The sequence below is a fragment of the Pecten maximus genome, chromosome 4 (genome assembly GCF_902652985.1).
Source record: "Pecten maximus chromosome 4, xPecMax1.1, whole genome shotgun sequence".
Classification (NCBI taxonomy): Eukaryota; Metazoa; Mollusca; class Bivalvia; order Pectinida; family Pectinidae; genus Pecten; species Pecten maximus.
In genome coordinates this window covers 39955501-40099679 of record NC_047018.1, presented here as the reverse complement: position 1 = coordinate 40099679, position 144179 = coordinate 39955501, and the positions used below count along the sequence as shown (strand labels likewise).

General features: G+C 35.9%; 6 protein-coding genes and 1 long non-coding RNA gene across 8 annotated transcripts in view; 3 read left to right on the top strand and 4 right to left on the bottom strand.

Annotated features, from left to right (window-relative positions):
• The first annotated feature begins 42623 nt into the window (after positions 1 to 42623).
• LOC117326537 (TRIO and F-actin-binding protein-like) lies at positions 42624 to 45467 on the top strand. Its single transcript, XM_033883292.1, has 5 exons — positions 42624 to 42674; positions 42941 to 43216; positions 43409 to 43681; positions 44066 to 44263; positions 44535 to 45467. Exons 1-5 carry the CDS (start codon positions 42624 to 42626, stop codon positions 45465 to 45467), a joined length of 1731 nt encoding a protein of 576 aa, XP_033739183.1.
• Positions 45468 to 51304: 5837 nt separating this feature from the next.
• LOC117326063 (putative defense protein) lies at positions 51305 to 57576 on the bottom strand. Its single transcript, XM_033882663.1, has 5 exons — positions 57367 to 57576; positions 55253 to 55466; positions 54339 to 54499; positions 52177 to 52271; positions 51305 to 51694 (listed from the first exon to the last, which is right to left on the bottom strand). Exons 2-5 carry the CDS (start codon positions 55464 to 55466, stop codon positions 51499 to 51501), a joined length of 666 nt encoding a protein of 221 aa, XP_033738554.1. The 5' UTR covers positions 57367 to 57576; the 3' UTR covers positions 51305 to 51498.
• Positions 57577 to 60354: 2778 nt separating this feature from the next.
• LOC117326062 (putative defense protein 3) lies at positions 60355 to 66821 on the bottom strand. Its single transcript, XM_033882662.1, has 5 exons — positions 66700 to 66821; positions 63849 to 64056; positions 62916 to 63085; positions 62170 to 62261; positions 60355 to 61926 (listed from the first exon to the last, which is right to left on the bottom strand). Exons 2-5 carry the CDS (start codon positions 64051 to 64053, stop codon positions 61692 to 61694), a joined length of 702 nt encoding a protein of 233 aa, XP_033738553.1. The 5' UTR covers positions 64054 to 64056; positions 66700 to 66821; the 3' UTR covers positions 60355 to 61691.
• Positions 66822 to 74304: 7483 nt separating this feature from the next.
• On the top strand, positions 74305 to 90964 carry LOC117326061 (excitatory amino acid transporter 1-like). The gene is made up of 8 exons (XM_033882661.1): positions 74305 to 75287; positions 80915 to 80957; positions 82860 to 82923; positions 83551 to 83725; positions 84058 to 84291; positions 85005 to 85199; positions 86058 to 86192; positions 89527 to 90964. The coding sequence occupies exons 1-8, from the start codon at positions 74752 to 74754 to the stop codon at positions 89693 to 89695; spliced, it is 1551 nt and encodes a 516-aa protein (XP_033738552.1). The 5' UTR covers positions 74305 to 74751; the 3' UTR covers positions 89696 to 90964.
• Positions 90965 to 99613: 8649 nt separating this feature from the next.
• LOC117326060 lies at positions 99614 to 101145 on the top strand. The gene is made up of 2 exons (XR_004532413.1): positions 99614 to 99743; positions 100816 to 101145. It is a non-coding gene; the product is annotated as an uncharacterized LOC117326060 (long non-coding RNA).
• Positions 101146 to 120161: 19016 nt separating this feature from the next.
• On the bottom strand, positions 120162 to 127465 carry LOC117326059. The gene is made up of 2 exons (XM_033882660.1): positions 127150 to 127465; positions 120162 to 121168 (listed from the first exon to the last, which is right to left on the bottom strand). Exon 2 carries the CDS (start codon positions 121152 to 121154, stop codon positions 120507 to 120509), a length of 648 nt encoding a protein of 215 aa, XP_033738551.1. The 5' UTR covers positions 121155 to 121168; positions 127150 to 127465; the 3' UTR covers positions 120162 to 120506.
• Positions 127466 to 136633: 9168 nt separating this feature from the next.
• Positions 136634 to 144179, bottom strand: part of LOC117326058 — an 8471-nt gene continuing 925 nt past the window's right edge. The window contains exons 2-3 of one of the 2 annotated variants that reach the window (XM_033882659.1): positions 140236 to 140400; positions 136634 to 139990 (exon numbers count right to left, since the gene is read on the bottom strand). In XM_033882659.1, coding sequence (XP_033738550.1) covers positions 136712 to 139012 — 2301 coding nt within the window. In that variant the 5' untranslated portion in view covers positions 139013 to 139990; positions 140236 to 140400 and the 3' untranslated portion in view covers positions 136634 to 136711. The remainder of the gene's footprint in view (positions 139991 to 140235; positions 140401 to 144179) is intronic. The other variant, XM_033882657.1, reaches the window with a different exon arrangement.

Genomic DNA, 144179 nt, shown 5'->3' with positions numbered 1-144179 from the left:
TAAAATGAAATTCATCCTCGACATCATTTAAATTACACACAGAACAAATTCTCAAGTGTCGCTGGATATTTTGATAACGACCTTTTTCTACATTTAAATCATGAGCTGACAGTCGAATTTTAGTAATTTCTTTTAAGTACCCTTTCCCTAATGGTTTTCTCAAATAACCCTGAATACCAAATTCATTGTCAAGACATGTATACAAAAATCCCTTTGAAGATGTTCTAATTTGTTCTATGCAATCCTGTCTGTTAATATCTAAAAGTCTGTCTTTAATTACAATGTAAGAAATATTGTCAATATTTTCTGTTTGCCATATATAGCCTAGGCCTATTCTATATAATTCGTTCTTGATATTTAATACCCGTTTATCATTATGCTCTAACATGTCTTTATAACATGATCTTAGAATACAATTATCAGTGTTTATTATTTTTGTCAAGTATTTAAAAATTCTTAATTTCCTTAATAATGTCAATGGATATCTACCTAGCTCTAAATAAACCATAGCATTACAAGTATTTTTCCGTACACCGAGTAATTGTTTACGGAATGAAGTATGTAATTTTTCAACATCAGGCGCTTTATGAAAGCCCCATATTTCTGAACCATAACTTAAAATACTGTTAACATATGTATCAAAAACTGATAGTTGAGTTTCAATATCAAAATAATTTTTACGACATACATTCAAAATTGAAAATAAAGCTTTTTCCCTTGATCTGCTACTTTTTGCTGTGTTTTTCTAAAAGTCCCATTGTAATTTAGCAAAATACCCAGATAATTGAATTCGTTTACAATTTCCAAATGACATCCGTTATATGTCCAATTTTCGTTGTTCCTCAAAATACCACCATTTCTAAATACAAGTACTTTTGTTTTATTTGTATTGACTGTAAGATCCCACTTTTTTGTATATACTTCTAATGAATTTAACATATTTTGCAAGCCTTCTGGTGTTTCTGAAAAATTCACCATGTCATCTGCGTACATCAGTAGAAACAGATTTAAAGTTTGAATTTCTATCGATGGACAGTTGTCAATTAAAAATTGCATCTCGCAGTCATTTACATATAATGAAAACTATAAAGGAGATAAAATTTCCCCTTGAAACAATCCGTTATTACAATTGAAATAATTAGATAGTGAGCCATTATGCTGAACACAACATTTTACATCGTTATACAATGGCCTAATTAACACTAACAACTTTCCGTCAATTCCTTCTCTAATTAGTTTGAACCACATGTTTTGTCGATTAATAAAGCCAAATGCCTTTGTCATTGAGTAAGTACAGGTAGCAAGTGTTCATTGTGTATGTTTTATAAGATCAGATAAGATAAGATATATCTTATTTAAGTGTCGCACATTTTAAAGACATAAAAGTACACTAATTACATACAAATAGCACATTAAAATGTCCAGCCTTATCAGACTTACTAGACACTTAAAAAATTATATTTGAAATATCAAAAGTAGATATACATAAAAACCTCTTAATCACCTCTCATGGGACATAATATTTATGTATCAAAGAATTATTAATCTGTTCTTAAATTGTTGATATCACTCTATGAACCTATACATTTTATCAAGAGTGTTAAACTAGATATACTTTTGAATCTCGAAAGATACATTTTGCACGGCATCATATTTATGTTATGAATGATATATGAATCTAGACATTCATATTTCCAATTTTGAAAATTGGTATATATATATATTTAAGTCACTTTTTCCGGACATAATGTTCATGTTGAATCTATATAGCAATAGGTATCCACGTAGGTTAGATATTAAGTGAAGGAATGTCAAATTTCGCAAAAAATCATATATTGGAGTCAAAATGTGTGCAAGACTATAATTCATACCATTTTTCAAACAAACTTATCGAAAAACATCGAGAAGTGTTCAGGACCAAGCATACACTATTGTACATGTACCAAAAGGTCGGGTACAATAAAATGAGTTGAACGGTGTCGAAGGTATATGGAATTATCCGAAACATGAATTAATCTGGATTTTAACTTAATAATGAATAGATGCGTTTGTCACACTGTTGTTCAAATTGGCTCGAAGTGCATATAGGGGGCCGCGGTGACCGAGTGGTTAAGGTGTTCCGACACTTTATCACTAGCCCTCCACATCTGGGTTGCGAGTTCGAAACCTACGTGGGGCAGTTGCCAGGTACTGACCAAAGGCCGGTGGTTTTTCTCCGGGTTCTCCGGCTTTCCTCCACCCCCAAAGCCTGGCACGTCCTTAAATGTTCCTGGCTGTTTTAATAGGACGTTAAAAAATAACCAAGTGCATATCCAGCCGAAAACGTCACAGAGGCGAATGTGTGGTGCTGTTCTCTGTCTCGGAATATCGTGTAAAATGCTCAATAACTTCAGAACCAAGCAATGAAGGTGTATATAGGTTCGCAACGAATGGAAACGGCAAACGTCACCAAAACGAGACACTCATTAAAATCTTGCATTCAAGATATAAGAGATATCTAGGTCGCAACGTTTTGCGGCCATATTTGCACATTATTCCAAATTACATGGTCATCATACCAAACATGTTGGATCCCCGCTCCAGTTTCTTCCAACAGCAAGACCCCTCGCGCGCTACCATCCGGCCCAACGAGAGTGGTTGATATTACATTGTACTTGACACAAATTATTTCACAATTGTTGTAATGGAAATAAAGTATTTGTTATACGATATTCTTTTTTCTGAACTTTTTGTCTAGTAAAAATTACAAATGCCTTTCGTTGTGGTATGACATTAGGTGGGTTAAGAATGGAATCCCTGAATTTCGAAAATACTTACACGTATTTCATACATTGGTACGCACGCCAAAAAATTGTAGAGTTTTCGCATATTTATTCTGTGAATTCAAGATGTAGATCTATATCATTATCGACCAACAACATAGCCAGCATTTCCATTGTACGTAACTAAATGTGAAATCGTGCAAGTGTGTTTACACAGAATACACATCTTTACCAAAATAGCACATTTGTTTTTTTTAAAGAACTATCATGTATCTTCGTCTCGTGAGAAAAGCCATTAACTCTGTCAAACACTATGACAGTATGACTAGCAGTAGATGCACGTTAAAAATATCATGAATAAGATGTGCTTAATCAAAATTTGATATCATTTGGATGACTTAAGATTTCATGCAGGCTAGAGTTTGTTTGAACGGTAGAAGAACAAATTAAATTTTCATCGAAAGCAGCAGACCAAGTGGGTTCTAGTTATGTCTCCCTCTTCTTATATTTCCCCCTTCTTATATTTCCCACTTCTTATGTTTCCCTCTTCTTATATTTCCCCCTTCTTATATCCCCCCTTCTTATGTTTCCCTCTTTTTATGTATCCCCGTTATTATGCTTCCCTCGTCTTATATTTCCCACTTCTTATATTTCCCCCTTCTTATATTTCCCTCTTCTTATATTTCCCACTTCTTATGTCTCCCCCTTCTTATATTTCCCTCTTCTTATATTTCCCTCTTCTTCTGTCTCCGTCTTCTTATATTTCCCTCTTCTTCTGTCTCCCTCGTCTTATATTTCCCACTTCTTATATTTCTCTCTTCTTATGTTTCCCTCTTCTTATATTTCCCCCTTCTTATATCCCCCCTTCTTATGTTTCCCTCTTCTTATGTATCCCCGTTATTATGCTTCCCTCGTCTTATATTTCCCCCTTCTTATATTTCCCCCTTCTTATATTTCCCTCTTCTTATATTTCCCACTTCTTATGTCTCCGTCTTCTTATATTTCCCTCTTCTTCTGTCTCCCTCGTCTTATATTTCCCACTTCTTATATTTCCCTCTTCTTATATTTCCCTCTTCTTCTGTCTCCGTCTTCTTATATTTCCCTCTTCTTCTGTCTCCCTCGTCTTATATTTCCCACTTCTTATATTTCCCTCTTCTTATGTTTCCCTCTTCTTATATTTCCCCCTTCTTATATTTCCCCCTTCTTATATTTCCCTCTTCTTATATCCCCCCTTCTTATATTTCCCTCTTCTTATGTTTCCCTCTTCTTATATTTCCCCCTTCTTATATTTCCCCCTTCTTATATTTCCCTCTTCTTATATTTCCCACTTCTTATATCTCCCTCTTCTTATATTTCCCTCTTCTTATATTTCCCCCTTCTTATATTTCCCTCTTGTTATATTTCCCACTTCTGATGTCTCCCCTTCTTATATTTCCCTCTTCTTCTGTCTCCCTCTTCTTATGTCTCCCCTTATTATATTTCTCTCTTCTTATATTTCCCTCTTCTTCTGTCTCTCTATTCGTATGTTTGTCTCTTCTTATGTCTCCCCTTTCTTATATTTCTCTCTTCTTATATTTTCCCCTTCTTATGTTTCCCCCTTCTTATGTCTACCTCTTTTTATATGTCCCCCTTCTTATGTTTCCCTCTTCTTATATTTTCCTCTTCTTATGTTTCCCTCTTCTTCTGTCTCCCTCTTCTTATGTTTCCCTCTTCTTATATTTTCCTCTTCTTATGTCCCCCCCCCCTTTCTTATATTTCCCCCTTCTGTCTCCCCCCTTCTTATGTTTCCCTCTTCTTCTGTATCCCCCTTCTTATGTTTCCCTCGTGTTATGTTTCCCTCTTCTTGTATTTTCCACTTCTTATGTTTCCCTCTTCTTCTGTCTCCCCTTCTTATGTTTCCCTCTTCTTATATTTTCCACTTCTTATGTTTCCCTCTTCTTCTGTCTCCCTCTTCTTATGTTTCCCTCGTCTTATATTTTCCTCTTCTTATGTCCCCCCTTCTTATATTCCCCCCCTTCTTATATTTCCTGCTTCTTATGCCCCCCTTCTTATGTTTCGCCCTTCTTCTGTCTCCCCCTTCTTATATTTCGCCCTTCTTCTGTCTCCCCCTTCTTATGTTTCCCTCTTCTTCTGTCTCCCCCTTCCTATGTTTCCCCCTTCTTCTGTCTCCCCCCTTCTTATGTTTCCCTCGTCTTATGTTTCCCTCTTCTTCTGTCTCCCCCCTTATGTTTCCCTCTTCTTCTGTCTCCCCTTCTTATGTTTCCCTCGTCTTATGTTTCCCTCTTCTTCTGTCTCCCCTTCTTATGTTTCCCTCGTCTTATGTTTCCCTCTTCTTATATTTTCCCCCTTCTCATGTTTCCCTCTTTTTCTGTCTCCCTGCTGTTATTTCTCACTCTTTTTACGTTTCCCAAGCACACTTCATACTTAACAAGCATGTTACATATAAATGACACTGACAGTGTCGCAACTGATAAAGGTTTATTTGATGCTATGATATAGGTATATATTTTGTCCCTTGCTGACGCGTTGCATAGCTTCTGTTTAGGGACCATGGAAAAAACTTCTAAAACATCCATTGCAATACTTGGAACACCTACTCGTACAGGACAGTGGTTACCTGTGGGTGACAAGCCTTAACTCCTACAGGTAAACGGTTATCTATGGATCAAGTTGGAGCTTTTTATTGACCAAATACAATACAGTATATAGATCATACAATTATTCACACATAGCTCATAATAGAATATTTGATAAAAGTTGGCAGAGGATAATTCCTTTTTTTCACATTAAACAATAATTTTTCTGACCCAAAAGGTTTTTCTTTTGGCAATTGCATATAATAAATATTTAACAATTGTACTTAAAGTTTTGACATGTTTACAACAAAATAATACAATTAACTTCAAACCACTTGGATGTCGATAGCGATATTATTTACAATATGTATTTCTTAGCTCAGAATAAGCTTGAAAACGTAGTATTGGTTTGGTTTGTTTTTGTTTAACGTCCTATTAACAGCCATGGTCATTTAAGGACGTGCCAGGTTTTGGAGGTGGAGGAAAGCCGGAGTACCCGGAGAAAAACCACCGGCCTACGGTCAGTATCTGGCAACTTCCCCACGTAGGTTTCGAACTCGCAACCCTGTGGTGGAGGGCTAGTGATAAAGTGTCGGGACACCTTAACCACTCGGCCACCGCGGCCCCTAAACGTAGTATCAAATACATCTTAACTTCCGCATCACATATTCTTTGGCCTCTCATTGAGAGGATACACATTACTCGTACAGGTACAGGGTTACCTTTGTGAGGTACGCATTACTCATTCAGGTACAGGGTTACCTTTGTGAGGTACAGGGTTACCTTTGTGAGGTACAGGGTTACCTTTGTGAGGTACACATTACTCGTACAGGTACAGGGTTACCTTTGTGAGGTACAAATTACTCGTACAGGTACAGGGTTACCTTTGTGAGGTACACGTTACTCGTACAGGTACAGGGTTACCTTTGTGAGGTACACGTTACTCATACAGGTACAGGGTTACCTTTGTGAGGTACACATTACTCGTACAGGTACAGGGTTACATTTGTGAGGTACACGTTACTCATACAGGTACAAGGTTACCTTTGTGAGGTACACATTACTCGTACAGGTACAGGGTTACATTTGTGAGGTACACGTTACTCGTACAGGTACAGGGTTACCTGTGTGAGGTACAAATTACTCATGCAGGTACAAGGTTACATTTGTGAGGTACACGTTACTTGTACAGGTACAGGGTTACCTTTGTGAGGTACACGTTACTCATACAGGTACAGGGTTACCTTTGTGAGGTACAAATTACTCGTACAGGTACAAGGTTACCTTTGTGAGGTACAGGGTTACCTGTGTGAGGTACAAATTACTCATACAGGTACAAGGTTACATTTGTGAGGTACACGTTACTCGTACAGGTACAGGGTTACCTTTGTGAGGTACACGTTACTCATACAGGTACAGGGTTACCTTTGTGAGGTACAAATTACTCGTACAGGTACAAGGTTACCTTTGTGAGGTACACGTTACTCGTACAGGTACAGGGTTACCTTTGTGAGGTACACATTACTCATACAAGTACAGGATTACCTTTGTGAGGTACACGTTACTCGTACAGGTACAGGGCTACCTGTGTGAGGTACACGTTACTCATACAGGTACAGGGTTACCTGTGTGAGGTACACATTACTCGTATAGGTACACTGTTACATTTGTGAGGTACGCGTTACTCGTACAGGTACATGGTTACCTTTGGGAGGTACACGTTACTCATACAGGTACAGGGCTACCTGTGTGAGGTACACATTACTCGTACAGGTACAGGATTACCTTTGTGAGGTACACGTTACTCGTACAGGTACAGGGTTACCTTTGTGAGGTACACGTTACTCATACAGGTACAGGGTTACCTTTGTGAGGTACACGTTGCTCGTACAGGTACAGGATTACCTGTGTGAGGTACACGTTACTCGTACAGGTACAAGGTTACTTGTGTGAGGTACACATTACTCGTACAGGTATAGGGTTACCTTTGTGAGGTACACCTTACTCGTACAGGTACAGGGTTGCCTTTGTGATGTACACCTTACTCGTACAGGTACAAGGTTACATTTGTGAGGTACACGTTACTCGTACAGGTACAGGGTTACCTGTGTGAGGTACACGTTACTCGTACAGGTACAAGGTTACCTTTGTGAGGTACACGTTACTCGTACAGGTACAGGGTTACCTTTGTGAGGTACACGTTACTCGTACAGGTACAGGGTTACCTTTGTGAGGTACACGTTACTCGTACAGGTACAGGGTTACCTTTGTGAGGTACACATTACTCGTACAGGTACAGGGTTACCTGGATGATACAGCTGACTCTTAAAGCTAATTACCAGTTAGACAGGTTGCACTTTTTTATACCGTAGGATGCCCATATTTGTTAGAAAATAGTCCCTATGTACTGTGTCGAGAAGATATCTTTATGATAGGGGAGGGATTCAACAAACTGGAATTGTTTTCTGTTTTTATAAAAGCATCTTTCTGCTCTCCGACATAACCCAGAAATCTTCACTGACCACAACCATTTCACAACATGAAGAGACAAAGACGTATAAGGTCTTGATCTAAGGAATAGAGAACTTTGACTTGTAGGCGATAGACAGCTTTGTCATTTAACTACATTAATATTTTTATCTGTGTACCTTCAGTTGGTTAGCAGTTATGGCAAGTACAATGACGTTTACCTTCAACCACGGGTATCTTTATCTTAATCTATTCCATCTCTGTTTTAACATCTTAATGGTACAACGCAGCTCGGCGAAGCACAGCCCCAAACCAGATGTAGGTCAGGTGTGAATATTTCTTACACACTGTCTCACCTAGGTGAATTTATGTCTCAAATATTCAGTTCCCATGACAAGTAGTGTGCACTATGACATATAAACAATTTGATTTCTTTGATGGGTGTCAAAGGTCAAAATATAGGTCAGAGTGACCTACTTTTGATTCATACCGCATCAGCAAGCTGAAATCATTCCTCAAGAATAAAGCTCCGGTGACAAGTAGTGAATGAGCAACGAAAGGACTGACTGACGGAAGGATGTACACAGCGCAATTCAATAGACACCCTTGTTTCAGGAGGGGGAGGGGGTCAGCCCAGCTAGATGATAATTTAGTTAGAGGTTTCATATCATATAAATGAATTTGTCAACTAAAACATACCGTTTTTAATACACGTAGATGATTATTTTAAGATTCTATTTCACACGAATATCTTAATGTAAACTTTGTTTAATGTACAACAATTGCGAAAGAAATTATATTAACTGATATTAATTACGCTTGTTGGCTCGAGTGTTCAGGTAGCTGACCCCCATACCTTTTCACGGTAGAACCTAAAAAAAAAACGAAAATCTAGGACATAGTCGATAGGATAGTGACCCCTTATAGAGTTTGGTAATAAAATCTGCATTTCTATGTAAAGGACAGCAAGATAGATCTACTGTTCTATACCTTGTATAGGTTCACATCCTTCACTGACCTGATTCGGTCATAGTGACGCACGTATCTGATCAAATTACCATTTAATGGTGTTTTTATGTGACAAGTTATTTTAGAAAAATATTTGGAATTTTTTTCTTGTCGGCGAGTAACGAAAGAATCTCCAACTACTTGCTATTGTCTACTGCACGGAATCTTAAGATGTTATTAACGACAGATTTTACATAATGAAAAAAAGTGAAAGTGACCAAATCATATATGTTGTATCTCCTCCTAGCAACTGCTTTTCCCTCATATCTAAGGAGTCAATGCTTTGCTGTTGACTGTGATTCTGAGCGTCAGCCGAACCGACAAAAGTCACGCAATCTTTGCTAGACCTGAAAACCCTTGAATATAATGAATTGACGAAAAAGACAGGCTAGCTCGTTGTCAGTTCTGAACAGGAATGGCGTCATGTTACCACATCAAGACGTAGATGAAAATAATCAAATTGTTAGATAAAAGTTATACTTTTCAGAAACCTGTTTTGAATACATATATGTATTTTGTAAATAATGATGATCAAATACAAATGTACATGAGATAGAAGGATCGTCACGCCTCATTAAGTATCAGAAAACCTATAGTGTTCTACATGTTGTATGCCTGGACAAACTTCATCCTTTATGTAATAGTCTGTCATTCCATTACCAGTTTTAACAATTTTATAACATCTGAAATAACATTTAAAGAGGTAGGATACACAAACAAATATTCTTTGTCAAACAAAACAAGGGAGGGGTACTTCTACTACCATTTCAGTACATCCAAACGATTCCTAACTGGCTGTCGTATTGGCTAATACATTGTACCAAGTTTTTGTTCCCGGAAGTCATGAAGTGTGCATACTAGTATATATATCCATACACAAGCCGTAAAGTACATGTTGGTCAAGTGTTCAACTGCCTCCAACTGCCCCAGTGTCATTAATTTCTTACAGGGCAGTTAGCCAAACAATTACGCCTCAGACATTTTAACTATCCATCATATCCTCTTAATGGAATATGGAGATTGGCTTGTTGGTGCCCTTTAATAGTTTTGTGTCAACGAAAAAATGACAATATTTGATACAGATTTACAAAACATGTCCATGGTAAGTGTTATAGATAAGAAAGATCTTCACTCGGCCCCTCCTCGATCACCTTATCTTCATTCTTTACTCAGAATAATAAGATATCCATGTGAGCTCATTTTTGTTCCCAATTTTCAGTCTAGTTAAATGTTTTTTTCATTGGAAGTATAGTTTTGGCTACAACTAAAGCTATGTTCCTCATTTGATATATATTATTGGGGTTTATATCAAGGTAAATGGTACCAGGATATTTTGTCATAATTAGGAAGTAGAGCTCAATGTACCTTTTTATGGGGAGTGTTCAAAAGGTTTATATATAGAACGAGGAAGATATTTTAGCAACAGAATATGCATAGTGCTATTTTAAATTGTTGTCCTGTTTTAGTTCAGTGCACCTAGCCCATTTTCTCTATAACTTAAAAAAAAATAGTCTTCAATTTGGTTCTGAAACCATTCATCCGCGACCTTCATCACCATTCTGAAAAGATATGGCCACACATAATTTTTGAGCATCGATTATTCAATGGCCTCCAGATTTACCCCGCAGGGATGGCGATACAGTGTCTTCAATTTGGTCCTCAAACCATGCATCCGAGGCCATCATCATGAAAAATTTAAAAAGGTAATTTTTAAGCATTCACTGGGCTCTAGACCTACCCTGCAGGGTAGGTAATTAGTTTAATTATATTATCAATTTGTATGTAAGCATACTATCTTTATTACTGTCCTACACTCATAATTTCTCACCTTTGCTTGAAGGTCTTTAACTTACAATCCCTTGGCAAATTACACAGCTATGTTGGGACAAGTCATAACTCCGCTCCGTATTTTTTGATTTTTTTTTTTTTTGATTATTTTCTTAAAGAGAGCTGTCGCCTTTCTCAACGTAATCATATTTCATTATGTCGTGTAAGCGTTAAGAATTGATGTTTCCTCTTCAAAAGTACTATTCAGGTGAATCTCCGGTAGTGTCGATGTCTGTCCCGAATTAGAAGACACCGCTCTACTACAATAGGTATATTGCATTATATAAGTTACCTCTGGTAAACTACGGAACGTAGCTGAAAGAACAACTGACATTGTTTGCATGACATATGGTTTGCATTACGTCAAATATGCATACATTTCCTTTTGTCTACATATTAGTTTTCAGTATATATGGTGTATATACTACACAGAGGTCAGTTCTGACGTCATATAGATCGAGGAGAACGAAGGACGTGTCCGACTTGGCTAACGTAGCGTGACATTTGTATTAATTGGGTAGAGTTCTTGCATAATTAAATGGTAATGTACCTTAGTAATTTAATCCTGTTAGAATATTTATCAGGTCTACGTGAACATCTTTACAGTTCCATGTAGTTTTATGATTAGTAAAAGTAGACTATGAACTGCATTATAATTGCAACTTCAATGATTTTACTCAGTATACTATTTTTATCATAGGAGCTACATCTTCAACAAATGACTAATTACATACTTAACGATATTGCCGCCTTTGAAAAGTTTATGATTCTCCTTCATCTTTTTAAATTCATAGTGAATAAAAGATCTATCATATCTATCATACTTAATCTGTCCCTTTTTTCTTTCGTTCTTTTTAAACTTTCGGACATATAAACAAATAATGTTTGGAATGCTGTTGTTATTTTTTTTATTCTATTGTTACTTACACTAAAGCTGATAACTGATAGTTCTTCCTGTTGGACAACTGTCGTCCGGTGGTTAGTTTATAGAACTATCGCCTGCTCACTTGATCCTTCTTATAGTTTTGGGGAACCTTTATCTCACTTACAAATTCTATGTGCGCTTTCAAACTGTTCATGTATCCTTCAACTCGTGTATTGATAATCTCCTATGGAACTCCCCGTGTATTAGATTTGACCTCATTCACCTGACAAGGTCATTGACAATTGATATACACATGTGACCAACAACATGTCTGTCATAACCAAATTATGTCACTTTTTAAATTAAAATCCACACGCCTCGTTGAGCATACCGAATGGATAATCCGTATATTCGAAGGAAACGCTGACATGTTTTTCTTTGGACTTTGCGTGATTTGCTGTATGGAAAGCAATGTTGGTGACCGTTTCAATAAGCTTTCACAAATCGGCCAAAGGAGAAATCAGGGAAGCATTTGACTGTTAGGGAAACTTGTATCAACACGATACATGCATATTATATATATCATTAAGTTGTTTTTAATGTAAAGCATGTTATATTTCTGACCACTTATCACTGATGTCTTATACAAATAATAAATGTAATAATGATTTAAACTTTTAATAACGCTATATCACAGCTGTACAGATGTCATTAACTGGGTAACACATTATTATCTGTGAATTTCGTACATTATATATATTCTGGAGTTTAATTGTGGTGTTTCGATGACTGCATTCTGTAACTTTTATTACAAAATAATCTACCTGCTGAAGGCGAGAGAATGTAGTCATCGAAAAGCCACGTATAGTCACTATGTTTGTATCATATAGGTGACATCGTGTAGTTGCTAAAACGTTTGTCTGAGATAGTTGACAAAATTTACTCACCGAAATGTTTGTCTGATAAAGGTGACAGGCTATACTCTCTGAAACGCTTATCTGATGCGGATGTACTCGGTCTAATGAAGACGAAACACTGTAGCTACCGACACGATAATTTAATGGCACGATTAAGGCAATAATACCCTCACACTACTTTTATAAGTCCTAAAAAATGCCAAAGTCAAATATTTAAGAAATAATTATAGCTTGATATAATCTATTATCCATTTGTGATGTAGACAAATAGGCTGTGCTTTTTATATAAAGCCTTGTCATTGCTCTGCAAAAAACTGACAGAAATGGCTGGCTATTTTCGCCCGCTTTCCAGCCGTGAAGAATGTTTGGGGAGAGTATCAATAGTCAAGCCTAATCCTGTGTCCATCATCAACGACGACTGTATTAAAAACTGTATTAAAAATTGTGTTAAAACTGATCTTTTTTTCATAGTAATAAATATGATGACCACAATGGTAATGTGATCCCGTGTTCAGTATAAAGATGAGTATGTGCAGAATTTCTCGCGGTAATCAGAAACGGGATTTGGCGTACGACGTGCGGAAAGAATGATAAATATATAAAAGTATACCATTAAGGATATCGTGGACCAAAATATACTCATAATATTGTCTTAAGTTGTATATACATATGGATACACAGCACTTATGCATGGGCTTGGTTACGGAAATATAAAGGGCCACTCAGATATATAAGGGCGAGGTAAAGTCGATACTCCATTCTCCCTAAGACTGACATAAACTATCGAAATATGTGTTATATCTTACTGAGAACTTAACTAAAAAACCTTATTGTTCTTCTCCATCGATAGCTGAACAAGTAAACCAGGTCACTAAGAAAGCACGATGTAGAGATAAAAAACAATTGTATGACTACAACAAACAGGGAAGAAGGTATTTTCCTGATATTTATATTATCTAGGCCATGTCCGAAATGACGCCATTCTAGCCTAATCTAGATTTAACACAGACTCAGAGTCATAGACACCTAAATTCAACACAGACTCAAAGTTATGTACATCTAGAGTTAACACAGACTCAAAGCTATAAATACCTAGATCTAACACAGACTCGAATTTATAGACATCTAGATTTAACACAGACTCAAAGTTATAGCCATCTATATTTAACACAGGCTCAAAGGTATACACATCATCTGGATCTAACACAGGCTCAAAGTTATACACATCTAGTTCTAACACAGGCTCAAAGTTATAGACATCTAAATCTAACACAGGCTCAAAGTTATAGACATCTAGATCTAACACAGACTCAAAGTTATACACATCTAGTTCTAACACAGGCTCAAAGTTATACACATCTGGATCTAACACAGGCTCAAAGTTATAGACATCTAGATCTAACACAGGCTCAAAGTTATAGACATCTAGATCTAACACAGACTCAAAGTTATAGACATCTAGATCTAACACAGACTCAAAGTTATAAACATGTAGATCTAACACAGACTCAAAGTTATACACATCTAGATCTAACACAGACTCAAAGTTATACACATCTAGATCTAACACAGACTCAAAGTTATAGACATCTAGATCTAACACAGGCTCAAAGTTATACACATCTAGATCTAACACAGGCTCAAAGTTATAAACATCTAGATCTAACAAAGTTTATAAATACACTATTCGAAAATTAATTTACAGTGCGTGGAATGACATAAATTTTCCTTTCATTTAACTGTTTTCATGTAGATATTTATTATATTTTTACCAGTGAAATATCAAAAATTATTCATTCTATAAAAAAGATATTTTCACTAATGAAAATTTTCAATTGATCTACAGTGAAAATTATCATTTTCTCTGATTTGACCAATCAGAACACTGCTTACAAATGACCATGGGGAAAATAAAGATATGCATATAGCTCTCCGTCATAATACAAGATAGAATACATAACGTCATGATTTGGTGTACATTTGTTAGCCCTTGACAGGAGACCGCAATGAATTATGGAAGACATTGAGCTGCCTCGGTATATTTTGCTTTACAATGTAATAAACATAATATCGAACAGTGTCTTCAGTAATACCAAATATATTTCACGAGTGTGACTGATATTTTGATATTTTTCATAAGTGCGTATCCAAACTCGTAAGATATATTTGGTTTTACTCAAGACTGTTAGATATCCTCTATATACATGTACCCATTGCTGATATATAAATGCATTTAATGTACATACATGTCATAATACTTGTGAATATTTACCCCAGTTCTTCTGCCGTTCTGTAAGAAACGAACGATTTATTAGCGCATCGGTTAATCACACACATTAACTTTTAATTAATTTCATAATGCATAAAGTCTATATGCAACGTTTTAACAACCTGTTGATATTTCGCTTGTCAAAACATGTTTATCAGGTAAGGTAATTTAAAATTGTACTGATCTTAAAGGTCAAGGACAGAGCGTTTTTCCTTTGTATCAATGTCTTTATATCTCCGTATGTCGATGAGCACCATAAATGCGTTGACGATTAGGTATGATGTTTGAAATGATTTCTTCCTTGTAAATATTAGCTAAATGTATAAGGTTGCGTTCCTAACGACCAAGTTTAATGTATTAAACCCTTTGTATGAATATTCGGCAGTTGTGTATCATTTTACCAATCCACAAGTTTACATAATTACATCTATCTTAAAGACACAATTTTTATCCAGATAATTTGTTCATCTTTTGTAACATCGGATAGATGCAATATATTTTACCAATAAACAGCTTTGCATAATAACATAATCACATCTATCTTACAGCAGACAGGATAGTTTTTGTCTAGATAATTTATTAATCCTTTATAGCACAAAATGTTATTGTAAATTTATCAATTCTAGACTTTTTAAAAATTCATTGCAGTACTTTTAGTTCATATTTTCCCCGTCAAAGTTCTTCAGAAATAGCTTTACAATGCTGTATTTTGTTTTTTGTTTTGATTTGCTGCACAAAATACCATTATTTTTGCATTCTTAAAAACATAGGCACAGTTCAAGATGCACAATGGCGTAAAATTGTCCAGTGTCACAAATCAAAAATATAATCGGTCAACTGAAGAAAAAAAAAACGAAAAATAAAAATCCCCTTCCCAATACCTACTGCTTATTTTGACCGGATGTTTCAACATTATTTCTGAAGTTTCCCGCTTTGACCCCTATCTGACGTTCCTGAGAGGAGAAAATTGCCGGATGTTAGGAATTTTCTTTCGTCGTTTATATATTATACTCGCACATATTCAAAGCTGCTACTTTTTCAGTGATCTCTGTCAGAAATATGTTTATACATGACACCTTCAAATGCTTTTGTTTATCAATTTCTATTTTTAAGGATACTTTTTCCACATTTCTTTGTTATGTCTGAATGCTTTTATGACAATTGTTTTGAGGTGGTGGTATGCCATTTGTTCTCTTTGCCTGCAATGTTAAGACATCTAGGTGAGGCCGTGAGGTCTCCATATTACCTTTTCAAACCATTAAGTATACTTCCTGTTTTATGCTGTGTCATCCATACCTTCATGTGAGCTTAACAGACCAGTATATTGTCGTGTAACCCGAAACGAACGGTGTCTGTAGGGTGTTTTGTTATACTTGAGCAGTCGCCTATATAACACTATCGCATTCTTAAATCTGCACAATGCCTTACTGCATACTCACAGACAATGCATATTTATCTGCCTATAATACACTTAATCAAAAAGAGCAGAAATCTGATGATGAACAATTAGTTTAAAAAGTGCCTAGCAAGACTCAATATGTCAGTGTTGTTCAACTTTATAATGCATGGTTAGACACATGTATGATTCACTGATACAAATCAGTTTTCTCAGACGTACATTTTATAAGCTGTTAATTTTGTGTTGAATTATTACATTTTTATTATTCTTTTTTGGTATTGTTCATTCAGAATTATCCAACCTCACAAAATTGATAGAGTTGATAACATATTTTATATTTCCCAACTATTTGATATTTTAACATATATTTTGGCCAGTTTTAATCTTCCTGATTATCCTTTTAGATCTCCATACTTTTATATCCAATCAGTTTAAAGCATACCTTGATCTGCGATCCCGTTCCCGCTGACGTAAGAACATGGCTGGGTATACGTATAGTTTAAAATGCACACTTCCACAACAATTGCTAAACAAGTTATACCGACTTATATTAATCACTCTTGTTGGCCCGGATGAAAGCGAGCAATGAGTCTTACTGTGGAAGGGAAATGGAGTACCCGGAGAATACCCACGTGATCGGCTGGTAACCCCATACCTTTTCACGTCTGGTAGGAAATTCGAACACCGGCCGTCTAGCTGAATGACAAGTGTGTAGCCATTGTGTCATAGCATTATCCTGGATTTTTATTTTCCGGAACGGTAGCGCAGATCAAGATATGATTTTAATCAGATTGCATCCATCATCGAATACTGCTAGAAGGCGAAAACAACTGCATGATGCGAAGCTGTTTCATATTTTCTAAATGACTTTTAATACAATTATTGTTTTTAAGTTCAATGCATATTTATAGGTGCTTTTCATAGGTATAATTCTTAAAAATAAGTAAAATGTAGAATTGTGTGATTGATAATGATGGCGACAAAACGAGATAAAAATATTGATGGATAATATCTATCTTGGAATAACTTTTATAGAAGGATACATCCCTGAACGAACCTCAGAACAAGATAGACACAAAAAGAAGACCGGTGACAATTAAAACAATACTCAGTTGAACTTTTTTAAAAATTATATCTACTATTATAATAATAATTTTTCCATGTTTAGTCCTTGAATGTAACTGATTTTTTTTTTTTTTTGAATGAAATAATCGAGGGCAAAATTCGTTTTTACTATAATTGTGTTCTGTTATATGGTCACATACAACTATATTTCGTCAACCCCATATTGGTAGCATACCACAGTAGGACAGCCTGGCGGTGGGCGATTTTTTTTGTTAAGCAAATAACTCCTGTATCATGATATGCATAAATAATGAAAAAAATAAATGTACACTATAATTGGTATTATAATTATGAAGTAGTACATACAGGCTTCACATTTGTTAAAACTAAAATAAATAAATTTGTTCCGGATTTTAAATTTCCGGATTTTTTGAAAGTGTGTTTAGGACTCACACAACTAAAGAATTTACTATATGTTATTACTAGTGACCCCATCCCTTTATTCGCTCGTTTGAAGTTCAAATGGTGTGAAATTTATATCAAATTAAAGTTTGAAGTTTTTTTCTATCGGATAAATGTTGTTATTTTATTGTATAGGTTTAATGGCATATTAGAGCACACGGGTACTCGAAAGACACTAACCCTGACATTAACAGTACACTGAGGAACCCTCACCTGGGGAATTCCCGCCTTTTTACATCTCGAATCCTACGCCATTCTATTTTCAGTAGGAGTGTATATTTTTGATTTTCCGAACCTCAAGACCCTACACTTTATTCTCGTATATAGAAAGTACCCATTTCATATGTTATTTACTCAGGAAAACAGCTTCAAACCCAAGAAACACATTTTCCTCAGGGACTTGGTTCGGGTGAAACACCAGCTGATTGGCTGATTTAGTTGTGTGAGTCATGTTTACACAGGAAATTTAGTTTTGCATACAGCGAAAAATGGAAATTATAGTTAAGGTAAGATAGCGGGAAAACTTAGTGTACAACATATGTCAAAACAAGATAAATTCTGTCTTTGGGATAGAGATATTTTAATTTTGGGTCAAATATCATAATATGTTGCAATTTTTAAGCAATTTTTAAGTTGTAAGCATGGTATTCACAGGTCTAAAAAACACAGAAAAAAAATAAGTGTACTTATCATTTAGAGCTGTATTAAAATATCAAATGTTGTACAGATTACAAATATATATACTTTATTAGAGGTAATATGTAGAGTTAACTGGCAATGTTTACATATGTAAAACATGTGCCATATTTTTTCAGAATTGGGCATTTTTTACTCTAACCTGCTACCTATTGTATTTTATCCTGCAACTGCTAGACACACCTACCGATAAGTAGTGACGGATAAACGTATGCTTTATTCGTAAATACGATTACTTAATACGTTCATACGATGCATGTGAATTTGCTTTAACCCTGACGAGACTTGACCCTGAACTTTGACCTGAATACGTAACGTTCATGTAAACACACGTGAGTAAATGCTACGTGGTAATCGCCAAAAGTGAAATTGTCGGGAATAATTTGTATTTCCATACATGTTTAAGTGAAATCGAGCTCTGATTTACATAAAAAGCCTGGAACTATTTTGCAATACCGCATTAAATAGTTGCGTGGTAGTAAATGCACACACAAGCGGTATAAATGAATGGCTATTTCCTGCGCGATGTAGCAGTACTCACGGTCAATCGTACCCAAGAAAGTTAAACAAAATCGAAAATTGGTGCAGGATAAACAGAATACACGACTGGTATGTAAAAATATAAGGTTTATGGTGTTCGACACGGAAAACCGAGATGACTCGGCAAAGCCTCGCTAAATCGACTTTCCTAAGTCTCACACCAAAATAAACTTTGTATGGTAACATACTAGCCATGTATTCTCTATATCATGACCTCCATCTCAAGTCTTAAAATGAAATGATATTTCCCTACTTTTTATCGTAAATTAAAAATTCAAAATCATTTCAGAAGCTAAAATTTTCAAAATGATATTTATGCATACCATATTTTATTATCTACATGTATAAAAGTTTATAGCTCTACCAATAAAACTTTAAAACATCCATTAGCTTGATGACCTTTTATAACGCCCTTTAGTCCTTGATTTTGAACGTCATGGTCAGATTTATTTGATACACAAAGATTGGTGACCCTTTGGTAGAGATATCAAAAAAACAAAGCCACTCAGCTGTAGCGAATCTGTAGACAACAATATGACCTGCTTTGACAGTTCGGTAAAGGAAAAGGTCGTGCTGAGGTCTTTCACCACTTGTGTACCCATCAGACCGCAAATATAGCTGAGGTATACAATCCTTAGAATACTGTGTCTTAATCAGCTACCACGTAACGGTAACAAGTTGTCTGACTTCAAACCGCAAAGGCATTTAGTGCTGACCGTCTTGAGCCTGTTTTTAGAGCATCAAAATATTAATACAATTTGGCTTTATTAAATCCATGTTATTTTATGTTCTTGGATATGTTTGGATGATTCTGTTTCAAACTAGGGGGAGATAATTCAGTGTAAATTTTTTTTACGAGAATGTAGTTGCAGGTAGCCAGTCATACTGATTGCCGTTTTCAGACCAAACAAGTCTGTATTATCATTTCAAGCAGGCCCTGAATGATTTATTAGATTTTGGTAAACTTTTACAGGTCTCAGGCTTAAAGTATTGGTCTGGTTTCAAGCAGGATCACAGATTTGTTTTTGCCCGAAACAATTGGATAATGAAACCCTTTCACCAAGAGGACCGGAATTCGAGTCTCGGATCAAGCATGAAAAGGTACAGGTTCACTTGCCCGCCGACCACATTGGTTTTTTCCAGGTACTCTGGTTTCCTCCCACAGTAAGACACGTCGCGTGCTTCCACCTGGGCTAACAAGTGTGATTCATATAACGCTCTAAATTTGTAGAAAACACACATAATGTTAATATTTATTTATAATGAAGAGGTGTAAGATGACAAATCCAATCTCCTTCAATAGATATTTCACTGAAACGAAACCTGCCTTGTAAAGTTAGGTCAAATCCAGGTACATTTGTAATGTCATTCAATGTCACTTTCAAGAAAATTTACAATGTATCTCAGTATGACATGGAAGGTATATGTAGTCTGACTACCATCATAGCACACGTGTTTATTTAAATTGTTACTTGGACCTTAACATCACATAAAATGTTATAGCTGTATAATGATTGATTATAAGGCAAGTTTCTACTTTATGGCAGATTAAAACACTTCAAACACTCTTTAGATCTTGATTTGAAAACCTATGTCCAGACATATTTGAACATGGCAGATTGGCGACACTGGCTGAGATAATAAAACAGAAATAACCCATGGATTGTGATGGTGGGGTCTAGATTAAAATGTTGTTATATTTAAAGTAAAGTCTACCTCTTTCTGAAGGGATGTGTCTTGTATTATCCTACCTGTGTTCTCTTTTGTAATGCACATCAAAGATCCAACAAGTTTAATGCGAAAAATGATCATACAAAAATCAATAGTGAATTCGAATCTGATAAGAATTTTAGAATTCATGCAAATCCCACATAGAATACTTTGATAAATATTTACTGGAAATATGAAACAAAAACAAACATATACACACACAAACACAAAAATATAATAATGCAATTATAAATCGGTCCTTCAAACACTGATTTTGACCAGGACGCTGTATTGTAATAATCCAAATATATTCTATGCATCTCATTGTCCTAGCGAGCAATATATTTTCTCTGTACTATTATTTTTGACGATTCTTTTCCAAAAATGACGTTAGCTTTTAAAAACTACCTAATTTCTTCGTCACTGCCACGTTTCCCACTTTGATGTCATGGCATTCCATGGATATTTCTATCTATCTATTTTTTATATTATAAAGTACAATATATGGTGTTGTTTTAATGTTGTCATAATCATATATCTAGTAATACAATTATCTGAAGTTACAACTGAGGTAAACATTTTCAAATAATTCCATAATTCTGTCAAAACATTTCGTATCACAATTATATGTGTAACATTGTTATCCCTAATTACCCCGTGATGAGGACGGTGTTTTATGTATGGTATATTTCTGGCTGGCAAGTGCCAAGTTTAGGTTCATTTCAAGAAAAACCGGTTTTGTCATATGGAGCAGTTGAAGCGAATGCCTATTATATCGGATAGCAGGTATGAAGTGGTGAGAGATGTCGCTAAAACGCACCACTTCTTTATTTCAAATATTTAATTTTATTGCCTACTTGTCTAGAATATTTCCGATAGTGCTTTAATGTTCTCTCCGGTAATAACACATGAGTCATATATAAAGGAAGCTATTTGTTTACAGGATTATACTGTTGTTTGTGACGGTATCATTATTACACCAGATAAAACACTTCTTGAGACTTCGGCTAGACATCGTTTACCCAAGAAACTTGCATCATCTAAACATAGTACTGCATAATTTTCTGTTATTATGTTTTTGTCAAAATCCTGCTTATTGTATTATTGTATGCTCACACAAATATTATTTCCATGGCTATTCAGGGAAAAAGTATTTTCTTTCTTTTTTTAGAAAAAAAAATCTAGTTATTTTTCAAACATATTCGGTAACCAATTATGTGGCCGTTATGCCTTTCTTTAAGATAATCCAGATGTTCATTAAATCTCCATACACCTGTTTTAATGACTCATCAGTTTTGGTAGGAGCTACAAGTGTGGAAATCTGGATCTTACATAATACGGTTGTTACAAATCTAGTATGACCAGGACATTCATGTGGGATTATCTGTTAAAAATACAACAACGTTCACATTGCCGATAAGAATCAATTCATTGTAATTCCCAGTCGTCTTAAGGTTTTGCCAATCCATTCTCCAAATGGTCAGAAAATAATTGTGTAGTCGTACTGAAAAGTCCCTTGTTTGACCTCATTAGAATACTTATGTCCGAATTGAAAATCCTTCAGGCAAGAACGTGTGTCCTTAAAATATTTGTGTGGTCACAAATAGCCATTTAACCTTCTACCAAACATTCGCCCTTTCAATTACAGCTATGTCAATTTCAATAAAAATTGTTTAAGATTTTATCGGTAAATCAAAGCTATGACAAAGCATAAAGAATGTACCCGTCAACCTAAATGTACTCAATTTGTATTCGGTATCTATTAGAATAGATACACTTTCCTGTTGTCAGGATATTTCAATATCTGCAATCTTTTAATGTTTATTTATTTTAATGTTTTCGTGAGAATTAGTGTTAAATGATAATGATAGACACTTTCAATTTCCGTAATGCATTGATAATATCTCATCAAAAAGGATTTCGACTGTTACCTGTGGGAAAATGTTTATTAATTAAGAAGCATTGTTAAATATGATAGAAATATCCACGGCAAGTAACATCAAGCATAACAAAATGTAGCTTGTAACCCTAATGGGGAAAGGGTTGGATCCAAGGGCGATTTACGGTTTAAGCTTTAAAAAAAACAATAATAGTTCGAATTCGGAAGGGGAGAGATCTAATGTGTCATTGCATATCAGACCTGTTCGAAGATGTTTACATTACATCTTAGTGACTATACGGATGTGGTCCTCCAATATGACAAATCATTATTTCTTTTTGATGTTGACTGAAAGAATATTAGCATGATCTTTTAACTTTCAAGAGGTTCATTTTTTTAGCTGCTGAAGTATATTTAATATTTTCTCAATCTAAAACAAAAACAAATTGTGAATCAGACATATACCTGATAGTTCTGATGAAATATTGTTATTTTGTTATTACTTAACTTTCTCAATTTTGTTCTGACTAATAGTAACAGGACAGCTGATAGTGTTATATTTTTTTCTGGTGATTTTTTTACCGCCATATTTCTCATACTAATGATGTGACCTACTAGTAACCAGCATTTGATCTTGACTTTCATATTGAAGATGCGATTGAAGTTGCTTACCTATTTTGGAATTCCGGGCTTTATTTTCTTTGTACTTTGATTCAAGGCCAATATTTTCAGCTCATAATTTCAGTCTTGGATGAGCCATGTGATCTTAAAGTAGCGGAAGAATTACAACATCTTACCTGTATCTGATAAGAAAACCAAATTTGGTTCTACAGGCCCAAATGGCTTTTCTATTATATTGCCTATTTTATTTTATTTTTATTGGTATATTCGTCAGTGTTACTTGTGATTGACCATTTTAGTGGACCTTATGGTGTCACCACCATTAAATGCCCAGGGAATGTACCGTGTGACCCGTCCGTTTGTTCGTCCATCAATCAGTTTAATTTGGTTACAATATAAATTGTAGGTCAGATGGTTATTGCCACAGCTTCAACGTCACTAATTGTTTTAAAACGTAGATCCTGTTTAAACTGAGGCCCATTTGGGATAATCAATAGTTTTTTTTCTTGTGGATATAAGATATGAGATGTATTTTGCTTAAATAGTATTGATAATAACAGAATGTTACTCACATAAATCAAAATGAATAAAACGTAACCGTTAAGCTCCAAATCCATTAAAACGTGAAGAGGGCCATAGAATTTCTATTTTTATTTACTGATACAAATACAAGCAAGGCCAAAGTACAATCGCGACAATTTGATTGAATGACACACTTTATTCACTTGAAATCAACTATACGTCTTCGGTTCCAGGGAAACGTGCTAAATGCGTTGTATTCAATTGGTGTAATAAAAATTTCAAGTGAGAAATTAAACCTGTATTTTCTGTACTCATAATTGAAGCTGCATTGTTACCAAATTTTATTGTCGGTATTTTGTTTAAGATTTATAGACGGTAGAGCTGTTTAATACTCCTCTGACACTTTAAGTTCGCGCAGAATCGTGATTATTACTTTACAACAGAATAAACATTTATATGAAAATATTTTCACAAACGCCGTCTTAAATGACGATGTTTTCTCCGGCTACTGGGTATGTAAGTGTTCGGTGTGGTATAGGAGAGGAATACCTACACTACATTGTAATTCCGCTCTCGTTTTTGGACTTCGAGGAGACCTTGACACTGCGGGTGGTGTCTACAATGACCGGTGTCAGCATATATTTTATTCTAATTGTGTAAGATATCTTATATATCATTAGGGGAGTGTTTAAGTAGATATACATTGTAAGCTGAGAGCTGCCTATTATATAAAATGCTGGATAGGCAGAAATGGTTCAGACTATCCAAAATTTACAGTTTTCGGCTTATGTCCTTTATTTATATAAGACTTATATTATGTAATATATAAGATAACTTAAATATTGTTCAATTTAAGATATCTTGCATAATTCATCAGATTTCTTATGTGAGATATTAGATAGATCTCATATATATATTTTTAATGTGGATTATCTAAAAAAAATGTATAAAAAAATGAAAACTAAATCTAACCATCCATAACCTTTAAGGTATTCAGTTTTTTACCATGTTTTATGTCCAGTTATGCGTTCTGAAAAGCCATAACCGGAAGGAAAAACTATCTTCCCAGTAAACTTGGTAACATGCTCGAGCAGCGTGATTTTCCGACTTAGAGCCCACATCCAAATGAATTATTTATACAAAATATCTCGTATTGCAACCTGATTTCAATGATATATATTTTTTTATAATTCATATGAAATAGCTATTAAATAGAATATGATATATCGTATATATACCTATTATACTTATTAAGGATATTTCATTTATCATTCAAGGTATACAGGAAAGATATATTATACAATTAAATAAAGCACATTTGATCTTTAATAGCATACCATATATTTCATATCCTTTGTAAGATATATATAGATACATTACATTATGATAATTTCATATACAGAACATGTTGGCATTTTTCCAGTCTGTTGCAAGTTCTCCCGGGCCCAATGTTTAGAATATTTGTCCAGTCCTAAGGATACGTCTTCTGTGTATCCTTTGATGATTCTGTTTAGTATCCCATCTGGTCCAGATTATTTTGACATCTTATACTTGATTCTTTGCACATATATGTCTTTTATTTGATGAACCATTATATCGAAATTGTACCTAAAATAAGTGTACAGTTGGCCGCTGCTGGTGTCTTCGGCAGTATGCTTCAGTGAGGTAGCACTATAAATCGGCTAAAAGTTCCGGCCTATCACAAGGAGACTTAACACGAACATGCGCACTCATCACACGCATGCATGTCGCACGCACGGCAGGCCGTCCTTAAATGACCTTAGCTGTTAATGGGACGTTAAACAAAATAAACCAAACCAAACTAAACAGTTGGTCTGTCGTGGTGACGTCGATGAAGCAGACGACTATTGTTCTATCTTCTATCCATGTTTTGCTCCGACTTAACTACAATTTTGTGAGAAAAACGACTTCGTTTACACATGTATCTCTTGTAATAAATCGACTTTAAAGACGAACTTGTTTTTAAACTATCAAGATGTCGTAGGACAATTTTAAGTGTTTACACGTGACTTTTCGGTTAGGCAGTATTTGCCTACACGTAATTGTATTCAATCCCGCGCGACAGGTAAAACATGGAAGCCTGGCAAATATTGAATTTATAACACATCATGTTTATGTTTCTATCCTCCTGGTGTCAGTATTGAATTTTTGAGTAAATGCATGATACCATTCCCATATGTATCCTGTTACACACTGTTGTCTTACGAATAGGAAATTCTATATCAACACTTAAATACATAATAATCATTACCTTAGGAAAAGATTCGACAATGGACACACGCCTGAATAGCACTTTAAGTATGCATTCATCAATGGAATGACTGGAAAAGCCAAATAATGAATATCAAAACAAACTATACAATTGTGTCGTTCTTTTAGGAGTGTCATGTTATGCTATCTGGGACCACACTTTTGGATATCCAAAAAAAAAAAGACTGAACAAATGGTGAAGGAGGCGTGCTGTATTCTGAACCTTTGTCACAGTGTTTGCTTCAATATAGAGTCAACATGGCATGTTGTTTACCCAGTACTGTTACTGTCAATCAGTAATTTGACAGACAATTAGAACTTTGACAGTAATTAGTACTTTTACAGTAATTAGTATTTTGACAGTAATTGATAATTTGCCAGTAATTAATACCTTGACAGTTATTAGTACTTTGACAGTAATTAGCATTTGGACAATCAATTAGTACTTTGACATTTATAAGTAGTTTGACAGTCAATTGATTGCTTATTATCACTTATTACTTGGACTTGTGTCAACAGACCTTATGGCACAGTATGACACGAGATCTAATAGAAACTATGTGGTAGTTTCATAGTCGTCGCCGTCTTCATCGTCGTTGTTGTCGTCGTCGTTTTCACTGTCTCTTACTTCCTACTTGAAACTCGATGTGTTCAATACTATACAGAGTGATTGATGTTGTCGTTGTCACTAATACGGGTCATATTGCATAGTTGTTCATTTCCAAGGGGGCTAAAATTTCGTGGTTGTACCAGTCAAAACTTGTTCGACTGTATTTAATTTGGCGCAACTTCGTCTTTTTCACATTCTGCAGTAAACGTTTACTCACTTTACATTTGTGTGTGCATGCATTTTTTCTGATCTGCTTGGGAGGTGAAGGCGCTGAAGCAAAAAAAATACCCTATCTTTTTTAACTTTTATTACACGGGGCTACAATCATTTGAATATATATTAACTTGGTTTTGTTGAGTTTCAAAGGTATAAGTACAGTTTGTCTGCTGTCAGCATTGTATTAGGTTTGCTGCATTGAAAATTAAAAGGTAGTTGGCTCGAAAATCGGTGGTAAGATAGCGTACAACTTACATAGCACGAAATATTTAACGAATAATGATACAGAAAACGACATTTTCTTGGGAACAAAAAAAGGAGAGATAATACAAGATCTTTAAATGTAAAAAGATTCCTGATTTTTTAAAAAATATTTATTGAAAGGAATTTCAATTAAATTTCACGTTATAATAAAGGACCATAAAGTAACGAGAAAGTTTGGGTTTCAGGGCTGTTGGGTCCAGGTCAAGGTCACTGCTTCTATTTTGATAAAATCCTTTGTCAGTGGTTTAGTGACTTCATTCCTTAAGGGATTTTGGCCACACTTCACACATTTACAAAAGAACATTGTATTTTGAACTAGTTTGAAATTCGTGGTTTTTGGGTCAAGGTCAAGGTCACCGTTGTTATTTTTAGAAAATTCCTTGTCAGCGCTTTTAGGAATGACTTCATTCCTTGAACGATTTTGTATCTTGGACAAGTTTGAGTTTCGTGGTTTTTGGGTCAAGGTCAAAGTTAACGTTGATATTTTAGAAAATTCCTTGTCTGCTCTCTAATGTCACCATTCCTTGAAGGATTTTGATCACACTTCACACAATTACAAAAAAACAATGCATCATCGTTACTCTTTACAGAAAATCGTTTGTTAGAGCATTAATGACTCTATTCCTTGAGGGATTTGGATCAAGCTTCACGCAATTAAAAAGGACCATAATATCTTGGATAAGTTCAAGTTTAAGGGTTGTTTAATCAAGGTCAAGGTCACTGTTACTAATTTTAGAAAATCATTGTCAGCTCTTTAAATGCTGCGTCCATTAAAGAATTTGAATCAAACTTCATTTTTTTTTATTCATCGAATATAAGTTCTACTTTCTGAATTGCAGAGTGCACTGTTTCAATTTACTTAATATGTTTTACATTTTACATGTTGTTAAAAAGCTGCTAATTATCTAGGAACTTTTAATTCATGAGCAGTGTTTATCATGCAAGCAGCATGAGAGTATGTTTTGTATCGACACCGGATTCTGCTGATCATGTTTCCATACATATCTATATCTAAATTCGTATTTTCCCCTCGGTTTATGAAGGCCTGGGTTCTGTCTCCTGGACGAGACAGTCACTAATCCTGCTGAGCGTTCTTCACCCGTTGTCAGTATGATGTGACCAAGTTTGGTGTCCTGCTGGGTGTCTTCGGCAGTGTGCTTCAGTGGGATAGCACTATAAAGTCGGCATCATTTTTGCGCTTTCACAAGGGGACCAACACGAATATACCGCTGCCTCCAAAAACACACACTCACCACATACATGCATCTGACTCGCAGGGCAGGCCGGCCTTTGATGTACATAGCTTTTGGTACGAAGTTAAACAATACTAAACCAACCCAAACTATTGATTTTGAAAGAAAGAACTACGGATTCGTTATTATGTCTACATTCTTCGCTGTTTTTCGAAGAAGCCTCCAGCGTCATCGAGACTTGAATTACTGATGTGTAAATAGGCGGAGTCAAGCCCGGAGTCACACATATTCCTCACAAAGGACAGGACTATCTAAATTATTATCACGAAAATTATGGTGCATGTTTTGAAACAATTTATATATTCAAAAAATATGCAAGATTACGTAAACATGCTAAGTTTGTTATGAAATAATAAAGATATGCAATATAAATGTTCACCAGACGATGAAAAGATAATTTACCGCATTTTTTTTCTCAAATGAAAATGAGAGTATATAACGTATGACTTTCAAGTCCTGGTTCTGTTTGATATCATTTCTAACCATAACTGCCACCTTGATGTAATTAGGAACTGTGATCTGCCATCCGCGGCCCATTCCCACATTTTTTCACATCTTCGCTATTTACGGCTTTACGCACACATACATGGTAACGTATACAAGCTATACTTCCCTTGAGAAAGTCATTTTTCTCAGGGCAAGGATATTTAATATTTGTTTATCTAAAAGATGTTTCTTCAGAAAAATTGTTTTGTATTCTGTAAACTTGATCTGTAATAAGTTTTATCATATAATGCGTCTACTTCATGTAATTTCCTTTACCTTATTCAATTGTTTTTACAATAATAGCCTTTTTATATCGAAAACTGATTTTATCAATCCGAGAAAAAACATTAATCAAAGACTTAGCCGAGGTTGATATTTTCCATGTGCGTTGTTTATCACGCTAACAACATTAGAGACTATTTGTACCGACACCAGATTCTCCTGAAAATGTTGCCGTACAATATATATATACCTAAGTTCGTATTTTGCCTGAACGATACAGCAACATTTTGGCGGTAGGACGGCTGGTTCGCGCGTTGTCAGTATAATGTGACCAGGTGAGGTGTCCTGCTGGGTGAGAGAGAGAGAGAGAGAGAGAGAGAGAGAGAGAGAGAGAGAGAGAGAGAGAGAGAGAGAGAGAGAGAGAGGAGAGAGGAGAGAGAGAGGAGAGAGAGAGAGAGAGAGAGAGAGAGAGAGAGAGAGAGAGAGAGAGAGAGAGAGAGTTACATATCTATATATATCCGCCCAAGCAATTTAGATAAGAGCTAATCTTCACCGATGCCGACAACAGAAGTATACACAAAGCACTTTTCAAAGCTTGCTGCTGGTACTAATGTTCATCACTTCCCATGCCAATGTTTCGTTCTCCTTTCACTCCTTACTTCCTTGAATATCCGTTTCTCTTTTGTTGTCGGCAACGGAAAAGAATAAGTATAATCAATTGATAATATATATATATATACACATACTTATGTATACATACACAAAAACATAACATACCATATGTAAATATATACATGAAATATAAACCTAAAATGGGTGTAGGAGAGAAATCAGAATCTATTTGACAGGATGCTTCTGTGAGATAGCACTGTATAGTCGACATCAATTCGAGGTTGATATTTTTCATATCCATAAAATGACATATAGACTAAACTCATCGATTATTATAGTTTCATGATAAAATGACATTTAAAAATTCATGAAAACAATAATTAGAAGTTGCTGAATACGACAATAACGAAAATGTCCGTCTGATTAATTAGAAAAAGTATCCTAAAACACTTCGGACTGACAGTTTAACTTACAAATAGTTCCCGGTACCGGTATTTTTTTTTACAATTATTGTTTTGGCAAATCCTTATTTAAACCTAGATATAAATTTATTGTATGTCGAATTCCTCCGTTAAAGTAGAATAATACCCCTGTATGTTACAAGGTCAATTTTTTTTCACATTGCTTTACTGTCATCTCTACTAGAGGGAATGTCTTAGAAAAGGACCGAAGATATTGGAGACATTAATGAATGTAATTTCAATACATACTGCTTCACTTCAAAGGATTTCCTGAATTGGCCACAGTGTGTATTAAGCATCTTCGCTAGCCAAGGCTTCTGATTACGTTACACTCCACGAACCCTTGTCAGATATAGGCGTCAGTTCTGGCCCTCTAGCGGATATTCAAAATTACCACTCTTTACGCATGAAATTTTCTACCAATCAAAACGAGCGTTACCGATTTACTTCAACTGTGATGTTTACAAACACACATGGAGGCTTGTGTCATTTCGATGAGATATGTGATCAATGACTTAAATGAATTTATCAAACACTGAGAATGTTTCCCTAAAGATTGTAAGTCTCTGTATTTAGGTAAAATGCCATGACATAGTCGACATTGAAGCTCTGTACTGGGTGCCGCATTTTTTGTTTACTGCGAAACCAAGCCCGAGTGTAAAACGCGATTTGATTGGGTGCCCTGGGATTCCAGGGCGCGACGGTTTGAACACGACTATATCCGCCAAGGGTTCGCTTAGTGTAACGTAATCAGAAGCCTTGGCTAGCGAAGATTTGCATTAAGGTAACGTCCTAGATGATTTTAATGGCGATGTTATATATATTTTTTTAGTCCCCTGCCGTTTGAAAAACGGAAGGGACTTTAGGTTTACCCTCCGTCCGCCCGTCTGTCTGTCTGTCCGGCCGTCCATCTGCCTGTCTGTCACGCAACAGTTGTCCGGACAACTCCTTCTAAAGTACTACTCCGATCTTAACGAAACTTGGTATACATGATCAGTATAACATGTACACTTGTAGCTGTGCATCCCACCCACATTTGGTTTTTTCGAAAAAACATTTTTCAAAACAAAAAATGGGAAATGAATAGCTTCTTGCTCAGGCAGGGGACTTTGTATTGCTGTTGCAATACTATCCATCTTTGTTGTTTTTGTTTTTGTTTTTGTTTTTTTTTCTAAAACTTAACAATTAGTAAAGGAGATAAATATCATAAAATAATAAGTATGAAGCAATCTTCCCCATATCACAGACGCGCATCACTAAGCGACTGTTAATGTTTTCTTTTCTATACATCAATTTAAAAATTAGATATAAGTTCAATTATAATTAAATAATGTGATTTAACACATAATCGACCTGTCACAATGGAAATCGCCCGTGTAGTATTTCTGCATATGTCTCTAGTGAAATTTATGCTACAGCGATTTTCATTGGTTGCGCCAGTCAGAAATGGATTGTGACGTCATGATATGGACAATGACGTGACATCATGAATGGCGAATGGCGTAACAAAACGACTGTCTTTGTTTTATCAAGTCCTTTATTTTTTTACCTTAAAACCTGTCAAAATGTTTCGTCATGTCCATTTTGATTCCCCCTACATCCCTGTTGGACATCCTCACGTTTGCCCCCAACGTCACGAACAAGTTCTAAAAGACTAAAACAGCTGTATATGTTTCTGAATTGATATCTTATTTGCAATGCTTTTGCACGTTCCTTTCAAAGAAATCATGCTGTGTTAAAATTTGAAGTAAAGGAAAGTTTTCAGTCGATATCATGCCTTTGCCGTGTAATATTTCATTTAATTGTGCGATATGAAGTTGTTCAATGGTATACCCAGTGGTTCCGTTGTCTAGTCCCGATTTTGAGAATTACCTGGATTGGACTTTTGAGATAAAAAAAAAAACAACAACAGAAGATGGCTACCCCTTCCGGACAAACTTAACCTTTCTACTTTTAATGTGTTTTTTTTTAGTAAACCTTATATTTAATCCCCGTTTTGTCGATTAAGTTTTAGGGTCACGGTAAGGATTATAGGGTTACTACGGAATAACGAGTTTATTTTTCGCTTAGTTAGCAAAACAGGAATAGTGTTACATGGGGTATACGACTTATTGTTTGGACTAAATCCCTAGTATCAGTACCGTATGTTGGGTGTGTGAGAGAGAGGGTGTGTAAATGTACATTGTACTTGTGTGTGTGAGTGTGAGGGTGCGTGAGAGTGTGTGTGTGTGTGTGTGTGTGTGTGTGTGTGAGAGAGAGAGAGAGAGAGAGAGAGAGAGAGAGAGAGAGAGAGAGAGATAGGGTGCATGTGAGGATGCGTGTTTGTGTGTGTGAGTGTGTGAAAGAGAGAGAGAGAGAGAGAGAGAGAGAGATAGGGTGCATGTGAGGATGCGTGTTTGTGTGTGTGAGAGAGAGAGAGATGCGTGTGTGTGTGTGTATGTGTGAGAGAGAGATGCGTGTGTGTTTGTGTGTGAGAGAGAGAGAGATGCGTGTGTGTGTGTGTGTGTGAGAGAGAGAGAGAGAGAGAGAGAGAGAGAGAGAGAGAGAGAGAGAGAGAGAGGGTGTATGTGAGGTGTGAGGGTACCTGTGTGTGGCTGAGAGAGAGAGAGAGAGAGAGAGGGGGGTGTATGTGAGGTGTGAGGGTACCTGTGTGTGGCTGAGAGCGAGGGGGTGTATGTGAGGGTACGTGTATAATGACTGGCACTATAAACAATGTAATTGTTCAATATTACGCAGTATTCCCTGAAGTATCACTCGCATAACTAGCTTTTCTGTCTGGAAAAATGTACCTACTGACTCGTTAATTGTGGTAATATTGTTATATAAGCGATAGAGGTATTACGTATACATCTATATATAGACAGGCTGGACCGAAAGTCGTTAATTCTAACCTCTCTTTGAAAGACTAAAATACAACAACTATTTTGTAATCTTGATATACCAATTGACGTCTCTAGTATAACTGATGATTAAGTTAAAAATGATAAAAGGACCGAGGTAGGCATTGCTGTTCTGACCAAAAATCAAGGTAGTACATTTAATTATTCCAATAATGTGTTTGGCAATTTCCGGTATGTTTGAGATCAATGAAGCCAGTGGGGTATTAAAAAAAAACATGCGTCCCGTTTCGCAAAATGATAAAAAGAAAAAAATATATACATAGACTCGTTTCGAAAACCTTATATGAAATTGAAATTATTATCAACTTATGTTATCCACCATTTTAGATATATTAGGTAGTGCGTATATTCCATGATAGAGATTAGAAGTTTCCGGTTTGTGGTCACTGACAATGGTAGCAAAAATCATGACGTCATGTAGATATCGGTTGCCATTGGATACGTGATCCGTTGGTAGTAGATACATGTCGATTGTGTTCGGAAGGATATTTTTGTGGTTTATATATATATCACTTAATGTTGTTAGCTTTCGAATTAAAAGGTTATGTTTTGGTTAAGGTAGTAAAGTGTTGCTTATTATGGTAAGGACATAGTTAAGGTAATATGGTATTGCTTATGATGGTTAGGAATTGGTTTAAGAAATAGGGCATTACTTTAGTTGGTTAAGATCTGGTTGAGGTAGTTAGGTATTGCTTGAGGTGGTTAGGAGTTGGTTAAGGTAGCTAAGTATTGCTTTAGGTGATTCAGATCTGGTTAAGGTAATAATGTATAACGTGTGATGGCTAGGAGCGGGTTAAGGTAACGGTTAGGAATTGCTTCATGGTGGTTTGGATTTGGTTAATGTAGTTAGGTATTGCTTTACATGGTTAAGAGCTAGTTAAGGAGGTTAGGTATTGCTTTACATGGTTAAGAGCTAGTTAAGGAGGTTAGGTATTGCTTTATGATGGTTTGGAGTTAGTTAAGGTAGTTAAGTATTGCTTAAGGTGGTTAGGAGTTGGTTAAGGTAGTTAAGTATTGCTTAGGGTGGTTAGGAGTTGGTTAATGTAGTTAAGTATTGCTTTACATGGTTAAGAGCTAGTTAAGGAGGTTAGGTATTGCTTTATGATGGTTTGGAGTTAGTTAAGGTAGTTAAGTATTGCTTAAGGTGGTTAGGAGTTGGTTAAGGTAGTTAAGTATTGCTTAGGGTGGTTAGGAGTTGGTTAAAGTAGTTAGGTATTGCTTGAGGTGGTTAGGAATTGGTTAAGGTAGTTAAGTATTGCTTGAGGTGGTTAGGAGTTGGTTAAGGTAGTTAAGTATTGCTTAGGGTGGTTAGGAGTTGGTTAAGGTAGTTAAGTATTGCTTGAGGTGGTTAGGAATTGGTTAAGGTAGTTAAGTATTGCTTGAGGTGGTTAGGAGTTGGTTAAGGTAGTTAGGTATTGCTTGAGGTGGTTAGTAGTTGGTTAAGGTAGTTAAGTATTGCTTGAAGTGGTTAGGAATTGGTTAATGTAGTAAGGTATTGCTTGAGGTGGTTAGGAATTGGTTAAGGTAGTTAAGTATTGCTTGAGGTGGTTAGGAGTTGGTTAAGGTAGTTAGGTATTGCTTGAGGTGGTTAGGAATTGGTTAAGGTAGTTAAGTATTGCTTGAGGTGGTAAGGAGTTGGTTAAGGTAGTTAAGTATTGCTTGAGGTGGTTAGGAATTGGTTAAGGTAGTAAAGTATTGCTTGAGGTGGTTAGGAATTGGTTAAGGTATTTAGGTATTGTTTGAGGTGGTTATGAATAGGTTAAGGTAGTTAAGTATTGCTTGAGGTGGTTAGGAGTTGGTTAAGGTAGTTAAGTATTGCTTGAAGTGGTTAGGAATTGGTTAATGTAGTAAGGTACTGCTTGAGGTGGTTAGGAATTGGTTAAGGTAGTTAAGTATTGCTTGAGGTGGTTAGGAGTTCGTTAAGGTAGTTAAGTATTGCTTGAGGTGGTTAGGAGTTGGTTAAGGTAGTTAGGTATTGCTTGAGGTGGTTAGGAATTGGTTAAGGTAGTTAAGTATTGCTTGAGGTGGTTAGGAGTTGGTTAAGGTAGGTAAGTATTGCTTGAGGTGGTTAGGAATTGGTTAAGGTAGTTAAGTATTGCTTGAGGTGGTTAGAAGTTGGTTAAGGTAGTTAGGTATTGCTTGAGGTGGTTAGGAGTTGGTTAAGGTAGTTAAGTATTGCTTGAGGTGGTTAGGAGTTGGTTAAGGTAGTTAAGTATTGCTTGAGGTGGTTAGGAATTGGTTAAGGTAGTAAAGTATTGCTTGAGGTGGTTAGGAATTGGTTAAGGTAGTTAGGTATTGCTTGAGGTGGTTAGGAATTGGTTAAGGTAGTTAAGTATTGCTTGAGGTGGTTAGGAGTTGGTTAAGGTAGGTAAGTATTGCTTGAGGTGGTTAGGAATTGGTTAAGGTAGTAAAGTATTGCTTGAGGTGGTTAGGAATTGGTTAAGGTATTTAGGTATTGTTTGAGGTGGTTATGAATAGGTTAAGGTAGTTAAGTATTGCTTGAGGTGGTTAGGAGTTGGTTAAGGTAGTTAGGTATTGCTTGAGGTGGTTACGATCTGGTGAAGGTAGTTGCTATTATGTGTGTTCGTTTGGAGTTGGTAAATGTAGTAAGGTATTGTTTGAGGAGGTTAGGAATTGGTTAAGGTAGTTAAGTGTTTCTTGAGGTGGTTAAGAGTTGGTTAAGGTAGTTAAGTATTGCTTGAGGTGGTTATGAGTTGGTTAAGGTAGTTAAGTATTACTTGAGGTGGTTAGGAATTGGTTAAGGTAGTTAGGTATTGTTTGAGGTGGTTAGGAATTGGTTAAGGTAGTTAGGTATTGTTTGAGGTGGTTAGGAATTGGTTAAGGTAGTAAGGTATTGTTTGAGGTGGTTAGGAATTGGTTAAGGTAGTTAAGTATTGCTTGAGGTGGTTAGGAGTTGGTTAAGGTAGTTAAGTATTGCTTGAGGTGGTTAGGAATTGGTTAAGGTAGTTAAGTATTGCTTGAGGTGGTTAGGAGTTGGTCACGGTAGTTAGGTATTGCTTGAGGTGGTTAGGAATTGGTTAAGGTAGTTAAGTATTGCTTAGGGTGGTTAGGAATTGGTTAAGGTAGTTAGGTATTGTTTGAGGTGGTTAGGAATTGGTTAAGGTAGTTAAGTATTGCTTGAGGTGGTTAGGAATTGGTTAAGGTAGTTAAGTATTGCTTGAGGTGGTTAGGAGTTGGTTAAGGTAGGTAAGTATTGCTTGAGGTGGTTAGGAATTGGTTAAGGTAGTAAAGTATTGCTTGAGGTGGTTAGGAATTGGTTAAGGTATTTAGGTATTGTTTGAGGTGGTTATGAATAGGTTAAGGTAGTTAAGTATTGCTTGAGGTGGTTAGGAGTTGGTTAAGGTAGTTAGGTATTGCTTGAGGTGGTTACGATCTGGTGAAGGTAGTTGCTATTATGTGTGTTCGTTTGGAGTTGGTAAATGTAGTAAGGTATTGTTTGAGGAGGTTAGGAATTGGTTAAGGTAGTTAAGTGTTTCTTGAGGTGGTTAAGAGTTGGTTAAGGTAGTTAAGTATTGCTTGAGGTGGTTATGAGTTGGTTAAGGTAGTTAAGTATTACTTGAGGTGGTTAGGAATTGGTTAAGGTAGTTAGGTATTGTTTGAGGTGGTTAGGAATTGGTTAAGGTAGTTAGGTATTGTTTGAGGTGGTTAGGAATTGGTTAAGGTAGTAAGGTATTGTTTGAGGTGGTTAGGAATTGGTTAAGGTAGTTAAGTATTGCTTGAGGTGGTTAGGAGTTGGTTAAGGTAGTTAAGTATTGCTTGAGGTGGTTAGGAATTGGTTAAGGTAGTTAAGTATTGCTTGAGGTGGTTAGGAGTTGGTCACGGTAGTTAGGTATTGCTTGAGGTGGTTAGGAATTGGTTAAGGTAGTTAAGTATTGCTTAGGGTGGTTAGGAATTGGTTAAGGTAGTTAGGTATTGTTTGAGGTGGTTAGGAATTGGTTAAGGTAGTTAAGTATTGCTTGAGGTGGTTAGGAATTGGTTAAGGTAGTTAAGTATTGCTTGAGGTGGTTAGGAGTTGGTTAAGGTAGGTAAGTATTGCTTGAGGTGGTTAGGAATTGGTTAAGGTAGTAAAGTATTGCTTGAGGTGGTTAGGAATTGGTTAAGGTATTTAGGTATTGTTTGAGGTGGTTATGAATAGGCTAAGGTAGTTAAGTATTGCTTGAGGTGGTTAGGAGTTGGTTAAGGTAGTTAGGTATTGCTTGAGGTGGTTACGATCTGGTGAAGGTAGTTGCTATTATGTGTGTTCGTTTGGAGTTGGTAAATGTAGTAAGGTATTGTTTGAGGTGGTTAGGAATTGGGTAAGATAGTTAGGTATTGCTTGAGGTGGTTAGGAATTGGTTAAGGTAGTTAAGTATTGCTTGAGGTGGTTAGGAGTTGGTTACGGTAGTTAGGTATTGCTTGAGGTGGTTAGGAATTGGTTAAGGTAGTTAGGTATTGTTTGAGGTGGTTAGGAATTGGTTAAGGTAGTTAAGTATTGCTTGAGGTGGTTAGGAGTTGGTTAAGGTAGTTAAGTATTGCTTGAGGTGGTTAGGAGTTGGTCACGGTAGTTAGGTATTGCTTGAGGTGGTTAGGAATTGGTTAAGGTAGTTAAGTATTGCTTGAGGTGGTTAGGAATTGGTTAGCATAGTTGATTATAAAGTTAGATATAGCGGCTATATACGTAGCGTTGATTGCTGTGACTAGGTACTGGATAAGGTGGTTATATATTGGTTAACGTGGTTTTGTATTGGTTAATATGGTTATAAATTGGTTACGGTGGTTATGTATTGGTTAAGGTAGTTTTGTGTTGGTTACGGTGGCTGTGTATTTGTTAAGATGACTATGCCCTATGCACTTTAAGCTAATACGATAGTTATGTGTTGGATAAATTAGTAGAGATTATTACTGAAGTATTGGCAACATTTGTTAAGTGTTCACTGTGTTGTACGTAGATGTTTTTTGTAAACTGTAATCTGAAGCAGGAACTTCTCCAGGACAACAGGGAATGTGTAACCGTCCTGAATGTACTGTTTTCCTGTTCACTAGTTACACAGAGGATGACTTGTCTTGATTTCAGAAATGGAAGTTTCGACATTATACTTTACACATGACCAGCTCCAAAGAGTGGTGTTCCGTGACAAGATATTTTTTAATTAAGTATATTGAGAAATATGACACCGCTGTCCCTCGTTTGTTCTTGTGTAAAAGAAACACCTGTTTACGTCAGAAAACAGGTGAATACTCATTACATATACAACAGCTTTGAAATTTAAAATTAATTTTAAACTGAATGCAAGCGATACCTCAGTTAGGAGAGAAATATCAACGTCATGGAAATAAAGATTGCGTTCTAAATATTTATCTGCGTAAGTATACATTTATAACATGCGTCAAAGACTGAAACATGATGTTGCAGCAGTGAGTTTTCTATATCTAGCCACTAATTGTCGTCATAGATAGAAAAAAGAATCAATTCAAATATGAAAAGCAAGCGATTGCGTATAACTATATAATTACATACCGTGATTGTATTAGTGAAGCTAGAGTATTTGAAAGGGGCGTTTGAAATTAGAAATTCATCAGGGAATCTTTTTTTGCAAAATTGACGTATTTATTTTTTCGTGCATTCCGAGATTTTTAGATAACCAACAGGTATCAGTTTTCTATTAATTACTTTGGTTAGAACATTGTTCATGGTGTGCTAGGGATTCACATCTGAAAATGCAAAGTGAAAACCGCTGAACACTTAGATACTAATTACTATGTTCGGTATTCCCTGATGTTTTGATACTTTTCTGTCTCCTTAAATAATGTAAAAGTCATGTACTAATCATCAAAGATTTGTCACCTATATGGATATCATTTGTAGTACAGAAACGCGCACTCCACTACCTGGTCATGGTTTTTCTAAAATTTTCCATGGGAAAATAACTAGCATAACTAGCTTTTCTGTCTGGAAAAATGTACCTACTGACTCGTTAATTGTGGTAATATTGTTATATAAGCGATAGAGGTTTTACTATACATCTATATATAGACTGGCTAGACCGAAAGTCGTTAATTCTAACCTCTCTTTGAAGGACAAAAAAGAAACTATTTTGTAATCTTGATATACCCAATTGACGTCTCTAGTATAACTGATGATTAAGTTAAAAATGTTAAAAGGACCGAGGTAGGCATTGCTGTTCTCACCAAAAATCAAGGTAGTACATTTAATCTTTACCTTATTTTAAATACTAGGATATTCCAATAATGTGTTTGGCTATTTCCGGTATGTTTGAGATCAATGAAGCCAGTGGGGTATTAAAAAAAGCATGCGTCTCGTTTCGCAAAATGATCAAAAAGAAAAAATATATACATAGACTCGTTTCGAAAACCTTATATGAAATTGAAATTATTATCAACTTATGTTATCCACCATTTTAGATATATTAGGTAGTGCATATATTCCATGATAGAGATTAGAAGTTTCCGGTTTGTAGTCACTGACAATGGTAGCAAAAATCATGACGTCATGTAGATATCGGTTGCCATTGGATACGTGATCCGTTGGTAGTATATCAATGTCGATTGTGTTCGGAAGGATATTTTTGTGGTTTATATATATATCACTTAATGTTGTTAGCTTTCGAATTAAAAGGTTATGTTAGTAAAGTGTTGCTTATTATGGTAAGGACATAGTTAAGGTAATATGGTATTGCTTATGATGGTTAGGAATTGGTTTAAGAAATAGGGCATTACTTTAGTTGGTTAAGATCTGGTTGAGGTAGTTAGGTATTGCTTGAGGTGGTTAGGAGTTGGTTAAGGTAGCTAGGTATCGCTTTAGGTGATTCAGATCTGGTTAAGGTAATAATGTATTACGTGTGATGGCTAGGAGCGGGTTAAGGTAACGGTTAGGAATTGCTTTATGGTGGTTTGGATTTGGTTAATGTAGTTAAGTATTGCTTTACATGGTTAAGAGCTAGTTAAGGAGGTTAGGTATTGCTTTACATGGTTAAGAGCTAGTTAAGGGGGGTAAGGTATTGCTTTATGATGGTTTGGAGTTAGTTAAGGTAGTTAGGTATTGCTTATGGTGGTTACGATCTGGTGAAGGTAGTGCCTATTATGTGTGTTCATTTGGAGCTGGTAAATGTAGTAAGGTATTGTTTGAGGTGGTTAGGAATTGGTTAAGATAGTTAGGTATTGCTTGAGGTGGTTAGGAATTGGTTAAGGTAGTTAAGTATTGCTTGAGGTGGTTAGGAATTGGTTAAGGTAGTAAGGTATTGCTTGAGGTGGTTAGGAATTGGTTAAGGTAGTTAAGTATTGCTTGAGGTGGTTAGGAATTGGTTAAGGTAGTAAGGTATTGCTTGAGGTGGTTAGGAATTGGTTAAGGTAGTTAAGTATTGCTTGAGGTGGTTAGGAGTTGGTTAAGGTAGTTAAGTATTGCTTGAGGTGGTTAAGAGTTGGTTAAGGTAGTTTAGTATTGCTTGGGGTGGTTAGGAGTTTGTTAATGTAGTTAAGTATTGCTTGAGGTGGTTAGGAATTGGTTAAGGTAGTTAGGTATTGCTTGAGGTGGTTAGGAATTGGTTAAGGTAGTAAGGTATTACTTGAGGTGGTTAGGAGTTGGTTAAGGTAGTTAGGTATTGCTTGAGGTAGTTAGGAATTGGTTAAGGTAGTTAAGTATTGCTTGAGGTAGTTAGGAGTTGGTTAAGGTAGTTAAGTATTGCTTGAGATGGTTAGGAATTGGTTAAGGTAGTAAGGTATTGCTTGAGGTGGTTAGGAATTGGTTAAGGTAGTTAAGTATTGCTTGAGGTGGTTAGGAGTTGGTTAAGGTAGTTAAGTATTGCTTGAGGTGGTTAGGAGTTGGTTAAGGTAGTTAGGTATTGCTTGAGGTGGTTAGGAATTGGTTAAGGAAGTTAGGTATTGCTTGAGGTGGTTAGGAGATGGTTAAGGTAGTTAAGTATTGCTTGAGGTGGTTAGGAATTGGTTAAGGTAGTAAAGTATTGCTTGAGGTGGTTAGGAATTGGTTAAGGTAGTTAGGTATTGCTTGAGGTGGTTAGGAGTTGGTTAAGATAGTTAAGTATTGCTTGAGGTGGTTAGGAATTGGTTAAGGTAGTAAGGTATTGCTTGAGGTGGTTAGGAATTGGTTAAGGTAGTTAGGTATTGCTTGAGGTGGTTAGGAGTTGGTTAAGGTAGTTAGGTGTTGTTTAAGGTGGTTATGAATTGGTTAAGGTAGTTAAGTATTGCTTGAGGTGGTTATGAATTGGTTAAGGTAGTTAAGTATTGCTTGAGGTGGTTAGGAATTGGTTAAGGTAAGTTAAGTATTGCTTGAGGTGGTTAGGAGTTGGTTAAGGTAGTTTAGTATTGCTTGAGGTGGTTAGGAGTTGGTTAAGGTAGTTAGGTATTGCTTGAGGTGGTTAGGAATTGGTTAAGGTAGTTAAGTATTGCTTGAGGTGGTTAGGAATTGGTTAGAATAGTTGATTATAAAGTTAGATATAGCGGCTATATACGTAGCGTTGATTGCTGTGACTAGGTACTGGATTAGGTGGTTATATATTGGTTAACGTGGTTATGTATTGGTTAATATGGTTATAAATTGGTTACGGTGGTTATGTATTGGTTAAGGTAGTTTTGTGTTGGTTACGGTGGCTGTGTATTTGTTAAAATGACTATGCCCTATGCACTTTAAGCTAATACGATAGTTATGTGTTGGATAAATTAGTAGAGATTATTACTGAAGTATTGGCAACATTTGTTAAGTGTTCACTGTGTTGTACGTAGATGTTTTTTGTAAACTGTTATCTGAAGCAGGAACTTCTCCAGGACAACAGGGAATGTGTAACCGTCCTGAATGTACTGTTTTCCTGTTCACTAGTTACACAGAGGATGACTTGTCTTGATTTCAGAAATGGAAGTTTCGACATTATACTTTACACATGACCAGCTCCAAAGAGTGGTGTTCCGTGACAAGATATTTTTTAATTACGTATATTGAGAAATATGACACCGCTGTCCCTCGTTTGTTCTTGTGTAAAAGAAACACCTGTTTACGTCAGAAAACAGGTGAATACTCATTACATATACAACAGCTTTGAAATTTAAAATTAATTTTAAACTGAATGCAAGCGATACCTCAGTTAGGAGAGAAATATCAACGTCATGGAAATAAAGATTGCGTTCTAAATATTTATCTACGTAAGTATACATTTATAACATGCGTCAAAGACTGAAACATGATGTTGCAGCAGTGAAATTTCTATATCTAGCCACTAATTGTCGTCATAGATAAAAAAAAGATTCAATTCAAATATGAAAAGCAAGCGATTGCGTATAACTACATGTATATAATTACATACCGTGATTGTATTAGTGAAGCTACATGTAGAGTATTTGAAAGGGGCGTTTGAAATTAGAAATCCATCAGGGAATCTTTTTTTTGTAAAATTGACGTATTTATTTTTTCGTGCATTCCGAGATTTTTAGATAACCATGCAACAGGTATCAGTTTTCTATTAATTACTTTTGTTAGAACATTTGTCAGGGTGTGCTAGGGATTCACATCTGAAAATGCAAAGTGAAAACCGCTGAACACTTAGATACTAATTACTATGTTCGGTATTCCCTGATGTTTTGATACTTTTCTGTCTCCTTAAATAATGTAAAAGTCATGTACTAATCATCAAAGATTTGTCACCTATATGGATATCATTTGTAGTACAGAAACGCGCACTCCACTACCTGGTCATGGTTTTTCTAAAATTTTCCATGGGAAGGCAGGGTAACGGCAAACCTCGTGGACTTCTGTCCAACACAAGGGTAACGACAAACCTCGGGGACTTCTGTCCAACACAAGGGTAACGACAAACCTCGGGGACTTTGTGTCCACCAGAAAGGTAACGACAAACCTCGGGGACTTCTGTCCAACACAAGGGTAACGACAAACCTCGTGGACTTCTGTCAAACACAAGGGTAACGACAAACCTCGGGGACTTTCTGTCCACCAGATATTTAACGACAAACCTCGGGGACTTTCTGTCCAACAGAGAGATAACGATCAACCTCGGAATCTTTCTGTCTAACAGATATTTAACGACAAACCTCGGGGACTTTCTGTCCACTACAGGGGTAACGACAAACCTCGGGGACTTTCTGTCCAACAGAAGGGTAACGACAAACCTCAGGGACTTTCTGTCCAACACAAGGGTAACGACAACCCTCGGGGACTTTCTGTCCAACAGAAGGGTAACGACAAACCTCGTGGACTTTCTGTCCACTACAGGGGTAACGACAAACCTCGGGGACTTTCTGTCCAACACAAGGGTAACGACAAACCTCGTGGACTTCTGTCCAACACAAGGGTAACGACAAACCTCGGGGAATTTCTGTCCAACAGAAGTTTAACGACAAACCTCGGGGACTTTCTGTCCAACAGATATTTAACGACAAACCTAAGGGACTTTCTGTCCACTACAGGGGTAACGACAAACCTAAGGGACTTCTGTCCAACACAAGGGTAACAACAAACCTCGTGGACTTCTGTCCAACACAAGGGTAACGACAAACCTCGGGGAATTTCTGTCCAACAGAAGTTGAACGACAAACCTCGGGGACTTTCTGTCCAACAGAAGTTTAACGACAAACCTCCGGGACTTTCTGTCCAACAGATATTTAACGACAAACCTCGGGGACTTTCTGTCCAACAGAGAGATAACGATCAACCTCGGAATCTTTCTGTCCAACAGATATTTAACGACAAACCTCGGGGGCTTTCTGTCCACTACAGGGGTAACAACAAACCTCGTGGACTTCTGTCCAACACAAGGGTAACGACAAACCTCGGGGAATTTCTGTCCAACAGAAGTCTAACGACAAACCTCGGGGACTTTCTGTCCAACAGATATTTAACGACAAACCTCGGGGACTTTCTGTCCACTACAGGGGTAACGACAAACCTAAGGGACTTCTGTCCAACACAAGGGTAACAACAAACCTCGTGGACTTCTGTCCAACACAAGGGTAACGACAAACCTCGGGGAATTTCTGTCCAACAGAAGTTGAACGACAAACCTCGGGGACTTTCTGTCCAACAGAAGTTTAACGACAAACCTCCGGGACTTTCTGTCCAACAGATATTTAACGACAAACCTCGGGGACTTTCTGTCCAACAGAGAGATAACGATCAACCTCGGAATCTTTCTGTCCAACAGATATTTAACGGCAAACCTCGGGGGCTTTCTGTCCACTACAGGGGTAACAACAAACCTCGGGGACTTTCTGTCCAACAGAGAGATAACGACAAACCTCGGGGGCTTTCTGTCCAACAGAGAGATAACGACAAACCTCGGGGGCTTTCTGTCCAACAGAGAGATAACGACAAACTTCGGGGCTTTCTGTCCAACAGAAGGGTAACGACAAACCTCGGGGGCTTTCTGTCCACTACAGGGGTAACGACAAACCTCGGGGACTTTCTGTCCACCAGCAGGGTAACGACAAACCTCGGGGACTTTCTGTCCAACAGAAGGGTAACGACAAACCTCGGGGGCTTTCTGTCCACCACAGGGGTAACGACAAACCTCGGGGACTTTCTGTCCAACAGAAGGGTAACGACAAACCTCGGGGACTTTCTGTCCAACACAAGGGTAACGACAAACCTCGTGGACTTCTGTCCAACACAAGGGTAACGACAAACCTCGGGGACTTTCTGTCCAACACAGGGGTAACGACAAACCTCGGGAACTCTCTGTCCAACAGTTATTTAACGACAAACCTCAGGGACTTTCTGTCCAACAGAAGGGTAACGACAAACCTAAGGTACTTTCCGTCCAACACAAGGGTAACGACAAACCTAAGGGACTTTCTGTCCAACAGAAGGGTAACGACAAACCTCGGGGACTTTCTGTCCACTACAGGGGTAACGACAAACCTAAGGTACTTTCCGTCCAACAGAAGAGTAACGACAAACCTAAAGGACTTTCTGTCCAACAGAAGGGTAACGACAAACCTCGGGGACTTTCTGTCCAACAGAAGAGTAACGACAAACCTAAAGGACTTTCTGTCCAACACAAGGGTAACGACAAACCTAAGGGACTTTCTGTCCAACAGAAGGGTAACGACAAACCTCGGGGACTTTCTGTCCACTACAGGGGTAACGACAAACCTAAGGTACTTTCCGTCCAACAGAAGAGTAACGACAAACCTAAAGGACTTTCTGTCCAACAGAAGGGTAACGACAAACCTCGGGGACTTTCTGTCCAACACAAGGGTAACGACAAATCTCGGGGACTTTCTGTCCAACACAAGGGTAACGACAAACCTCGGGGACTTTCTGTCCAACACAGGGGTAACGACAAACCTCGGGGACTTTCTGTCCAACAGAAGGGTAACGACAAACCTCGGGGACTTTCTGTCCAACACAAGGGTAACGACAAACCTCGGGGACTTTCTGTCCAACACAAGGGTAACGACAAACCTCGGGGACTTTCTGTCCAACAGAAAGGTAACGACAAACCTCGGGGGCTTTCTGTCCAACAGAAGGGTAACGACAAACCTCGGGGACTTTCTGTCCAACAGAAAGATAACGATAAACCTCGGGGACTTTCTGTCCAATAGAAGTAACGACAAACCTCGGGGACTTTCTGTCCACCACAGGGGTAACGACAAACCTCGGGGACTTTCTGTCCAACATAAGGGTAACGACATCGGGGACTTTCTGTCCAACACAAGGGTAACGACAAACCTCGGGGACTTTCTGTCCACCACAAGGATAACGACAAACCTCGGGGACTTTCTGTCCAACAGAAGTAACGACAAACCTCGGGGACTTTCTGTCCAACACAAGGGTAACGACAAACCTCGTGGAAGCTTACAGATTCATCCTAATTGAACAATTACCTTATTTTTAAATGTGTCAAAGTGAAAAAAATGTATTACTGATTTGGTGATTTTTGGTTCTTTTAATTTGTTTTCTTAAAGTAGCTATAATTGGACATATTAATTAAACAGGGACATTTAAATATGCTTTATTTTGGCACGATATAAATCAAAAGCCAACTTAATATCCGACTTTTATAGCTTCATATGTCTATCATGTGATCTACGTATCAAATTACTAATGCACTGTGACGTTTGCCCGGTAGTTTTAACCCACAATTATAAAGTGTCCCACTTTTTAAACGTATGACATTTTGACATAATTAGGAGACACCTGTGGTATTTGTTATTGGTTACGAATGCGGTAAATAGTGATGATACAATTTTGCATTAAGCTTCGTTGCTCGATGACTTGTAATTTTATCCTTTTCGCCTGAAATAGATTAATTGAATAGACAAAGTAATAAAAAAAAGTTAATGTTGTACTGAAGTATTTTTTACAACAAATTAGAGCTCCGCCAGATAGTCATATAGTCGTCATATAGTGATCACTCCATCTGTAAGTCTGCACTCACTCAACATCTTTGTGGGGTGCTTAGCGATTCTATCCGTCAAAATAACTTCGTCGCCAAAAGGAGACGAAATTAGTGTAAATTTGTTTTTACCCAGAATTCATCGTTACAACTATCTGCGCATAACATTTTTATGGTTTCTTCACGAGGGCATGGATATATATATGCTACGGCGGGGTCAATAAAGATAGGTGTCTTCTTAGTGTCATTATTTTAGCCGAGTCAGTAGATTTTATGATGCAGTCGCAACATATTTCATTTTAGTTAATCATGCATCAAAGTACACATTATAGTACGAATTAAAACGCATTACTTATGTAAGTTTAACTAAGGAGTGTTGGATATACATGTATATGTATAGATCATGAAACACTACACGTATCATTAACTTAGAGATGTATATATAATGCAATTTATAGGATGTCAGAAGATCAAATAAAATCATATAAATCTTCTGACTAGCTTTACCATAAGTCTGGTTATAAACTGAACATTTTTTTTACGTGATAGGAAGTCAAGCGGTTCTTTAAAACAAATTCCTTCGTATACACACAGTTTCTCCGATTAGGCTCTGTATCGGAGTCAAAGTTCATTTCTTAGGTATGTAAACTTTTATGATAAAATTTGTAAAGACGTACAGTCTCCGTTTCAAGAAAGAAATGCTCAGTTGAAATGATAAATAAGCAGCGAGATGAGGACATCTTTCATAACCGCTACGCTATGAGTTGATATCTTAGAATTACTATATTGGGTCTGTTTTGTCACAACGGGTGCTGGTTGTTATCCGATACAGTTACCGGCAAGTCTGAAGTTGTTTTGACATTCTAAAGTTATGTTATTTATGTCTTTTAAAAGGGCATTGAAATACAATACATAAGGTTAAACATCACATAGCTCGCCGAAAGAATGATATACAAGCCCAAGAACCAATCAGATGTACCCATTCCGTGGGTTGGTCGGCGTGAACAATACGTTTAAGTTTCTCACACTTAATTCTATAATTGGAAGGGTTGGCGTGAACAAAAAAATGACCTACAAAATGCTCAAGGTCTTCTTTTGTGATGAACGCATTCGTCGTTTAAAATATCCATAATAAATAGTTATCGCAAACACATCATTGCGATGCACTATATTGTTTCAAATTGGCTCTAAAATCTGTAAAATATAGGCCTGGGAATATTAGCAAGGCTTAAACTCTAAGACATTACATTACAAACATAATCTATCCGGCCACAAGTATATTTCATCTCTTTAATACACACGTATGAAAATATTCACTGATGTTATCACTTCCACCTTCGCGTCAGCTCTGACGGTCTCATGCACGCGCGCACCTACACATATCATTCACGTTCGTTCACCCATGTAGAAAATATCAATCCCTCAATATACGCGTGGTAATATGCACATGTCTGTTAAAAGCATATTCTTCTTTAATTATTATTATTTTTTTTTTAATCTTTTATAAACGTATAAGGTGTCATCATCCGTTTCCCTCAGATGGGAGATGCCGGTGTTGATCTTTTCCATTTCTTCATCTAGTATAGGGTATATTCATACTTTGACCATTTTCACTTTTTGATAGTTCATTGATAATATATGAATCAAATAACTAATAAGAATGAATAGTAATTTTTAATTGTTGAATGGTTTTTGCATGTAGCCTGTATTAAATAACTTCATCGTGATGTCATGTTACGTTGCTAGGCAGTTCGGTAATGTTATACGTTGCTAGGCAGTTCTGTTATGTTATACGTTGCTAGGTAGTTCGGTTATGTTATACGTTACTAGGCAGTTCGGTAATGTTATACGTTGTTAGGCAGTTCGGTAATGTTATACGTTGCTAGGCAGTTCTGTTATGTTACGTTGCTAGGGAGTTGGGTAATGTTATACGTTGCTAGGCAGTTCTGTAATGTTACGTTGCTAGGCAGTTAAGAACATAAGGCGTTTGTTCCGTAGAATTTACAAAGAAATATAGTTTTACTATACAAGGAAGTAAGATTTTTCTGTAATGTCACGATTAGTCAATGGAATTTGAGCGTGTGTCTAAGCCAATAACACTGATCTCCCTTTCATTAAAACAGAGGGCAAAACAAGGGCGTAGCGGCCATAAGAAAAAAGTCCTGGCTAACACGCACAAGTTCCTGCCGTGTGTGTCGTGTCAATATTTCAAGTAACCATCGAATTAAATGTAAGTAAAAATCATAACATTAAATTCCTGTATTCAATAACCAAATTAGTAACTAGTCTACCATATGTACAATGTACTTTAAAAGATACAGCCTGGTACATTCCGGATTATTAAACACGTCATACTTTGTCGATTACTATCAATCCCTTGTTTCCAATTCTATAAAGTTGTATAAAGGGTGGGGGGGGGGGGGGGGGGGGGGGGTTGCTAAGCGGCCCCCGAACCCCTCGAATAGATTTACACATTCCATTGGTCCAGCTACGCCCCTGCAAAATTATTAAGAAAGGGAGAGAGAGAAAAAAGTTTACTTTGTATGTTAACATTAAAAAGCACACATCGAATTGACGAGTACAGTATAATTATTATATTTCACGGGGCTAGTATTTCGTGGTTGTGCCGGTCGGACCTAGTTCACGGGAATCAAATTTCACGAAACCACGCATTACAAACATCCTTTATATTCTTGCGATATATCAAATGATAATGAATAAAGCGAAATTTAATTCCCTGCGAATAATCACAACTATATAGTATTGTATGTCGCAGTGTGAATAACTCTGTCATTTACGTATATAAAAATAGGAATTTTAGATAATCCAGATCTCTATATTTTTCTCAAAGAGATAATCATATAATTACTCTGTTTTTCCCCAAAGTCGCTACTTAGTATCAGGATTATAGAATGTTTTCTTTACAAGTTAAGATGTCCTAAATAAGATATTCAACATGTCAGTGTTAAACAAACATAAACTAAAAACTATTATTCATCATTTCGACCCCGGGTGCCCCAAGCTCGTATAAGTCTGTTTGGTATTTCTTGTTAGGATTTTTTTCACAAGAAATGTTTTCACCGAGTCAGCAATTAAGGGATCTGGAAACAGTTGAGTTACGTCACAATAGTGCAGCGAACATGGAGGTATTTCTAACATGTCCAAACCGATCATTAACAGGTCACCTACTGACCATTCAGTTGGATTAGATATTTTTGGTTAATTAATGAAACTTTGACAAAAGAAATTTGTAAAGAAGAATCTGATTGCTATAGGGAAGTTTTTTTTTGAAATCTTAACGCTTTGTGTCCGTGGTGTTTATTGTTACTTTTGAACAAGTCGCCAATAAAGAGAACAGCTACTTTGAGACTAAGAATTTTCCGTACCAGACAAACAACTAATTCCCCGTCACCACCATTGTCACGTAAACGTAAATATTCTCTAAAGAACACTCTTAAGCTGTTCACCACGCAACGGCCTGTACCAATTTAATCACATTTCCAACATTTTTACATAACTTCTATCTTTATAAAATTACAATAATGATCAACAATGTACATTGTTTGTATCATAGAAAATTAAATGAAAAATTCAAGTGTAAAAAGTGTTCTGTCTGACACTTTGTCAATTCACTAGGAGACAGTTTACACATTTTGTAAAAAAAAAAGTGAACTGTCATGACACTTTGTCAATTCATGCGGGCACTTAACATTTTTACTTTCACAAAATAAACAGAGGAGAGGAGGTAGTTACAGTAAAGGTAGGCTGGGTGGGGGTATAGGATTATATTACGAGACTCCAGAGCTGAGAACAATGCCTTACGTTCGATAAGTGATAAAGGCAAATATACGCATACGACATAGCCGCCAAATAGAGAAGTTATGGGAAATTCCGTATGAAAGAATTATAGTTATTTGAAGACAATGACATTATCATTAAAACATAATTAAAAAGATTTTACTTTCTTTCACAAAATAATCATCTGGGAAGTTAAGGTGGGCGGGGCGGAGGGGGGGGGGGGGGATGGGGGTTGGGAGTTGTAAGATTATATTATGAGGAAAATACACCGCTAGGTGTGTTGTTCTCATGCACTCTGTTGACCTTTGCGTATCTTAGATTTTTACGGTATTGACTCGTGGATAACTATATCTTAAACCTATTTAACTGTTTATAGACATATTTACGGTATAAACTCGTGCACAGCTATATCTTAAACCAATATCACTGTTTATAAGATGAATTCCCCGTTATTGGCGATTTAAAGTATATACATGTATACCAAACTTGCAGAAATGCTTCTCAATAATTACGGATGACAATGATATGGTATGGCATACACCCTCAATTGCATGGAGTTATAGCATATAATATACTCTTAAGCTGATTTACGATTCGTTATATATAACCTATTCAACAGTTATCATGATAAGTAAGGATAACATGTAAACAAATGGTTTGCGATCAGTTTGCTTTCAATGAAAGTAAAAATGTAAACTGCCCGCATGAATTGACAAAGTGTCATGACAGTTCACTTTTTTTTTACAAAATGTGTAAACTGTCTCCTAGTGAATTGACAAAATGTCAGACAAAACACTTTTTACTTATAGGAGTGTTTTGTCGGCCGCTATCGGCCATGGTAGCGTTACGTATACATGTCATGCCAATACTGGCGTGCTGCATATTTGGTGATTAATAGGAGAAAACTATTTCGCGAACATTCCTTGTAGTCAATCTCGTACCAATGGCTTATATCAACATTATTTCCCAAGGATTTGCAATCTATATGCTTATTTGTTTAAGGTGGGTCTTTAGTGTAACAAAACATATAACAACCATGTGCGTGAACATTGATTATTTTATGAAACATATACATATGTACACAGCCACTTAACATATCTGAAAACATACGTCATACGCAAAACAACTGTTATTATCTATATAATTTTACATAAAAATCGCGTATAATAATATTATCCTTCATGTTCTTATATGAAATGTAGCCCATACATTTCGCAATCTTTAGATCAAGAGTCAAAGAACAAGTCAAATAAGCAGTTATTTACTTATACTTTTAGGAAAGAAAGAACAAACTAATAGACACCCGTTTTTCGCTTTCGCCTTTCTTTACAAAACATATTTTCATATCAATTTACGTCGCATTTTAAATGTGTAACTATTCATAAAGGTATCATTTATTCTGTGTCCTTAAGATATACTTATTCTGATATGACCAATGTTCAATCATGAAATATTAATTTGTAAATAAGCATGGCGGTAATTAACAGCAAATGACGTGAGTTGGACGTGGCGCCCCCTGTCTGAGCCATCAACCTTACCGGACACACCTGTCCGGCTTTGCTGTTGCCAAGCGATCGGATACTGTCGGAAAAAGTTTCCATCCAGAATAAGTTGACATTGGCTACAATGGATGCTCTGTGGAAAGAAGAAGAAAATGAACTAACAATGTTTCAAGAGATTGATTTTTATCTTATTTATTGATTTTTTTTTTTTTTTTTTTTTTGACAAAATGTTATTTGGATTTAATGGGTTACGCTTGTTTATTATTTGTACGTTAATAATCGAAATATGTAAACAAACAATATTCTATAAGAAAGTGGTATGTGGACCAATCTATTATTTCTGAATTTTCCTCAGAATTATAGACCAAATCTAGATTCTTTTTATAATTTGGTTTCCATGATAATCATTATATGGTTTATATAGGATACAGATTTATTACAAATTTTAACATTAAGTTGTAGGCAAAATTGCATTTATCTATTGAAATTATTGAAATTAAGTTAATGTTGGAAACCATGTCTTTTGTGGCACGGAATAAACCAATCGCAATCCACGATTTCAATTCACTGTTTTTTTCCCCAATTGTGCTTAAAATGAAAAATATGACATAATACCTGAAGAACAGTTTCCTGGTTTCGTTTTTAGGTTTGTACCACCTCACTACAATTTTGTCTTTATTGATTTTCCATTGACGGCTGACAACTGCGCTCTGAAACACACCAATAAAAAACAGTGTACAGTTTGTATAGTCGCCTTAGTCCTCAATCGGAAGTCCTCGGGCGTTATTCATACACCATCGGTTATATTCGTTAAGTATTGGTTAAGGTCTTACACAACTGATTATTTTACTATATGTTATTACCAGTGTATCTATTCCCTCAATCGATCATTTGAATTTTGAATGATGTGAACTTTATATGAAATTAAAGCTTGGTGTTTTTGCTTTATGAAAAATGATGTTATTGAATAGATTTAATGGCATATATAAGAGAACATCAGTACTTGAAAGTCAGTAACCCTGATGTTGACAGTTGACTGGTGAATCCTCATATGGGGGAATTCCCGCCCTTTTACACCTGGAATCTTACGTCATTTTATTTTTAGTAGGAGTGTATATTTTTGATTTCAAAATCTCAAGGCCTAACTATTTATAATCGTAAATAGAAAGTACTCATTTCATGTTATTTACTCAGGGAAATAGCTACAAACCCCCTCCACCAATGAAATTACTGGTTAAATTACTGGTTCAATTCTTACGCTCTTAAATGATAACAGACCAAAGTTACAATAATCGAAATAATGTAAAAACTGTTACCATTTAAGTTTTAGGTGCTGTGCAAAACCAAGCCATCTCTAGCTACGATCGCCGACTTGGGCGAGGGAAAATTCCTTCGGAACTCTAAGGGGAATGAATTGTCGCTTATTCCTACGATTAATCTCGATAAATTCTAAATGGGACCGAAAAAAAAGTATATAAATCTCCTTATGCGAAGTGTTTATTTGTAATTAAGTATTATGATTCTATATGTTTGAAGAAATCTGCTTAAGATAGATAAATAATAGACAAAAGTTCAAAATCATAGACAATGACCTGTTTCATTATTGAGTTATTACGCTTCATGCCTGGTTTGTGCGAGGGGAGGTAACTCGTATACACTCCGGTTGGTTTGAGATTGGAAAGTCACCTATATAATTGGTCACAGGGGCTTGGCACGATTTTCCAAATGATGGTCCATATATATATGTATTATAGTGTCAAGGGACACTATAATACATATATATATGGACCATCATTTGGAAAATCGGGCCAAGCTCCTGTGTAATTGGTTGATGAAAAAGGCCCTCGCCAGTCAAATCCAGTTTTTAGTCTCGGATTTTCAAATTGGCAATATATAAGTTAAATATCTGATTGTTTCAACTCTTGATAATGAAAATGAAAACAGAATACTTCTGCTTGGTTCTGAAGTTATATCCAAGAAACGGGACTGCAAAAATGGCCGTGCATGCTGGTTGAGCTTGTTGAAGTGATTATGAGACGAAACCAAGCTCGTTTCCGAAACAGAAATTCTGATAGCAATAAAGAGGTAGCATGGTTAAAATCAGTCGATAGTGAAATATTTCTATATAACACGACCGTGCGATTCAACAAACCACCGGAACGGATAAGGTAGACCCATTCATCGAGAACACATACAATTTCTGAGACAAGTTTCTTTTTCTAATCATGATACAGATCAATAAATATACTGAAAAAAGCAGTGAATTGAATACAAGACTTTAAAAACTAAGGAACCAAAATGTAATGGGACAGTGAATCGCGATGTGGTTTATCAAGAAACATGACAGATATTGTAAACACCAAGATAAACCGATCTAAGAATTGAACTTAATCATACTATTCCAATTCAAATGAGCTTTAGAAAAAGTAATTTTGCATTCTGCATCTCTAGCAGAACGTTAACGTAACCACAGCATTTTAAAAGTAATAAAAAAAATCCTTAAAATGACGTAGGATCGTCTTTCTTCTCTCCTTTATCTCGATCCGTCATGCACAGCAGCCAGAGTGGCCTTGACACTTTGATTAAGTTATTAAAGAACACTCTATTTGAAACTAAATCTTATTTTAACTTCAGGCAAAACAAGTCTGAATTTAAGATCGCTTTAATGACAAAAGCATCATGAATGTATTGTCATCAATTACGCTGACGTATCTTATTGTAAACGAGTATCAATTCCTGTTCTAGAGTTATTCCCCTTTAATTAGTTTCTAACTCACGTCATGTTTTCCAGAACAGTGGATGAGTTCAACATCACCATGGCCGAATTCTTTCTCAAAATAGCCAATGGGCTCGTCCCGGTCACTGGCCGAGCAGTCGGCTACACGTGCTTGCAGGTAGAAAGCGTTGATTTTGTATTTCCCCGTCGCTATTAAGGTCACTGGAAAAATAATCAGATTTTTTACAGCTTTTATTGCATGTGTATAAAAGATGATCTTGACATAGATAAAGTCAGTACTAAGTCTTCTCCTTAAATAAGTTGATTTTTATTATCGAAAAAAAAAAATCAAAAGACCGAATAAACAATTTATATACTTTTGGTTCAGCCATATTCTCTGCCTTTGGGCAACCGTTCATTCTCGTATTTGACTTGTTTCCCTCATCACTGAAACATTCTTCGCTTAACCCTTTTTTGGAATATTCTATGACAGTGCTTTTATCGCAAGGAGCCTGCATTTCAGTGGATGTTTTTTTTTTCATTGAATACATACACTTATGAATCGCGTGCTGGACAACGACTCGAACTTGTGTTACACCATTTTTACTAGACCTTTACCAATTCTCAGTGAGAAAGTCACAGTTAAGATCTGCATATACAATGTAAGAGTACTATTTCTTGTATAAAATGCATAGTTTCAATTCATGATCGCCACCCTCTTCAGCAATCCTCTGTTAGAGATCGGCGCCTTTGGTCAATCGATTGGGCCATTTAGCTTATTGGAATATATTTCCATTTGAGCTCTCATGTTGGATTATTACTTACGCTCGCTTCGGGGACACTCTATGATTGTTTTAATTAACACGTTCATTTGATTTTTGTTACCATCCATTATTTAATTATCATCCATTTTGGAGACACACTCATGACTGACCTCATTCACACAGCCCTTTGTAAACTGGTTACAAGATGTACCTTGCTCGTGTGATACGCCGTCGTAGATGGTGTCTGAAGTTTGGATCTCATAGGGCGGCTTTGTGAGCTGTGAATGGACACCTAAAGCTTCAGGAAACATATCTTTGCATTCTTCTTTGAATCTTTTCGGAGAAAATGGGTAAGGGATCGTTAACGCGGTGTCAAACACCGATAGGAGCACGAACAGTAAGGTGACCATACCGTCCTGCTGCATCTGTAAAATGAAACAGAGGCAACTTAATGGGCAACAGCTTCAGCACAGCTTAATGAGGTTAAGATTCGAACAAACAGTCATACCCATGCAGTAGCTTTGACTAAGAAACGCATTTGGAAATATACTTTTACATTTGGAAAAATAGGTGTTTTGTCGCTTTTATCGCGTGTTTAGATATAAATATGTCCCCATTCTCCTCCTCCTCTTCCCCGCCTCTCAGTTTTCATTTTTGCACTCGGGGGGGGGGGGGGGGGGGGGGGGGGGGGGGGGGAGGTGTTGTTATTTCAGGTATTGTGTACAGAACGGTGTTTTTATATACAAGTGTATATGTACAATGTATAACTCATAGCTTTGCTTTTCTCCTTAAACATACAGTTTTTATTAAATTAAAATGCATGTTGTATTTCATACCAAATAGTATCACCAGAAAGTGTATGAATTGGTATCCCGGGTACCCACTACTGTATAACGTTGTTATTGAACAGTTATTGTTATCATTATAAAGACATTTATAGCAATATATAAGGAGGCCGTGAAATAGCCTGTAGACTCATTTCAATATTGTAAGGACATAACACGCAGGTATCACTCACATGGAAGGTCTCGTAAACACAATTAGGTAACAAAACACACTAAGATAAAATATTTGCTCTGTATAATCCTTCGTGGTTGTCGGTGTGTCTCGCAAATAAATACTACGGATTAAGTTGTAACGCTAGATAAGCATTTCTTTACCACGAAACTATCTAAATAACTCGATAGAAAGAAAACTCGAAAATTGTATAGACATGTAGTAACAGCTTAACACCTATTATAATCATCATTGATATTAATGAGGCCATATCGATATGCTTCAGTCAAACTTTCCTCCATATAGTTGACTTTAAATTTAGTCATCAATTTTAGACTATAACTTAAACCACCTTTACTGATTTGTCTTGACTCTAGTCATTTAAGTTTAGTTGTCTAGTAATTAATTGATGATTAAGTCTTTAATAAAATCATATTAATCTTACCTGTAAGTTTGGCCACTTTATCCACAGTTTAGTTTTTGTTAACAATATAGTAAGAAGCGTCACGGTTTTATGCGATCAGATAAAATTGGATATTTTCGCCTTCAATAAGCTCTCTCACTAAGTTTGCTGATACATGCGCATGTCTATAAAACAACTATGCCCGTATAACTACAGTGTCATTTCGTAGATTAAAAAAAACAAAAACAAAACAAACAAACAAAATTATAATATTACATAAATCTATCCTTGAATATTTATATGATTAATTAACCCCATCCTATAAAAAAATAAAAAAAATAACCTTTTTATATATGTAGGTTTTGGTTGTTATTCTTGATATATGTAGATTTTGGTTGTCATTTAACTTAATCCACCTTAACTTGCCATTTTAGCTTTGTTAACTATTAATTTAATTTATTTTCACTTTTTTCCTCCTATTGGTTTTTGTTTACAATCTCGTAAAAAGCGACGGGGTTTGATGCTATCGAATACAATTTGATATTTTTAACCTTAAAATTAGTTATCTAACTAAGTTTCTTGTAATGTTAGTGGAGCAACTGTCATGTGTACCCGCATAACCATAGGCGCATTTTGTTGGCCAAAAAGCCAAAAACAAAGAAAAAATAAATGATTTAATCAAATAAAGAACTGGAAAAAATGTTTTTAAAAAAATATGGAAAAACCATAAAACAATTTTTCATGAAGAAGAAATTATTTATCGTTACATACCTATCTAACACTTCCTTCCTTCCAAGTTTGTTTGTCGAGTAAAACCATATCGGATAGTCATTTATCATTGAACAGTCCATAAATACACCTGTTTGGATTTTTAACCTCTACTCACATTGGGTACATGGTCTATAATATGCAGTATTAGTTCTCACCTTTGATCAGTATGCACTGTCGACGAGATAAACTAGTCCTTTAGTGGTACTAACGACTTGCCAGTTGCACTCATGTGCTTATGTGAGCCATATAACATCGGCAGTGTTACAGTTATTTGTTTCGGGCCCAAAGTATGAACTTATAATCTGTTTTCTGTTGCCGATGGGTACGAGCGTGAGGGATGTTGATTGGAACAATGTTTGCTTGGACAGTGACTTACACCTTTCCCGAGATCATAGTTTATGTATGTCGTACAAAGTTGCTGTAAAGAAATGCCTGCATAGCAACCCCGTGCTTTCCTTGGATACAGAGGTCAAAGATCTCGCGTGATTTGCCCTTGGTCATTGTCAAGGTGCTATATAGAAACAAAGAAGAATGCATTTCAGGTATAAATGGACACGCCCCTCATAGTGACGTGTATCACATCTGTAGTCATAATGATGGCTTTGAAGAAGGGGCTGTTATTCGGGAGGTTTCCTCGGGCAAATAAATGTTTACTCGTAGGGAAATGTTTCAAAGTGGGTTAAAATGAAACGAATACAGGCAGATATTATATAGGAAGTTTCGTTGTTTATGCCTATTTTGTGCGAGTTTTTGGCTCTTGCAAAACAACATTTATCATCATTTTCACGTCTTAGTTTTCCTTTACTTAGCAGCAAAATAGTAGAGTTTTTCGTACATGTATATGACAGTATTTATATCATGCATAATTCATTTTTTATTTATTCCAAGCGGCATTATAATTTATTGTTTTATATGAATTAGTTTCAGATGCTAGCGTTCAGGACTTAATTAAGAAGGAAAGTGGAACTCTTTGAGTAACCAACATCAATTAGCTAAGGTATAATATAGACAGTCATTGTGATAGGCGAGTGTGTTAACCTCTACTCCAGTAACCAGTTTTAATTAGTAACTCCAGTGAAATACGGTGAATAAAGATTGATCGAGTGATCTGCCAATTTATTTTAGTGTTTTAGACACAGTTTGGTGTATCATTGATAACGAAATGTTCCAGTCCTTTGTCCTGAATGCAATGGCGTAAATCGGAGATGAATGTTTCTTTCAATATAGTTAAGTAACTTTCCTTCCAAAATAGCAACATATTACACAGACTTGATGATGTGATATTACATACTGCAGTACGTTTAAAATATCATCCACATATTGGACTCCAGTTGAATAAAATAAACGTAACCAGGGTTTTCTCTCAGAAACACTGTATCCTCAAATCTACCGGTATGTCAAGTGTTGCGGTTGTCACAATCTCTTATTCCCGCCTACAACATTACGCATATATGCCTAAGACGTAGCATGGTCACATTACATGGACGTACATACATGGATCTGTCGTAGATACCTTTTGTTTTAGCCTGCTCGTGGATTCTTAATATTTTTACGACAAAATAGAAGACGCTTGCTCTTCCGGGGTACCTGGACTAGTTACATGTATCATTGAACATTTTCAAGGTTACTATATAAATCTATATTTTGTCAATAGGTAAATCTATATAATTAATAACATAAAGCGCAACACGTTATCATTAAAACATATTGAAACATATACGTTTTACTCATAATTTTTCTAGTATTTCTGGAGTTTCTTTTCTATAAAACAAACGTTTGAAATGTCTGGTGATGGTGGTGGTGGTGATGGTGCTTCTGCTGCTGTTGCATAACACCATAATATATTGCCTCCTATAATTGGTCAATTCCAGTTTAGTGCGCAATGATTGAAACCGATCACCTGGTGTTGAACGCCATAACGAATCCCATCCTCTGATAGGTCAATGACAACTTATAGCGCAATCTTATTGGTCAATCGCAAAAACCGTTTTTTTTAATTTGCCATAAGTTTAGCTCCCGCAGCTGTACTAAATTATATGTGCAAGTTAATTGTTATTAATGGGATCAACATTATTAACACGCAACGTTGATACATCATTATCACTACAGCGTTTGATGTTGTTGACATTTAACATGTTATAAAAACGTGCCTGGGGCCAATACCGGTATTGTTAATATGATGTGTCATTTGCTGTTGAGAAAGTTTCCCCATTCTGCCGGTATATTTCGGGGAAAGTACTGTTATTTTTTTGTAGCTGAATGTTATGCCACAGCATTTACTGTGATTGTAAGATATTTTGTACATTTGTTGCTTCTTAATTCCCATATATATTTGTATGCTTACATTTATGTTTCTTTGTTTGTTTCTGTTTCTCCCTTGCTTTTTAAGAACAGCTTTCTTTTAGTACTTAGGCAAAATAAAACAAATCAGCTATTGCTCTAAACTTAAATATTTGTCCTAGAATACAAGTTTCTTTACACTTTTGAGCTTGAACACTTCGTCTAGGATACTTCGTGTTCTGAGTAAAATCTGAATTCCGTGATCTACCATGTAAACATTGTACATTAAACACACAATGGGCCAGTTGTTTGTACTTTCCTTTCGTTCCTATCCTAGCAGTTTAATAGTTCTCACTTGATAGCATTAAATGAGGGTTAAGTCTTCGGCGAGGGATGCAACACGTAAGCAGAAAAACAACATTTCCGTTACTTTAATTTCTTTGTAATAAACAGCATACTGAAACCGGAACAACTCTTTTAAGGATTGGTATTATCCTTACCTTAAAGGCTAAATATACGTAATCATGGTATAATTACTGTATATTATCCGTTTATTTTCTAAAAACAACTGTAAAGGCAAAATATATATGTTTTAGCGTTACATTCTGCACCTAGCGTTCAGAGAAAATATGAAATAAATATAAACGATTAAACTTCATCTGCTGTTTTATAAATAACACAATACTCGAAGTTGTGAAAGCCTTTATGTGTTAAAGCTTTAGAAAGGTTGGTGACGCCTCAGGGGAGCTCTTTCATTTATTTATTTATTTGTTTATTTATTTATTTTTAGGGGGGATGGGTGGCAGGGTATGTATCAAATCATACGATACCCGAGTACTGTAATTAAGATATATGAACACCAATATAATGTTAGGTTTTATTATGTTATACACGTATTTACAGACATGAAATACATCATTACACCCGTATATCTCAGTAAACAGTATGTGTTCACCATTTCTCTTTAATGATATCAATAATTCTTTTGAACATTGAAATAAAATAAATCATGCACATTTTGAACTTTGATGTCATCAAATTTCATTAATCAGAAAATGAAATCCAAGATATGTTTTCACAACCATACTACAATATAGAAAACATATACAAAACCTTTATCACACTTACACTTTCTTTGGTTTCACGAAAACACCTCGGTGATTTTTGGAAATATATCAGTATTGCTAAATAAAAAAATCCATAGGATTCAGTAGCAATAAAGTTTTGACTATTCAATAAACAAAACGTCTGATAGTAGATGGAAGTATTGGAATAAAATCACTTTAGAAAAAATCAATTTGAGGCTACAAAGCACTAAATGACATTAATTTTAGTCAATAAAAGTCGTATTACGTGCTATTGATACTCATTTGCCAATATTGGAATAGTTACGAAAACATTTACCTACCACGTCGAGACAAGGTAAAATATGTAAACCCTTGGTTTTTCATATATATCTAATATATATTGTCATACACCACTCATAGTAAACCAACAATGACTTTTAAATCATAACATGCTATTTAAGCACAGTTTATCGTATATTCCGTTGTACCAAACGTTATTTCAACTTCTAATCCAAAATGTCTGGGTTTCTGTGGAATTGTCTTTGGTGCGACAGTTCAGTTTTTACAGAGATTTGTTAATCGTCGATTCTGCGCTACAGTTTGACAGCACAAAATTAGATCTTTGTTTATTATTAGATGATTCGACAAATATCAAGGACTACATATTATATGTACATGTAATATATATATATATGTCGATTGACACTAATCTATGGACTTTTTCTCGTTTGATGGGATGCATGCGTACTTTTCACTTGACGGCAAAATAGCACGTTGGACCTATAATACATTTGTACAGCGAGCGGCAATATTAAGCATTGTCTTAGACAAATATATGTATAAAACATTTCTTCGAAGTTTATGATCAAATGGAACAATTACGGCGATGACAGTATCGATGAGGGTGAAAATTCCTCCAATTTACTGGCCGACAATTATTTTGAACGTCCATCTTCTTGTTTCTGAGACCAGGACAAAGAGGGAATTCGTGCTGGGAAACGGGAAGTGGTGGCTTTTTCCCGACATGCACCAGTTATGTTCACGTCCGGCGAATAACAACACAGTCCTCAACCGAGACAACTCAAAGGAACTTCAGCGGTGGTTTTCAATGACCCAAAATCATTGATCAAACTTCATCTCACAAATATGCTAATAAGCAGCGCTGCAATGGTAATTACAAGCGTCGAGACTCCATTTAACATATTTGCACTATTTTCTTTAGTAAGAGATCCGGTTGACACTGGTTCAGGTGTATACGTTTCTGTCTGGCAGGCTATCCCGTCATCCTCCGCTGTATCAGAGATGTGACGAATGACTTCTGAATGGATACCGACCCAATATGTTTGTTCGTCATCCACAACTGTTGCACTACAATAAAGAATGTTAAAACAATTACAAGAACAGCAATACAAACGAAACGGTACATTTTTGTCATTTATGATAATGAAACGGTAGCTGTATTTTAATTTTCACATGCACATAAATACGTATATACATTGACAATGCGCTAGATTCAGATTGTTGTTTCGTTTCCATAGCGACTTTGTCAAGTTGAAATTAATGAAGAAAAAATCTTAACGTGATATGTATAATCAATAATGTTACACTTACTAGAACCGAATCTTTCTCTGTTCGGTTTCGGCAACTTTCCATGTGGCCTCCATAATATCATCCATTCCCCAATTCCGGTTTGTTACTGTGCTCTGGAATTCAGGAAGTGTGATATTATAACGGGGGAAAAATAAATCAATGATAATTTGTTTAACAGGAATATATATAACATCAAACACGGGAATTGCATTTCCTATTTATTAGCGTATAGACAAAGATAATTATGTTAACCAATATCCATCGTGCTTACAGGTTTCTTTCCTGAATTATAATTTAAAACCTCTGTGTGCAGTAATGACGTAGAGTGAGTCAAAGCATATCATCAGCAGTAAAGTTTAATTTTTCGTATTTCGTTTTATCAGAATTACCTCCCTTCTATTCACTCTTTCATGTATAGCGATAGCTTGACAACTCATGGAGGTTGAGAATGAAAAAATTAAGTTCAAGGGAGAATTCGCATTTTATACAATATATATTGACATTTTTAACACCACTTCTAACAAGAGGTTTGAGAATATGTCAAAACAATCTGACACAAAAGAGAGGGTATTTAATTGGTTGGAGATATTGCAGATGGAAAATGAAATGGGGGACACTTTATCCAGGTTTTAATGAAGTCATGCATGTTGATTTAATGTCACTGTTATCAAAATGAATGCCATGTAAGTAGTCAAAGACCTCCGTCTGTTTAATGACCTTATGAAATCTAACGTAAAAATACAACTATGTCTGCTTCGAGTACGTACATTTGTTTTCTGAGAACAGTTGATAGGTTTCATCTTTCTGGATCCCTGTAGATTCGTGAAACTTCCTATGGGCATCGTACTAATTGGTTTTCCCGGAAGTGGACATTCGGCACTTCTCGCTTGTATCAATATACCCCGTATTTTGCGTGATCCGGTTGTTTTGACAGTGACTTCAATAATGAAAACAAATGTATTTGAATAATTTGTTTCAGCGAAAAAGTTAAACCTAAAACTATCATTGAAACAATTCAGATATTAACATAATGCTATTAACAGACATCCTGTACTCAAAGATGCTTCAGCGCCCACCATAAAATTTTGTAGTTGATAATTACATTTGGTACTTCAATGATTAACATGAATATTTCATTGCACAGCTTCCTCTTTTAGGGTTTAGACCAAAGTTGCCCTACAATAGGTAGGAATAACATGTTTTGAAAAAAAAAAAAAAACAATGTGAAATTAATCTTTGTAATTCCCGAAACATGTATAAAGCATAGTGATTGTGTCATTTACGTCATAACTGTTAAGAATTGTTTATACACCAGAATATGTCCAGATACACGTGAGTTGTAACGAAAAACTATTAGCTTGGGTCGATGTGCTATACAGCTGTAGACAAATTGAGTTCAACATACATTTGCTTTGTACTTTAGTCGTTCCTCCCTAAAACTCGTAATTATTTCTTTTCACTCTTTTTTAATTGATTAATTAATTTATTTATCTATTATGCAGAACGCTGGATCGCATAAATATCACCATGTAAAATCATAATACAGCATCATTTTAACATTACTTTTGACAGTTACTGGATAATTAATAGCTATAAATATAAATCAATATATATTACATCTGTACATTTACACAGTATATACGCATTTGTATACTACAATGTATATAATTAAGGGTTTTATTTTTAGATATTAGCCTTACCAATTAGCTCCATGCCTACTCCGTGCATGTTCATGCTGACACTGAGGTTATACGGAGCTGGTCCTCTCTGAGGAAGTGACGTCAGCTGTGACGGTTTCATCTCCTTACAGTCCACCTCAGTTTCACCGAACGGGAACGCGTTGGTTAAGACAAGTAACGCCAGAAAAATGATCGAAAGGATCAAACATGCCTGATCGTAAGCCATGGTCTGAAAAGAAATTATTGATATATTTGATTGTATTGTCAATGCTAACATCACAAATGCTAAGAAAAGCTTTTGTTTAGTAAAATATTAATTATGTAACAACCCCTCTTTTCAACGTCGTTAAAATGCATTTGAGCTTTAAAATGTATTTGAAGATTTCATCATTTACGAGTGTTTGACACAATCAGAATTTTGATTTTAACATTAATTGGAAGTTCCCTATCACTGTAACATTGCTACAACATTTTTGTCGTTGTGACTGCTTTTATAGAGTCCATATAACATATTTATATCGCGTTTTAAAAACCGTAGATGAAAAGTAAATAACTATTATAGAAAGCAAATCTGTAAGAGACCTTGACGATAGTACTCTACCTGTAGCCTTAAAGAAGAATACTATTCATAGCCTAAGGGACCTACATATTTTTTCTATGTAGGATGATAAGTCTTCGGGAGACTCTCGGTTAACGATAATGGTGTGTCATATATTCCTTCAGGTCCCAGTCTGTCATCTGACATTAGTTTGACTTGGAAACATGAAAGTGTTTATTTGTTTACTTGTTCCTGTCCTGTTTATACAATCATAAGGAAGGGTTAATATTAAAAATTTGTACGAATTCTTACAGGTTTATTGTTTTATTGTTACATGTACATGTATGCAAGTAGTTGTGACAGACATGAACATATTAATGAATAAAGGTCATTTTCGTTGAAATTATTGTCAAATTGATATTTAAAAACTATAATAATTTAAGGTAGGCTGCTACGATAGTATATAGCGATCGTCTTGTGCTTTGATATGTTTCATTACATTTGCACGCTCTTTAAAATAATTTCATATCAGTAGATTAGAAAAACTGACTAAATAATAGACCATGCAAAGCATTTAAAGTCCTGTTAAGATTCTGAATAAGCAAATTAAGTACATAGTCATACATTTATTAATACCCTTAAGAGTTTTTAAGAATATCATGTATGTTTTCTTATAATTTCGACTTGATAACTTGCTCCGAAAAAAATATCACACAAGAATACTGATAATTATTAAAATAATTGAAACTTACAGGCATCATAATTATTCAAGGATATATTAATATTGCATGTTAATACGTTTAGTTAGCGGTCACTACGGGGAGATTTAATTTGATTTTGTGTAATCTATAAAAAAAACCTGTGCCTTTTGGTATTAATAATATACCGGATTATAATACAATGTGTGTTACGTATTAAAACTACAATACAAAATTTACTTGCTGCTGTTGAAGGCATAGTGTACACTCTACTGGAATTGCTAGTACCACTACCACTTTCATTTTGTACTAATGGAATCACCAATATTTGACCTGGATTTGTATGGAGGGTGTCGTCGATGAAGCAGAAAAAGACGCTTTCACTTCCGGAACGCCTATTATTATTCCTAAAAGTTATGATTTTGTTTACATGTCGCTTCACTCTTTTTACTTTCTATTTGTTATTTAAGTCTAGGGACTGCAATATGGAGTCCAGTGTCCTTTGTGGTGGTACATGTGATGATATTTTATGATTTAAAAACAAAGAAAAATAAGGACCTCATTTAGAGCTCATATAGACAAGTATATGACTCTTCTTTTAAAAAAAGAGCAATTATTATTTCATATTTTATACACATGCTTTTAAAATACGGGCATACTCAAAATGTTGTCCTTGCTTTCCCCTGATATATTTGCAAAACCGAAACTAAAGCCGATCATGCTTACTAATCCACAAAACAATACTGCACTATAAATGCCATACAAGTATTTTGTAAAAAGTGTATCACAGCGCGCTCTGGTAGGTCTGCAAATGTGCCTTCAGGGCAATAGGTCCTGACCTCGCCCCTTTACATCAACGAAGTGTGACGCTCCTATTTAGGCGCGTTTGTAAATTTGCCAATTGCCTCAAGTAGTTTATTTCGTATCTTTTCTAGAAAAGTCTTACACAATTAATTAAATCGTTAAAAATAAACAAGTTATTCACAACAAAAACAAAGAAACTCATTGTCTTGTAAATTGTGTGGATGTTGAATAAATCCAAAATACGTTTTGCTTTGTAGAGCATATTTTTTTTATTATTATTATTAATAGTTGTTAATAAAGTGTTGAAGTAAACTCGTGCTTTTTGAGAAATCAAGATTAAACATACAAAGGTTATAATTGATAAATAAAAATATATATATAAAAAAACACTTTAATTATTAAGTTTAGAAAGAAAAACACACCGAACCATTAGTTGAAGTTTAATAACGATACACTTGAACATTTTTATGTTTGTTTAAAGTAACTATATTTCCAAGCAATAGTTCATCTGTATTTTCGTTTAGAAATACGCTAGTTTTGTCTAAAATGATGTCATTATTTCATTTTGAGAAATCATAAGCATGCATATAATCAACATCGTAATTTTTTAAAGATAATTAACGATTTCACTTTATAAATCTATTTGGATCATACAGGGTCTTATTTCGCAATTCTAAAAATTATTAAATTTTGCATCAAATGGTATTTTTGTAATTAAGTAATCCCAAAAAATGAATTATGAAAATAATTGTAATGAAAAAATTAAATATCATTTTCATGATATGCTGTGATAGAAATTATATAGATAACTTGTTTGAACTATTTCACTTACCCTAGGTACGTCTGAGCTTGCTGTCGGATCAACTGTAACATTATGTGACCCAGTAGTTTTCCTCCATATATAAGAGCGTGCCGACCACACAGACAACCATAATAATTTATCACTGGCGCGCTTTGTAGGGTGCAGTAGTTACTCATTGAACAAGCGTCCATGATGACCACTGTCAGAGGTCTTTACTCCCCCACTGACCAGACGTCAAACTGGACAAGGTCATCTCTAGACATCAGATTGTACATTACGTCCAGCAAAATTACAAACATGTAGCACATTTATCAAAGGTAACATCCGTTTAACAAATATACATGTTTGTAATTGATAGATAAAATCCTTCCAGTACAAAACATTTCATCTGTAATTTTTCCATTCACAAATACAATATTATTTAGCAGAAAGTAAATATATATTATAGCGTTCACATAACAGCATAACGTCAAATACATTGTACTATCAAATGGAGTCGATTTGTTACCAAAATAAGAATCGTCACCACATTGCATGTTGATAGAATAGTTCACGATTGTGTGATAGAAATTATGATATAAGTGAGTATATATTCATATTTTGTCACTTTTTTAATTAACATTTAAATAAAAAAGGTTTTACACAATATGAGTCGAACAAAAATAGAACTAATTACGGCACTGATTTCGGTCTTCTGAGGAAGGTAGCATTATTTGGGTAAACTTCATTTATTAGGAAGTTGTTGTCGATGAAGCAAAAGACGGTTAATCTTCAGAAACGCGTGGTCTTATTGTCCCTATGTAACTTTTATGTGTCCGTGGAGAAATATATCAATTATATGTTGGCTTAGTTTCACATGCTATATGATGCAGTTTAACATTCATTAATTGGTAAAAACTCACCTGTAATTAACCTCACATCTAAATGTTGTTTACGTGTTTCCACGATTCTTTAAAACTTATCAATTATCTCTCATTTACCAAACATGTTAAATTACGGGTTTAGTAGGTTATCGTTCTTTTAAAATTTGTTTAGGTCATTTTTCCATCTTTCAGAATTCCAAGCTTTATTATCCAGTATTTTTATATTTCAATATTTTGTTACCCTTACGACAGCAAAATATGTAACTTTTCATTATTCAAAGTAAGGAAAACATATTTATAGAGAATTCCGTCAAATTGAGAAACTTTTTGTTTTATGATATAAATTAATTGGTAAATATCAATTGAATACTAATCTATAAAAATCTTTAAATAATGATTTCCTGAATTTCTAATCAAATTTACACAGGTTTGGTCTTAACTCGAAGCCCAACTGTTCCTACGTCTTCAATTTCTATATATATTTTTAAATGAAATTTCAAAATCAATCACGGCACAACAAAACGGAATAATATTAACAGTCTACAATCATCATAGATTTAAAGCAATAACTCCGATACACTTAAACCGTTATAAACATACAAGCTATGCAACTTGAATAAGGTTATACCTTCAAGATAACCAAACTGGTTTTTACCACACAAGAAATAAGGTTATACCTTAATTAATGACCAAACCGGGTTTTTTGACCGCACAAGATATAAGGTTATACCTTAAAAATGACCAAACTGTTTTTGACCCCACAAGAAATAAGGTTATATATTAAAGATGACCAAACAGCTTTTGACCACACAAGAAATGAGGTTATACCTTCAAGATGACCAAACTGGTGTTTACCACACAAGAAATAAGGTTATACCTTAAATAATGACCAAACTTGGTTTTTTTGACCGCACAAGAAATAAGGTCATACCTTAAAGATGACCAAGCTGCTTTTTGACCACACAAGCCGTCGTCCATCAAGGACACCGGACAATGTACTTGTGTATGGAGCTCTAAATCATAAGGGGTCAAAATGTCGGCGTGGATGATAATGTGAGCACCGCCATGAACTAGAAGGTTATTCACCCATATTTGTTATTTATGTGGTTGTAACAAGAACATGTTGACAACAATATGAATGGAAAAGGATCCCTCAAATGATAATGGATTGAATACATTTTCATTGAAAGAGCCAGGTTGGGATTTTCTAGAATAAAAACATGTGCTTTACATTCTTTTGGATTTCTCAAGGATTGATGCGGTTTAATTCATTCTTGACTCCAGTGTATCTCTCAATTTGTATAGAAAGGTTCTATCATAATATGTCCTTTGTGTACTCCTTGTAGGTTGCAGGTTTTATACAATATTGATGAACTTTAGTCCCGGATGTTTCCCGTGTTCAATATGAAAATGAGTTGTCTATATTGTGGGATTCAAAATCGATCAAACCAATAACAAACCGTTGACTTACGTCTTGCGATGTACCGTCAACGACCTTGTTTCTTACATATTTACAAAAGTAATTCGCAGCATCCTACTAATGAAGACGTTTGTTGCATTCCAATGATTCTTCGCGACTGTCCTCTGTATTCATTTCCACTAAAAGGACCTCAATCTTTATTTACAAGATGGCTATCATCGACCGGTTACTAAAACGCTGTAAGATATATGTAATTTCGATTTTTCTGATGTTAAGCTTCCATTTCTTGATAGTAACGCCATGCATCCACTTTTCCCAATCTCATGACGAAAGCCAACTAGTGACGGTTGTTTAGAATAGGTTTAAAGCTGCCATCTTATTGGTTGATATTCTGTTCACTTCCTAAACAAGGTTTAAATGGTTTTCATAATTTTTATAATCAAGCTATTATCAACATTTTAGTAGTACATACAATCATATTTAACTCCCTGTCCCTTCCTGCTAACGTCACCATTGAAACGTTGGTACTTGTCAGCCAATAAAATTTCATATGTGTGTAATTCATTAACTTGTGGGTAATGAGTGTTTTGATAAGCATATACGACGCTTACTATTCTGGAACACTTGGGCCTATCATCATACGACCCTGGCTGTTACGAGTACGTAAAACCCCTGAAACAAACTTGATCATATTGTCCTTGTATTTTTCAAGAGAATCTGCTTAGACGTTCCTTAAGTTCAGATTTTGTAATCGTCGTATTAGGATTTTGGTGATTTAATCGAACAAAATGTTTACATGGATACCAATATGGATCATGCTTTATTACCAAATCAGAACTGAATCATCTATGTATTTTAATCAGTATGAGTCTCCTCTGCAGTAGGGAAATGGAATTACTTGAGAGCAGATTTATTGAAGAATTGTGATGCAAGTACATGTAGATAATAATGTACCAAAGTTAATTTTGATGTTTTTTTGTTGTTGTTGTTGTTTTTTGTTTTGTTTTTGTTGTTGTTTGTTTGTTTGTTGTTGGGTTTTTTTTCAAAAAAGCTCAATAGTTATTTGAAGAGCAGAAATAAAATACAACAAATACGTAGTATCTAACGCGCGCACAAATGATGTCTTGTTTCATGTCAGTAAAGTATACGACAGCGGACGCTGTAAATTATCACTACCTGTCAAAACGGCTACCTGATGAGGTAAATCACGCAGGCACCGGAAGTAGAGTAGTCTTGTTCCGTTCTGTCATCCAGAAATTCTCTAACGCTGACTCATAAGGTTACAAATAGTTTTTAACAACTGGCGGTACATTTGAACATGATTTCAGGGGTCCCACTAATAGAAGTGTGTACATTTATATGCTCTTCTAAGAACTCTGTTTTCAAATCATTTTTTGAAGTGATACAAACATTCACATTGTTATGTCAATATATACTTCCGTGATTGTCATCTCGATGTGAATATATAATGTCAAACATCTCTGTAGATAAAATAATCAAGCTTGTTTGTGTGTGTGTGTGGTTTTTTGTTGTTTTTTTATCACACTTCTATACAGGTTTAACACGAGGAAGTGCCCGGTTGTAATAAAATTTGTTAGCTTGATATCACGAATGAAAAATACTATTTTTACAAATAAATCAATCTCCAAATTCATGCTTAAACATCTCCACAGTTTTAAAACACCTTCACATTTTTAAACATCTTCACATTTTTAAACATCTTTACATTTCATATCCTCATAACAACACAGCAGTTGTAAACTTTTTTAATTACATCGATTAATTCAAAGATTTTAAACCTTGGAAAATGCTTTCACGATTTTGATTTACACTGTATAAATTCGATTTTTTCATCAACTAAATCACGATACAAGTGTTGGTTAAAGAAATATACACAATGTTTATATCTTTATAATTATTTAATTCATGTAAAAAAAACACAGCCATTGATTAGATAGGGCTACATGTTTGTGTACAATGTGGTAACTCTTAATACGTTAATATAATTATACAAGTTTTAATGTTCGAAACCCAATATTTTCATCAACGGATATGTAATGAACAAATTTTGTAAAAATTAACCGCCAATCTGAACATCATTTCTATGTCTAGTTCTATAAAAAAAAATGCGACAAAATTTGTGGTTTAATAAAACGTAGCCTAACAAGTGGTTTTGGCCATGCTTTTTGTTATTAATACGAGCGCGTGGGCAGTTGTTGAGTCATGAATTTGAATAATTACACTTCACAACAATCACTACGCATCACATGACCAAAACAAATGGGTACAATCCCTTTAGATGTTTTCAAGTAACATCATATACAAACTACACAGCATTAATCACCATTAAAAACCAAAACACTTAAAATATTAAACCGTTCTCAGTAATCAATTTCGGCAATTTCCCTCGCATTCCTTTTTATCCCGAGCGTTGACGGAATTGCTCGAGATGCTGTCGCTACTGCAATGTAAATTATGAAAAAGATATATTTTGCTTATTGTTAAGTTTTATTCCAGACAATGCAAAATATAAGCTTACACCGACAGGGAATGTATTATGTACAATTGTATTTATGAAGAATTTCATGAAAATATTACATTTAAACTAGATAAAAATAGCAGAATTATTTATTAACGAAAATTGTGAATATATATGACTGCATTTTAATTTCCGTAGAGGTGTATTATCGTTTACCATGCTACTGTTTTCCAGAATGTGATTTCCCGGAAGTACATACACAGTTCAGACAGGCATGTCGCTTGTCTGAGCTTGACAGCGTGTAGACATCAGAAGTAAGGTCGCTGTCAAGTTAGACAGACAATGGGATCTACTTAACTCACCAAGTCATTTGTTACAAATTCGAATGTGCATTTGAATATATATAAATCTGAATTTCTGTGTAATTGATGAAGTCATTTAGATTATTTACAGAAATTCAACATCATATTTAATATATGTTTATAAATTCTAGTTATATAGGGTTATTTTTTAGTGATTAAATCTTACGAAAAGGAATTATAAATTAACTTTATGTGTTTCCTTCTGTCAGCCGACTTGATTTTCTTTTCATCCAAGGTTGGTCTTATTGAAGAGCTTATCAGAACAGGTAACAGACACCATAAAAAGTCCACCAATTTCACCTGTAGGTTTATTGAGCTATCTTTAAATAACAGCAACTTTATCAACCATATCGATCTGATATTCAAATGTACCCTGTAAAACATAAAATCAAGGATACAACCTCGATCTTTACTTACAGCATACATTGTATAACCAGCACGGACAACTTTCAACTAAGCTGTATGATAAATGTAATGATTTTAATTTCTCACTTGTTAATTTTCCATTTCTAGATAGTAACATACCTGCTTCCCCTACCTACGGTGTTTACATGCCCCAGTTAATTCGGTATTCAAGGACTTGTTCTCATTATCATAATATCCGTGACAGATGACGACTACTGAAACATCAACACCAGGTTTCGAGAGATGCAGGGTTGAGGAAGTTTAAGGTCGACTCACGCTCTCGTTTGGAGATATTACATTTTCTTCTGCGATATGTAGTCAGACATATATTTGATGTTTGATGAAATTCCTAGTGGTTCCGTTGCCAGTGCCCTTGTTTTCATTGTGAGATTGTGACCTATCCCGTTATTTCAATGACGGGTCTCGGAAGACGCTTACTCCCTTGGAACATTCGGCCTTATTCTTTCCTTGTTCTGTTTCAAGGGTCTCCGGGCGAATCTGTACTTTTGTAAACATTTTATCATCGTTTTTTTTTTCAATTTCTAGCTGGAATTACGATTTCATTATCATGTTTAGTAATCTGTGCTTTTTTCGTGCTTAGGAATACTCGCATAATAGTGGCATACTTTATCGATAAACTGATGTACAAGTCATTTAGCGGACCGGCACTGTCAGAACTAATTACAGTTGATAATTAGAAATATAATATAATTTAGTTTTATGACGGATGACTTTGTTTATATAATGTATATATTCGATGTTATACAAATTCAAAGTCACACAGGGATTTATTCCCTCCCAAATGTGATTTGTCTCCCTGATGTAGAGGAAAACAATATCTACCTTCTATAAACTGACTTTTAAACGAATCGAAATATATGTTTATCTCCATACCTTACTTAATCATAGGAAGATAGAATCATTTGTTTTGTACCGACCTGTAATCAAAGGTCCCCTAAACCCCTGTTGGCTTTCCCGTACAAATGTACATTTGTATGCTGGCGCCTGTGCCAATGTAGACTTTTTAAGTGTTCTAGACTGGCCACTAAGCCCTAAGGTTTTTGCTAAGAATTGCTCTTATAGATTATGATTTTTGATTTTCTTTTCCCTTTTTTGAAACTGAGTCGGACATATCCTTGAGACCAAAATCAAAAAGCTCGATGTTCAAAAGGAGGCCATTCTGTTAGCTGCACTGTTGAACGTCAGACCCAACCACGAACTATTACATGTGTAGCGTCACCATGGTCACGATGAATAATTTAAAGTTACTTAACGCATTCGTGATGAATATTCATAGCTTAACGATAATATTTTCATTTCTGTAAAAAAAAAAAAAAAAATAACAAAATAAAAAAGTTTTGAGTTCGATAGATTCAATAACACACCGATACAGTTTCACTCGTCAATCATAATCAGTTTTTTGAAACTGGTTTTAAAGCTACGTCTTTTCAATCTTTGTATGTATTTTAATTGAAATATGATATTCATTTTATCAAATCAATATAGTTATATCTTTTTTTAGTTAAAATCTGGTTACAAAGACTACGAATCCATCTGCGATAATTTCGAAAATTCTGATTTCTAATATTATTTTGATATCAGGAAGTTCTCTGACATTTAAGGCAGTCCCAGGATGATTGACAGCTCACTGATTTGTAAAAATAATGTTAATAAAATATTGACAAAACTCTTGAAATATTCTCCATGGTTTTTAAACAAATATGAAAACTGTTCACAGTTATACTTGAGGAGAACAAAAGAATTATTCGCATTCCATATTCATTTATTTGAGATCAGAAATCCAACATACCAATCGGTAAACACGAAATATATACGGTCTATTTTAAACGTGACGAGAATGTTTACACAGTAAACATAATCTAATGAAACGGTAACAAAAAGATAAAACTCGATTTTGATCAGCTGACGGTGTCAGCGATAACATCAACACCTGTATTATAATAATGATATACACATTATCAGTATAATATATACATGTTTATAGTATACATCCTGTGATATTAAGTATTGCCAACATCAAGTGATATGTACGACAGGTAAAATGGAGATATTCTCGGAATAAGTTCTACAACTCATTCAACGAAGACACACATACTTCGTGGACTGGAGTGTTTGCTATATAAAACCACCGGTTGTTTATATAGACACTTGTGAAGGGATGGAGTTTGCCATTATAAATTATTCATGAGCTCTGACGACATGATTTGGCATGCTAAAGGTATAGATGAGGTCGAAGGGCGCGGATGTTTGTGTGAAATGAACAGTTTAACTGGATCTTACTTTATAACACGCCTTATGACGGATCAAACCATATATGTATACATTTCAGGCGAATATTGCAGATAAAAGTCAGTCATTTACACCGGGCATGTGAATTATCAAAACGCTAACGTACAACTAGTGTTGGATGTGAATTGTTGTTTTGATTAGAAGAAACTCGTCTGTTTTAATTAGGAAAGATAATTAATAGGATACGGTGTTGGCCTGGCCAGACAAAAAAATCAAATTTGTGTCTTATAAACAAAATTCAAAATGGAGGAGGAACCAGGCGCTGTCGCCGATAAGACTGGATGGAAAAGTTATGGTTCAAGCCAAACTATTGCTATACCTGAAGCGGAACCGGAAGTGAAGGTAGCAAACACCAAATCGAAATCCGAAGTAATTAAACGGGCAATAAAAGATAACTTGTTAGTGATTTTCCTTATCATTTCTATGGGAATCGGTGTTGGCCTTGGTGCCGGACTGCGTTCGGTTGACCCTCCCTTTACCAAGAGACAGATTCTGTATCTTCGTTTCCCGGGAGATTTATTGATGAATATGTTACAAATGCTAATCCTTCCGCTGATTGTGTCCAGTCTCGTGTCTGGTCTGGCGTCTTTAGACACACGGTCATCAGGTCGAATTGGTCTGAGAGCGGTAGTTTACTACCTGACCACTACCCTCGCCGCTGTGGTCCTTGGTATCATATTAACAGTCTCTATCCAGCCTGGGACCAAAGGAGGGGATGTCGAACCCTCAGGCGAGTCTAAAATTGTGGAGCCTGCGGATACCTTCCTCGATCTGCTCAGGTAGGTTTATATAATAGCATAATCTCCAAGTACACATTTTAAGTTCATTACTTTTTACTTTTGACGAGATTTAGCCTACGAACGAGCTCTGTCATATTATGTTGTGAAATAAAAATTCAAGGGCAGTAACTTGTGTAAATGAAAATACCATCTTGGGCTCACGCACATGTACAGCGTCTATGAGAAAACATGCTGAAAAATCGGTAACTGAAGTTACAAACGAAATTCTTCATATCAAACTATTCTGTTAACGAATATAAGATTATATTTATCATATGTGACTGGTGCGGACACCATTAACACAGAATACTCGAACCATCGCGTCGACGTATCAAGTTCTGTACGCTTTGACCCAATACCGGCTGTGTTAAGGACTACATTGTTTTATGTACCATATAAGTAATGTGTATATTTGAAATGTAGCAGGTGAATGTATTTACGTTACTGCATTTGTAGACATAAAGATTGGTATGCGGGATCATGGTCTGACAGCTATACTTCATACGAGATACATTTGTATAATGCGGTCTGTAGTTATGAATGGATACGTCTTGTTACGATCGAGCTGCTGATTAATTATTCAGGCATATTTATTTTAAGACGGGATCGCGTATGTGTTTCTTGTTTTGAAATAAATCGAATTTTGCCGAAAGTACATGAATTCGAAATACAGATTGCCAAACATTTCAATAATTTTATCGGTAAAATCTTTCTGATTATCGTGACCCCTTGGAAGAAAATAGTTTAACTGTTATTTCACTTTATTTTTCAGTTGATTGTGTTTATTTACTATTAACCATCCACACCTCAAGACCATAGTAAACACTTTTTAACACTATTTTAAAGATATATTGTTATCTTTATCGAGAACGGCACAATACGTCAATACTTAAATTCACTAGAAAAAGAATTCTGATGCGTAGTGGTAAAGACCACAAATTCAAAAAACGACCGGGAACCGATCCTTAATAAATAACAACAACAACAACAACAACAACAACAACAACATCCTATTATGACGGCAGAAACACACTTACATCTACAAGCACTTGATTAGTCATTCACAAAAGTCAGATGTATCTGACGAAAAAAAGCATGTAAGCTTACATAACGTCATATACTAGATACTTAATCATGCATTTACATACAATCTCTACTACAACTACTAACAACTTACTTGCTTAGCTTACACATTAAGATATTCGTAGGCGAACTCACAATGACTCAACACCTGGAATGACAGACAGTTTTAAAACAGTGATATCATGTCCAATACTTATATTATTTCATAGGATATTCACAATTAACTATTAGCCGAACATATGACGAAAACAAACGTATTAATCATGCAGATTATCCTTCCAAGTTCAAAGTACCGAGAATTTATAGAAAATGTACATCCTGAAAACAAGTATCTATATGCTTGGCTTTCTAAAATTCTATGAAATTTCTGCACTTTGTCAAGATGACTGTTGATATTTGCTTCAGGCTTTAAATTTTTCCCTATCTCCTTGTCCAGAAAAAATATCAGTCTGCATATCCCGACGTCAACACTGCCACGGAACGAAATCTTTAGCGTCAAGTCAAGGAAATTTACTCGCAAGAAAAAGATCCCCTTACAGGTTTAAACATATATCATATATGTATTTTACGGTGGCTCAATAAGGGCATACACATTTGTATCTTACAGAGCTATCTTAGCCTAAACGTAGCAATCTAGGGACTTAATATAGCTATCTTAGTCTTAGGGCCTAAACGTAGCAATCTAGGGCCTTAACATAGCTAGCTTAGTCTTAGGGCCCAAATGTAGCAATATAGGCCTTAACATATGTATAGCTATCTTAGTCTTAGGGCCCAACCGTAGCAATCGAGGGCCTTAACATAGCTATCTTAGTCTTAGGGCCCAACCGTAGCAATCTAGGGCCTTAACATAGGTATCTTAGTCTTAGGGCCCAACCGTAGCAATCGAGGGCCTTAACATAGCTATCTTAGTCTTAGGGCCCAACCGTAGCAATCGAGGGCCTTGACATAGCTAACTTAGCCCTAGGGCCCAACCGTAGCAATATAGGGCCTTAACATAGCTATCTTAGTCTTAGGGCCCAAACGTAGCAATCTAGGGCCTTAACATAGCTATCTTAATCTTAGGGCCCAAACGTAGCAATATAGGACCTTCAGATAGCTATCTCAGTCTTAGGGCCCAAACGTAGCAATAAAGGGTCTTAAGATAGCTATCTCAGTCTTAGGGCCCAAACGTAGCAATATAGGGTCTTAAGATAGCTATCTCAGTCTTAGGGCCCAAACGTAGCAATATATAGAGAATAATACATACCTTTTTCCATATCGGACCCAATATTGGCCCCGAGACCCCAATATTGGGGTCTCGGGGCCAATATTGGGTCCGATATGGAAAAAGGTATGTTTTATTCAATTTATTGTATTCTTAGTAATAAATCACAGAACATTAATCAAAACAACAATTATAACTTGACAAGAAAAATCAGATTCAAATTTTTAATGTATTGAATTATAAACACTTTATAATATTGAAGTTTTTTAAGTCTTTATGAAGTTCATATCTGTCAAATTTATAATGATTTCTAAATAAGTTCCTTTCCAAAGGTGTTTCTACCATGTCACTGAGATATTCAATTTCCTCGGTTACCATGTGTTCCTTCTCGGCGAGATATTCTAGCTCTGCAATTCGTGCTGCAAGCGAATTTAAAATCTTCTCTCCCATGTCCTCATTCCTTCGTCTACTCGACGCCATGTTGTTTGTTTTGGTTTCGCTGACAACACAGCACCTACGTCAAAACCCGAGAGACCCGAATAGTTTGATGAGACGCAAAATTTAGAGGTGTTCCGCGAAGAGGGCCAATACAGGGTTTGGGGTGCATTACTGAATCAATAATGCATGGGTAAGGATTACGGATCGGGAGATTTGGCGCCATAATGCATATGAAAAAAAAACCTGTATTTATTACTAAGTATACAATAAAGAGTCTTAACATAATTATCTTAATGCCCTAACTTAGAAACCAAGAACTCATTCATAACTATCTCAGGACCCAAACGTTGTAACCTAACACAGCTATCGTAGGGTCCTTAGATAGCTATGTTAAGACCCTAGGTTGCTACATTTGGGCCCTAAGGCTAAGACAGCTATGTTAGGGCCATATAATAAAAAGTTAGGGCCCCAAAGGTTATTTTGTTAAGTCCCTAGGTTTCTTAGTTAGGGTCCTATTAGCTAAGATAGAAACACATCTTTGTATGTCGTTAAGAAGCCACCGTAGTATTTAGATAGACGTTGCACAATACCTTTCCTAGTTACATGAAGTGCACTGCATTGCCAAGGCAGGACTCTCGTACGTTGTTTGGGCATCAAAGTGCGTGCATATTAACTTTGACATCGAAGTCAATAAATCAGACCTATCTGAAGTCTTAAAGTACAGACAACCTAATTTCTAACAAGAGTTTACCTTGTCCAGATTAAAGCTGTTAGACATTGAGAATTTTTAATTTCTTTCACGTTTTAATTCACCATAGATTATGGCAGACAGTGATAACTGGATAAATTAATCGTGGGATAAAAATGAAATTCTACATATATTGTAACGTCATATTTGTGAAGTGGACAGTGTAAACATGAGTTAAATAAAGAAAACAAACAATCGTTTACACTTTATTGATTACATAACGACATTCATAACAAAGATTTTATTAACATGATGAACACACGTGCACTTTCAATATATTAGCTATTTTAATTTCACGGAGGACAAAAACATGCATTTTTGGGGTTTTTTTTCACCTGTTTTCTTTTTCTTCCTCAAATACCTTATTTCACATTCAGCTTAACTTTTCTTTTTTCTAGAGGATTTAAAGAAAAAATCTTAGTTAAGGAATTTTATTTAAATTCTGTAATGTTTTCCTATAGAAAACTTTAAGTTAAGAAATTTCCTTAAGTTAAGGTGACTCTAGCTCTCCGTAAATATGTTTGAGCCTAACATGGTATGAAGGAACAACTTTTAAATGAACACGATAGCTTTATTTTTAATGGAAAAAATAAGTTCAAACCAGGGTGAATTTGGTCACTTATTCAAGGCTGTACTAGCCATGTCAAATATTGAATACTTCACGATGTTTATTTTCTAAACACAAACACACCAGTTGTTGTAAAAGTAAATATTCATGGGAAATCAACATCAGACGAAACAGAAAACTAAACAAGTTTCCCCCCGCAGGTATAGGGATGAATTTCTCCTGATTTACCCAGCTGATGTACATTCCGGCACGGACTTTATACTATTCCAGCCAAATGTAATTGCCATCATTTCTGAATTGACCTACGGTCACAATAATATAATATTCATAAAATTTTATGTCTATAACCTACTTCAACACTCTTACGTATCTAATATCCCGCGGGGATGTTTACATGTAGCGCCTCAGCTTAAATAATTGTGCGAAAGACTGTTGATCGAGTTTCAATATTTCAAACATGTATGCATTCATACGATCAATGACGTGCTAGGTACCTGTTTTTCGAGGTATATATGCAGCCGTTAACATTTTAATAACATCGCTGCTTAATCTGGATTATGATTAGAATATAAGCAGTTTACTTGTGCATACTAATTAGCTTATGTGAAAGAGGTACAAATAGAATGGGTTCCAATCTTGACAATTATGACGTGCTTACCTTTTAAGGAAAGGGAAGGGTATTTGTAGAATTTCAATTTCTCTTCATTATATCGATACTAAGAATGGAAACCTAGAGCGAAATGTTCAACGAACAAAATATAATATCAAGCTGAATGATATCGTTTTGACAAAACCACCATGAATGTACTTTAATTATCGTATTCACTGTTGCAACTATATAGATTAGCAAGTTTTGTATGTGACGTTTAATTGACTACATTGAGTCGTCTTCAGGTGTCTGATAAATCTGACAGATGTAGTCACCTTAACTTTTGTCTGACAAGGGTGACCGAGTGTAAAGTCACCGAAACGTCTAATGTGTGTTCTAGATGACAGAACGTGGTCACCCACACGCTTGTCTGACAAAAGTGATAGGGTGTAGTCACCCACACGCTTGTCTGACAAAGGTGACAGGGTGTAGTCACCCACACGCTTGTCTGACAAAAGTGGCAGGGTACGTGTAGTCACCCACACGCTTGTCGAGAAAAGGTGACAGAGTGTAGTCACTGACATACTTATCGGACAATAGGACAGAGTGTGGTCACTGGCACGCTTGTCGGACAAAGATGACAGAGAGTAGTCACCCACACGCTTGTGTGACAAATGTGACAGATTATAATTCATTCACAGAAACGTCACAAAAATCAATTGATAACTGGCTGTGACATGCGATAAAATATTTACATACATACGTAAGAACATGCTCCTCATCTATTTGCATAGAAAGATACTTGTAGTTATAGTATTTATTGGTTGTCAGGGTGTACACGATGTACTCTGTTTAAGAAAATATTAAAAGTAGATAGATAAAACATAATTGTATTTGTTCCCAGCTATCATGTTTGTCAGAAGTATGGTCCATTTGTTTAATATGTTTGACATTATTTGAAATGATAATCACATGTCGCTTTGTTCTGTGTCAACAGGCAGTCGTTCCCTAGCAACTTGATAGAGGCATGCTTCAGCAAGGTAGGTACTGGTCTTACTGTAAATCGGTAGAATTTCGCGATAATCTTGTTTACGTTTTAGCGGGGTTTTTATTTTATCTATGTATTTATTTATTTATTTTTCGCTGTAAGCATTTCGCTGGATTATGGTTGCGGTAAGAGTTTCTATTTGGTCTTTCCTGGAAATCTCTGTGGGCACGCCAATTGATCATTGCACTGATCTGTTTGAATTTAGCTATACACTATAATTTGGGTGACACGAATTGATAGCTTTATACAGTAAACACAGTCTACTGTACTGCTAGGCAAAGTACAGTGGCTGTTAGCTAATCAACATTAACACGATTAAACGTACTTTATATACGTAACATATAGGAGTTTGTGTACATTGGCATTAAACCGGTATATAGAAATGATTACTTCATTTGGTCAGATAGCATTATGCGTCGCTAAAAACCAGGTTTAAAGACAAAAAAGTGAATCTTTTGATCCAAACTATGTCAGATATTGCAAAATGTCGTTTAAGTAATACATCAGTAATGGCATATTCCATTTTATTACATTTTTACCAGTGAAATATCGAAAATTAATCCTTTTTATAAAAAGTGAAAGTGAAAAATATCACTTTTTCTTATGATTTTCACTATTAAAAAATATAATTTTCTTATTTGACCAATCAAAAAACTGCTTACAAACGACAATGAGGAAACTTAAAAGCTGACTCGATATATATTGCTACAAATATGGTATACATTCATGAATCTTGCAGCATCTTCATTAATACTAAATATATATTTCACTCGTATATGTATCATGACGAGAGTGTATGTTTGTGATTTAGTATTAAGGACGTAGACTGTACAGTGTATATGGCTGGCATAGTTAGATAATATATAGCAAATTTAATCTGATTAAATATGTATTATAATAGACATGCCAGGTATCTGTGTATTTATCATATCGTTGTAACAAACAATGTAAAAATAGAAAAAGACACAGACTGAAACATTCGTATTGTATTAGTAGATATTTTACTGGTTATACACATCATAATATCTTATTTAAATTTGATTTTGATAACAGACTTCAATATCGTTAATAAGTGCAGTGCAATAGTCTTTAAACAATTCAAGACGATTAAGTCACAAGCATCAATGTTTTCTTTACGTGATTCATTTGTTAACATAATCAAATAATCCTGATTGTTATAATTTGAAAAAATACCGAGCTTAAATTTATTCGTAAGATATGTGTTTTCGGTACCTGACTAAACGTTCCTGTTGGCGAAAATGTACATTTAAGCTTTAAAACACATCTTATTTTCATTTCGTTTGATTAATAGACTATTCCCTGGCCTTGAGGGTATTATAGAAAAGTCTCCAACCCGAGGGTAACACTCCAGGTTGACTAACTCGAGGCTCTGCCGAGGGTAGATTATCACGGGTAACATCCCGGTGTTGTATATTTCTCTGTCATGTCATCAAGGTAGGGTGGTTTTATTCCCTGGCAGACTATTTTAAGTTACGCAGGATTCAGTTGTTCAAATATATAAAAAAGAAAAATTATTATGCAACACAATGGTGGTTTGATTGTATTGTCGCCTTGATGTCAGTGTATTGTTGCAGGTTTGGCAGATATACTTCACCTTAGGGGTGACAGATAAATCTTGAACAAGTACAGTGGGAGTCAAATCTGTAAAATATGGTAGAATCTGTTATCCATTGAGAATGGTCTTCGGATTGTATTTGTTGAAGGAATTTTGCTAAAGATAAAATATTGCCACCTTTCAATGTTGCTGTCAATTCTTCTCCAAACATCACTTACCTGCCCCTGACTATTTTCGACATTGAGTACAAGAACGCATGTAGGCTGTTAAAACCTTTATAATTTCATGTGATTTTTTTCTATTAATTTTGGATTCCAGCCTGTTACCGACCAGGTACTTAGAGTTGAGGAGAACACCAACACAAGTGATGTAAATGCAACCGGTAAGTGTCATGATGGCGATACAATTTCTATGTCAAATTACGTATACCTATATTAAGTGTTTGAAAACACTGAAAAAGTTTGAAACATTGAAAAAAAATTACGTATAGAAGATCTACCTATATGAATAATTTAGAAACATTAAAATGTAACGTTTATCTATATAAAGAGTTCGGAAACAGTGCATTCGTTAGTTGCTTTCCAGGTACATTTTGTATACAATGAATGTCTAGTTGTTCCATTGCCATCGCCCTAGTCATCATTTTACCTAGATTTGTATCGGGAATGTCCTAGATGAAATAAAATACGAAATATTCGCGTCTTTGAAGGAAGGGGAAAAGCGTTAATACTGAAAGTTATTTCATTTAAGTTAAAGAACATCCCACATAATTTGCACAAATAATGTGTAAGGAGTGTTATTTTACCTCCGTTTTGACTAGTTTTGGACGCACTTAGTCACTCAAGCGAACACGATACTTTGTGCTATCTTTGGTAAACACTTGTTTAAAACGTAGACTACCCTTTGTATGCACCTGATGTCGTCATAACATTTATCAAATTAGATTACAAAGAATATGCAGTGATTGGCATGTTGGTATATTGTGAAGATGATGTTTGTTTAATTGTAGCTGTTTACGATCCCGTTGTGGAGATGAAACCAGGGATGAATGTCCTTGGCCTTGTCGTCTTCTCCATCTTCTTTGGTATCATCATTGGCCGTCTGGGGAAGAAGGGCCAGCCCCTGGTAGCTCTGTTTGAATCTCTTTGTGAGGCCACGATGGTTCTGGTCAAGCTTGTTATTTGGTAAGTAACACTGGAAAAAAGAATATAAAAATCAGGTTTATTTTCATACTGATTGACATCTTACCTTACCAAGTCGGACATATTTGTTTTGGTTTTTTTTCGTTACTTTTCATATTCGGAAAAAAATGTAAACTTTATTTGCACATGTTAATGTTCCTATCATTTTATGGAGATTTGAATCTTCCTTCTGAAGATTTCCATTTTATTAAAGTTCATCATGTTCTTTTTTGTACTTGAAAATTTCATCTTGATATGTCAGCGCGCCACAATATAACATGTTAAGATAAAGATATATCAAAATAATGTCGTGACTGAATTGTTTCTCTTGGTAGGTACTCTCCTATAGGTATAATTTTCCTGGTGGCGGCTAAAATTGTAGAGATGGAGGACCCAGAGAAGACCTTCCAACAACTTCTCTACTACTTCATCACCGTCATGGTTGGTCTCATTATCCACGGTTTTATCACCCTCCCTGTCATTTACTTCATAATAGTCAGACGAAATCCCTACAGATTCATCTACGGAGTCACACAGGCAGTCGTCACTGCCATTGGGACGTCATCAAGGTAAAGACACTTTTGACAAAACACAATGAAGAAGATTATATGTATTTCATATATAATTACTCGTTCACAGTTCAATTGATTACTTGTTCTTTTTTAGAATAATAGATTAATATTTTTCATTTTGTGTCAAAAATATTTCATTAAATCAAAATGACTTAATAGGAATTAGACAATAGGTTATGCCGATTCAACTTTCCCTTTCCGTTATAGGTAGATAACTGGAACAATGTTTGGACGATTTCTATTTAAGAACTGATTATTAAAAGACAAATTGTTCCCTAGAATTCATCACACAACATTTCTATTTTATAAACAAACCATCAGGCATTTATATTTACACTTAACATGCACAGTCGGTGGTGTAGCCAGTTGTACTCCAAACTTGCGTACATCCGTATTCATTTTGTCGTTTTCAAATAAATTTTAAATTATGGCTAAAACTGTTTTAAAATATTGTATTTAATTCGTTCTTATGTGTCACTGATTGCTTATTATGAATATTTTTGTTTTTAAATTTCAAGCTTATTTTAGGGCAATACTATCGCAAACTATTTTTCTTTGGTTTGGGAAGCAGCATAGTAAGTATGACTGAACATACTATACAATCACAAGGCTTGCTATGTCCCTGATCGTGTGCCAATTGTTTCCACAATGCAGAACAGTTTAATCCAGTGTTAATTTAACATTATAGTGTATTTGCTATGTACCTTCAGCTCGGCCACACTTCCTGTCACGATGAAAAACCTAGAGGAAAATAATGGCATCGATCCCCGTGTGATCAAATTTGTGGCCCCCGTTGGAGCGACTATAAACATGGACGGGACGGCATTGTACGAGGCTGTGGCTGTCCTCTTCATTGGACAAATCAGAGGCTTCGAGATGGATATCGGACGAATTATTACTGTCAGGTATACAACTAAACTCACTTTGATCTTCAATTTAATAGGAATATACGTACAGGAAACGATAAATGATATAAGCACAAAAATAAGAAGATTAGAGTATTTCACACTTTAACATGCCAATCAGGATTATGCTTTTTCAATATTCGTTATGATCAATAAAATTGGTATTCGGGAAATGTTTTTGCTTATCATAGCGAAAATTAACTAAAAATTATTTATTTAAGAACGATCGTATCTTAACTGTACATGTATAATTAAATAACACTGTCACAGATACGAAATACCATAGTAAGAAAATATTTCGATTTTTATAAAAAAAAAAAAAAAAAGATAATCATCGTTTCAAATAGGTGACCGAGCAAACCTGTTGCTACAGGTTTTTAGTGATTCTTGCATCATATGGAAATTATTTTAAATTATGTTTAACACATAACTTTCGCGTTGTCAGTGGTATTGTCCCCAGTTGATAAATCATGATGCTGTGCATACATTTGATAATCAATTTGCGAGATATGATTGGCCATATTTTTCACCAGCGGCAATGGAGTGCAAACCTAGACGTACATTTTGGCGTCGTCAAAGACAGTAAATGCATTGTAGCATCACAAAAGGAAATTCCATTTTAAAATGTTAGTATTAAGATTTTATGTTATACATATCTTAAATGAACAATTTAAACACGTTCTCGATTCGTGATAAACAGATTGTGTAATTAGATATCATTTGAAGTAGGAACTCATGAAAACCTCTCAATATTCTGGTAATAATGCTATGGACTGTATATATATCAATGTTTTTTTAAAGTATAAAGGAACTACATGTATATTGTCATTCATGAAAACACACGATATGTTTTTGTAGTATCACTGCCACAGCTGCCGCAATCGGTGCCGCCGGAGTGCCACAGGCAGGTCTGGTTACCATGGTGATCGTCCTCACGGCAGTTGGCTTCCCGACTGATGACGTCACCTTGATTCTGGCTATTGATTGGTTGCTGTAAGTATATAAACAAAACATATATGATGTCGTGTGGATCTAAAAAATGTTTAGTGTTTGAATGGATATTGTAATAATAAAAAAGATATATATGATAAAAGATAAACAAAATACAGGTGTGTAAGTTTTAAAAATTATGTCTTTTAAGTTTTTCATGTTTAAATTAAATAAATTCCACTACAAACATTAAATTCATCTCATGTCATCATTTTAACCCAAAATCGAACATAATATTTACAACCCTCTTGCGTCGTTTAGCATTGTCATAAAGATGGGAGCAAGAAATACATAGGTTCTCGTTCAAATATATATATATATTGGTAAAATGTTAACAATGTTATGGATTGGATGTGTTCTATTTCTGTGTGACCCAATGATTTAGTTAAACACGGTCGAATTAGATTTCCTCAGTAAGAGGACAATCCAGCCCTCAATGTCACAACGGTATGGAGCAATCCGCCTTATGTTAACTTTACTGCAGGTACATGTATAGGACTTTTACATAGTGTATACACGGATGTTTATTAAACACTACAAACTTAGGTTGAGATTATATCTCGAACCTATCGAAAGGTACAATGATGTGGATTGGTAATTATGTTTACATTAGCCAAATCATGAAGTTATAGAATAACATGAAAAATGACCTGCAGCGCAATTTGAATTTACTTTCGCTTTATTTAACCACACTATTTACGGTACGTAAACAATCTCGTGTGTGTCCTAATATCAACGACAATACAAGACCTACGTCGTCGGTCTGACTAATAGGGACTCCAAACGAGATGGTATGACCTCCACCTTTGACCATGATCTTACAATATTTAACTTCCCGTTGGTTTATTACGTCATATGTTAATTGACGTCAAAATATTGACACTTTACATAAAACGGATATCTACGGCCGTAATGTGAGTGTAAGATTGTAATCAAAATACAATAAAAGCAGCACGAATCATTATTAGCTCACCTGGACCGAAGGTCCGGTGAGCTTATGCCATGGTGCAGCGTCCGTCGTCCGGCGTCCGGCGTCCGTCGTCCGTCGTCCGGCGTCCGTCCGTCAACATTTGCTTCAAATCGCTACTAGTCAAAAAGTTCTTATTGGATTTTGACCAAATTTGGTCAGAAACATCCTTGGCAGAAGGGAATCAGATTTTGCATAAATGGTGGCTCTGACCCCCAAGGGGCCTGAGGGGCGGGGCCCAATAGGGGAAATTGAGGCAATTCCTTTAAATCGCTACTAGTCATAAAGTTATGAATGGATTTGAACCAAATTTGGTCAGAAACATCCTTGGCAGAAGGGGATCAGATTTTGCATAAATGGTGGCTCTGACCCCCAAGGGGCCTGAGGGGCGGGGCCCAATAGGGGAAATTGAGGCAATTCCTTTAAATCGCTACTAGTCATAAAGTTATGAATGGATTTGAACCCAATTTGGTCAGAAACATCCTTTAGGAAAGGGGAACAGATTTTGCATAAATGGTGACTCTGACCCCCAAGGGGCCTGAGGGGCAGCGCCCAATAGGGGAAATTGAGGCAATTCCTTTAAATCGCTACTAGTCATAAAGTTATGAATGGATTTGAACCCAATTTAGTCAGAAACATCCTTTGGGGATGGGGAATAGATTTTGCATAAATGGTGACTCTGACCCCCAAGGGGCCAAAGGGGCGGGGCCTAATGGGGAAATAGAGGTAATTCCTTTAAATCGCTACTTGTCATAAAGTTATGAATGGATTTGAACCCAATTTGGTCAGAAGCATTCTTTGGGGAAGGGGAATAGATTTTGAATAAATGGTGACTTTGACCCCCGAGGGGCCAAAGAGGCGGGGCCCCATATGGGAAATAGAGGTAATTCCTTTAAATCGCTACTAGTCATAAAGTTATGAATGGATTTATACCCAAATTGGTCAGAAACATTCTTATGTGAAGGGGAACAGATTTTGCATAAATGGTGACTCTGACCCCCGAGGGGCCAAAGAGGCGGGGCCCCATATGGGAAATAGAGGTAATTCCTTTAAATCGCTACTAGTCATAAAGTTATGAATGGATTTGAACCCAATTTAATAAGAAACATCTTTTGGGGAAGGGGAGCAGATTTTGCATAAATGGTGACTCTGACCCCCAAGGGGCCAAAGGGGTGGGGCCCCATATGGGAAATAGAGGTAATTCCTTTAAATCGCTACTTGTCATAAATTTATGAATGGATTTAAACCCAATTTGGTCAGAAGCATTCTTTGGGGAAGGGGAACAGATTTTGCATAAATGGTGACTCTGACCCCCAAGGGGCCAAAGGGGCGGGGCCTAATGGGGAAATAGAGGTAATTCCTTAAAATCGCTACTAGTCATAAAGTTATGAATGGATTTGAACCCAATTTGGTAAGAAACATTCTTGGGGGAAGGGGAACAGATTTTGCATAAATGGTGACTCTGACCCCCGAGGGGCAAAAGGGGCGGGGCCCCATATAGGAAATACAGGTAATTCCTTTAAATCACTACTAGTCATAAAGTTATAAATGCATGTTGTAAACTCAGAGAGTCTGGACTTCATTATTTCTTTAAAGCAGTTGGGATCCCCACGCTATAACCATAAATAGCATTGTTTGAGGTTAACAAACAAAAGGAATTGAACATGAACATTTGGTCAAATCCAACCAGGTGAGCGATACAGGCCCCATGGGCCTCTTGTTTTTATAAATTGTGCTTGATGTTTGTTACCAATATGTTTTAATTCATTTTTTTCATTTTATGAATCTTGGTAGTGTTATCTTAACAAATAAATTGTTTTCATAATGACCAATTTAACTTTGCCTCGGTAGCCTATTACATGGGTAAGAGGAAGACGATAGAAAAATATACAATATATACTTTATTAGATAATAAGTAATAATAATCATCGTCGATAAGATATTGCATGGAGACAAATAGTAAACAGGTATGTCTCTTAAAATGATAGGGGTATCGCGAAATCCAATAATATAAGAATTCGAAGGTTCATACCATGATTTTTTACGTTTATTATCGGATATTTACATTTTTGTTATTTGTCGAACCTCGAAGTCTTATCGACAGTTGCAAAAAAAGCGGAGTTGTTGTAATATCTTCTCACCAAAGTAGTCAAAGATGTGGTCAATCAGAAATTCAATCATTTTCAGGATTTGATATTAGGTGTATTATCTGTGGAGCATACACGATCCATGTAAGTTCACAACTTTATACGTACAATGTTGTTCGTCTTTCTTGGAAATGATAGGAAAATATACCTTAAACTAAAAACTCGTTTGTTTGTTTTTTGTTTTTGTTTTTTGTTTCTTTTAATGTTTCTTTTCTTCTTCTAGGGACCGATTCCGGACAGCAGTGAATGTAATGGGAGATGCTATAGGTGCAGGTATAGTGGACCACCTATCAAAAAAAGAGATAAGAAAAATGGATCTGCTAGACTCAGTGGAGAACACCGAAAATGGAGTTTTGAACATTGGCTATGAGGAAGCAGATGTCAAAATGTAGACTTTTTCTAACGTATCCTAGTGAAATGGCGTCAGTGTTGTCACTTGTAAGTCTAACGTTCGTAACGGGACAGTCATGCTGACTCCTACTGAAGTAGAGAATGGAGAGTCTCTATGTAGCAGGAAACAATGTGTATGGTTTTACTGACAAAATGGAGAAATTAAAACGACTTTTTTTAAGTTAAATGACTAGCATGTGGCAGTTCATCGAATATACGTTTAAAACCAAAATAGGTGGGTGTTATTCCATCCCCAAAATCATGAAATAATCATTACGACTGTTGAATAACAAACAGGTTATACTACACGTGGAATAAACTCTAAACGCGTTTTGATTTGTTGACACGGTGACATTTGAAAGGAACTATCTTGTTATCACGTGATTCAAAACATTTTGATTGGCTTACACTTGAAGGCTGCTTCACGGGGTCGCAGAAATGATGACACACAAAAAGTAGTTCGCAATAGTTTTTTGATAATTCATTTTTATACAGATTTCTATCAATTTATTGCTTTGTGTTAGAAACAGGTCACACAAACTCGTGGTTTTGTATATGTTATTTCTTTCTCTCCCATTAGTTATTTTTCAAAAATTACAAAAAAAACAACAACAACAAAAAACACTCACTGAAGCACGTGATTTTTTGCAATTTTTGAAAAATAACCAACTCGACTGAAAGAAACGGTTTACAAAAATTATTCGTTGTGTGACCTTTACACATCAAAGATCTAAATTATGATGAAAAATATTGTGTTAGTTCGTTCACGGTTTTATTATATAATGAAAACAAGTGGGTAATTCTGGTATGGTATAGTATAATGACTGGTTAAAGGCATTTTAAAGGGAGGTAACTACATCTTTGTATAAATAGTATTCCGTATCAAAAGCACCAGTTGCAATATAGTTATGAATGACTTCGCAAATTCAAGTATATATAACAAGTTCGTGCCCAAAATGAAACTGATTGCAGGCTAATATTGAAACAGACGTTACAGCAACATAATATTTGCAGTGAATAACTAATAGCTATGACAAGATAACTCGTACATTTTCTACATGTTGTGTGCATCAATTACCATCCGTAAAAACTTATTTTACCTGGTCAACATTACGTCAACTTAAGATAAAATACATGTAACAAGTAAGTAACCATTTCATCACTTCCTTGTATTTTGACGAAAAAAATACCTGTGACAGAAGTCAACTTGCTGGACATTTAGATATTGTATAAAAAGATTTAGTGTGAAATAAAAGAAAAATATATCAATGTACAGCAATAAGGGTTTTTTCTGTTCCGATATACACATCAGAACTAGTATAATTGTAAACATCTTACCTAAACTTTCTATATATCACCTAACACTAACTTTCTAGATACATGTTCCCATGTAAACACATAATATATATCTCTAAAGCAAGAACTACTTACAACTCGTATATATGACACATGCGTATTCATGCAGACATGCGACCCTCACCATGATGTCTTCCGTCACCACATGTGACCCTCATCATGATGTCTTCCGTCACCACATTGATACCGTATGATGTATCCCGTCACCACATGTGGTACCGTATGATGTCTCCCGCCACCACATGTGATACCGTAGGATGTCTCACGTCACCACATGTGATACAATCATGATGTCTCCGTCACCACATGTGATACCATCATGATGTATCCCGTCACCACATGTGGTACCGTATGATGTATCCTGTCACCACATTGATACCATATGATGTCTCCCGTCACCACATGTGATACAATCATGATGTATCCCGTCACCACATGTGATACCGTATGGTGTCTCCCGTCACCACATGTGGTACCGTATGGTGTATCCCGTCACCACATTGATACCATATGATGTCTCTCGTCACCACATTTATACCGTATGATGTCTCCCGTCACCACATGTGATACCGTATGATGTCTCTCGTCACCAGATGTGATACAATTATGATGTCTCCCGTCACCACATGTGGTACCGTATGATGTCTCCCGTCACCACATGTGATACCGCATGATGTCTCCCGTCACCACATTGATGCCATATGATGTATCTCGTCACCACATGTGGTACCGTATGATGTCTCCCGTCACCACATGTGATACCGTAGGATGTCTCCCGTCACCACATGCGATACCGTAGGATGTCTCCCGTCACCACATGTGATACCATCGTGATGTCTCCCGTCACCACATGTGATACAATCATGATGTATCCCGTCACCACATGTGATACCGTATGATGTCTCCCGTCACCACATTTGGTACCTTATGATGTCTCCCATCATCACATTGATAACGTATGATGCCTGTCATCATTATGTCTCCCTTAACACATGTGCTACCATATCATGTCTCCCGTCACCGCATCTGGTACCGTATCATGTCTCCCGTCACCGCATCTGGTACCGTATGATGTCTCCCAAACGACATCTGGTACCGTCGTGATGATGGCTCTCTCTCCAAACTATTTTACTCACCGCCTCTCTCTCTACTTCTCTTATTCAACCTTTCCCCCAGGACATCTCAAGTGAAATGAAAGCATAACTGCTATCAGCAAAGATTATCCAAAGCAGAGTGACCTCGATGATGGCATACAATTGCTTCGGCAGTACTGCTCTTTCGAAGGACCATCTGCAAATATAGGTGAAAGTGTAGTAAACTGTATCAACCTACATTCGTACCATGGCAAGCATACGGGAAGGCCAATTGGGGCTTACGGGACCTTTGATTACACGGCGGTACATAGTCGCACCTGTGTTTGGAATTAAAAACGCATTTTTACTTGCAAAAACCTACGACTTTATAGAAAAGAACATCGATTTTCCGAGGTATACATATTTTCTAAACACACATATGTATATATATATATCGTTACAAACGTTTCGTGTGTCGACAAATTTGATATAAAACGTTCCAAAATATTTTAAACATTTACATATTAATTTTTTTTCAAAAGTTTAAAGTGAAGTGCTGAGATAAATTAAATTTTGATTGATGCCAAGGTAAATATGTAGGAGGTAACTCTTGATTTACCTCCTCAGGTAGACTAAGTACAGCTCACCCCTCCCTGTTACTAATCCCTCACAAAGTCAGTACCTCGAGATTCTAATCCCGGTAATTATCGCAATTATCACCGCCAGCCACTCATACCGCCCAGGTAAACCGTGACGAAATACCATCAACACCTGATGTAGTATTGATAACTGTTATTCTTTTTACATTTATTTCAAATTAACTGGAATTTTGACGTCAATTCCAACTAGGAAAAGCAAAACAAAAACAAAACAGGACAACATTTTTAGTTACGAGTAACAGTGAGCTAATGCTTTACCCCCGGCGTCGGCGTCGGCGTCCCACTTTAAAGTTTTTGGGATCAGTTTTTGGAAAGCTTCTAAGTCCAAAAGCATACACCTCACACCCTTCTAATTTGGTTTATACATTCATAAGAAGTCTAGGAGTGGTGTTATAGCAAAATCATGCAGAAAAAAATGTGATATTTTACCATTATGTGGAGGTAAATTTGTTAGCACCAAAATCCACGTTAAAGTTTTAGCGAGTAAGTTTCTGGAAAGCCTTTAAGTCACATTTTTAATTTTGTTTATACATTTATTAGAGGTCCAGGAGTGATGTTATTGCAAAATCATGCAGATAAAACAAGTGATGTTTTTCGCATTTTACCATTTAGTAGACTTTTTTTTTGCACCAAAACCCACTTTTAAAGATTTTGGGGGTAAGTTTTGGAAAGCTTGTATGTCCACACCCTTCTTATTTGGTTTATACATCCATTAAAGGTCTAGGTGCGATATTACCTGACGTACAATTTCAAAATGACATGCTTATACATACATAAAAAATGAATGCATAGTGTGATTGCTGCCGCCGATGAGCTTTCGCAATCATTGATTGCACTTGTTAAAATAACCGACACTTTATTAAAAACATATGTAAAGTACAATGTGTATATATCTCGCACGTACCCTTCACCGAAAACTATTTTACATTTATATCATTGATACCTCGTACAAACCCTTCATCGACACCATATGTCTATTTTTACATAACTATATGTTAGACAATTCCCATTTATAAAAAGTATCAATCAGTTTCCTTCCATCATTGTACTGTTCAAAGTGTCGTAATTGATTAATTAAAATTATTTTATATCATTGACATAAGTTTTAAATATAACAAAGAAATGACAACAACTTCCACAACGGCAGTTTGGACTAAATGTAAGATTAGCTCGAAAATTAAGTTGGAGGTTACACCTAATCTCAAGCATATCAACATCTAATGTCGTTTTAAGAACTGAGTTGTTGTTGAAATTGACTTATGTAAACATAATGACAACTGTAACACGTAAAACATGTTAGAATGCTAACGAATTCCACAAATAGGTGTTATTTTAGTAACCAAGAGGCCGTTCACTAGAGTTCAGTGTAAAAAAAAACCTTCTTGCTTGTTGACTGTCAGTTTCATTTTAACAATGTATATTTTGGAGTAGGATTTTGTAGCTACCTTAAAACTGAAACCCAAAAGGAAAAAAAAAATTAAAAAGTAGCTCGAAATCAGTAGTAATTTAATATGAATATGTCCATAATCATCTTGATATATATTCTGAGAAACACATGTCAAGTTTAAATTCAACCTTTATCCAAACTGTTTCGTTCCCGGGTATCCAAGGTGATGTTATCTGGAAATATTGGTCTAAATAGAGGCTTGAACCCGTCAATAGTTATGTCGTCAGTAGAAATCCTATTGTCAAGATTAGTTTCCGTTAAACTAATAACGTTGTATTTATTAGCTATATCTTCAATACATGTACATAATGTATATTCAAATTATTTTACCGGATTACAGATTCGGATGGCTTCGATTGTATAAGCAGTATAAAAAGTACAAATCTAAATTGCGGAAACAAGATAAAAGATATTTGATGTTTAGATATTTACATAGCGAGGGATTAGATATTTCAAATGAATTATTTTACTGAATTTAAGAAAGAAAATTAAGTTTGTTTTAATTATACATATACCGATCGTCATTCTATGGCTCAAATCAACCTTACTCATGATCAAAATGGAAATGGAAACAACCTTGTGGATAAGTGTACGATCGGATTTAGATTCAGAAAAGGGTGTAATTCAGTAAAAAGCAAACATAATACTAATCCAAAGTCCGCCGAGGTTTACGTGTGTGTTGAAAATCACCGAAAACTGTAACAATTACTGTGTAGTCTGTGTTATACAGTTATCAAATGGATATGAGGGCGATAGTAATTTTGTCAGCCCTGAAGCAACAACTGTTGCACGAGGGCTTTAGCCCGAGGACAATAGTTGTTGATGAGGGGCTGACAAAATTACTATTGCCCGAATTACCCCATTTGATAACTGTTTTATTATACCTTTACATTTTTTTCTCTATATAAAAGTAGTTATATCATAGTAACCCTCATTTATTTTACTCAGAAGATTATTTACAGCATCATCATCCAGAAAGTTAATATGAGAAACATCGAATTCTGGAACATTTACATTTTCTGACCAGTGTTGAACGTCCGGATTGTTCTGTACTGTGTTTTTGTCTGCTCATAGATTTAGTAGTACTTTCAGCTAATACTTTTGAAGTATCTCTTTGTTTATTGTCGCCTGAGTTTTGATGAGTAGGACTTAAAACTCCCTTCACTTTTATGACCCGAACTTCCTGTTATATGACGTGACTCAAGTCCATGCTGGTCTAGATTAGTGATACATGTTGCTCTGATGCAGTGGTTAGTGTAACTCTCGGAAAGCGATGCCTGATGACTGATTTTGGACATTAATGAACATAAAGTGTTCTTTTCTAAAGGCACAGCAGCATACCACACAGCAGATGATTCCGTTGCATCTTTTTTCGGCCTTCGCCAATAGTCGTCAATTTCAGGGTTTAACTTACTTAGATATTTTTTCAAAGGTAGCCACTTGACATATCTCATTGTATTACATTAAAACAAAACAATTTGTTTAATACATGCAACTTTGGCGTGTTATTGAATATATGTAGTATTTACGATAACATTTGATTGGATTCTTAATTAAAAACCTGCATGACAATTGACGACAAATAGTAGATCTTACATTTTACAACTGTTGAAACATTAATTTTGAAGAACATTATAACAAATTCAATCGATCAATAATAAGTTATTAAATTACCTGATATTTCATACATCCTAGCCTGGCTGAAATGCTCGTTCTGTAAATCATCCCCTCTGTGATTTTTGGTTCGATGCTCTGTCTTCATTACCACGTACCTATTTCCTTGTGAGTCAACTCGAATGTCAAAGTCAGATGTTTTCAATGAACGTAGATTCTCTCTTCCTCTTTTACAAAAGAAGTACATAAACTCACAAAATACTCTATTTAATAGTCCAGAACTTGTACTGACATCAAAAACGCCATGGCTGTACAGTTTGTCTAAATCCTCAGTTGTGATGGGCGCCTTACATGTATGTTTAGATTCCGACACTCCCAGTTTGGATATCCGAACAAGAACAGCCTTGAATACGTCTGTGGCGGAATAGGTTTTCAATAAGTATTAAATTAGGAGTTTTACCCCTTTGTTCGGTCGTGGCGTTGTATCAGCTATTTAGGTGAAATAGTTTGTTACCTTTGGGTTCCATTTTTGTCGTGCTGGGTGTTATTTATGGCCATATAATCCCAGTATTTTATTGCAGTGTGCCTGTCGCCTGTTTGTTATGCCTACTTCGCTGCCATGCTGGCGGAAGTGGTCTTATTTGTAAGGCCGTTTTTGATTGGTCGTCTTGTTACCCGGGGACCAATCGTTTGACTTGTTGGATTTGTTTATGGTATCACTAGGTTAGAGACTATTCTCGCCACTATATAAAGCTTTGTCGACCCGGGGTCAGTTCTCTCTATATTTGCACTTTAAAAATCTGCATCATTTATGATGTCTTCACCTCGTTTTTTCACGTTTGTAAACCGAATCGGACACTAATAATTGACTTCTTGGCATAAAACTCACCATTAGCCTTTCGGATATCTGCGTAAAATTGTCTAAGAAATAGGTTATAATCCGTTGCCGGTAGCTCGTATAATGCTGAGATATCTGCGATGTTTGTGCTGGTATGAGAATCTGCTATATAGTCCTCCATTATCTTGACATACGTTTTTATGACCCTTTTAGTGTTTTGGCTATCTCTGTCCGTTGAATACTGACTCAATCTCTACGTCTGTGGCGTTTTGAAAACGCTTGTGTTGATCCATGTTTGACAGTTTCGTGAGAGAAAACAAAATGTTAGGCTACCGTCTGCAACAACAAACAATCTGTGTCAATTAAGCGCTTGCATGTCGTTGTGTCTTTCAAACGTTCTGACGACGTTACAGCAGGGGTGTGACAGTTCGCCGTGTGACAGATTGCCGTGTGACAGTTTTTTTCGAACTGTCACACGGTGTGATAGTCCTGGAAACACATGACTTTTATATAGAGAAAAAAAGTAAAGAAATAATAAAAGTGGATATATCTAGATATATAAACACTGACTGTTGGTGTTTAGTATAACATAATTATACTATAAATTTATATTATCAAGGACACCGTCGCCTCTCATTGACACAAGAATAAGACCAGGTATTTCGGCAGGGTTAGCGTCTGCTGTTTCACCGACGACACCCGCCATGTAAAATCTACATCGACTCGAGCGAAGTACAAATATTTGTCACGTTACTGTTTACTCAATAAATATACTGGATTACCTGCCTTACTACCATTTCTCTCCGCTAGGCTGCGCTCATGAATACGAAGACAGGTAACGGCTACCATCTTGGTCAGGATCTTGACCAGATGAAATCTGATTGGTCAGTGCAATTGACGAATCAGTTGAGCGTTTGAATTCCCCCAATGTTTATATATTAGGAACACGAGAGTATGCAAAAACCGCAAACATGATTTATTTAGACAACGATACATGAATTGACGTCATGTCTTGATGAAAGAAAAACAGGTTGGTTAACATTCTACAAGCGTTGAATCATTGTATTTTAGAAGCGAAGCCTAGCGGAGAGAAGAAAATCTACGGGAGGTAATCCAGTCTAACTCAATAAAGTGATCATAACGTCAACTGAGGCATGTACAAATGATATTAAATGCCACTTATGAAAACTAAAACCACTGAAAGAAACAAAAAAAAATACTGTTGCATAAAAAAAACAGCAACAAGAAAAAAAAATCTAAAATCAAAATTAATGAGAAAAGTACAAAACACATAAGGTGACAGTACGGAAATTGTGTCCAAATGGGCGTTGTCAGTGAGATGGACGCCTAGCTACTCTGTTGTAGTTAATCTATAGATAGAGAGACAGGTAGAGAGACGGACGGACGGACGGACGGACGGACGGACGGACGGAATCGGGGTAAAACAATATGCCCCAGATTTATTCCTCAATCTGTCTTTGTTACCTATAAAATTTCCATTGGCCTTCAACAGCATGGTTATTGATACAAATATGACAGAGAGATCACAGAAATTTATACCTAGAATAATGCCACTTAATTGAATGTAATTTTCAATGAAGGTGAAAATATATGATAACCTTATAATGATGTAAGCACTTCTATTGACCACAACAGTTCATCGACATTTCTTTAATGTTTTACTATCCTCTAGAACGATACGACAAAGTTCAAATAAGCACGAACTGTGTTTAACTTTTCCTCTTTTTATGTGTGACAGGATGATCATTGACATCCGGACCTTTCGTCAAAGTCTGACAAATGTTTAATCATTCCTTCGTTACATATAAGATTACTGTTCCGCATGTTAGCTAATTTACGGTAACCCATGGCCAGCATGACGGACATTCTCGGCCCCATCAGCTATATCGCTATAATTGGAGAATGAAACGAAGGGAAGTAACTCTGATAGATCCTCATGCATAGGCTTTGTCTTATTTTTGTTTGATTTAAATTGCCAGCTGTTGAAACAGTTACAATGTTTTAAAACGTATTTCAATGCCAAAGAACGAATTGCTTGTATAAAATATGGACATGATTTTTGTATTCGTCCCCCTACCTTTTGTTTTATAGAAGTCTCGTCGCCAATGGTACTTATTTTAAACGAGGTACAATGGCATCACAATGTTACGTATGTATTAGACGCGAGCTTTTAGTACATGTATGAAATTTAAAAAAAAAAAAAAAAAAAAACTGTTCAACAAATTTATCAAATATATGTCGACGCGGTTGTTTCGTTATAATTAGTGCTGTAAAAAGTGATCTTGCTAAATCTCGTTATATTGCCATCATTAAACCAGCAAAATGTTCGACATTATAAAGGGTTTCGGCAATAAACAGAGGGTGGCAGAAATTATATTGTGAAGAAAAGTGCGTAAGTCACATTATAAGAGTCACAATAAACAAGAAATATCTTTAAAAAAAGATACATTTTTTGTAAACGGCATAGTTTGAATGCTGGTGGTTATAATGTAAAACTGCTGGTGAAATAAATTAACGAACTAATGCGTTTCAGCACGGATAACAAAATGATATCAGTTTGAATCATTTTTGGTGATAATAAGACTGCATTTGAATCAGGAATATAATTTTATCAATGTGTCATTTAAAAAGATAATCCACTTATTCAGCTTGCATTCAATCTTAACTTTGTTTCAATTTTAACTGCATATCTGTATTTTGCATTTACCACTACATTGACCAATCACATACTTCATCTTGACCAGTAACGCCACCTGTCGCGTCATATCCAGGACAAAAAGAATATTATACGGCTATGACGAAAAATATTCCATGGTGAGCAGAAATGGTGTTCCGTAATGTTTTGTGATGTACGGCGATACCAGGAAATGCCAGGTAAACGATAATAGGTGTTTCACGTTTTAGATACAGGTATGATATGTATAAAGGCCTGGAGTAAGGACATAATATAGAGGGAAACTGCCAGTCCGTGGACACACAAGTGGTAACTCGGGATGAAACTCTTTATCATCTGTACCATCATCGCCCTGAAACTTTTTACAGGTAAGTTGTTAAAAATACAGGTTTAAGCTGATAAATGTACATGTATGTAAGAATAAAAAAAATACTTGTGTCAGATCCCAATTGCATATTTGCAAATAAAATCTGTTTAAATCAATAACTCAAATTCAATTTTTAGATAATAAACAAACACAGTATATGTCATATAAGACATTAATTCTAAAACTCGTCATTAGTGCTATATGGGCCAAATATGTCAAAATATCCAGATGGAAAGTGGATAAAATCAAAACTTGCCTAAAACCTTTAATTGTCGAATTCGCCCTTTCATTCGTTTTTACTTGTGTAGTGTATTTGTAGCCGTTATGGCCAGAGGATTTGCTCAGATGCAACGTGTTTTTTTATACATATTATTGAAATTATTGAGCTCAGATGTTATTGTTTAAATAAAACCAGCGTATCCCTAATTGCAAAATGATCAAGAAATTAAGTTCCTTCTGTTTTGTACCTAAACACGAATCTAATTGCAAAAAAAAATCATTGCCATTTTTTCCCATTACTTTTGTTACATTTAACACTTTTTTGAATAGAGCGTCACTTTTGTCTATAACAAATTAAATGTTTACATTGCTAATCAATATGTCGTGTGTTCTCTTAGATCTTTTCAAGTGAAAATCTTTGCAATCCGAGTTTTTATGAAAATCAGGAAAATACCATTATTAAGGGAAAATGAATGTTTAAACTTATGTTTAAGGAATCATTTATAAAATACACAAGTACACGTGTATATCAAATGATAGATTATATGACTTAAACAAATAAATATCAAAATTGTCTTTAAAAAAATAGAAATTAATTATTAAAATCTTTTAAAAGTAATATCAGCTGATCCATGAAGCGTTTGATTTTCCATTGGCGTGACTTTTTAGGGAAAATTAGTTGCAACAAGTGTTTACATAGAATCTCGGCTTGCGTTAGATTGGTTTCATAAACATGCTTTGTATATTTTCCTTAAATATTGAATCTTTTTGTTCATACTTCATTATTTTTTATTTCATTTTTATTTATTTATATTTATTATCACGTGATTTCATTCATATTTTTTTCTTCACAGTTTCAGCGATGTCGAATTCATTCCCCTGTCCTCAATATATATGCAACGCTGTGCCATATTGTCCGAACGTCATGTGTGCCCAGGTGGTGATACCCAAGCACTGCCGAATGGAAACCTTTATGATGAGGCCGTACGGCGGAATTTGTCGCGGATGTCCTATAAATATATGTGGAAATACCGGCTGTCAGGTTCCGGGAGGTTGTTAAAACAACAATCAGATGAGATAAACGGAATATCAAGAAGTTAATGACGATATCATGGATTTATCTTTAAGATGAATTTCCAGATTTTGATGTCCTTATCGTTATTAAAATATACAATTGTACTGATGTCACGAAGTTTGATCACATCTACATATAGCGACACCTGACGGATAAGAATTCACACATTAAATAGCGTATTTGAATTCAATTTACATACAATATAAGCATGAATATGTCGATAACACTGGGTTGTTTTATGCTTCGTCATTTCCACACTGACTTTAATTAGACAAGAAAACCGAACAGAATAAAACGCAGCAGTGATCCAGACTTTCTATGTTACAAGCGGTTAGATCAATCGGGAACCGTCGGCACTTTCCGTAAACGAAAAAATACTTTTCGTTTACGGAAAGTGCCGAAGGTTCCCGATTGGCGGTTTGATAATGCAAAAATGACTTTTCGGCGGGCGAGGTACACATGTACATGCAGGTGGAACGAAGCGGTACAGAGTTTCCAAGTAAGCTTTTAAAACACATTTTAGCAGTATCACTGCGAATTTAATTGGTAAGAGCTGCTCGCAAACGGCGAAGGTGCCTTTTTAAACTTTAATTGAGAATTCCGTAAAAAAATATTAAACTGGCAAACGCCGCGTCCGGCAGTCTTATTGGTGTTAACTGCAAACCCATTACACATGTAGACCAATAAATACAAATACTAGTGTGCCGCTTTCAATTTTTAAACATTATCCTTGTATGTGGTCACGCACAGAACTTCGAAAATTTGATATGGCTTTACTGTTATCAGCTGAGACTGCCATGGACAATGGGAAGACATTACTCTGCCGACAGGCACTTGGACCTAAGCTGGGTAAGAACCTAAGATCTTGGGGAGACCAAAAGCATCCAAAATTGACAAAAGAACGAAAGGTAATAACCAAGATTGCGGGAGTATGTAACGCAGATATTGTCCTCAGTAAAAGAATTGGAATATTTCAACAGGCTTCTTAGATTGAATGTAAAACATATCCATCTAAGATAAAACATCGTTTCCTGTGACCCAATCTCCAGAAAATCACGAAGAGAGAAGCCACACAGTATATGAGACCAAATGACAGACACCAGCGGTCGTCTTCTGGTTCTCGACCACTCGAAGTGCCATTCCTTGTGTCGGGGTCTGGTATATGGTACTTCCCTAGCCTTATCGCATACACAGATTCTGCTCAAGCTGAAATAAAGCGTAGAATAAAAAGTTCGGAAATCGAGGATATCACAGGACAACTTCAGGACCCAGAGGAAATCTGTGCGGCTTCTCATCATCAAATGACTTGAAAGACTCGACAGACTTATACAGATAGTATAAATGCTGGGGTCGTGCCCAATTATACCATTCTGGACCCCTTTTGCACAGAAAGTTCGTGAAGGCGATGTAAATAAACCAAACGAACATACAGCTATGTCGAAATTGTTCTCCATTATTTTGAAGCGTCTGGTCCTTCATTAAGGTCCTGGGCATATACGTTATTTACACCCGCAGTAGATTTTCAGAAGGGAATCAAAAAGGTGCTCTGGAAGTACTTCAAGCAATACAACAGACAAGCAGCCACGTCAGGGCAATAATTTGAATTCTTAAGAACACACAACAAACATTCATGATTTCAAGATGTGTTGGCACCTTGGCATACATTTATTTACTTCAAACTGGTACCTTAAACGACAAGCAAATGAGAAAATTAGCAACATTCATTATTCCTGTACAGTTACAAATCAATTAGAGTTATGCCCCTTAAAATGGCTGTTAAACATAACCATGCTTACCAAGGTAGACACATATGAATATTATCATCATTACCCTGTTACATCCATATAAATCACGATTTCTCTTTCCTCCAGAAATAGCGTAATGCGTAAGGAGTGTAGTGTCGCTTATCTAGCTCTTTAATTGATTAATTAGAAATAATGTACATGTATCCAGTTAGAACAATTGTAATCAATGAGTGTGAAGCTCACCGCTAATCTGAAAATTATTTATCTAATATTCTAAAGCCAAATAAATGCAATTTACACAAACAGTAGATGCTTTTGATGAATTAAGGAATACAAAGACACGTCTCTCTTATTTCATCATGTCTGATAAACATCTCCTAAACTGTTACAGTTAATTTCACAATGATCAGCTGTGACAAAGAGTTTGATGGAATTCCGATATGATTATCAGTATGAGTTTACCATTGTTGTGTAAATGTAGAAGAACTAATATGTAGGTCATCTACATTTGAACTAGCTCAGGTCAGTGTATATTTCCTTTAAGTGGTGAACTGTCTCTTTGAAGACCGAGAGGCTTCTAGTTCGAGCCCAAATAAGGGCTACATTAGTTTTTTTTATAACTCTCTCCTATTACATTGTAAGCTACAAGCTTCCTTACAGCCGAATTACCTGGGTTGACTTGTACGACGACTTTGTGAAGAAGTAAGTAGTGTAAAAGTGGAGAATATAGATTACCTTAATTACTAGCTGGGATAAGAGGTAACCTGCTTAAGCTGCTTCAACCTAGTATTAGAGTGTCCACTTTGTTTGAACTCCCTGCGTCTGCAGGGTGATTCTCATCCCATGTCAATTACATACGCATACATGAATCATGGCGAATGATTTGAGACACCTCCAAATGACTGTTTTCCCAATTCAACTGGCATCAGTCGTGTTCGTCATGGTTATAGACAAAGTCATAACTAAGTAGTTATATGACAAGACCTTGTGAGTAACTTAGTAATATGCATATTTTCCTGCTGCAGAAGTGATAGTGACTTGATAAGTAAGCTATTTACTATAAACATTAACTTAAAAAACACATAATATTAAATCTTTATAGCTGTTATATGTATTATTTTCGTATTACAAATAAGATGATGCATGCAGTTATAATTATGTTACGGGGTCACCAATGTCGTAAAGTTTCCATGTAAACATTAAATTTCTTTCTAAAGCAAGAACTACTAACAACTCGTATATAGGATACATGCATTTCCAGGCATACACGTGACCCTCATCATGATGTCTCCCGTCACCACATGTGATACCATATAATGTATCCCGTCACCACATGTGGTACCATATGATGTATCCCGTCACCACATGTGATACTGTATGATGTATTCCGTCACCACTTGTGATACCATCGGGATGTATCCGTCACCACGTGGTACCGTATGATGTCTCCCGTCACCACATGTGGTACCGTAGGATGTCTCCCGTCACCACATGTGGTACCGTATGATGAATCCCGTCACCACATGTGGAACCGCATGATGTATCCCGTCACCACATGTGATACCGTATGATGTCTCCCGTCAACACATGTGATACCATATGATGTATCCATTCGACATATGTGGTACCGTATGATGTCTCCCGTCACCACATGTGATACCACATGATGTATCCCGTCACCACATGTGATACCATATGATGTCTCCCGTCACCACATGTGATACCATATGATATATCCCGTCACCACATGTGATACCGTATGATGTATCCCGTCACCACATGTGGTACCGTATGATGTATCCCGTCACCACATGTGGTACCGTATGATGTATCCCGTCACCACATGTGATACCATATGATGTATCCCGTCACCACTTGTGATACAATCGGGATGTATCCGTCACCACGTGGTACCGTATGATGTCTCCCGTCACCACATGTGGTACCGTATGATGTCTCCCGTCACCACATGTGGTACCGTATGATGTATCCCGTCACCACATGTGGTACCGTATGATGTATCCCGTCACCACATGTGGAACCGCATGATGTATCCCGTCACCACATGTGATACCGTATGATGTATCCCGTCACCACATGTGATACCGCATGATGTATCCGGTCACCACATGTGATACCGTATGATGTATCCCGTCAACACATGCGATACCATATGATGTATCCATTCGACATATGTGGTACCGTATGATGTATCCCGTCACCACATGTGATACCATATGATGTATCCCGTCACCACATGTGATACCGTATGATGTATCCCGTCACCACATGTGGTACCGTATGATGTATCCCGTCACCACATGTGGTACCGTATGATGTATCCCGTCACCACATGTGATACCATATGATGTATCCCGTCACCACTTGTGATACCATCGGGATGTATCCGTCACCACATGTGGTACCGTATGATGTCTCCCGTCACCACATGTGGTACCGTATGATGTCTCCCGTCACCACATGTTGTACCGTATGATGTCTCCCGTCACCACATGTGGTACCGTATGATGTATCCCGTCACCACATGTGATACCGTATGATGTATCCCGTCACCACATGTGGTACCGCATAATGTATCCCGTCACCACATGTGATAACGTATGATGTCTCCCGTCAACACATGTGATACCATATGATGTATCCATTCGACATATGTGGTACCGTATGATGTCTCCCGTCACCACATGTGATACCATATGATGTATCCCGTCACCACATGTGGTACCGTATGATGTATCCCGTCACCACATGTGATACCATATGATGTATCCCGTCACCACATGTGATACCATATGATGTATCCCGTCACCACATTGATACCGTATGATGTATCCCGTCACCACATGTGATACCGTATGATGTATCCCGTCACCACATGTGATACCATATGATGTCTCCCGTTACCACATGTGGTACCGTATGATGTATCCCGTCACCACATGTGATACAGTATGATGTATCCCGTCACCACATGTGATACCGTATGATGTATCCCGTCACCACATGTGGTACCGTATGATGTATCCCGTCACCACATTTGATACCATATGATGTATCCCGTCACCACATGTGATACCGTATGATGTATCCCGTCACCACATGTGGTACCATATGATGTATCCCGTCACCACATGTGATACCATATGATGTATCCCGTCACCACTTGTGATACTGTATGATTTATTCCATCACCACATGTGGAACCGTAGGATGTATCCCGTCACCACATGTGGTACCGTATGATGTATCCCGTCACCACATGTGGTACCGTATGATATCCCCCGTCACCACATATGGTACCATAGGAGGTCCCCCGTCACCACATTGATACCATATGATGTCCCCGTCACCACTTGTGGTACCGTATGATGTATTCCGTCACCACATGTGGTACCGTAGGATGTCTCCCGTCACCACATTGATACCATATGATGTCCCCGTCACCAAATTGATACCATATGTTATTATACCTCAGACTTGTATCACAGCTTCTGATTAGTGAAAACCATGTCACGTGATTAAAAACATTCGTTATGTCACCCTCTCGTGAGCCCTCCAAAATCGTTATGTCACCCTCTCGTGAGCCCCAACTCGGAACTCTCTTCCGTAACGTCTTCAAAAGTAGTTCGACGTCCATACATTGAAAGTTCAACTGGGAGAATTTTATGCCGGGTCCAGAAAGACGATGGGGTACCTCTTAAAAACTTTTCTTAAAAACTGTTGATAGTAATAAATAAACTTATTGATACCAAAATTAATTCACTTATGTTTTTTTCGGTATAATAAAACAATTACTGCCCTTGTTCCGAGGTGACATGAATATTTGCCCACCCTTGAGGTGTCATGTCACCCTCGGGCTACGCCCTCGGGTGACATGACACCTCTCGGGTGGTCAAATATTCATGTCAACCCGGAACAAGGGCAATAATTGTATATTATTATACCTCAGACTTGTATCACAGCTTCTGATTAGTGAAAACCATGTCACGTGATTAAAAACATTCGTTATGTCAACCACAACTTTCCAAATAATTCATTATTGACTCGCTGTCGCTTTCGAAACATCATGTCACCCTCTGAATATCATAATGTCACCCTCTCGTGAGCCCTCCAAAATCGTTATGTCACCCTCTCGTGAGCCCCAACTCGGAACTCTCTTCCGTAACGTCTTCAAAAGTAGTCGAATCAGAGAAGTTCCGAGTATTCTGCTTGACAACAACAATGGCTGCCGGCGGACGCTATCGTCTGCCAACAGAGGAGGAATTGGCGAAATTATTGCAAGAAAAGGATTCTAAAAACACCAAAAGGGTCATCAATGTGGCCGTGGATTCCTTTAGACATTTCCTATCTGCAACAGGTAGGCCTAGACCAAGGATTGTGAAAACTTCGACGTCCTTACATTGAAAGTTCAACTGGGAGAATTTTATGCCGGGTCCAGAAAGACGATGGGGTACCTCTTAAAAACTTTTCTTAAAAACTGTTGATAGTAATAAATAAACTTATTGATACCAAAATTAATTCACTTATGTTTTTTTCGGTATAATAAAACAATTACTGCCCTTGTTCCGAGTTGACATGAATATTTGACCACCCTTGAGGTGTCATGTCACCCTCGGGCTACGCCCTCGGGTGACATGACACCTCTCGGGTGGTCAAATATTCATGTCAACCCGGAACAAGGGCAATAATTGTATAATGTCCCCCGTCACCACATGTGATACCACCATGATGTCCCCCGTCACCACATGTGGTACCGTATGATGTTTCCCGGCACCTCATTGAAACTACATTGATATCATATGATGTCTCCCGTCACCACATGTGGAACCGTAGGCTGTCTCCAATCACCATATTGATACCGTATGATGTATCCCGTCACCACATTGATACTACATTGATACCATATAATGTCTCCCGTCACCACATGTGGTACCGTATGATGTCCCCCGTCGCCACGTATGGTACCATAGGAGGTCCCCCGTCACCACATTGATACCATACGATGTCCCCCGTCACCACTTGTGGTACCGTATGATGAATTCCGTCACCACATGTGGTACCGTATGATGTCTCCCGTCACCACATTGATACCATATGATGTCCCCCGTCACCACATGTGATACCACCATGATGTCTCCCGTCACCACATGTGGTACCGTATAATGTTACCAGTATGATATCTCCCTAACAGCATCTGGTGCCGTCGTGATTGAATAGATATTTCAAATGAACTATTTAACTGATTTTAAGAAAGAAAATAAAGTTTGTTTTATTTACACACATACCGATCGTCATTCTATGGCTCAAATTAAATTCTTGACCAAAATGGAAACAACCCTGTGAATAAATGGGCGATCGGATTTAGATTCAGAGAAGCGTGCAGTTTAGTATAAGTAAAAATAATACTAATAAAAAACCGCCGAGGTTTACGTGTGTGTTATAAATCACCTAAAACGAAAACGGAAAAACGAGTGCATCAAGTATGAGAATACAATATATCGAGTAAAGAGATAGAAAATGCTGATATTTTATTTAGGTGAATTAAATCACATGTGCAATAATATTAGTTGGATACTATATACGAGGCATTCCGAACGGTACTGAAACTAAAATGTCTTGTTCCCGTTTGTTTGCTGGGTCTATCGCAAAAAAAAAACAACAGCCAGACGCATTTTGAGCTAGGGTATCATCGTAGTAGTTGGTGACTACATCATTGAACAACATACGGGAGGCTCATCGCATGTCATCCAGAGCAATAAGGTTAAAGTTTCTTGTCCAAGGACACAACCGTTTCCCAGCTGATAAGGAGCGTCGAACCATACACCTCGGAGCTCCACCCGAGATTACCTGGCCGACGTTCTGACCGACTGATCTATCGCGGTCCCTCGAGCCGGGCACGTGTAGTTTGAGTGACCGACAAGCACCATGTACTTTGCTATATCGTGGACCCTGTACATGTGTGTTGACTGAGTCCAATGGAGAAGAATTCTGGAAGTAAACGTTCTGTGAGGGAATCTGCAACGTAATGTGTGTTACCCCCCGTATAAGGTAAGATAAATTAGTTAAACAAATTACAATAGCGGTTAGAAATCAGAAAGGAAGCCATCAACACGTTGCTAGTTATATTTTAAATATCACCAAAAAGTGTCATGCTATGACGATGTACCATTTAGCCAACTGTGTAATATAGTCAGTTGTAAAATATAGTGTATGTGTATACCAAGTATACACAGGTCATGCATATGAAATACAGATACATTTGACGAGTGGTACTGTATGTACTAACAATTATTATGTTTTCTGTATAAGTGGATGTAAACACCTATTGTTGGTGTTTAGGATAACATAAGTATAGATATACTATTTATTTATATTATCAAGGACGCCGTCGCCTCTTATTGACACAAGAATAAGATCAGATATTCCGGTAGGATGAGCGTCTGCTGTATCTAGATCGACTCGAGTAAAGTACAACTATTATAGAGTTGCCACGTTACTCCTTACCCAATAAAGTCGTGATCTGTAACTGAGGCATGTACATAAAAAATAAAATGTCACTTAATTATTAAGAAAATACCACTGAAAGGAACAAATAAAAGAGAATCAAAGGGGGAAACAACATCAGTAATAACAACAGCAACCACAAGAAAAATAGCTCACGTGAAAAGAAAAAAAAAGATCATATTAGTCTTTAACATTTTTGATGAGACAAGGGGCATAACTCCTATAGAAATAGTAAACAAACGTTGCGATAACGTAGCTCTGGACGACGGACGGACAATTTCTGACAGATGGTCGTCGTCAGAGCTACGATTCTCTCTCATTGCTCGTAATGTAGCAAAACAGCGAACCTCGAAAATGCTACAAATCGCGGATATCGTTTAACTTTGGAGTAATAGTTCGTATAATTAAACATTTCTAATACAATTTTGAAATGTATTAGCCTACCGTCTAATCTAGAAATCTTTAATTCGCATATTCTGATATCATACTGCTCGGAGTTGTCTCCGTGATCCGCGGCATGATACTTCTCGAAGAACTCTCGCGAGGATTCTAACCCAAATATGGAACCCGTGATCCATTACTACGATAAATAAATACATAATCAGATATTTAACCACTGTTTTGTAACTCTTGTGAAGAAAGCGAATCTTACTTTGCGTAATTAAATAATTTCATAATGAATTTACCTTCCTCACCGAGGTATATAACTCCGAATCTGTTTTTCTGTTGAAATCTTGCGGGGAAATTTCATTAGCATTTTTTATTTTTTTTTTTTTTATTTCCTTATAAGGGTATTGACCTTTACACCTGTATCAAGGATGGCGGTATGTTTGAACTGATATCTCCGTGTGTCCTGCTCGTTTTGGATTTTACTATTTATTGTCAAACAATTGACTTATTGTGCAGGTTTGTGGCTTGAATATTGATAATAGATACCAGAATCATCAATTTACATTTGTTTTTTTATCCGAGAAAAATTTAACCACTGCTAAACACTGCCCGATGTGAATCACATCGGGGCTTGCTACACTATCGGCAATGGGAGGGACTTTATACCCTGTCGGAGAGCAGTGTAGGCAGGGTATGAATATTCGTTCTAACGGGCATTGTGTTCAAATGAGCGTTGTCAGTGAGATGGACGTCTTACTACTCTGGGGCGTTTGACCTACATAATGTACATGTCTATTAATTGTGACATCTGACAGGTAGAGAGACGAACGGAGGGACGGAATCGGGGTAAAACAATATGCCCCAGATTTATTACTCAATCTGTCTTTGTTACCTACATTGTATACCAAGTTCGACTGGCCTTCAAAAGGTTATTGATATAAACATGACACTCCGGGGAGTTCACGTATACCCTGTATAAAGCCATTTAATTGAATAAAATTTTCAATGAAGGTGAACATTTATGGTAACCTTATAAGAATGTAAGCAATTCTATTGACCTAAACAGTTCATCGACATTTCCTTAATGTTTTATTATCCTGACAAAGTTCAAATAAGCACAAACTGTGTTGAACATTTCCTCTTTTTATGGGTGACAGGATGATCATTGAAATCCGGCCCGTTCATCAAAGTCTGACAAATGTTTAATAGTTTGTTCGTTACATATACGATTACTGTCCAGCGTGTTTGCTAATTTACGGTAACCCATGGCCAACATGACGGACATTCTCTGCCCGATCAGCCATCAAGCTTATGGCTATAATGGGAAAGCCAAACGAAAGGAAGTAACTCTGAAATATCCTCGTGCATAGGTTTTGTCTTATTGAGACATCAGTGTATCAAAATAACTCACCGCATTTATATTTATCGCGAGATTTGTCACGGAGCCGAGAACGAGGCTATAACAATGTGCACTGCACATAAACTACACTCATGCCACTCATGGCCGTTCTTTACATATCGAACATACGTGAACTTTGCTTAATAACGCTTTCATTTAAACATATTAACAGAATATTTACCTAATAACTGAACAAAATAAACAAACATACTTTACATTTAAATACTTAATTTTAAAATGTAGCAATATGCATACAACAAAACATCGATAAAATTTTAGACCGGTAAAGTTGACAATGTTCAAAAGTTAACCAGCAATCCAATAGTCGTCCGGCAAAATCGGAATTCGAGTCTATTCCTTTTATTCTCTAGCTAATTCCAACGAATCATTTCCTTTCCTAAGGAAATACTCGTGTTTTGCCGATTCACTCACTTTTGTGTCTTTTTTTTTTTTTTTTTTTTCAGAATCTGTTTGCGTTTTCGCAGGTCCACGCTTTCGGCGTTCCGCCATTTTGTATGGACTGTAAAACCCACCGTTGCATTGTGGGACTAATTTTCAGAGAAACTTGGTCCGACAGCCACAGTTATTATTTTTGTGAATTCCCCGCATACTAATATAAATACACATTTTCTTTCAGTTTCTGATTCAATATAATCTGTTAGGTATGTTTCAAGTACGAAAACTGTGAAAAGCTCAAAATCATTAAACCAGCAAAATATTCGGCATTATACAAAAAAATGTAAAGAGTTTCGGCAATAAAGAGAGGGTGGCAGAAATTATTTGTGAAGAAAAGTGCGTAAGCCACATTATAAGAGTCACAATAGAAAATATTCCATGGTGAGCAGAAATGGTGTTCCGTAATGTTTTGTGATGTACACTGATTCAAGGAAATACCAGGTAAACGATGATAGGTATTACACGTTTTAGATACCAGGTATGGTACACTCTCATGTATGTATAAAGGCCTGGAGTAAGGACCTAATATAGAGGGAAACTGCCTGTCCGTGGACACACAAGTGATAACTCGGGATGAAACTCTTTATCATCTGTACCATCATCGCCCTGAAACTTTCTACAGGTAAGTTGTTGAAAATACAGGTTTAAGCTGATAAATGTACATGTACGTAAGAATTAAAAAAAACAATCAAGGTATGTGTGAATTTGTTTTAAGGTAGAAGACGGATTTTAAGTTTTACACTTGTGTCTGATCCCAATTGCATATTTAAGAAATTATTAACGATGATTCGTGTATTGTTGCAGGATATACAACGAGGACGAGGATATTTTTTTTCAATTTTAATTAATAACTCAGGCCTGTGGCCTGAGTTATTAATTAAAATTGAAAAAAAATATCCTCGTCCTCGTAATTTTAATTAATAACTCAGGCCTGTGGCCTGAGTTATTAATTAAAATTGAAAAAAAATATCCTCGTCCTCGTTGTATATCCTGCAACAATACACGAACCATCGTTAATAATTTCTAATCTACCATGTACTGTTTAGTTCTGAGATCTACCTCTTCCAAATAGAAAAACGGCAAAGAAACCCCGGGAAATGTGTCGCTACATGGCTGTTACAATTGACAAGAAACGATAAGGCGCGCGTGCTAATGAATATTCAAAAGCTGACGTCAATCTCAAGCCAGTTGACGGCAACGTTACGAGAACTTTCGGGGATGTCTGCCAGCAATTCATGTAGAAATGCTCTCCAAAGTTTGCCTGTGGAAATTGACCTTACAACATATTGTTTAACAAATTCTGCTCTGGATTGATAGAAATTAACAATCTGGCAAATTTCTCCGTTGTAAAATACACGGTCTCCGAATTTTTTGGAAGCTTGTTCGCTAACTTATCAAAACATCTAATACATCAACTTGTATTTCACCTTTAAGGAGTACGGCAGGATCTATAGAAATGGACGACGACATTAAGACTGATATACTAAATAACTATTTTGTATCTATATCCACTATTGACGATACTAACACTGACGTACCTACTGTAGATCTTAGAACAGACACTCGATTAACTGACATTCCATTCAATATTAATGACATTACTGACGTACTCAAGACATTAAAGAGTGGTAAAGCTGTAGGTATTGATACAATAAGTCACATTATGCTAAAAAATACTGCTAATGCGGTAGCTTACCCTTTATCTTTAATTTTTCGCGCTTCTTTGGAGACTGGGTCTTTTCCCACACAATGGAAACATGCACTAGTAATGCCAATTTTTAAAAAAGGTGATAAGCAGGATCCCTCAAACTACAGACCTATTGCATTACTATGTACAATTGGTAAAGTTTTTGAACGAGTAGTGGCTAAGTATATACACAATTATCTGTCAGAAAATTATCTTATATATAAGTATCAATCAGGTTTCCAACCAGGTCATTCTACTGTTCACCAACTTATAGAAATTTATCATAATATTTGTGAAAGTTTCGAAAAAAAGCAACATACGGGTATCGTTTTCTGTGATATCTCCAAGGCATTTGACCGAGTGTGGCACAGGGGACTGGGAGCGAAACTCCAGAGTTATGATATATCAGGCAAGTTGTTGGATTGGCTTATGGATTATTGTCAAAAAGAAAACAACAGTTATGTAATTGATATTGGATTCAATGGTGTCCATATTGATTTTGTAAACTGTCATAAGCATCTGGGAGTAAACATCGATTCTAATTGTAAATGGAGCTATCATATTGAAAATATAAGTAAAACTGTAGTTAAACAATTAGGTGTCCTCCGTAAACTAAAATATACTCTAAATAGAACAACACTGAATAGAATATATAGATCTTTCGTTCTTCCTGTCCTTGAATACTGTTGTGAACTTTGTGATGGCTGTTCTTTAGCCGACGCTGATAGATTAGAAAAATTACAACTAGAAGCTGGCCGCATTGTCACTGGTCTACCCTCTTATGCCAGTAGACAATCTCTTTATACTGAAACGGGTTGGGAACCTTTATCCCAGCGTCGTTCTCGTAGAAAACTACTTCTGTTTTACAAAACACATAATCTCTTTACTCCTAACTACCTTAACACTCTACTCCCTAGTCTTGTTTCTGATAACTCCACACACAATCTCCGATATTCCGAAAACTATGTTTTGCCAAACAACAGACTAGAATCTTCCAATCAATCCTTCTTTCCTTCTACAATCAGACAATGGAATCAGCTCCCCCTTAACATAAGACATACTGTTTCACTTTCAGCCTTTAAAAATGCCATTCGCAACACAGATATACATACATTACAGAACTATTTTTTTCTATGGCGAAAGGAAACATAACATTTTACATACTCGTTTAAGGAACCGTGCCAGTACATTAAGAAATCACTTGTTTAGGGACAATTTAGTTGTAGACCAACACTGTCACTGTGGATTTCCTATTGAAGACACATATCATTTCTTTTTTTTCTTGTAATTCCTATATTGAACAAAGAATAAGACTATTTCGTAATATCAATACATATATTCACCTTACCGTAAATCTATTGCTCTTTGGAGATTCTAACTTGTCTGATCGAGAATACGAACTCATTTTCATGCACACTCAGCAATGCATTCAGGATTCAAATAGATTCTAACCCCACCCCTTCCCCCTTATTTTGATCTTCCTTATATCCCTTTTAAATTACGACTTTTGTACAAATTACTTATTTCAAGTGTATGGTTATATCTTTTCCAATACCGACGGCATAAGAGAAACGTATTTCAAAGAAAGAAAGGAATGACCAGGAGAACGCTCATCATGGATTGGATTACATGTATAGGGACATTAGTATAGCTTCAGCTTTTGCCGCCGGTATTGGTAAAGATCGTCGCAAGCACGTATAGATTAAATAAATACTTATGTTAAATCCAAATCTCTCCGACGTTCAAACGTTTTGGCGCCGCCATGTTTGTTTACAAATGCACAATTTTACAGGGGAAAGATTGTAACAGCCGTGACTCACGAGCGTGTATTATTGACACGAGAGTAGATTACTGGCAAATGATACACGGTTTTAAACCAATCAAAACTGGCGTTGCATAGCAAACGTGGTAGAATTGCAAACAAAATCTGTTTAAATCAATAACTCGCATTCAAATTTTAGATAATAAACAAACACAGTACGTGTATATGTCAAATAAAACATTAATTCTAGAACTCGTCAGTCATAAATTCTATATGGGCCAAATACAAAATGTATGTAAAAAAAAAAAAAAAAAAAAAACCTAAATGGAAAGTTGATCGAATTTAAAACTGGCCTAAAACCTTTAATTGTCGAATTCGTCCTATCCTACGTTTGTACATGTGTAGTGTATTTGTAGCCGTTGTGTCCAGAGGATTTGCTCAGATGCAACGTGGGTTTTTTATACAGATTATTGGAATTATTGAGCTCAGATGTTATTGTTTAAATAAAACCAGCGTATCCCTAATTGCAAAATGATCAAGAAATTAAGTTCCTTCTGTTTTGTACCTAAACACGAATCTAATTGCCAAAAAAATCATTGCCATTTTTCCATTACTTTTCCATTTCCATTTATATAACGAATTAAATGTTAACATTGCTCATAAATAGGTTCTCTTAGATGTTTTGAAGTGAAAACCTTTGCAATTTCAGTTTTAATAAATATCAGGAAAATACAATTATTAAGCGAAAATGAATGTTTTAACTTAATATTTTAAAAGAATCATTTATAAAATACAGAAGTATATCAAATGATAGATTATGACTTAAACAAATGAATATCAAAATTGTCTTTCCAAAAATAGAAATAAATTGTTAGTTTTATTTCAAATTAATATCAGCTGACCCTATTAATGCCGTTTCATTTTCAATTGGCGTGGCCTTCTTAGTTGCAACAAGTCTTTACATAGAACCTCGGATTGCGTTAGATTGGTTTCATGACCATGCTTTGTGTATTTTCCATAAATACTGAATCTTTTTGTTTTATTTAATTTTTATTTATTTATTTATTCATTCATTTTTATTATCATGTGCTTTCATTTATATATTTCTTCCCAGTATCAGCGATATGGAATTTATTTCCCTGTCCAAACGTCCTATGCGGCCCTAGGAACAAGATACCTCCTCCTTGTCTCCAGGAGACGGTCCTTTACCATAATAAGATTCCATGTCGTGGGTGTCCTCAAAACATATGTAACATCGTGCCATATTGTCCTAACGTCATGTGTGCCCAGGTGGAGATACCCAAGGGGTGCGCAAAGGAAACCTTTATGATGACGCCGTACGGCGGAATGTGTCGCGGATGTCCTAGAAATATATGTGGAAATACCGGCTGCCAGGTTCCGGGAGGTTGTCAAAACAACAATCAGATGAGATAAACGGAATATAAAGAACTTAATGACGATACAATGGCTTTATCTTTTACACGGAATATAAAGAAATTAATGACAATATTATGAATTTATCTTTAAGATGAATTTCCAGATTTTGATGTCCTTATCGTTATTAAAATATACAATTATACTGACGTCACGAAGTTTGATCCCATCTACATATAGCGACACCTGACGGATAAGACTGAATTCACACATTGAATAGCGTATTTGAATTCAATTTACATACAATATATGCATGACTTTTGTCGATAACAATGGGTTGTTTTATGCTGCGTCTTTTCGAAACTGACTTTAATTTGACAAGAAAACCGAACACAATAAAACGCAGCAGTGATTCAGACTTTTGATGTTACATGTACAAGCGGTTTGATAATGCAAACATGACTTTTCGGCGGGCGAGGTAGATGAAGGTGGAACGAAGCGGTCCAGGATTTCCAAGTAAGCATTTTAGCACATTTTAGCAGTATCACTACGAATTTAATTGGTAAGAGCTGCTCGCAAACGGTGAAGGTGCCTTTTTAAACTTTTATTGAGAATTCCGTAAAAAAATCACCTGGCAAAAGCCGCGTTCGGCTACCATATTGGTTTTAACTGCAAACCCATTACACATGTAGACCAATAAATACAAACACTAGTGTGCCGTTCTAATGTTTAAACTTTATTCTCGTATGTGGTCACGCATAGAACTACGAAAAAAGTATTATGTGACTTAAGTTACCAGCTGAGACTACCATGGATAACGGAAAGACATTACTTGACCGACAGGCACTTGGACCAAAGCTGGGTAAGAACATAAGATCTTGGGGAGACCAACTTAAAGTAAAAGCATCTAAAGTTGACAATAGAATGAAAGGTAATAACCAAGATTGCGGGAGTATGTAACGCAGATATTGTCCTCAGTAAAATGACTGGAATATTTCAACAGACTTCTTAGATAGAATGTAAAACATATCCATCTAAGATAAAACATCGTTTCCTGTACCCCAATCTCCAGAACAACACGAAGAGAGAAGCCACACAGTGTATGAGACCAAATGACAGACACCAGCGGTCGTCTTCTGGTTCTCGACCACTCAAAGGTTGGACCACTCGAGATGCCATTCCTTCTGTTGGGGTCTGGTATCTCCCCTAGCCTTATCGCATACGCAGATTCTTCTCAAGCTTAAATAAAGCGTAGAATAAGAAGTTCGGAAATCGAGGATATCACAGGACAACGTCAGAACCTGGAGGAAAACTGTGCGGCTTCCCTACGATTGATTGGTTTGAGAAACGAAATCATCGACAAATGACTTGAAAGACTCGACAGACTACATAGTATAAGCGCTGGGGTCGAGCCCAATTATACCATTCGGTCCCCCTTTTGCACAGAAGGTTCATAAAATTCCGCTCGTGTCAAAGAATCAAGCCCTGCTAGAGGAACATAGGATCCAAGGCCAATCGGGCGAGGTATCGAAACGAACAGCGAGAACATAGGATACAAGGTCAATCGGGCGAGGTATCGAAACGAACATCGAAACTTGGCAACCCCACACCGCCAACCCCACAGCTCCGACCCAACTTGGAGCAAAGAACGTCATGCGGGCGCATCCAGGGCAGACAAAAGCGATTCGGTAACCCCAACAGAAAATAACCATATCCCCTGCCGTTTAGCATATTATTGAGAGACTTCCTTTCTGCACAGCGTCTCCTTAGCAGTATGCCAATGATACACAAGTGGGATCGATAAAAGTCCAGCCAGGTTCCCATTCTCGTCATCCTTCAGTTATAACTGATAAGAACATTCGCAATATATGTAGTTTGGATTGTGTTTGACAGATTCGAACTCCATTGATAAAAATCCATAAAATAATTACAAGTATAATATTCTCTCTATATATATTACGAACTATCAATTCCTTTTCTTCTTACAGTGCGTTGACGATTATTATATATCACTATATAGAGTAACTGTTTTTAACCTTGGGCTACAGCTACCAACCTGCTGTTAGGAGGGACTCCTTCCATAGAGTTCTGGTTCTTCATTAAAATTGTTGGTCCTAGTCATATACGTTATTTACCCCTGCAGGGGGAGGGAATCAAAAAAGGTGCTCTGAAAGTACTTCCAGTGATACAACTGACAAGCAGCCAGGTCAGGGCAATAATTTGATTTTTTAAGAACACACAACAAACATTCATGATTCACGATGTGTTGGCACTGTGGCATACATTTATTAACTTCAAACACAGTTATCCTAAAACGACAATTAGCAACAACTCGTCTGAATGTTTGATGTTGATTATTCATTAATGTAGTAGTTACAAATCAATTAGAGTTATGTCCCTTAGAATGGCTGATTCACACTGTCGTGCCTATACCAAGCTAGACAAATATAAATAATAACATCAATAGCTGAATTAGCACCCTTCCTGTCACACTCATGTTAACCAAGCTTTTTTCCTCGGGAAATTGCGTAATGCATAAGTGTAGCTTATCCAACTTGTTGATTGATTAATTAGAAATAATGTGCATGTACCCAGTTAGAATGATTGCAGTCAATGATTCCTCACCGCTTATCGGAAAATGCCTCAACTAAGATTATAAAGCCAAATAAATGCAATTTAAACAGTAGATGACTAAGATGGATTAAGGAATCCACAAATGAAAGAAAAGTTCTTAAAACTAAGACACGTCTCTCTTATTTCATCATGTCTGCTAAACATCGCCTAAACTGTTACAGTTAATTTCACAATGATCAGCTGTGACAAAGAGTTTGATGGAATTCCGATATGATTATCAGTATGAGTTTACCATTGTTGTGTAAATGTAGAAGAACTAATATGTAGGTCACCTACATTTGAACTAGCTCAGGTCGGTGGATATTTCCTTTAAGTGGTAACTGTCTCGTTGAAGACCGAAAGGCTACTAGTTCAAACCCCGATAAGGGCTGCATTTTGTATAACTCCTTCCTATTATAATGTATATTGTAAGCTACAAGCTTCCTTACAGCCGAATTACCTGGGTTGGCTTGTACGACGAATTTGTGAAGAAGTAAGTAGTGTAAAAGTGGAGAATATAGATTACCTTAATTACTAGCTGGGGTGAGAGGCAACCTGCTTAAGCTGCTTCAACCTAGTATTAGAGTGTCCACTTTGTTTGATCTCCCTGCGTCGGCAGGATAATTCTCATCCGTGTAAATTACATACGCATACATGAATCATGGCGAATGATTTGAGACACCTCCAAATGACTGTTTTCCCATTTTTTTTGTTTGTTTTATTTTGTTTAACGTCCTATTAACAGCTTAGGTCATTTAAGGACGGCCTCCCGTGCGTGCGACATGCATGCATGTGGTGAGTGCGTATGTGTGTTTATGGAGGCTGCGCTATGTTCGTGTTAAGTCTCCTTGTGATAGGCCGGAACTTTTGCCGATTTATAGTGCTTCCTCACTGAAGCATACTGCCGAAGACACCCAGCAGCACACCCCACAAGGTCACATTATACTGACAACGGGCGAACCAGTCGTCCCAATCCTAATATGCTGAGCGCTAAACAGGAACAGCAACTACCATTTTTAAAGACTCTGGTATGTCTCGGCCAGGGGACAGAACCCAAAGCCTTCATCACAGGGGCGAACGCTCAACTGAAGACCAAAAGTGAGGCATTGTCAAGGGAGTAATTAGGAAGAAGAAAGTTGTTCAGAAAGAAGAGAAAAGATAAGATCCCAAATTTAGTCGCCTCTTACGATCATGCAATGGGGGCAGCAGGTACAATTCTTACGCCCTACCTGCAGGGCAGAATTATAGACAAAAACTAAGTAGTTATGTGGCAAGATCTTGTTAGTAGCTTAGTAACACGCAAATTTTTCCTGCTCCAGTAGTGATAGTTTTCTTCACTTTATAATTAAGCTGCTTAACATTTTGTATATAAACATAAACTAAAAAAACACACACATACTATTAAATCTTTAAAGCTGTTATATGTATTATTTTCGTATTACAAATAAGATGATGCATGCAGTTATACTTATGTTACAGGATCATTAATGTCGTGAAGTTTTATTATTACAATATGACGTCAGCATTTCGTGTGTAGTTCTTTGAGTTCAAAACAATTTGATTTTAGCAGGGACTCTTGCTCTTCGACATCTTTGTTGTCGTTTTCGTCTAGCTCCACTATAGTGTTTTCAGTAAGGCACGATTCCTGTCGACGGTAAAATCCGGCAGTACTATTCGCGGAGCTCTCAAGATCACTGCTGCTGGCTCCTTCATCAGTGTCAAGTTCAGAGTCATTTGTGTTTCGTATCGTCACTTCCGGTTGTCGAGAATGATCGCTCATAAACACCGGAAGTGCCATAAATGGTAACAACCCGGAACCGACAACACTCACATTTTTTTCTTGTGTGTCTATATTCATTGAACGAAGAAGTTTATTAATTGAATCTAATCTACCCTTTTTCTCCAGGCGAATTCTAACTTTGTTAATATCTTTCATAAAATAATCAACTTCCTTATCGACATCGGCGTTGGCTTTCTTCCGGTTCCGAAGTCCCATCACTAGTACTCCTACCATCCCTATACTATACATAGTAACTACAGCGACGGTGAATTTCATGGCCCCGTCCGCATCGTAGGCATTTGAAGTACTATTTTGATGAACAGAAGTGTCGTTGGAAACAGTAGAATTATAGACAACAGTCGCCATTGTTCCTACCGCATGCGCCATGTTGGTTTCATAATCTGTAACATACAATATTTTATTTTAAGCAAGATCTAGAAAGTAATGAAGATGTTATAGGCAAATATGTACTTTAAAAATAGAAACACATTCATTATTTTGAAGTAATGGAGACAGTTCGGGCACAGTAAATTGTCAGTTTTTCCAAGCAATTTGACCCTTTGCCAAGACACAACGTATCACACACACAAAAATTGCCAAATATAGAACATGAAACACAATGAAAAGGTTGTCGAAATCTGGAACAGTTTCCCCGAATATGTTATCCAATCGCTACTATTAATGACTTTGAAATTAACCTTGATAAACATGGGAAACTTGAGTTGAACTACAAGGATTTGGTCGGCCGTATGGAAATCTCATAAAATAACAATTAATGAATAGTATTTTATAAAACCTTTTAACTGTAGTAAGATATTGATAGAGAGCAAGAGTGTCTGACTGCTTTTATTATTTTTCAATTTGTATCCTATTGAATAAAGTTTCATAATTTCTCCCAAGCTTAACATAAAATATCGGTAATTCAAAATAATTCATAACAAATCTTTATGTGGTGCATAAAAGGTAGATATTTCAAAATGATAACAATGTTATAATCAGGTCACAGAGTGTATAATGACTTTGGGCGTATGTCCATGCAGGAGAGAAAGCGTCAGTGTCGAATCGGCATAATAATGGGCGGTTTATTTTCATTGTTATGTTTGTCATTTAAATTGAGATAAAGTGCATGTATACTTAATTTCTCTTTGATACAGATTATTAGAAATACTCATTTTATTTGTCAACATCTGAAAAAAATACAGGGTAACTTGAGGGTCAACACAGAATGTTTATTACTAATTGAAACAAACTTCAAAATTATTCGGGGGCTGAACCTAAGGCTCCCCAACACTGGCAACTCCTATTAACTATGACAGAATTGATACAGGAGTTTATTTTGGGTGACGTTGCTTTTGGTTGGTTAGACGAGCTTGCGTATATAGGTAGGTTCACTGAAGGATGTCAAAAATCTCATATCAAGTAGGAAATAGACTCAAACATATTTTCCCAAACATATCATGTAGAAGCTTTTTGACTGGAACGTACATAGTTGGGGGTTTTTTTTTTGGGGGGGGGGCGGTTAATTTCATAATAAAAACGTGTTTTTTAAGTCAACAATTGATATTTTAAAATAGATTTGCATTCTCTTCCTCTTTTACGGCTCATTAATAAAATCATTGAAAACAAAACAATGAAAAAAACAATAGTCTATTTTGTCCAAAAAATGTGTACATCAATTTATTCAAGCACGTGTAAATACTTGTATTCTTGTCTGTATCTATTTTTGTAACACATATATGAATGTGCTTAGATGCTTAGATATAAGAATACAACGATAAAACGAAAAGAAGTTGGACATGAGTAACATACCAGAACTCTATAGATCACAGATACTGGAGTGGCAGTATTTACTGAAAACCTTACCAAAGACGTTGACGAAAGAAAATATTAAAAAACAAATGCTTTTTGGAAATGATAAAATAGTTTTCAAAAGGAATCCCATATTTTTTAGGAATTGGACTAAATCATGTATAATTAGAATTGAGGATATATGGGATGAATCAAACAATGACTTTATTTCATCCGATACACTCTTGCAAAAGCTGGAGCAAAAGGAAAATTGGATATCGGAGTTCTCTAGAATAAAAAATTCCATACCTAAGAACTGGCTAATAGAACTAAAGACAAACAATCCTTCTTCAATTGATGACAATAATGCTTCTGTAACAGATAACTTAGCTCTAAAATATATGAATAAAATTATAGAACCAACAGATCTAAAAAATAAGTTATTGACAGATATCTTTTAAGATGATGACTATCAACCTAAAGCACAACAAAAATGGGAATCAATATACGAAAATGAACTCTTAAATTGGAAAAGAATATGGAAAATAATGCAAACATCTATTGCAGACAGAAAAAGCAAAGAATTTCATTGGAAATGTCTACATAACATAGTATCAACAAACTATAAATTAATGAAAATGGGACTCTCGGATGGAAAATGTAACCTCTGTAACATGCATTTAGAAACTCAACAACATTTATTTTATAGATGCATTCTCTCCAAAGAAATATGGAATTATATAGAACCAGTAATTAATAGAGCAATAAATGGTATTTCCCAACTACACCAAGTTTATAAGATCTCTGAAAGAGACGTTATGCTTAGATGTCATCATCTAAATTTTAACTCTTGTTTAGTTATTAATCTAATAATTCTCTCTACAAAATGGCAAATTTGGAAATCTAGAAATAAAATTAAATTTGAAAACAAAGCTGGAAGCAAGCAACAGACATTAAATAGTATTATACAGTCCTTAAAAATGAATATTTCAATACTAAAGCACTCAAATAAGTTTTATTATGTCTGGGATTCATTGAAGAACATATTTGACTAATAATAATTACGAAACTATGTAAATACATGTTGTAATATGGTAGGGTTGAAATATTACACTGTATACATGTACCTATGTGTGCGAATGAGAAGTATACAAAAATGCATGATGCTAATATGATGTGAACACATGGGAAAATGCATGCTATACCATAATATATATATATATAATATGTAAAGTTGTGGTGAATGAGTCCCCTCCTGTGTGAGGGCAAGCAATGTAAACTATTAATATGCTGATTGTGAATAAAAAAGAAAAAAAAAAAAATTCTTGTTGGAAAAGATTTTCAAAATGTGTTTTTGTGATCATCAGCATCATCATTCTTGACTATGACTATGACTATTCTTTGTGCTTAAAATACACTTTATTTAAATACAATTTGTTTTAAGTTTCATATAGCAAGGTCACCGTTGGTGCTATACTAATACAAAATAATACAATGACCCTACATTTTGTGGATTGTTTTGATTTAATGGTATAAAAAGCCATTTTTTTATGAAAAAGTTCGATTGCTGTTTAAACATATTCAAAAGTTCAAAAGGTTATTTGAAAATTAAATATTGGAATACTTTACCAAACAGAATGGCAGCAAAATGTATTTGTGGTTTGCGCTTAGAATAATAATTAATATCAATATCACATATATACATAACAGGTGGAGTACGAAGATACTTTTTCTGTTCTGGTATTCCATAAGTGACAGTTGACTGCTTACTGACTCTGTTCTCTAATGATATATCTTATTAATAGTCGTCAGCTTTACTCTATTTCTAATAAAAAGACCAAATAAGACATGGGTATTCCGACCAAATAACATCCTACCATAGCCGACCTCCCTGAGCCGTCATTTATTCAAAACCAGATATGTTTGAGTTAATTATACGAGTTTAATTATGACACAGTCGCGAGGAGGAACGTCATTTTTGTTGTCGGTTATTTTTTTGTTTGGTAAAACAATTTTTAAGACTTTTCTCATATGACGTTGATGGGATAAGGACAGTCAATTCTTAAATACTGATTCATCGTTTAAAACGTTGGAATAGTAAAACATGACTACTGTCATTTAATTAAATCATATAATTATTTATATTTTGATACATGGAATGTGGCCACACATATGCCTACTCTGCATATAATCAAAACGAAAGCATAACCTTAACTCAAATCCACAAACGATAGAAAACTATCAATACAATACATTGTATAAAGTTACATGGAGGTCATTGAAAAAAATGAAAGAATCAAAAGGCCATGTTTTCCAAAAGGATAATTGTCTCCTACTTCATCGACGACAACCACCAAATTAATCTAGCTAAAATCCTAAAATGAGAATCAGAGTGATACCAATTGAACCTCCAGGCATAGCAGTAAGTATCGAACACGTCTAATATTCTTTTTAATTGAGATCATAAAGTATTTGTGTTTTATCACAATTAGAATTAGGTCATAATATATTACGGTCTAAAAATAGGAATATCATTTAAGAATCAATTTCTAAGATGTTATCTGTTTCGATATACTCAGATATTGTCCTCATATGTAAGATTGCAATGGTATTATTGATAGATTATAAGCAAAACATAGCAACTCATCTATCAAATTTGTAAATATAATATCGTACAAAATTATTTTATGCTTTATCGATACATATGTCATGTCTGAACAGTGGAACACATTCTCAGACGTACAACTCAAGGCTGGGTTGGTTCGACATAAAAAGGAATGCTGATTCTCATCATCTACCATTCCAATGAGTTGTATATCTGCTTGAAGTTCACAGGGCGTTTTAGGTCAGGATATTCTGCTCTTTGCTTAACGGTAAATTAATTGGTATACACTAGTACTGTTAGGCCAGACATCAAGGACACCAACCCCTTGACGTCACAAAAGCATGACATGTTCAATGGTGTAGATATTAAATGTCAATAGCATAGAAATACTCTATATTTCTTTAGATAAAACACAGAATGTAAACAATATGTTGACTTTGCGATATCTAATGTTTGCAGGGAATTTTGATTGGAAGTATTTGGTTTAAAATTTTAGATTTAAATGTTGTATATTGTGTATAATTTGTGGAACATCCATTTGAGTCTTAACTGGCGATGATGGTTTATTATATTTCGCGAATATTTATTCAAGTATAATTAAACACATAATTACAAATAATTATAGATGTTTGCAAATTCCGTTAAATGATCGAAAAAGGAAATTACCATTAAAATAGATGTAATAACAGTATTCAGAAAGGGCCTGTTTCCAGTAATGTTAATTCTCCATAGGAGCCTGCCCCCGTATAATTTCTTATCTAGCTCAACTACAGTTTTTTTCTTATCCGAAGAATAATTTTACACCTTTCCGACACCCAGATTTCATAATGTCAGTGAAAATGTATTTTTATAAAGTTGTCATTTTGAGCATCAAAGACATAAGGTCGTAAATAAAAGAAGGTTATCTTGAAATTGTAATTCGCAACATAGTATAAATTTCTTTTGATAAATATTTCCAAAACATCGTGTTTATTCATAAAACATAAAACAAAAATTTTCTCGGATGTTGAGGTTTAATAGTTGATATTCTATGCATACATTCCGCAACTTTGAAAAAGTGTTTGTACAGGGTAGTCTATTTTGGCTCATTATAAAGTCAAAACAAATTATTATACAAATGCAGGTCAGCCGTTTTTGCTGAAACTACAGTCTAAATCTAATCCATTCAAATCGGGTTTTTTTGTTCATAATTTGCTATCGCTCCATTACATTTATGTTTGAATTACGGATTTTTTTCACACAAGTATTCCCTTGTTAATGATTTTCAAAAACGTATCAATTCTACAGTTTCGATCGGAGAACGTTCATGAATTCTCATCAAAGTCTGAGGAATTAGACATCATGATAATATTGGTCCATGAATATTCTCTAAGTTCGAAAAAAATTGTTTCGTTATGAAGACAAAATACTTACTTGTAATATCTACTGTTGTCTTGCTTTGATAATACCAGTTTGTGTCCGTCGTAATTAACTAACTCTCCAATGATAGCAATATATACATCCTTCGTTTTTAATTGTCTGAATGACATACATGTATATATATATATTCGCGATCACGAATATAACTAAATATAAGGATATATATATACAGTCTTTTAATTACTGTCTTAAACTGTGGTGTAGATGACCTCGCAAAACCTTGAGTATATGTTTGTATATTATCTTGGGATTTAAATGGAAGTAAAACGGTTCATTAAACACACACAAAAGCTGATTTTCTATATACTTTATATATTACACACGATCGCTCAAATTCTCAAAATCAACAATAGAATTTAAAATATATGTCACTCAAACTCCGATATATATTAAAAACTTAACAACTTAAACATGTAAATGTTACAAGTTACAAAAGTCTCCAGATACACTGTACCATGTTTACTGCTGTCTGTTAGCACCTGATTTATGTACATATATGTAGAAATGAAGTTTAAACTTGTCAGTGTATTTCTTACACTGATCATGTACAGTATGTATGTTGATACTTACATGTTACCTTATTTGATTTTCATCCGTGATCGTTTTCCATCATTCAACGTTGCTGCATCTTGTCGATTCGGTACCGCTTCTGATATTATCAGGAACCGTAGAACATTTCACCAAAAGACAAATTTATAAACATCCTGTCCATACTCAGTTCCTTGTTTTCAACATGCTATTGTGTTTTTGTAAGTCCATGTCTGGTGTATACGGGTGTCGTCCAAAAATAGAAAACGTCTCTTTTCATTTTTTTTAACTGTCAACGCCAAACGCTTGCTTTCATTGAAGCGGTATCCTTATAAGTCGCCTCGCCATAGCCTACAATGTGTATACACATACAAACGGTATTATATGTATATAAAACGATTACGGTTGAACTTGTTCGAAATTATCATTTTACCTTACGAAGCTGATATGGTCGGTCATTGAAATACAATGAAAAAAAACGTGATCACTATACATTCGTCTGCTCAAATCCGGTAAATATTCCACCCATTAAAATGCCACGACAAGGGTATACGGAAATCCATTGTATGAATAGCCCAAACCGTTTGCAGTTTAGATGTATGATATTGTTCCATTCTGTAAAACACAAATACAGAGTAACGTATTCTCCAGCATTTTAATATGAATTATTTAGACTGCATTTATCGGAATGAATGCGTTGCGTGAGTGATACTGCTTGAATTTAATAATTGATGTTAACGTGATGAATAACAAAACAATTTACATGTGTATATACCAAACCTAAGGACAAAGTATACCACAAACAAAACAGTTAGATAAAAGCGTCATCACACACGTGGACAATCAGAGGAAATCAAACCCGACACACGACTTCCACAGGTATTGACAATCGCGCCACCTAGACTTCACGTGAATCTATTGAACCCCAATAAAATCAGAGACGGATGAGCCCGGTCCCAACATTACGAAATATCTACAAGTTGTATGAACAATGTTTGATACATAATGGAATGCCATGTCCTCTATTGAATGTCCATGTCATTCGTTTACTGTTTAAAGCAATTGGGTACATTTTGAATACATATAAGGATTTTAATTACTCATTAAATTCATTCAGAGGACACTTGAACTTAAATTCAGGGTTGACAGTTTTGTGGTCCAGCGCGACAGGTACTTTTTGGGTGGTCGGGTGTTTCAGCAATAACGCAGTCGGCGTCAAAAGTATGGCCGTATAGTCTGCTCGACCACGAGGATTTTCTCCGAGTACTCCTCTCATAGCGCGCTTACGTAGCTTGCTTCGCAAATGTTGTAAACAAAATTGTAATTTAGGAAATATGATTGCCACCTAAAGCACTGTTTATTTTTATTATAACCAGGCACGTCCTTAAATGACCCTGGCTGGTGATAGGACGTTAAACAAAATAAACCCGTAAACCCTTATATCCAAAAATAATGCCATGACATCAAAGAGCTGAGGTTAGGGATTTCAGATGAGTTAGGATGCTGGTCATTCTCGCTGATCTACGAGGTTGTACGTTAACGCAACCTACTTTCGAGGATATGGTTCCCAAGAACGGTACAAACTCATATCGATGTTTTTTATTGAAAGTCAACTCACTCATTTACGCGACCTTCCGCCCTCTGTAACCTAAGAGGTATCTACTCTTTAGGGCCTGCGCATCACTGAAGGATAAGCAGATTTAAGGTTCAGTTTAATATAATTTTAATTCTTATATATGTAACTCTGAATTTGTATTTAAAGATGTTGAGCTGGTGTGTTTTGTAGTTAAGATAAGATTGCCGAGTTAAACCTACACCAGATCATAAAACACACGAGCTTCCTCCTGTCAGATTACAGACATACAGGTGAAATCGCAAGGAAACGAATGAAAGCATGACTAACAAAATATTTGCTGAGTTCAGTAAAAATTCACGGGAACAAAACGTGTTCCTCTCTTCGCAGACTTTTTTGTGATCTCTTATTGAACTTGCAATCTACTAAAGAGGTGATGACGGTATCGGTGTATTGGCACATGTCGTTTTGGGGCAAAACTAGTTCGTAGTATTGTAGTACTACAACAACCACTGCATCGCCATGCTTGGAAAACAAAGTTCCTGTATAAAATAAAAGATGGGATTAACTTCTTAGTTATGTATGACTTATATCGATTGAAGACAACCCAATTACTGTTCTGATTAATGCTTTAGTATTGTTCTTTCTAAACGTTATTTCTTGATTTTATGGTCGATTGAAGAAAACAGAAAGTTTAATTTCTACGTTCCTTCCTTATTCAGGTTGATGATATATAACACCATCATATGGTGTCAGTTTTGAGTAACATTAACAATAATTATTTTTGTCTCACCTTTTCAAAACAAAATGGCGGAAGCGTGCCTATGGTATAACTTTTCTGGTGGCGGCGACAGAGTCGATGTCAAGTGTTTCCCTTTCCCCAGGGCTCCGCAACCCTGGCAACTCCTATCAAATACAGAAGTGTGTATACAATTACTGCTTAGCCATAATTGTATACACACATCAAGGATATTTCCAGCTGGAGGAATGAAATATTTGTACCGTAAAAAAAAAAAAAAAAAAAGTGTTTCCCTTTCAATTATTTCGTTTAGTTTTGTTGATTAAAACGTCCAAGTTAAACCAGACTTTTTTACACTTAGGTCACATTATTCTTAACACGCTCAGTGACTGGAAATTATACATGTTTGGAATCTAGACGTTAAAGTCTTGCGTTTAGCTAAGTTTCTCAAAAATTATCGATGTAAAACCTTCCAACCCTGGGACAAAGTGTTATTGTAATGTTGGCTTCTCAACATAACCAATAGATGAGGTGAAATTTATTAATTATTTGTTTGAAGCGGTGAAAAACTTTGGATTTTAAAAAATCAATACAATTTCTTAATTGCTTCTCCAATTAGCTTACTTTTGCATTTAATTTATAATCAATGAACAAGTTCTGTAATACATCAAATATATTTTCTTCTCACTTTTCAGGAAGACACTTTTTAGGTAAAATGTCATAGTAAGGTCTATTTTTCTAGAGCTGTATCATGCTATTTTGTATGCTACGGTGACCAATTTATTCAAAAACACGTGGGAATTTTTTGTTTTGTTATATTCTTAAACTGAAGATCATGAATGACAACGTCCCACATGGATTTCCTCACTTCCTCTTTAGGCTTACAGAGCTACCTTTCTGGATTAGAGTACAAGAACAGGTGTATGGCACAGCTTTTATGCTCTTTTCGTCACTAGATCTGTATCTAACGGTGATATCCATTTGGGTACTAAATATGGAAGTGTAAGAACGATAACTCCGACATGTTTAACTGCATTTGAGTAATTTTTATAAATATATCAAATTAATGCGTAATATTTTAACTGGATTTCCCAAGCAAGGCCGGTTAGTACAGATTTCATACGAACATGACAAGAAATGCATTGTTCTGTTTGGGTCACTGGTATGAAAGACAAAGCATGTGTACATTCAGAATAACCTACAAATCAATTATATTATAATGCATTTTAAAGGATGACAGAGTTGCTTCCCTTTGTATTAACTATAAAGAAGATAATAATTATTTAATTGTCACTAACTGTTTGTTCCCACCGTTTTAGGTATTGCACTCGAAATATTCAGTTGTTATTGAACTAAAATATCGAACGTCCTTATTTATTATTTTGATTTTTATACTGTAAAGCTGTATTAGATTGTCGTATTTTGCCAATTACTCATATCTCAGACCTGCAGCATCCCTTTGATGTTTTGTCAAGGAAGACGTAGAGACGTGATCGATAAGCTGTTTATCCTAAACTCACATACAATTTAACTTTGGTTATTACACAATTACGTTTAAAATCAATCAAAAGTGTTTCCATTTTCGATTTTAAGAGTTTTTAAACGTTTGATGTATGCCAAATATATTTTCTTACAAATTTGCGAGCGCTGTAGCCTTACTGCAATAGACATTTATTAATTTGTGCACTCAACCATGAATATCTAATAGCCAGGTATAAAATAACCTCAGAACATCGCAGCTCTTTAGTCGTGAAGGTAGGCTAATTACGATCCATGGTGTTCGGGATGAGATTCATCACGTCGGTATCTGAATTTTATTGACGAAATATGTTTATCTCTAACTAACAGGGACTATGTTGCGAGCTTTCGAAAGAGTGTCGATGACTGAGCGTTGACGACCGTTCGGCGATGGGAGGAAAGTGCGTAGTCAACTGTTATATTGGCGAGGCGTATCTTCGTCCCAATAAGACCCTAACCGTTATGCGACCACTAAGATCAGTCGTCTCAATGATTTGGTAGGAATAGGCCTATTCCATGACACCATTTTGAAGAGTTAATTTAAAGGGAGATAATTATCGCCGCGATCGTTGTTTGTGATATATCGATATTTCATTCTAATCGATGGTCGGTAATTGACTGTATCTTTTTGAAGGACATTTTCACTGAATTTAATTACATTGCTCGGGGCAGAATTATGTTCTTTAATCAATATTTGCCTATTCTTTTAAATGGAAATTTACAGATGGTAACTACGCTATATGAAGTTCAATCGTTGAATTTCTGTGTATTTCTAAATCAATGTGCCAGGAATATTTTGGAATGAAAACCATACATTTAAATAAAACGATATCGCCAATGAGACATCAGAATGGCGTTATCAATGCATAACAAAGCTTAGTCAAACTTAAATTTGTTCATATCTCATGAAATTATTAAAATATATATATGTTGTTCCATCTGGCTGATACAGCTGTATTTTCATGGGAAAATCAATATTAATGACCAAAGAAAGTTGAAACCAGCGTCTATAGATATTGATGGAATCCACGATTAAGGCTGTAATATGAATATGATGGCTTCTATCCCACGGCAGATATATATTTACATACTTCGATCTTTATCTGGTGGGATCATTATCTCACTTTTAAAGATGTAACATATATACACATATTGCTCTTACTAATGTGCCAGAGTATATGTACAGTCATAAGTTTAGATCAATAACATATTTGTATAACTTATTGAAATATTGCATATACAGAACCAACAATTGATAGCGACGTGTAAACACAGCCACCTTTCTACATCAAAATCAATCGCCGACAGAAAGGTTATGCGATAACAAAAGATTTATGTGGAGACCTTTGGGAAGGTACAAAGCGAGGGGTAATCATCTTCTGTTTCATCGACAACGCCAGTTATTTAAATTTACGTCATTTCCAGGTAATGTCACGTGATCAATGGGTTGAACAACAGATTCACAGGGTATTACCACCTTTCAATGGTAATACAGAAGGGCCAACTGTTCAATTCCTCAAAGCCTTGTCAGTGACACAAGGAACATCATACAACTGTTTCTCTAGGACTAGTCAATGATGCTACGGGTATTAAGTGTTGATACATTCAGTTCAAAATGAAAAGTTTGTGGCAGGGGATGGAACTATGAAACCTACGACCCGTGCATATACTCTGCGAAAGAGGCTACTAATGTGGAATGCCTTGCAGAATTGGGATTTGTATCCGTGCCCTCCTGTTGGGGGACACGAAATTGACCAAAATAAATGTTCTGTCCATGTTGTAACATTACGAATCTGTTATTTCTCTCTTTCTTGACTTTCCTTGAGCATCACGTGCCAACATTTCACCTTAGGCTTACGCGTTGAGGGAGAAAGGCTTTGGTTCTGTCCCCAGGCCGAGACAAACATATTGTCAAGTCTATATTGACGTTCAGTTTTACAGTTACTGGCAACACTTCTAAGCCCGTTGTCAATAGTATGTGACCGGTTAGGTTATTCTGCTAACATATCAAGGTATGTCGTTTCAGTGTGATGACACTATACAGACATCAGTCTGTTGCCCAATCATTTGGGGACACGTTTTCTGTTGACCTGAACTGTTGCGAGGACGTTAACAAACAAATAAGCAAACCCATATTAGGTTATGTACATAACACACCTTACTCTAGGAGATAGGTTAAATGAGATGACATATAGAGAACGTTTACTTTTAGAGCATCTGATTTCTATTTATCAGATGTTCATCGTTATGATGCATTACTTTGGAATCATTTTTATCATTATTGTTGTTATTGTAGAATACCCTTTATATCCAATAGGTGGGTGTTATTCAACTCCCAAGGCATGAAATAATAATTACAAATGTTGAATAACATTCAGTTTATACCACACATGGAATAAACCCTAAATGCGTTTTGATTGGTTGACACGGTGACCTTTGACCGGGACTATTTTGTAATCACATGATTCAATGCAATTTGATTGGCTTAAACTCGAAGACCGCTTTACGATGTCCTGGAAGTGATAACGCATAAGAACTAGTTCGCAGTTGTTTTCTTATAATTTTGAAAACTTACATAGATTTTTATCAATTTATTGCTTTGAAAGAATAAGCCTACTTATTGTTTTGTTATGATTTGTAATAAATTGTTATATTTTCATACCTTTCCGAATTTCTCAGTTTTGTATAATAATTAGCGGCATTTCAAACTAGGTCATATCTTTACACCACACCTGATATTGTGAAAAGAACACACGTTGACACAAAACAGGTCACTTCATTCTCAGAATAGCTTTTCTATTGTGGTTGAAACAGGTCACACAAACTTGTGGTTGTTGTACATTGTATATGATAACAACTCGTTGTGTAACCTCTATTTCCCCCATTCAGACAGTACATATTATAATGCTATATCTCATTCCTCTTTGTTCTTCTGTGATGTTATTGTGTTATTTATCCATATTAAATTATAAACATATACACAATTATGTCAAATGTTTGTAGAGACATAACAATAAAAAAAAATCAATAACAGAGAATTCGGTTATGGATATGTAAATGAAATCGTACTTCTAACTCAAAATCAATAGAATAAAACATCCATGAAGACCTGGAAAACAGTACAAGGAGCATAAGAACATAGAGATGTTTCGAAAGGGGTTTTCTGCTTCATCAACGACACATGGCATATGAATATTGTACAAATCCAGTGTTATGTTAAACTATTTTTTATGTCGATTCATGGATATTTTAACCCAAAACGTCATTAACTGAATATATATCAAACAAGTATGTACCTGAGCTGTATGTCATACAACTTTTGACATGCTTAATTATTTTGTATCACATTAGATTAAATAATTAGTGGATTATAAACGTTGTGCTCTACAACTACTGACTTATATACTGGTATATATTATCTAGTATTCTATTGTATTGCCACGTGCACATGAGCCGACTGGTATTTCAGTATTGATTCCTCAAAGAAAATATTCTGGTAAAGAAAGTAACAGTCGTGTGTTGTATTTAAGCTGGATTTAATTTAAGTATAAACTTGAATTAATTTCATATCCTGGATTCGTATCACAAAACCCCAGATGATATAATCTGTATTGCCCTTTTTGTGGTTATTTAAAGTACACTCCGGTATTTTGCCTTATGGCATTCGTAACGTAATTCAAACTAATCCTTAAGGATCGGTGTGGTACTCGTTAGTTATTGTCGGTAATGTTTTTGCTGGTTTGCATATCGAAAGCATATTCATGTTTGTAAAGGTCTCTTAATTATTTTATTTTATTTTATTTTGAAGAATTGACAAGCCCTTTGTTTTATTATGATATCTAGTTGGTTTCTGAGTCGACTATGTCTTTGTGGTTTTGAAGATATGGTAATTTTGTTTTTTAATTCTTAATATATATATATATGTTTATATAAAGGAAGCATGATGAATGCTCATAACCAATATTGGTTTTGATTAAGCATTATTAATTCTAATTTAATACAGTTTAAGATAAGCTCAGTAACTCACTACATTCAACCATACAGAGATAGAACAACCACAAGTCGACATAATCCATCAATGATCGGGTTTGATTCCGAGTCAGGACGGAATAGTCCGAGATATTGCGGCAGAGATAACATAATTTCGGAGAACATGGTTGGCTAACTAATTTAGGAAATTGTATTTTACGTGTAGGATTGAAAAGCCAATGTACTCTTTATGTAGGAGAAGTTCGTACAGTATCCCTTTAAAAGTTCTATTGAGTAGAAATAATTATCTACGGAAGTTATCAATCCAGTATCGATTTTGATTGGAATTAGTCGTCCGAAATAATTGCTAATTGTTCCTAACCTCGGTGCTGAGTGATTCAATGGATAGTGTCGTCTGTGTAGACATGTCATCGGGTATATCAGTAAGTTCTCAAGGATATCGAGTATCATGTTTTAATGCTGCTAAAACACTGGGCGTTAGTTATTTAAAACGCTGAGGATTAGTTAAATGTTTCCTATATGACCTCAATTGTCGCTTAATTAATCGTCTGATATAATATACATGTATATTTTAATAGAGACACCTTCAATTTGTAAATGCAAATGTATATATTGCGTATATATTTACAAATTATAAAGATATAATTTTCTCATTTGATATTCGATATTCAATTCCATAATACGAAATTTACATTGCAATAGCAATGCAATTTGTGTTTGAAATTGTACCATTAATTTGTTTTGCTAATTGTATTGTATTAATCTATTTTCTTAATTATAAACGACTTGGAATACTACATTTCAAGTTCCATGATATACTAGTATAAAAAGAATAAAGTAATAATTCTGCGCGTAGACAATCTATACAGAGGTAATATATTAAGCAATGTCTATCTATTTTGATGCGTTGAATTATTGTGACAACCGAATGTGTGTCGACTCGGTTAATGGTGGCTATACATTGTAATTGTATTCGTTAAAATAGTAGATAATTCATGAAGGACATTTCAACGTAATGTGCGCAACCTCAGATATACATGTATCCTTTATCGGAATGGCGAAGAGCATGCCTTATGCTATGGATTCGTGCCTTTTATACTAAATATATTTAAGTTATCTCCGTATGTTGACTTCCTATATTTAACTAGTTGAGTATACTGGTCCTATTTTTATAGATGTTCCTTCGAATTTCTCATAAGAATGCTTTATATATTCAAGGAAACTTCCTTAAAAAAAACTTCAAAAAAAAAAATGTTAATTTAAGCGAACGTTGATGAAACCGGAGTCTACATTTTCTACAATTCGACATTTTTGCGGAGACCTGAGAAATATGACGGTATATTTTGCTTTACCTACTTTTACGTTATAAGGTAAAAAGTCTATAATTACCAAAAGTAAATTGTTTATTGACACCGTAAACTGAAGTGTGAGGTTTATATTGTTACAGTGCCAAGCTGTTTATTATCTGGGAGTATATAAATGTATCATATACCAGATAGTTCCTTGTTCATCCTTCTATAAATAGACAGGAAAATGGAATACATGTATTACCGCATGCATCCAAAAATAGATTCCTTCTGCTCTGTTGAGCATGCCTTAATGTGTATATTTCACTTTAAGTACGATGTCTAGACAATCGTACGTTTTTTGAAGCATAAACTTTCTTCGCCTAATTTAATTCTTGCTTGTAAATGATAGCAACCGGATCTTTATTATGTGTATTTTATTTCCTTATTTTCAAAATATTCAATAAAAAAATGCATATATCACATACTTTTTTTTAACTAAACCATTGATTCTTGTACACAGTCTGGCGAGGCTGCATCCTCTTGTTGCCATAGCAACACGCCATTATCTACCATTGTCCCTCGCCCTGTCCTCGGTAGGGCAGGAATAGGTGGGCGGTCAAACTCGCTCGGAGATGTGTTAATTCTGTCTGCGTTTAAATTGTGACTGGCATAGTTTGTAACGGGAATGTTGTGATGATGGGTTTCGCCTCTATAGGCGCGGTCAGAATGGGGAGATTGCACTTTGTTTTGTACAACAGGCATACGTCTGTACGCCTCGTCATACACACTAGAACTACGCTGAGAGGTGTCACTATGCAGTGAGGAACTAACGTGAAGGTTTGACTGTTGTCTAGATATCTTGTCAAGCACATCAGGAAGTTCCTCTACAGCCACTTCCGGTGGCTCCATGATCGGCGCCCACTCCTCTAGTCGGCTGAGCCAGGTCTGAACACTTTGGGTGGCGGATGATTTGTCTTTGGGCAATGAGTGGAGATTCACAAGGGAGACAGGCTGTGCCCAAGTATTGGCGTCCTCAGAGTCGAACGAAAGCATGGTGGACCAATCCGTGTCGTAGTAGTAGCTATAGCTGATGTACTCTGAGTCATCCGAGGTTTCAGAATCTTCCGGATCGTACTCCTCCACAGAGTTACTAAGTACATGCTTTGCCTTTGGAGATCCAAACGCTTTGGACCCTTCAATTCCATTACATTCGTTAGGAAACAATGGTATATCTTTTGTGTGTGTATTTTTTCTCATTGAGAATTGTTTGACCATTAAATCATCCTTTTGTTTTGGCGCTCCTCTGTCAGACAGCGCCCCTTGTGTCGGGATTTGTTGCACTCCGTTGGTTGACTTTCGATGTTTGGTCGATGACCGCTGTAGCGTTGCGTCCAACATGTGATCAGGGGTCAGAGTTTCATTTTTACTCTGCCTGTTACTTTTGTTACTGATATTAAGGGTGTTCGTATTTCTACTATTGCTTGATGCAACGTCACCACTACTTCCGGTCAACCCTAGTTTCCGTGGAGAATTATCAGATTGAGTTAAAGATCCATCTGCTGATTTTTTTTTCTTCGATTTTGTTTTCTTGGAATAGTTTAAAGGAATGTCTAAATTTGGTGTTGATATGCTATGAAATCCATCATTGTCATACCCTTGCAGATGTCCGTGATCAATATGAATGGATTCCTGAATGTGGCTGCCGTTTTCATGATAACGCTGGTCATGTGATCTTTGGTTGCCATGATGATTATTTGCGTTTTGAGTAGCACTGGCCTGTTTCGTAATATACAATGCCAGATCCATGGTGTCCACGGAAATAGGGTCATCCGAGTCAACCCAATGAACACAGCCACAGCTAGATGACTTTAAAATAACTCCCGAAATGAAACTTACGATCATTAATGAAACAATACACAGCTTGAATAAATAATCTCCTTCGAATGCTACCATCCACATTGCTGTCATTGCGACGTTTTCTATGACAATAGCACTGTAGTAGAACACATTTTTACATCTGACCTTGGTTGACTCCCTCTCGACAAGGTCAAATATGTTTAAGTATGAGAATAACCCATTTTTTACCTGTTTCCACAATCCACAGCCCTCCGAATATCCGGAGTGTATAGAGGTTATCAGAAGATACACAAGAAAATGGCCGCCAATAGGTACCACTATCCAGTAATGGAAAACCGACATGAACAAGATAAAGGAACCGCATCTCGATATCAGCATTAAGAAAGTCCCTAACACTAGGAAACAAATTCCAACGGGCTTTCGAGCTCGTGCTTTCCATTCCAAGAATTCTTCAGAATCGAATAAATATTTCCCTAGATTGAAGGTCGCTAATGCTATGGCACTTGACACACAGAACAAGAATAACGTGAACACAGACTCGGCGTCAAATACATTTGAAGTGAACATATAGTAACCGGAAGTGACAACAAAGGGAAGGCTCTGCAGGGCTGTGTGAATGAGTCTTAGACCTAGATACTCCTTCCAGTCTGATTCGTCGTACAGGATGAGAAGTTTGAGGCAGCGCCAAATCAGGCCAAGCTGACAAGAATGAAGAAGGACACACAGACATCGGCCACATGTCTTGCCGGAGAAGTCCATTGTTCGAAGGACCATAACGGCCGAGACGACATTCACGATGACGAGAGAACCGAGGACGTAGGAAAGACTTAACCCTGCCAGTACGGCCGATACGTCCCACAGACGCCAACACGCGTGGAGCTGTAGGCCTGTCTCTATCAGGTAAACCAGCATACCGAACACAGCGAAAAATATCCCCATTGCGATGAACTAGTTATGTCGATTGTCAACAAGAGTTATCAGTTTCTTCCTAGCTACATCCTGGTCGAGATTGCTCAATATGGCATGTCTTCATCAGGTTTGAACCAAAATCCCACTTAGATAACATTTTGGGGTAGTTTTGCTTCGTTCAACAATAACATATACGTTTGCCATGTTTGTCCACTTATGTACACACAAAATGACTACATCATTTGTTCAATCAACTGACATCGTCATAAGTGCTGCAGTGCCCATCACCAGTTGTTATAACATATAATCCCATGAAAAATTAATCCATTCATACGTCTAAATTCTGACTGGGTCGATGACACAATGTTCGTACATTAGATCCATCAATGTATATATCCAGTATTTCCACCATCACTGACGATTTCCTTCTCATATGTGAATCATACGATGTATAGGATTCTGTTTCAGCTAATACGTTATTGATATGGGCTGTAATCGCCCGGTGATTTGTAGTTTATTTTACAATAACAATCGTCCTTTGTGTAATCACGTCCGATTTCGGAATTTCTTTTTATCGAATATATACAGCATTACTTGTGTTAATATATATCGCCGTTTCTTTATCGCTGACCCAATCGTGTTATCCAAGAGGCTTGCTGGACTACACTATCGCTTGTCCCGTTTGACCCTGGGACGTTCTCGCCAACACCTCCTCCACGCCTCATATGAGTATTGTTTAACAGGATTGGGCGTCTGTGTTTGAAACAATACACCAATCAATGCTGAATTCACAACAGAAGGCGATTCATTGAGCTTGGTACCCAACCCCGGGTCATTGTCGATGGGGTATCTGTGTAAATCATCAGGCGGGTTGAGGACGAGATATCTATATGATATGTCGGCGTTGCTACAATACCTGTATAGGTCGAGCAAGATCCTATCGTCGACACCAGTCTAATATTGCACAGTAGTTAGCACGCCTCGCTGGTCTTCTTCAACTTCGGCAATCTGGAACGATACGAATACAAATATTGTAGGGGGGTATGTGTAGGTAATCATGCTGGGTTACAACTGGTAAACAGATTTGTGATAATCCTTAGATCGATTTAAGAGAACAACGGTCATATGAAGTAAACTTATAAGAACTTGAAAACTCCAGCGGGGTGGATTAGGGACTGGCATGTAGCTGTTAAGCGTAATATTTATCTACGAGGCGGAACTAATGGTAGAGGAAACCTGGGCGGGCTACTCACACTTATCCTAGTCTAGGCAGCATACCCTCCATTAGATATACAGCTTTGATACCCTTGATTGCATTTTACTACTTCAGTAATAAAGCCCTGTGTTGCTGCATTTGATACTTCAATAACAATCAGCCTTGTCAGCGAAAGAACAAATCATCCATCACCGAGATAGTTCTGTGAGACGAAAGAGTCCAGTTAACAATAGACTAATTTTAGATATTGCTAAAGACGGTCACAAAACCACCCCCCTCGTCTGAGCTTAAGCTACCGAGGTCACATTACAAAATTTATCAATCTACTTCTGTACATTGAAAGTAGAAATAGTACGGACGGGAAGCAAAGATTACAATTTTGGAGCTTACATATATGATAATTTCGGAAAAGACATTAATTAAATTGTTACGGATGACATCAGAAATTTAGAATATCTAAGTACAGTATTTCATGAATTATTCGTTCGTACTTTGGTGGTCTAAAGCTAGTAGGATATGTTCGTTGTACAATTTTTCTTAATGCCTCATAGAAGTAAAAAATTGTCTGGTATCTCGTGGTATATCCAGGTTCCTTAGCAACCACAAAAAAACATTTCATGTTATAAAGTTCTTAAAAGGAAATTTAAAGGACAACACTACCCATAATTACACACAATATAGAAAATATGAAACGCTACATAGTTCGTAATATGTGACATTTCAAGGTTTTTAAATGAAAAATATACATTTTAAAAAATATCACTGCCAGATAAAAAGCAGGCTAATGTGCATTTTATTGAAAATGGACTTTAAAACAAAATTTGGACGACTTTTCATATATATCATTAAATCTACCGGCAATGTTTCCTTGACACACGTACAGGCTTGTTTGGCAATATTGATACATACATAGGACGGTTTGTTTCTATCGATTTCTGTTCATGCATACATTCCATTATATCATGTATAATACCTCCATCATTCATGTTTACTTTCTTTTCATAACAAATGTTTAAATCATCTGCACCTGTACATGCTGTTAATACGAGAAACATTTCCTTTCAGACAAATAACAACACATACCATTGACCAAGAGAAGGAAGTGTTAGTGAATTGCTAACAAAGGTCCTTCCCTTCGTCATTAAACTAAGCCCTACTGGGACCCATATTGCTTGTCACAGTTTTAAGGACTTTCAATGGAATACCCATTCACACACCCAGCGCTCACTATCTCCAATTTAATAGACCAAAGTACTACCATATTTTAAAAAATGTCTGGACGGAAATAAAAAAAAACCTATTTTAACTTGTCTAAAGATTTGTGATGATAAAGGAATTAAATGTCTTGTAGTGGCTTTATAAGTAGCCAAAAGACCTTGCTGAGGGCGGATATCCCCTTACTCTGCACGCTCTCACACTGGCGTTCCCTAACTTTACCCATTCCTGAAGATTCAATGACAACTGCCACTTCTGCATTGAGTGTAGTGGTAGAGTTAGGTACCGGTACAAATGTCGGCATAACCGTTTGTATACTTAGGTGTTCACGTGGGACTGTTTAACAGGGTGTGAGGTACCTACAAGATAGAGGATTTACGTACTTGTCAAATACATTGATGTATACCCACTGGACAAGTTTGTTAAGAGACTCGTGAGAGCAAGATTTGTGTGTGTATATATATGTTTGTGTATAGATAACCTCTGAATTAGGTTATGGTATTCTCAAGACGATTTTATTAGGTAAAAGTACAAGAATATGACATTTCGATTGAAGTACCTGTCTTGTACGGTAATTAAGCACCCCCCTGGTCAAAGTACCCCAAACCATGACTAGTTATAAGGTAACAGTATACAGAGAGACAAAACAATGGTAAACAGCATGATACCAAGGCTTAGTCATGTAACATCAAGCCATAGCTAACGGTACAAACCATAGTTAACAGTACAAACCATAGTTAACAGTACAAACTATAGTTAACAGTACAAACCATAGTTAACAGTAGAAACCATAGTTAACATTACAAACCATAGTTAACAGTACAAACCATAGTTAACAGTACAAACCATAGTTAACAGTACAAACCATAGTTAACAGTACAAACCATAGTTAACAGTACAAACCATAGTTAACAGTACAAACCATAGTTAACAGTACAAACTATAGTTAACAGTACAAACCATAGTTAACAGTACAAACTATAGTTAACAACATAAGCCATAGTTAACAGTACAAATAATAGATAGATAAAAGTACAAACCATAGTTAACAGTACAAACCATAGTTAACAGTACAAACCATAGTTAACAGTACAAACAATAGATAGATAAAAGTACAAACCATAGTTAACAGTACAAACCATAGTTAACAGTACAAACTATAGTTAACAGTACAAACCATAGTTAACAGTACAAACCATAGTTAACAGTACAAACTAAAGTTAACAGTACAAACCATAGTTAACAGTACAAACCATAGTTAACAGTACAAACTAAAGTTAACAGTACAAACCATAGTTAGCAGTACAAACTATAGTTAAAAGTACAAACCATAGTTAACAGTACAAACCATAGTTAACAGTACAAACCATAGTTAACAGTACAAACCATAGTTAACAATACAAACCATAGTTAACAGTACAAACCATAGTTAACAGTACAAACTAAAGTTAACAGTACAAACCATAGTTAGCAGTACAAACTATAGTTAAAAGTACAAACCATAGTTAACAGTACAAACCATAGTTAACAGTACAAACCATAGTTAACAGTACAAACCATAGTTAACAATACAAACCATAGTTAGCAGTACAAACCATAGTTAACAGTACAAACCATAGTTAACAGTACAAACCATAGTTAACAGTACAAACCATAGTTAACAGTACAAAAAATAGATAGATAAAAGTACAAACCATAGTTAAAAGTACAAACTATAGTTAACAGTACAAACCATAGTTAACAGTACAAAAAATAGATAGATAAAAGTACAAACCATAGTTAACAGTACAAACTATAGTTAACAGTACAAACCATAGTTAAAAGTACAAACCATAGTTAACAGTACAAACTATAGTTAAAAGTACAAACCATAGTTAACAGTACAAACCATAGTTAACAGTACAAAAAATAGATAGATAAAAGTACAAACCATAGTTAACAGTACAAAATATGGTTAGCAGTACAAACCATATTTCAAACCATAGTTATTGATACAAATTGAGGTCATTAATACAAAATTAATCATGGTAAATATTATTACAACCATGGTTGATAATAAAACACCCCGTGATTAACAGCACAAACCACAGTTAACCATGCCAACCATGGTGTATACTGTTATAACAAACCATGGCTAACCGTGCAAACCATGGTTTAAATAGTTTAGCCAAAAATGGTCAATGACACAAAGCACGGTCAATCATATCAAACTATGGTTAAATATACCATTAAAACAAATCATGGTCAACCTACAAACCTTAGGTAAGAATATAATACACAAAGGTTAATGATATAACGAACTATGGTTAATAGTATTATCATAACAAACTATGGTTAATATCATTATCATAACAAACTATGGTTAATATCATTATCATAACAAACTATAGTTAATATCATTATCATAACAAACTATGGTTAATACCATTATCATAACAAACTATAGTTAATATTATTATCACGACAAACTATGGTTAATATCATTATCATAACAAACTATGGTTAATATCATTATCATAACAAACTATGGTTAATATCATTATCATGACAAAATATGGTTAATATCATTATCATGACAAACTATGGTTAATATCATTATCATAACAAACTTTGGTTAGAAAACAATAAAACAAACCATGTTTATTATTATCATAACAAACGATGGTTTAATAACAATTAAACAAACCATGATTAATAAATTATCATTATGATACTATGGTCAATCGTACAAACCCTGGGTTGATATGGTTAGTCGACTGTACAAAA

Bases quoted from the DNA above. Each gene is read 5' to 3' on its own strand.
- LOC117326537 (XM_033883292.1), top strand. From the start codon at position 42,624: ATGGGAAGGCAGGGTAACGGCAAACCTCGTGGACTTCTGTCCAACACA. The intron at 43,682-44,065 runs GTAACGACAAAC...TCTGTCCAACAG, and splicing joins GACTTCTGTCCAACACAAGG to ATATTTAACGGCAAACCTCG. The intron at 44,264-44,534 runs GTAACGACAAAC...GTCCAACACAAG, and splicing joins GCTTTCTGTCCAACAGAAGG to GGTAACGACAAACCTCGGGG.
- LOC117326063 (XM_033882663.1), bottom strand. From the start codon at position 55,466: ATGCAGCAGGACGGTATGGTCACCTTACTGTTCGTGCTCCTATCGGTG. The intron at 54,500-55,252 runs GTACATCTTGTA...TTATTTTTCCAG, and splicing joins CGGCGTATCACACGAGCAAG to TGACCTTAATAGCGACGGGG. The intron at 52,272-54,338 runs GTGAGTTAGAAA...GGTGTGTTTCAG, and splicing joins ACTGTTCTGGAAAACATGAC to AGCGCAGTTGTCAGCCGTCA.
- LOC117326062 (XM_033882662.1), bottom strand. From the start codon at position 64,053: ATGGCTTACGATCAGGCATGTTTGATCCTTTCGATCATTTTTCTGGCG. The intron at 63,086-63,848 runs GTAAGGCTAATA...TCATTATTGAAG, and splicing joins AGTAGGCATGGAGCTAATTG to TCACTGTCAAAACAACCGGA. The intron at 61,927-62,169 runs GTAAGTGTAACA...TCTTTATTGTAG, and splicing joins CAGAGAAAGATTCGGTTCTA to TGCAACAGTTGTGGATGACG.
- LOC117326061 (XM_033882661.1), top strand. From the start codon at position 74,752: ATGGAGGAGGAACCAGGCGCTGTCGCCGATAAGACTGGATGGAAAAGT. The intron at 80,958-82,859 runs GTAGGTACTGGT...TTTGGATTCCAG, and splicing joins TAGAGGCATGCTTCAGCAAG to CCTGTTACCGACCAGGTACT. The intron at 85,200-86,057 runs GTATACAACTAA...ATGTTTTTGTAG, and splicing joins GGACGAATTATTACTGTCAG to TATCACTGCCACAGCTGCCG.
- LOC117326059 (XM_033882660.1), bottom strand. From the start codon at position 121,154: ATGGCGCATGCGGTAGGAACAATGGCGACTGTTGTCTATAATTCTACT.